Consider the following 144,179-nt stretch of genomic DNA (forward strand, 5'->3'; position numbering starts at 1 on the left):
TTGGGGTTTTTTTGTATATTTTTGGTAGCAAGATCATTATATTCCTATCAGTACACTCTAGGTATGCAAAATACGGGAGAACATAAGGGAGTCTTACGTTCTGTTTGATTTTGATTTGATTTTCTGGCCAAGTTACCCAGAACATAAAGAGTCTGCAGTGATTTTGTCAGCATTCAAATTTTAATAAAGATAAGAGGTTTAATTATGCCATTTACATCGGGGTGAAATTGAGAAAGCACTTGATTTGACTGAATCAATTAGCTCAATACAAAATGTCCAGATACAGAGTTTCATATACGGTTTATTATTTGGTTTGTAAAAATTACATATTCTTTCATCTTCAAAGCAAAGCTTTTTTAAAAACAAAAATACTTTGCCTCTCGGCTAGAGCGGCACAATAGTCATCTGGCTAGCTAGACTGGAAACCCAGCCCTTCTAATTCAACGTATTGCGGGAATTGACGCAAGTGGGTTACCCACGTCGTAGTTACCGCGATGCAAACGTACTGCACGATCGCGCTATGAGCCAGTAAGCGCGCAGCTTGATCCGAGCCAGAAACGTTTGCTTCGCATCGCACCGGGTCATCATCGCGTGCCAGATTCACACAACGCGTGCATTACATCAGTTGCCCAGTCCCCAAGTTATGCGAACCCAGCCTAAAACTTCCTATCCGTTCGTTGACAGGCCAACTGCAGCCTTAATAATGAGTGCAATTGTTTGATTTCAAAAACGAAATGCAAAAGCGTGTTGGCTGGAGTGTTCCTACATTTATTCCTAGCCTTGAAGCTAGGGGAGGACTGTCACCCCTCTCCTCCCATTTTGCGACTCTACACCTGCCGTCCCCTCTTTTTCCGGGAAACGGGGGGAGAATCTTTCCACGGGGATTCGAGTTTTTCGGGTGAAAATGGGAGTGTTTGAAACACCTTTTGGAAATCAAATCGGCGTCCGAGGAACAAACGAGCAGCGGTGAGCATGAATGACGTCAAAGGCGAGGGAGGGGATGATCCCGCAAACGCGAAAAGATCTCCGCGGGTGGGTGGGTGATTTTGCCGACGTTTTCCGGAACCAGCCGCTTTCCGGCGCGGCCATCCGAGCATCATGGATTTGAATTTGCAGTTTTGGAGAAACGAGGGTCAAGTACGGTTCACCGTAAAGCGTTATGCCGTGGTCGCAAAGGGGCGGGCATCAACTTTCTAGTGCAGCCTGGAAGTGAAAAGATGAGCCGGGCGGGAATTGGGGTGGGAGGAAGCGAGGCTTTGCTGTTGGCTGGCGTGGGGAAAAGGGCGATCGAAGGATTAAATGGCTTCGCCCTGGCTCTGCGGCTGTGGAAATTGAGAGGCAGGAAAAACTGGCGGGTGGGGTGGAAGGAGTTATTTCTTCGATCCGGCAAAATACACAAACTAGGTTTTAAAACTAGGAAGGAAAAGCAGCACAGCAAGAAGTAGGACGTTCCCATTCCAGAGCACTTAGCAAATTATTGAGTCCGGTGTGATAAAAACATAAATGAGAGCAAGCTGGATGTATTAAACTTGTTCTTTCCTAAAGTCTACTCGGAAGTAAGCCTTGTTGATTTCAGTGGGGCTTACATGCTTTTTAATGGATATAGTATCACACACCCTGCATATCTGGATTAAATGGCATTTGTATGACTACAACCACAAAGCCTTTGAACTGTCCTATTATTTTTTTTTGAGTGGGCATAATCTCATTGCCCTTTGATTGTATCAGAATATTTGGTCCTAAGAGCCGTACAGTTTATTTTAAACAGACGTAAACGTAGAAGGCAGAGTTCTTGGCCTTCTACTGCATATATTTGGAAGCAGAAGGAAAGGAAATGGTTTCTGGATCTGTTCTGTTTGCTCTTAAGTGAAACCTATATAACATTAAGGGGGAGAAAAGCAAACCAAATATCCCTTTGGGTTGTACCATAAGAATCCTGAAATGTACTCAGAGTTTCTGTATTGCCCACTATCAAGACAATAGGAGGAAGAAATGGAGGCTGTATGCCTTCAAATCTGTGAGAGAATTGTATTCGAAACTCTGGGTTACCCTCTGGATTACAGTCCAACATTTGGCATTCTCCTTGCCCAGTTGATTTTCAGTAAGTCTAGTAGAATTGTAGAACAGATGTGGCTTAATAGAAATGACTTTTATATGAGCTTGTTTTTGCAAGTAACACTATAATAAATATTGATAAGCTTAATGTTTTCCCATTAAAAACAACCCATTTCCCCATGCTTGCAGAACAGGTGAGGCTGAAAGAATATTTTAGCTCCATATACCCGTCCCACAGTTGATTTTTCTTGTCAAAAGGATGTTATCCTTCATTTGAGTTATTTGAGTTTCCATGAATCACATACCAGAAAAATCAAGCATGAAGTTTCAAAGGTTTGTGGGATATGCTTTTGATGGATGACTTGACTATGCCGGGTATCTTGTTTAATCAAAAAAGCACAGGTTTGGGGTAATGGAGAGCGACTTTGGCTTTGATGTGTGGGTAAAACTACTGGGTTTATGTTATTGGGCAATTTTGACTAATTTCAGTATCACTGCAAAAATATATTCAAGCTCAGGTATCTTTTAAATCTCTTTCTTTAGACTTTTTACGAAAGATTGAAGCACTGGATAGAAATTTTGGACCCCTTGGTCATATTTACACGTGAGGTAAGGAATCTAAGCTTTGGATATTGAAACTTGAAAGTGAGCTATAAAGCATTTCTGTGGGCATGTTCATATGACATTAAAATTTTACAGGTAGTCTCTTGATTGCCTTATTTAGCAATTTGAAATCATGCTAAAAAAAAGAATTGATTGGATTGAGATGGTTGGCTATAGAAATTGAATAAATGACAGCTTTGTGATCAATCTTCGCATTTATGACCATCAAAGCATCTCACAGTCATATTTGTGTGTTTCACAACTGACTTACGATAAGCAAGTGAATAGTGAATGAGGAAGAAAAATGTAAATTGCAGTCACAGAGCTTAATGATGGAGTGCAAGTCCCAATTGTGATCTCAGATTGAGGATTACCTCTAAATCGGGATGTCAAACCCGTGGTCTGCGGGCTCAATGCGTCACATGCAGGCCACGCCTACCCTGGCTCTGCAAAGGCAAGAAATGTTGCAATACATCATGTGACACAATCAAATTTGACACCCATGCTCTAGATGCTGCATCAGCTGCAGCCTCCTGGTCTTTTCTTCTTGGCTATTTTAAAGTAGCTAACTGAGCAACATTACTTTGTCTGTTTGCTTATTTTCCTCTGAACTCAAATCAAGACATAATAATATTTTGTTCGGCATCAGCGCTACTATATAAAGCATGTGGGAAAATTAATGTTTTTCTAAGCCTTTAAAAAAAACAAAAAACTTCCTTGCCAGCGTGGGTAAATGGAAGAGTAAATTTTGAAAGTGGAGTAGTGAAATGTGGCTGCTGAAACAATTTGTAGCCATTCCTGTAACCTGTTTCATTTCCCTGGAGCAACAAGAGCCATAAATTAACCATTAGTTTGAGACTGGATATCATGCTAAACCAAAGCTAGGTCAAATAAGTCAAGTGCAAGCCACAGTTTCAGATTGCATCATTAAGACAACCTTAATAGTGAGTAACATTTTCTTGATACAAAATACAACCACAAGGGTCATGTAGATGGGAGAATAAAATCAGGCAGGTTGCATAAAAATGATAGTTAATGTAACATGCTTGTTATTTTCCCACAAGTTTTTAGTTACAGTAATATTTTAAAGAAAAAAAATTAAGTTCAAAATGTTATGGCATGTGTAACAGCAAATATTTGAAAGAAAGAATTTACCCATCTGTGTTGGCCTGCGATACACAGAGCGAACCACTGCATTGCACCAAATTCAGGCCGTCACCAAAAAGAGCAATTCTGGTTGCTTTTAGCTTTGAGGCTTCTTGCACTTATCAGTCAAAAGATACGGGTACTTCAGCATTTTCTATTTTATGCATATATATTTATAAATATTTATAAATATATATATATAGCCAACCACCAGTGGGAAAGAAATAGTGCTGTTTGATTCATAGTCAGTATATTTAAGGAAGATTGAAACAGGTTCTCTGCATGAACTACATAAATGGTTTGGGACTCGAATGAATATGCTATGGTAGATTACTAGTCTGGACTCCTGACATCCTTCCTCCCTTTGAAAAGTCTTGCAGATCGGATTGGAGCAGCAGCTCTGGGAGAGAGAGAGAGAGACAAGCCCTCCCCTGATGCTTTCTTCTGGATCTATTTGTGTCCTAGAAGCTGTTTTGAGTTTGTCCTTTCACCATCCACTTAACCTGTGAGAGTGGAGTAGAGAAAAACCATGCCCAATACTGGTTGATTGTATTTTGCATCACAAAAACACTCAGTGGAAAAAAACAATAACATCACAAGAAAAGAAATGCTTATTTATAGAAAAAAACCCAGTTTATTTCCACTTTTCTTCTAAATACAGGCGGACATTAATGCATCAAGAGATCTTTTACTGAATAGTGGAGAAAATGTAATGTCTTCACAAGATAAAAAGGTACAGTGATGTTTTGAACATATTTGTATATTACGGTACATTCTAGTGTGCAAAAATGATTAGGTTTCTCATTGCTGTGCCCTGATATGTAGGCTGAAACTTGAGGCACTGAGAGAGGAACTGACTTTGTAACTGTCTTCATTTTGATCCCAACTCTCTCCAAGTGAGGCTAAACACTGTAATGTTGTCTGTAAAGTAGTCATGCATTGATACTACTGAACACATTTCTAGTGTGACATCAATAATTACCCCTGACTGATTTTGTGGAAGACAGTTTTTCCACAGACCGGGGCGGGGGGCGGGGGCGGGGAGTTGCATCCTATCTAGATCGGGGTAAAATGCTCTGAAGTTTGCTACTGGCTCGCTTTGCTACCGGTTTGTTTTGCGCGTGCATGCGTGGTGTGCACCAAATGTGTACCGGGCATGCATGCGCATCGCAAGTGCTACTGTGCAGTGCTGAAAAAGGAGGATAAAGAAGCCTTTTCTAAGGTAAGTAGAAAAGCGGGGGGGGGGGGAACAACTGTGCCGTTCGATTTAGATTCACTAGAAAGCAGAATTTCCTACTTTCTAGTGAATATAAATCCCGCGACACAGCTGATCATTGGAAATACCGGTTCATCCAAACTGGTAGCATTTTCTACTACTGGTTTGCCCGAACCGGTAGTTTTTATTATTGCCGATTCGTGCGAACCAGTCCAAACCAGTAGCATTTCAACTCAATCTAGATCCTGTGCATGCACAGATGAAACTTCGCTTGCTTGCATGGCCCTGTTCCTAACAGCCATGGATCGGTACCAGTACATGGCCCAGCTGTTGGGACCCCTGTTCTATAGAGTCTGTTCCGTTTCCACTCATAGAAGTTCATAGGTATGAATAAGTTCAAAATAGATGCTGAAAAGGAAATAGAAAAGTTAAAAGTTCAAATAGATGCTGAAAAGGAAATAGAAATATATAAAGTTTGGGGGAGCCAAAAATACTGACAGAACCACAAAGTCACCTTGTAGGAGAGACGGGTGGCATAAAAATTTAATAAATAAAAAAAACCACATTAGTTTATTAGTTTTAAAAGGATGCCATAAAGAGTGACTATAATCACACATCACAGCAAGTCGATAATGCTGGCTAATGTAGGCTTATTTATTCCTAATAATACAAGGGGATCAGCAAATCTTCAAATATTTTTCTTTAGATTGTGTTGCATCTGGAATCCTGGTTGGGTCAGCCAATATATTCTAGCTTGCTCTTAGTATAGGGACCAATAAATAAGAATCTTAGGTTTAAAACACAAGAAATTTATCTAAAGACACTAACAAGTGAAGTGAACAAACTTTGAGTACCAACCCAAAATTCATTCATGACAAGCCAATTTTAATTAGTTCTGAACTTATAGAACATTATTACTTCTATGTATCATAAATGTGTATCTATTTTATGAACCTATGATTTAAATGTCATGATTTCTTTAAATGAGTTGAAATACAACTTGAATGAAGCTGCCAGATTAAAAAAAAAGTGATCTAGGATACATATGGGTTATGATATGACAAATTATGTGGAAAAGCATTATCGAAGGACAAAAAAACCCAAAACATTTAAATAACCCCATCAATTGTTCTTGAAAAGCTAAGTCATTCCACAATGCATATTCAGCTATAAAATAGTCTCTGACCTATTTCTAAAATACTCCTTTCCAATGTTTTAGGTCAGAGAGGCCTGGAAAATAAGTCTGGTGAGTTTTCCTATTACATTTAAGAATATATTTTAACTTGTTCTTTTCATCTTTTAGTAGAAATGTCCCATAATCCTTTGGGATTATGTATGTATTTTTCTTTCCTCAGAGCTGTGTGAATTCCAGCACTGGTGATACAATTCCATTCTACTTTAGAGGAGGAGGTCAGTTTCAAATATCATTTTATTGCAATTTGAAATCAGGTTTTTACAGTAATTGTTTACTTGTTTGATCACCCACCTTCCATTCAGAAACTCAAGGAACTGTATATAAGCCCCTTCTTCCTATTTTATCTCTTAACTACCACCCTGTGCAGTGAGTGGGGACAATGGAAATGAAGAGTCCAGCAGTAGCTTTGGAGCTCTGTGTTTAATGATGGATTTCAATCTAAGCTTTCCCATTTATAGGCCACCACCTTAATCACTTCCTCACACTGTTATTAGTACTGATAAACTGATGAATAATAACAGGAAGGAAAATCAATTGTGGTATAAAAATTATTATTACTATTATTAATGGATATCATCCATAGCCTGCATTAATTTTCTTGTATTCCTGGAAAGCATGTTAGAATATGATCTCAATATTAATTTATACGTTTGTTTTTATTGTTGATTGTGAGTTGATAAGTATGGGAAGTGAATATATTCCAACAGATGCAGACTAGCATTATAAATCATGCTAAATTTTAATGTAGTTTGCTTAATCTGAGCTTAATGTGTTACATGCAGTCAGCCATTGTAGTTGGTAAACAAAGATTGTGGCTTAATTTATTGTATCGACTGGTGATTGCAGTTTATTTAGTAGATCGTAGTTGAACAACGCACGGTTTAACAAGATATCTAAAGTACCCTATATACTCGAGTATAAGCCGAGTTTTTCAGCATGTTTTTTGTGCTGAAAAGCGGCCCCCTCAGCTTATACTCGAGTCTACGTCTCGATGTACTTTTAAAAGATACTGTATTTTTGATAGATGTCCAGCAGGGGGCGCTGCATAATAAAAATGAGTGCCGAACATTTTGCACTTTTGCACTTTTATTGTTTTTCGCTCAAATAAATATTCATGTTATTTTACTTGGCTCTATCTTTATTTTTTACATTGACCAGTAGCTGCCTCATTTCCCACCCTAGGCTTATACTCGAGTCAATAGTTTTTCCCAGTTTTTTGTGGTAAAATTAGGTACCTCGGTTTATATTCGGGTCGGCTTATACTCGAGTATATACGGGTACATAACCATATATGTCTTCTTAAGTGCCATAATTTTTATTATACATTAACAATATCATAATTACAATTTTTTGTAAAGGCTTCATTATCAATTTTTAAATCTTTTGAGTTTAGCAATATTTGTCTTGCTGGACTTGCTTCCAGCATGTAGGAATGAGGAAAAATTAATTGAAAATCTGTTGCATTATTGAAGCAATTAATTCCTAGAGTAAAATTTTGCCTTGTTTTAAGTAACTGACAACCTCTAAAACTTCCATTGCTTATTTAGCATCAGTAATTTTCTAAAGTAATGAAGTATAAAACTAAAAAAAACCCCATAAGGCTCTATAATTCATGTTTTTTTTCTACATACAAGTAATCCTCGACTTACAACAGTTCATTTAGTGACCGTTTGAAGTTACAATGACAAAAAAAGTTACAAAAATGTGACTTAAGACCCTTTTTCACACTAATGATCGTTGCAGCAGCATCCCCATGGTCACGTGATTTATATTCAGATGCTTGGTAATTGGTTCATATTTATGACGGTTGCAGGTGTCCTGGAGTCATGTGATCCCCTTTTGCGACCTTCTGGTAAGCAAAGTCAATGGGGAAACCAGATTCACTTAACAACCGTTTTACTAATTTAACAACTGCAGTGATTCACTTAACAACTCTGGCAAGAAAAGTCATAAAATGGGACAAAATTCACTTAACAAATATCTTACTTAGCAACATAAATTCTGGGCTCAATTATGGTTGTAAGTTCAGGACTACCTGTAGTGCCTAATTTATCATTACTGTATATGTTGTAATTTTTACATTTCTATCACTCCCTTTGATGGACTTGTTCAAAAAATTTGCTAACTGGACAGTTTCTTTTCACCCTTTCAAAGGTTTTGTGTGTATTTCTGCTTCATTGGTGAGTAACAATGAAAGTTTTCAGAATATATGTATTGGAGTTTTAAAATGAATAAAATATAAATCTTGATACTATTGTACTAATTGTTCCATTTTTTAATTGGACTCAAGTTAGTCAGCATAATTTGCATGCAATGTTCCAGTGCAGAGATAACACACGTATTGCTGACAATTTTTGGATAGCAAACTGATCTTTGCACTAGTATAGTCCAAATTGGCCACACAAAAGAGGGAGATACTGGCAATTTCTGAGTCACCTTCGATTCACAGGACACAACATTTCGTAATACAAGATCCCATTTCCTCCTAAGCAGCCCAGTGATAATCACATAGCACAAAATGTTGATAGTTGGAAAGGAGAAGAAAACAGATGACTGGGAGAGGCTCATGAAATCAACAAACATAAATGAGGAATAAAATTTAGTGGGAGGGAAAATAAAATAAACTGCTTATATGAAAGAAGAGGTGAGATAAAAAAGGACCTGAGGGCTAACAAAACTATTCCATTCGATAACATTAGTACATATTGGGAAAGTACTTTAAAGCATTTTCATATATAACATATTTCGTATAAATGTTGAAATGCTTTTTTTCACCTCTAAATATTGAATTTTTTTTTTTAAGATAGGATTGGACTCAAGCACATTTAGCCTCCAAGGACTCTAAAGTAGACACAAAACATTACAGGCCCATTGTAAATACATATGTTGATTTGCATGAGTATATAGATGAAGGGATAAAGATATAGATGAGTGTATAGATAAGTGTATAGATGAAGGGACACAGTAGCTCAGTGGCTAAGATGCTGAGCTTGTCGATCGAAAGGTTGGCAGTTCAGCGGTTCAAATCCCTAGTGCTGTATAATGGGGTGAGCTCCTGTTACTTATCCCAGCTTATGCCAAACTAGCAGTTTGAAAGCACATAAAAAATGCAAGTAGAAAAATAGGGACCACCTTTGGTGGGAAGGTAACAGTGTTCTGTGTGCCTTTGGCGTTTAGTCATGCCGGCCACATGACCATGGAGACGTCTTCAGACGGTGCTGGCTCTTTGAAACAGAGATGAGCATCGCCCCCTAGAGTCGGGAACAACTAGCACATATGTGCGAAGGGAACCTTTACCTTTATAGATGAAGCAGCTTTTTAAATGTTGGAGTTGCTTTGTTTTTTATTATGCATGAACACAGTTTTATTAAGATTATTGTGATGAGTGAGTTGCCATAACCCTGGCTTAATTTATGTTATCCCAAAAAATATGGAGACCAAAATTCCGTTTGAATACTTTTAAGGGCAGTGGTAAAATAATATATCTGGCAGAGTAAAGTGGTGCTACCAATAGAAGACATGGTATGTTCAAGCTTCTTTAGATTCTATTAACTGGAAGTGAAGTGACTTGGGAGCAGCTACCTCACATGGGATCTGTGGTGCCAGTAGCAAATTTAGATTTGGGCTGGATGTTTGCTTCTGGAACTCTATGATGGTACTGTAGCAAATTATAAAATGATCTGCTAGTGCAGGTATGTATCTTTGCAATATTGTCCAGATGTGTTTCCCATATAAACTTCTATTCACAGGCTGCAATTGCTTCCTTACCATACAGAACCTTTTTTTCATCGTTTTTCCGGCAGGTACTGGCCAAACCATTCACTTTTATTAATTTGTTTAGATAAATTTATTAACTCATATTGATATTATGCATTTGTAATCTCAAATTTTACAGTTTGTTTTCTATTCGTATATTGGTGGATTCAGTTTGGCAAACAGGAATTCTGTAAAAAGACCATTGGAGAATGGTGAGAAAAATGTAAGTATACGTGGCAGATTGCAACAGATTTTTTTGCAGTGTAGAGAATAGGTGTATTTTCATGGTGTCACATTTTTTGTTTACAGAAATTTCCATGGAAACAGGCATTTCTCTCTGTTGCGGGCACCCCAGGTTTGGCCTTAATAGGAGTATGTATTGCCAATTTCTGTATGATTTTTGTTTTCTAATTATGCTTTTCTTTCACGGGAAAGTTGCATGGATTCATGTTTGGAGCTATTTGTTAATTTATAGAAGGTGCTGGTAATGTGATCTAAATGTTTTCAAACATTTTTTTCTAAATGAGAAGGAAATTTATGTTCAGCATTTTTGTTTAAAATTGCCTCCAACCATATGTTCAAATTCAATGGGTAATGCCTAAATTTATCATGCTTATTCACCGGGATGTGAGCTAAACTTAGTGCTGTTTATTTGTATGTGTTCATGATTTTCCATAGATTTTGTAGTGTCTCTGTTCTTCAAAGCTTGATATTCCCAATCTCTTGTTGACAGACTCAAGTCTTTTTTGCCTAAGTATTTATTTTTACCATGTCTGCATTGATAAGCAGAAAAATGCCATGGAGAGCATATAATAATGAGAAAGACAACCTGTAGAGTTTATTATTTTTGTTCAGTGTCAGGATCTATAATTAAAATAGTATTTTAAACATGCATAGTCCAAGACTAAAACTCGTACCTGATCAGAATACCTCTAAATTGCTGTTTGATTTTCTTAAACTATCAACAGTTAACCTATTTATGACCTGAGGCTGACTTACCCCTTCCTTTCCCCAGCCTTTATGGTAAGAGTCAGCAATCTACAGCCCAGAAGCCGGATCTGGACCACCAACCAAAATCATCCAGCCCATTGTCCTCCAAAAATATATTCACCTGCCAGTTCTAAAAAAAGTTTGGAATTCTATCTCAGACTTGATGTAGAATTGCACTGCTGTATATTAACAAAAATTAATGTTTTGGATGGGTATTATGAGCCCATGCATATGCGTTTATGGGTTACTCAGTTCTCTCCATAAGCATTTCTTTCCCAAGTCATAAGATGTTCCTTGAGACTCTGTTGAGCACACTCTTATATTTTCCTTTGGCCATGTCTCATTTTCTTCTAAGAAGCCTGTCTTTAAGGTTCACCCTGAAGAGTCTTTCTAGTACCAGAATATTCATGCAAGAAAGAGGGAGAGGTCATTTGCTTACAGACTTGATCTCTGGTCTTTGAGTGGAAGAAGGTTGCCAATCCCTGCTCTTGTGGCTAAAAGAGACTTGATGGTGGTGTGATGTCACTAAAAGGGACAGTGCTACTTTGACTGTTGTGTTTTCTAGTATGGAAGACTAGAGTTTAAAGGGCAGAAGAGGCACACTAAACTTAATAAAAGACTAATATCCTATTTTAGATCTTATTTTTAAGTGGAGGGGGACAGAAAAAATAATAATATGGGCTTACTGAGGATAGACTTATTAACGTCATCATGTCTAAATTCATAAACAGCAGAAAGCATGTACTAATGAAGGAGAAAGGAAAAAAAACACCCTTTTACCATGAAATAAAGCAAAATAACAATGTCATTGACCCCTCTCTTGCCCTGTCTCCCTCTCCCTGTCTCTCCCCCCCACCCCCAATGACATCCTGTTGTTTTTAGACTCTCCCACACTATGTTATAGAGCGTAAAAAGTCACTAAATACTCCAGGGCATTTCTTCAGCAAGTTCATGGCAAGTGCTTTTTTTGGTGAGTAAAAGAGCGACAGTTCTTTAAAACATTAGTTACAGTTGTTGCCTTATGTAATTTTTGTTGTATTTTAATCAGGTATAAACATTCTTTCAAATATAATATTTAGGTTGTAAATGTATTAACTTGAAAATGTGACCATGTTGTTTAAAAATTGTCCTTGTTTGAAAAAAAAAACTAATTCAAATGTTGACAAACACTGCATATTAATAATTTATTGCTGGAAATCAGCTACAGAGGTCCCATTTTGTTGTTTTATTATCATTTGTTTAATAAGCCTATGCTAGGGAAAAAGCTATTTTTTAATTGTGAATAGATTCTAAATACTGGGCCTATTTCCTAGAGATGTTCTTTTAATACAAAGCAATCATTCCAGTTACATTAACAATTTTGTTCATATTATCCCTAAATGTGACAATACCAGGGCAAGACCAAATAATATGAAGTAATATCATTTGTCCTGGATTTACCTCTAAATCTTAATCCTTGCTTCATAAAAGTATAAAATTGGTCTTTGTCAAGAAGGTGGTTTTCAAGTGTTTTTGCAGTTTTTCAGGTATAAAAATCCTGTTGATTGGTAAAATCTAAGATAGCGATTCCAGTCCAACCCATTTTTATTATTAATAAAGAGCCAAACATGTTTAGGCAGAGTCTTAACACGTTTTATAAGAATGCCATCATTTGGCCATCCTACCCAAAGATTGCTCTTCTTTTATCCAAACTTCTTTGATTTCCTCCTGAAGTTCAATGACAATGACAATGACAAGTTCAATGACAAGAAACTTTAACTATTATGTTGAATTGATAATGTAATTTCAAAGGCATTGCCTCCGATTTCTCATTCCTGTAGTTACCAAATATATGGAATAAATTTAGCCCATTCTCCTTTAAATAACTTGTAGTTAAAGGTTGTTCACACATCCATTAGTTTCAGACTCCCAATTGTTTTAATTTCCAGTTTTTTCTGATAAAAGGGAGTGGGACTTTCATTTAATTCAGGAGGTTACCTGGCAACCTTATCATAATTTCCAATAATTAGTATCTGTTTTTTTATACATCATTGTACATCACATACATCATATTACTGCTTCCTCCAGGTCTCTGTGGGTGCATCCATTTTTTTTTTTTCAGAAACCGATGCAGAATATTATGAAGAAAATTAGAATACTAGAAAATTATGCCAATTTGGCTGAAGTTTCAGTATGAGCCAAATAAACACTGGAAACTAAACCTTCAGCAGTTTCTGCATAAGCCAACTGATTATCAAAATTATAATTTCTGGAAAAGACTCCAACAATTGCAGCAGAATTTAAGCAACAATGCATTTTTTGTGTGTGTTTAATTCTACAATGTCTGCCACAAGTTAAGTCACTGTTCATTTATATTAGCAAATTATATTTGCTAATATAAATGTTACCGTATGAATTGAGAGTAAGGGCTAATAATCCTTGTTTACATTTCTCACCAAGCCTGATCTCCTCTCCTGTCCTCTCTGCAGGTGTTCTCTGTGCATGCAATGTGTTCACAGTCAGGAACTGGGAATGTGAGAATGGGATTAAGGTCATGCATAGCACGGGTGAAGTTATTGGAATGTCTCAAGTGGCAGGGAAAAAAGTAAGTGAAGGAACATATGTTTTCCCTGGCTTGGTTTTCCCCGTTCTGTTCCATTTGAACTAAAACTTCTATGCTCAATTAAATTAAATCATCACAGGGATATTAGTCATTTAGAAGGAAAGCCTGTCAAAAGCTACAATGATAGCTATGCATTACTTCTATTAAACGAGGCAATAGATGGTTTGAGCTACTGGAAATAGAAGTGGAAAAATGTGATTATGCTTGCATCCTGCTTGTGGATTTTGATTTGGCTCTTGGATTAGACAGGCATTTGTTCTAATCCAGCATGATTAATTTTTTTGTCCTAAATTTCTGTATTTTACATTTACATTTAGTAGCATTCTCCCCATTACTTATTTACCAGAATTTTCTTATGAACGTGCATTTGGTGTGTTTCTCTCCCAAAAGGGGAAATTTTTAGTTTGGCCCTTTGTTTTATGGGGCTTCCCAGGCTCTATAATCATGATAAGTAAGACTAATTGCTTTGATCATAATTGTCCATTTGTTAAGTCCATAGTGTCTTTGAAGACTGGATTGTCTTATATTGTGATTTTTTTTCATTTAGTTCCAAAGTCATTGTTTCCTTATACTATACATTTGTGACATATAGCTTATCTAACGGAAATACATATTCTAGTAGCCCTCATTTATGACAAAGATGGCCTCAGCAGCATTTTAGTGGATTTGTAGTTAGGATAAATGGTTCTTTAACATTGAGATGTACAACTCCTAGTTCACATGTTGCTAAACTGACTGAGATATTAAGTTTTGTGATATATGTATGTTTTTCAATTCTACCAGCCATCCAGCAGCTTCAAGAAGTTGCCCATAATACTCAGCATTGGCCACCCTCTGATGCCACATTAATTGGACAGGCTTGTTATGGCTTTGGAAGGCCAAAAACTTTAAAAATGTGGCATCCAGATTAATGAAAATGCAAGCTCTTAAGAGACTTGAATATATTATGATTCTGACTTTCCTTTTGTATGCATATCTGTTTTTTTCCCCTTCTGCACAGGCTGTAAGAGAAACAGCATTATCCAGGGGTATACTCTTTGGCGTGCCAATGATTATTTCTGAAACTACTGTGTATCTCATAAATCGGTAAGATAAATAGGTTTCCTCAACCAAGTAAGCAGGAAAAAAGCAAATACCCCTTATCAATAATGAAATAATATCATAACGGGAAGTATAACCTTCTGTTAGCCCATTTTGAACATTGGCCAATTAGTTCGTAGTGAGATTTGAGCCTGGCTGCTGATTCTTCTTGTCTAGAAGAATTTAGGACCAAATAAGGTCTTTTATATGGGTTACAGAATCTGAAGTATCCCTGAATGCTCTGGCAAATTTTTCAGAAACTGTGGCTATTAATTCTGTTAAGATTCTGATCTCACTTTGGATTGATGCAACGCGAAGAGCTGTCACCATTAGCAATCCAGATAACTCTGATCGCCTATTAACTACTAAGTACAATTTCCATGATGGTATTCTCCTAAACCATTTAAGAAGCATTTAAAACAGGTGGACAGTGATGTCCCCTTTATGACTTGTGGACTTCAACTTCCAGAATTCTTGACCCAGCATGTTTGGCTCAGGAATTTTGGGAGTTGAAGTCCAGAATCCATAAAAGAGCCATTATCCCCCCGTTGATTTAAAAGATCACTTCTATCAGTATTTGATTCAGAGCATTAAAATCAAGAAAAATCAACTCATCTTACAATGGTCAGGTGTAAGCTTCTAATAGGCTGCATTGACCTTCTTTTATGAAATTCTCACCCAAAGAAAGTACAGCTAGATTCATTCTGTCTTCATTAGCTAACGGAAGATATATGTGATCATTTAGTCTTCTGGAGGATATATCACAATATATCTCAGGTTCAAATAACCTTAAGTTTCTTACTGTAGTTTCCTTTTTAAAATGAACTTAAATTCCTGTACTAATTTTCAAGGATTGGTGAGTTTATGAAGGGTCTCTGTGATTCAGACTGGTAAGACAGTCTGTTATTAACAGCTGCCTGCAATTACTGCAGGTTCTAGTCCCACCAGGCCCAAGGTTGACTCAGCCTTCCATCCTTTATAAAGTAGGTAAAATGAGGACCCAGATTGTTGGGGGCAATAAGTTGACTTTGTATATAAATATACAAATAGGATGAAGACTATTGCTAACATAGTGTAAGCCACCCTGAGTCTTTGGAGAAGGGCGGGATATAAATGCAAATAAAAAAAAAATGAAGGTGATAATGTTTTATTATTAGTTTCTTGTAATCTTAAGAGACCCTTAAGAAAAGAGTGCTTAAAAAATAAATAAAGGGGGCTTTCTCATTCTGTACAAATTTTTGTGGAGTTATGATTGGAACAATTAGCCTAAAATGAGAGATTCTGAATGGTGAAATCAGGGAGACAAGAAAAATGTTTGTTGTTCTAAAATGCTTTCTATACTTCTATATGTCCATGCTTTCAGGATGTCATACTGGGCTCTGAATCTGGAAGAATATTTTTGCAGTCCACCCATCAAACTGTCAATATTTGGCAGCAAACCATCAAAGGAAATGTTAGGCTACAGTGTTTTTAATTTTTATTATTATTATCTCTTTTATTCATTAAAAATGAAACTCAGTCAACTGAACATTTAAATATGTGTCACTAATACTATTGACTGGTGCTAATGGTTGATATGGGTTGCTGCCAGCGTCCTAGGTATCAAACAAGTATCTTCTTAAAATATATGATGTTCCGAGTAATGCAGTTTTATGCAGTTTCGCTGGTGTTATTGTAGGAAGCTTCAATTTCTTGATGTGTTTTATAAAATTCTTGGACATGGTATTATTATTGTTTTTATTATAAAATACCGCTCCCAAGGAGTTGAAAGTTCCATGCCTTTCCTTTCAATTAGAATTTAGTATCTCCATCCACCCTATAGTGTTTGGCAGTCAAAATAACAAGAAAAATTAATGGTAAATAGCTGCGGAAAATTTCCTTGTATCCATCTAAGAGTCCAGATTATCAATGGTTTTCTGGTTTTGGAGCAGCAACAAGAAAAAAAAATTCTGCGCTGTTAAGTTAGTAATTCCAGACATCTTGAAGGTTTATCAGTGCCATGCTGTGTAATAACACGCCCTTACAATTTTTTGCAGCAGAAGAGTTTTCCCACAACAGTCAATGTTTTTGAGAGTGTTCCTGGTATATTTTTTCTGTTGGTTAATACTGCCCGTTTCACTTAGTTGGACTCCACAATTAAGAGAGGTAATCAGCATGTTTCATTTTTTTTGCCACTTTCAATAATCAGGTAGATCAAAAAGGTAAATGGCATTGCAAATGACGAGTAAAAATCAGAATTATATTTGCTGGGTCTCCAAGTAAAAACCATTTGTTTAATGGTGAAACAAGCAGGGAAGCTCCCAGAAACTGTAAAAATTGGAGTTGGACTACAGGTAGTCCTTGACTTATGACCACAATTGAGCCCAAAATTTCTGTTGCTAAGCGAGATTTTTGTTAAATGAACTTTGCCCCATTTTACAACCTTTCTTAAGGTTCAGTTCTTAAGTGAATCACTGCAGTTGTTAAGTTAGTAACATGGTGGGTGAGTGAATTTTGGGCCACTTTTATCACCTTTCTTGCCACGGTTGGTAAGCGAATCACTACAGTTGTTAAATTAGTAAAGTGGTTGCTAAGTGAATCTGGCTTCCCCATTGACTTTGCTTGTCAAAAAGTTACAAAAGGTGATCACATGACCCTGAGACTGCAGCTGTCACGAATATGACTCAGTTGCTAAGCGTCTGAATTTTGATCATGTGATCATGGGGCTGCTACAACAGTCATGTGACAATCAGTCCTAAGTCCCTTTTTTCAGTGCCGTTATAACTTTAAAGGGCCACTAAACTGTTGTAAATCAGGGACTACCTGCACAATTTCCAAAATTTAACATTTGTAGAGATGGAAATTTAACAGATAGGGGACCAATGTAACTTCCTTCAAAAAAGGAGGATGGAAAGTATTTAGATGATTTTAGAGTTTGAATTTAAGTGTGGTATGTAGCATATTATCATTTTCCTAAACATTTCTATTGATTTCAGAGGATTTGGGAGGTATTTCAGTGTAAGAGACAAGATTTTTATTATTGATTGCTTACTCAATCGTCTTGTCTTTTGCATTACTAATTCAGAGACAGCAATGTGAGATTTTGATGTAAATTATAATACTTCAACATTTTATGATTTCTGTAACTCATGTCTTTATACAGAAGTGGATCCAAGTGGTTAAAATAATCCAGTAAGAAATGTAAAATGTTCTCTTATTTTTCAGATAAAGCGAAATGAGCTTGAGCCTGATCTTGTCTCTTCCACTAAAGAAACAACATTTTTTTTTTATAGGGGAGTTTAAAAATGGGACACCTTGATGGTTTTCTAGGAATGCCATTCTTAATAATGATGAAGCTGGCTTTTATGCATAAAAGAGGAACTCTGGTTGTAAGGTGAAAGTTGGTCTGAAGTAGTTTGAATCAACTGTAACAAAAAACTAAACCTAATTGGGGGTGGGGTGGAGAATAATCATGTTCTTATTGATACTTCTCTGTACAGAAAGGATTTGGTTTTATAATCTACTTATGTCCCAATAATAAAAAGGCCATTATTCAAAAAAACAGACCTCTTATCTAGAAATGCAAAATTGCATTGCGATCGGATTTCTGTAGCTTTTTTCTTTTTAAATGGAAGGAGAACATATGCAATAAAATGAGATGTTGGATGACAGCCAGGGACACTCATATTCATGGCCATTCTCAGCCATGGAAAATCACTCTGTGATTTTCTATTCCTACTCTTTCTTTCAGCCCAACATGTTCCTTTTGGAGAAAGAAGTATTGTGTATGTTGCTTAGGGCTTCTGGAGAAGACAGGAAATAAATAAAATTAATTATATAGAATAAAGTCTGCCCTGGTCTATATTCTTGCTCTTCTAATGTGCTAACCTTTAATTTAACTGATGACTTAGTCCTTATTACAGTCTGTATCCCATTTCCCAGGATTGCGGTAAGTCTGGGGTACAGCCCTGTCTTTCTTGGGGGTTCCCAATGCCAGAACATATTTAAGGTGAGCAGATGTGAGCTAGGTGCTGCTATTTGTTATGACATAGAACAGGTCTGTCAAACTCGTGGCCCAGAGGCCAGATGCGTCATGCGCTGGCCATGCCCACACACAGTTTAGTGAAGGGGGGGAAAAGTTGCAATATGTCATATGATGATGCGAGCTTGACACCCCTGACATAGAACCACAGTTTCTTACAAAGAATTCCTTTCTTGTATACCAAAACTCAAGCTAACTATTAAATCCATAAATCAATCTTTTTTTAAAAAAATTGCTTGCTTTTCTCCTGTTTGAGTGGGTACAGTAGGGATTATGGGCTCGATTACAACATCCTTCTCCATCTTTCCAAGAGCTACCAAGTTGTGTGTGTTTCTTATAGTTAACTGTAAAAAAATAAATACAAGGCTGTATTGATTTTAAATGTTGATAAGGGAAATATTCTGTATTTCATTCATATATTGACAATGAAGATAATACTATCAAGGAAAAAGTAGTCATATAAAATTAAGTTGGTTTTTAAATTTTTAAATCATCATATATTTTTGTACAAAAGCGAGTGGTACATTCTTGAATATAGGAGGTGCTCTGGTCATATTCATATCCTAATTTAGATTTGTTTAGCATAATTGCACATTCTCCTGTATTACATATATGCAAATCATAAATCAAAAACAAGATTCTCAATATTGCTAGTATACATCATTGATCATAGATAAACAGTATTTCATAAAATATTAGTAGAAATAAGTTTTTAATTTAAAAAAGCCTACAATCACATGCAAGGGTATATATTTGTGAAAGCAAGAATCATAATTCTAAAAGCAAAGTGCTACTGCATAGGCTCCACTGTTAACGGATTTTTTAGTTTTATTAATTTTTTTACAGACCTCTTAGTTTTATAATAGTTTTGAATTAACAAACTAAACCTCCTCACAAAAATGTATACAGCCAAATGTCAATGGCTATTGAAGGGAAAGGCAAAGTTGAGTAATAAAAAAATCCAGTCCTATATTCATTCTGGAAAATATCAGATACATGCTGATATCTTACAACCCACGAGGTGAGTAGCTTAAGAAAAACAGGAGGAAAGAATTACGGTAAACCTCCTGGTCCCTTGAATGAGGAGGAAAAAGAATTTTATAGCTGTCTTCCTAAAAAGAGCAGCTACTGGATATATTAATATATATATTTGCCCTATTCAATAGGACTGTTTTATAAGTAAACGGCTCCCAAACTCAATCAGGATTCATCATCACAAAAACTTGTACATATTCTTATTCTAAAAACCCAAAATCCACCTAAGTGAGATCTGGCTAGCAGGCACATTGAATATTTGGCAGTGTAGCCAATAGATATAATCTGTCAAACATCCACAGATTGCTTCTGGGAAGTTACATTGCATATACAACTCTTAGGTTCAGACCCAAAGGTGCTTTTTCAAGAGGCAACTTTGGACTTTATGGTTTTTCTTTGAAGATATTTTGCTTCTCATCCAAGAAGCTTCTTCAGCTCTTCAGAAATACCTTCAAAGAAAAACCAGAAAGTTCAGTTGCCTCTTGAAAAAGCACTTTCGGGACAACCATGATCTGGATGACTGAGAATCTCCATAGACTCTTAGGTTCAGAGTATTAGTTGATGTAACTGAAGCTCTAACTTTCAGCCTCTTTGCAAATTATGTGTTGTGGTCCACCAGCAGCCTGTCGAGCTAGCAGCGAAGTTGGACAGTGAGAAGGCTTGGGAGGATAATGGGCCAGTCCTATAGTCAGGGGAAGGCCCAGACGAGGGTTCTGCGTCAGAGGCAGAGATGGGGCCAGGGCCATCTGGGAGCAATGCATGGACTCCGGAGTCTCCAGAGGCAGAGGAACAGGAGTCTGTTCCTAGTGCACACATGCGAAGAGTTGCCAGAAAGCAAGAGCAGCTAAAGTAAAAAGGACGACTCGGGAGTAAGGCCAGGAAACAATTGGCCCCTCCCATAAGGCTTAAAAGAGCAGCAACGGCTCTTGGGCTTTTTGTACGAAAGCAACGTTGCTACATTTGTTTTGAGTTGGTGTTCCGGGGTTTTGCCAAGAAAAGCCTTTAGCAGGGTGCCAAAATAGATAAAGGTTTGTGATAAGCCGAAGGACTTTTTCTGAAGGACTTGTTTTGGAATTAATTTGGACTAAGCTGGGAATGAAGTAATTCCCAGCTGTTCTAATAAAACAGGTTTGTTTAAGACTAAGTGTGTCTTTTATGCCAAAGTGAGTGTAGGTCACAACATTATGGATGTGCTAAGACTAATTGGAATAGGGGCAGTCTGTTAGGAATCCTGAGGGTTGTGTTTCCAAGATACAGTACTTGGATGTGCCAAATTGAAGGCTTATTTAATTCGTGTATGTCTAAGAATGTTGATGTCATTAACGATTTGATTACTGATTTCCATTAGGCTGCTGATTCGGCTTGGCAAATACTATTTTATCTTAAGCTCAAACTATCATGGCTTCAAGCCTTTTGTAGGAAGAACTGACAATGGTATACTATATATAGTCAATGTTTTATGCAAACTGATGTAATTTCAAGTCTGTATCATTGTTTATCCTCTCCAGAAATGTATATTAAAAAAAATCTTCCACAGAATTCTTTACAAAAGCATTATAGTAAAGAAGATTTTGTTTTTAAGTATTCCACTGAAGTTTATTTACAACATCAGATTTTAAGCATTTGTTCAGCAGCTGCCAAATGATAAAGGAAATTTTCCGTTGCTGGTGGGAATCGCTTTTGTTTCAGTGCTTCTAAGTTAAGTGATGGCTTCTCACCATCATGAATGACTTCTGTGAATGAAGCCAGATTTGTCAAGATTTCCTTTGTCTTCAATGAAACATCCTGCAGACACATTTTAGAATAAAGAGAGCAAACATGAAATAGTTGGTAAAAACAAAAGTTCCTCTGAGATGTATCAGCCTATGTTAGGTCAGTATAAAAGTTTGGCAAAAATAATACAGGGGGGATACAAATAAATAATAGTAAACCAAGTCCTATACTCTTTTCTGAGATGGAATGCTACTGGAATATTTAAGATAGGTTTATGTAATTTCTTATTACTGCTACTGTTCTGAATGTTGTCAATATATGAATCTAGTGGATTCACACATACAATCACACAATGTCTAGGCTTATGCATAGCATTTGAAATGTGTTAGATGGTATTATCACCCAAACTCAACCTGTAAATCAACCTCAGCTGTAATTTTTTAATTAGCATTTTAGAACACTGCATATATCCTGCCAATTGTAGCTTATCAAAAGAAACATGTAAACAAATAATGGTAAGTATGATGCATGAATTCAAATTATTCTCTATAATAAGCATCTATAGACATGCTTAATGGATAGATACAGCTTTCTGATAAGGTTGTTTTCCAGTGCTATTTGAAGATGTCATGGACTACAAATATATGTGGTATACAATATACAGTATTTGTTCATCATTAAAAAGTGGGGTAAGGTGCCACGATTAATGCATAAAGGTAGTCCATTCATTTGGCGACTGTTCAAAGTTACAATAGTAAGTACACAAATGGTATTTAGATTGGCTTTTGGAGTTCTGACTGTTGTAGCATCTCGGCAGTCATGCGATTATGATTTCTGATGTTCCCTGCTGGTTTCCCACAATTTAAGTCAATGGGGAGGCTGGCCGGAAGTTGGAAGTCATAGTCAAGTGAGGTCTTCACACTTAATGACGTGCATGGTCCTCACTTAACAATGGAATTGGGACGGTCAGAATTTCTGTTACAAAGTGAGACAGTCTGGTGATATCACACTTTACAATGATGTCCCAATTGCCATTGTCCCAGTAACCAGGGGCTATCTGCATAGATAAAAGAAAATGAAATAAATTATCAAATGCAGAGACTTGTGTGTGTAACTATGTGTTTGGCTGTAATCATCTGAGAAGCTGAGAGGTCAAGATGATAAGCAGGAAAATAATGCAAAAAGAATGAGGCTGTATATTGCACATGGCACGACTAGGACTTTTTAATCTTAGGTTTTGAAGGATTTTAACAATTTTTTGTCTTTTTGTAAAACAAATTATCTTATTTGAGGTTTATGTTATAGTTTTTTGCTCCTTATCTCAAAAACATGTATTTTAAAATAAATTAAGGGATCAAAAGTGGCAAATATGGTGAAAGGATATTTCACTGATTGGAAAAACATATTTTGAGGCCACAGATGACGCATTCCTACTTCAGATTATCAAGGGGTAACCAGCTCTGCTCAACTTTTGACTCACATATTTATTTAAATAAATTAAGGTAGTGAATATTTCCAATTTAATTTATGAAGAACTTACAGTTCTACATTATGTATAGATTCAAGGAACAATGGTTTGCTTTAAATCAAATTAATTTCAGTTCCAGGTATGTTATCCAGCTTTGTTTAAAACAACAGGTTTTAATCTTAAAATAAAAGCTGGTCTCTTCTCTGCCTTCCATAGAAAGACATGTAGCCTGAAATTTTGCCAGAGCTCAGTCAGTCATTTAAACCATCTTAACCCTGGCTTAAATAATAATAACTAATTCTAAACCAGGAGAATAATAGTTTAGATAACAAAATAATATTAAAGACTGAAATAATACAGAAGCTTAACCTTTATAACTTGACTGTTTGATTTCTCTGGATCTTCTGCAGACTGAACAATTAGCTGACCAAGTTCTTTATGCAATTTTCCCATTATCATTGCCTCTGAGGAGAAAAAGAAGTACACCATCACTCATTTGTTTATATAAATAAATGAAAATAAACATATAACTCCAAAACAGAACTGCAATCACATCATCAGAATTTGGGTCAAAAGATCATATTGCCATACAAAAGACCATTCTGCCCCACAAAAGGTACACATTTCTAGATCAAGATTTCTTCATACTGCATTCAGTAACAATACTAAAATTTTGCTTCTTTGTAATTTAACAATAGAGCTGAACTGATAGAATTACCCCATTCTGCTACCTTTCAGGATCCGTATTTTGGTTTCTGTACAGTAGCATCATTTCTCCCAATCAGAAAAGAACACTACGTGGTGGCATTACTTTTATCCAATGAGACAAATAAAAATCCTACTGTTAGCAAAATAACTTTTATTTTAATTCTTCCAAACCATTCCTTTAAAATAAGTATTTTTCCCTATCTTTTTCCATGTGCCTGGATCAGGAAATTAGCATCGACACTAAAAACTTACATCTTAGTTGATTCCATCTTATGTTAAACAGTTTTCCGAGTATTGGAACAGAGGAATGCACTACACCCTAGAGCAGGGGTGGGCAATTAATTTTTATCAGGGGCCGCATGAGAAGCCTGAATTGTGTCAGAGGGCCACCAACTTTCTTTCATTGTAAAATACTTAAATTAAATATTTTGAATAGCTGGTACTGATAATCAGAAGAATAAAGCACTCTGTAAATATGTATATTAGGTTATGTAAAACTGTGGTCTATTGGTTAAATAAGAAAAACAATTATTGAACCAGTGCAATTTATTTTTTATGGTGTTTATGATTGGCCTCACGCGGGCCGGACAGGGACGTACAAAGGGCCGGATGTGGCCCGCGGGCCTTAATTTGCCCAGGTCTGCCCTAGAGGATATTGAAATTCCCACACCACATTTGGGAGGATATTGGAGACTTGACAGGAGAATTAGAACAGTAAGGCGGAGGGAGACATTATAGAATGCCATTACACAGGATTTTTCTTCTTGCCTTTTGGCCTTATCCTAGGGTCCTGGATGCCAAATTGGCTTCAATCTGCTAATACCAGTAATAAGATCATGCTCCTCCATTACTTAGGTACAAGGTAGAACTGGTGCAAATAAACTCTGGTTGGGTGAAAAAATAAACTGTAAGCCGCCCTGAGTCTTCGGAGAAGGGCGGGATATAAATGTAAATAAATTTTTAAAAAAAATAGAAGTTCCTCATCAAAAAACATTTGTTCTTCCAGGCCTTATGTGCCTAGCAGCTATAACACCAAGGAAGGTGGCTTGTAATATTTCTCTTGGAGATCTTTACAGTCATCAGATACAGTGATGCATGACTGGATATTAGACCCTGTATTTTTGGCTGGCGATGAGGGAATGGGGACTGATGTTGAAATTCATGGCCATCATGACAATTATGAGCTTTCCTTAGGAGACCAGAGCCCAATTCATACTGGAAGCTATGCATTACATCTTGTCTTTACCTTAGAGCAGTTGGAACAAGTTTGACAGAGGGGGACAATTCCATCAATCTTTTGTCATGATCAGATCACTTCCTAGTCAGTGTGATAGTACAGGTAGTCCTTATTTAGCGACAGTTCATAGGGGGGTGAAAAAGTAACTCTACGACCAATCCTCACATTTACAACCTTTGCAGGTCTATAAAGCAAAGGAAAGCTAAAGTAAGACATAAGTTCAGCTGTAGCTTCACTTAGCAATTGCTTCACTTAGTAAGTTGCCTGTCCCAATTGTGGTCGCTAAATGAGAACTACCTGTAGTCAGTTCTGGGGATTTCCAGAGGGGAGAAGAATACCAATTAGGACTTTTGGCCTTAGGCATCTCAAAATTCAATTACTTTTAAGAATTTTCCCAGTGCTTTGGGGGTCAATTTTGTCATAATCATAGTTTATCTCTGGAATTGCTCCAGAGTTGATTCAGAAATGATTCCTCTTAGTAATCAGTCTAAGATGTCTTCTTTATTTTCTAAGGAACTCTGGGAAATGAATTGTCAGAAAAGAAAAGGAGGATTGAATTTAATTGAACATGTCACAAGCCCAGTTTGAGCTTGGATATATTAGGAGTGAAGGACCATTTTTAATGATTATGAACATATTATAATGGATATTTTAAACATATTATTATAATGTAGTGAGCCACCCAGAATCATATCCCATATGCAAACAAAGACATCTTTATATCTGTATATGAGGAAAGTAAATGGCATTGCCTACAAACCTTTTGCTTGGTGTGAAATGGTGATTTCACTTTCAGCCAGGTTGACATATACATCATAAAGATCTATCCTGTTGTTCACTTCTGAATCTATACATCCAGCAATGTATCCTGATAAAAAAAAAATTAGTATGTTTCAGTAAAAGCATTCTCACTAGAAGTACTTTAAAATGGGGTCCTTGGTGGTCTCTCAGCTTGGCTGTTTTCTCGCAGACGTTTTAATTACCAAACTAGATACCATCATCAGTGCTACTAGAGAGTGAGTTTTGCTCTCATTTTATATACTAGTGGCTTGCCCTGTCAGTGTTGGTGGGAGTGGCCTTGGTGATTCCTTCATTGGGATATTGTTTGCTTCTGGATTGTTGTTGTAATGTTAATCTTGGTGTTAATCTCTGCTCATCTGGGTGTTGAGTTCTTGTGAGAAGGTCTTTTGGTCTTTTTGTTTCCTTTTTGGCTTTTTGATTATCTCTTTTGAATGGAATGTCGATATTGTTCTCTATGTGCCTCTTGATGGCCGATTTGTGTGACTCAAACCAAAAGACCACCTCATCAGCAATCAGACCCTAGATAAACAGAGATTAACACTATATCAACAATCAATAAGCAAGCAATATCCCAATCAAGGAACTACCAAGAACACTTGTTAGTATTTCTTTAACTTGAGTCCCACCAACTCTAAAAGGGCAAGCCACTAGTATATAAAATGAGAGTAAACCACACTCTCTACTAGCACTGATATTGTATAGATTGGTAATAAAACATCTGCAAGAAAATAAACTCAAAGAGTACCAAAGATCCCAGAGTTCAACCTGAGCTCCAAATATTCTCTTCCATCACTTTTATATGAATTTAAGATGTTTAAAATGACTTTTATTCATTTTATAGTCTTAAACACGCACGCTAACATTAGACAACTACCAGTATCATAGGAATTTATCTAATAAATAATAGGTACCAAATTCTATATTGATATTCCACTATTCTACAAGAAACTTCAAGTAACTACTTTTTGCAATAGATAAATAGGAGGAATTCTACAGTAATGCAATTTCCAAATATCCGAGCCTTAGTCAATTGTTTGTCCCCAGTGATTATGGTAGTGACCCTTTGCTAATATTGTTTATAATATTTGAATATGTTATTATCTGCCCATAGTGACATGGATGGTTATATAGATTTAATAAATAATGAACTATTTTTTCCATTACCACAAAAGTTAATTTAGTCATTCTGCTATGTAATGCTGATTGATATCCATTATCAGTAATACCTGGACACATTTTTAATGCTTCTAATTCATCTTCATTCAGATGTATGTATGAATGAAGAATTGACCAATCTTGTCGATGCCACACTAAGGCTGGTAATGCTCTAAAAGAAAAAAGTTATATTATTTTAATACAATGGCTCATATCTTCTCAAAAGATGCGCTAACTGGTCTTGTCCTCTTTGTCTAGCTTACAATGTGTTCAAGACTCTAAATCATATGACATAATTTCAGCCATAGATAGTAAGTCATCCAAAAGCTGGAAGGACATTTCTTTACAATATACTATAAGGATGGATGCATGGCCAGCAAGCATTCTCTGGATGCCTGCTGGTCATGGAACCTGGTCTTTAATGCTGGCTTTAATTTAATGTTGGCCATTAAAACTGGAATTTTACAAAAACAAATACATTAAGTGTTAAGAAATGTTTTGAAGATGTCAAAATTGTTGAGCACTGCTTTACAGAATCTATAAATCACTATTTATTTTACAAAATGATTAACCACAATAGTGGATAAGTACACAGATTACTTTGACACTATTCAATAAGACCAATTATCTTAACAGATAATTGAGTTTGTTTCAAAACAAACTCATTTCATGCAATGGCTCATTGAACAGTTTTGTCAAATTAAGATTGGTTATAAATCATAATCACATTTAATAACTGCACTGGGGGATCCAATACCTCCACCAAAACTGATAGCCCAAACTACTGTATGTACAGAGAGCAAACCCCACTCCCTTCTAGCACTGAAGATGTTACCTCAACAGATATTGATATATCTTCAGGATAGAGAGCACCAAGGACTCCACAAGTGATGCTACTTTATTCATATATATATGTTCATTTCTATTAAAAATAAATAAGGAAATTTGGCCAGGAGACTTGAAAATGAAATTAAGTGAAGGAGTACCTTTTACTTCATCAATGTGTTTTACCTTGTAAATTCGAGGATAGTTTCTATTCTTGGGTGATATACTACAATTCTTTTCTTTAACATGAGTGCAGTATACAGGATGACTGTTTCCATTCCAAACTGAAACACTATATCTAGGACAATCAGAAGTTAAACAGAATCTTAATATAACATAATAGAATTCTGTATAATTAACAACATAATTATACAAACAATTATAATTTACTTAAATTCACTTTTTATGAAGAGGCAAAATTACAGAATACTTCTGAGGTATATCAAGCTACAGTTTGCTATTACATCTATATCATGGCTTGTTTAACGCACAACAGATAACATGCCAAGCCATTGTTTGTAAGTTCCAATGTCTAAACCAATAATGTGAACCTGGCATTTATCTTACTTTTTTTAAGAATACAAACATTCTGTATCTTTTACATCTTTTTGCTTTTGAAGAAGTCAGGCCAGCTGGCTTTTATTAAAAACCATCCTACCAATTCAATTGATGCCAGGGTGTTATTTTTCTCAACATCTGGAGGGAGAGAACACAAAAGGGAAACCCAAATCAGGTGCTGAAAAACACTTGGGACTCCCATGAATCCTCTTATGCTGATGTCAGCCTTGAGGAAAAAGCTAGTGATGCAACTAAGCATAACCAGTATTTCGAAAGCAGTGGTTGTTGTGCTTTCAGGGTCTGCTTACTTGGAAATAAATTTCATTGTAAGAAAGGGAGTTTATTTTCAAGAATGCATAGTCTTAACCCGAACTGTATTACTGATTTTTTAAAAAAAAATCTCACCTTTGACTGAGCCTGCAAGATAAGCTTTTCTGATATCAAAATCTTTGCTTAGGAAAGAACCATTTTCTTCACTCTGACAAATCCCCTTTGTAAGGACAGAAATGTAACTCTCCATCATTTTTACAGGAGTCCCATATTTCAGGTATATTCTGTAAAATAAGTAGAGCTTCAGTAATCTGGACCAAAAAGAATAAATATAAGGTTTTTTTTACCCATGCAAACATTTACTCACTACTCTTTTTGCAAGACTCACTAAACCCCACTATGACCTGTGCTCCTTCCTCTTATTATCTTGCTTATTTCCCAATCAACAAAACTTTCTGTTCAGAGGATTTCTTACAATTAATTTCAATATCTTCATATATTACTTTATAATTTTTAAAACACTACACAAGATATATTCTTTCAAGTCCATCTAGCCCCTATAACTTTCTAAAATCCACATTCTAGTTTCCTTTTTGCTGTTTTCCAAAAAAATAAAGATTTTTCTTTTTAAACCATAAATTTACATCAATGTTTCCATCATCCTTTTTATTATCTTTTTCTTACAGTGTTTAAGAAGAAAAATTTATTGGGTTTTTTTTTCTTTTTATTCCCCCCCCCCTTTTTTTCTTCTTCTTGATATTACTTAGTTTAAAAATGGCTTTTAAGCAAAGAGATTTAACCACTTCTAGAATATTGGAAATATCTTCACTTCAGGTACGGAAATTGAGAGAGGATATTAAAGAAAGTCTAAGGAATTTTTTACAGGAGCTTATGGAGGCTCATCTTTCAGAAATAGATCAAAAATTTAATGAAATGGAGAAAGAAATACTGGATTTTAAAGATTTGGTGGAAGAGCAGAGTAAGGAGATGAAAAAATTAAAGGAATCGATTACTCCATTATTGTTATCTAGTACACAGACAGAAGAAAGATTGAATGAATTTAACCAAATTAATTTAGATTTGCAAAGGAAAATAGATGAAGTTCAAATTAATTTGAATTTAGAAAATAAAATAGATGATATTCAGGTTAAGGTTGATAAGGCAGAGGAAGAAAGGGTTATATTACAATATAAATTAATGGAATATGCTATAAGGGTAAGGGGCTTAAGAGAATCTAAAGAGGAAAATTTGAAAGAGATTTTTATTCAGGCCTTTGCTCAGATAGAGGGAATGGAACCAGAAGATTTTGAAGTTAATATTGAAAAAATTTATCGTGTTAATTCCTGGTGGGCAAGGCAGAAGTGCTTACCGAGAGATGTGGTTATTTATTTTACAAATAAGAGGATTAGGTATGGAATTTTGCGAGCATTTTATAAAAATAAATTTCAAATATTAGGACAAGATATAATAATGATGAAGGAAATTCCTCCTAAAATGTTAAGAAAGAGAAAAGAATTTGCCTTTCTGGTGGATGAGCTTAAGAAACATCAGATATATTTTAGATGGGAGGTTCCAGCTGGTTTAACACTGAATTATAAAGGAAGAAAGTATTTTCTCAACACAATTTGTAAAGCACGAGATTTTTATACTAATGTATTAAAGATTGGGAATTCTTTGTTAACAGATGTTAAGTTGAATGGTGAATAGATGGTGAAAATGTGTAAGATAGAAGAAGGAGGAGAATGTTTAACTTTATTATATATGATTATGGTTAATTTTGTAAATGATTTATTGTGGATATAAATGTGTAATTTTAGGGGTACTATATGATATATTAAAGGTATAAAGGAATAGGAAGATGGAATATTGTTTAATTTTGGAGGATAGATAGTAAAATTTAGGAATTTGGATTAAATATTATATTTAAGAGATGGATGTAATGTTAATTAGAATGTAATTGTTATAATAGATATATTTTGGATAAGTTATAGGTGTAATTTTAATAATGTTATTTGATATAAGTAAGGTAAAGTGAAGATTTTAATTACTACAATTGATACTTTGGATATTTGTAATATTATTTGTTGTATATATAAATGTTAAAGATGTGAAAAGATGGACTATTGCTTACCCTGAAGGTTGGACAGAAAAATTAAAGAAACTAAGTTGGAAATATGAACTATTTTGAGAGACTGCTAAGGAAGAAAGACATTTTAGAAGAACCCTTGGTGAATATTGGAAGATGGAACGTTGTTTTGATATTGATTGATGAAGGTTGGATATTAAAACTATGTACTTTATTCAAGAATAAACACTAACTCAATCGGAAACTTCTGAGAACTCTAGGAGTGGAATGGTCTGATATATAATGGATTGGAAGAAAAGTATCTTCTTTGTCTTTGGAAGGAGTGGAGGTTTTAAGGAATGACTATGGATTATGATTTGTGCTAGATTTTAATTTTGTTGTTAGTTTTATACCCTGTACTCGGTTCTCGGAAGTCCTGGGGGTGGGGGAGGAAGGGAAGGAGGGAGGGGTAGAAAATGGATTGATAGTTAATGTACAAAGATGATTGAAGATGTATAATTAATGTAAGATCGGACCTGCCTGGCTACTACTTTAGAATGAAGGGAAAGAAGGAGTAGAAGAGAGAAGGAGGAAAGAGAAGAGGAGGAGGAGGAAAGGAAGGAAGAGGGGAAAAGGGAGAAGAAAGGAGTAGGGAGGAAAGAGGAGAGGATGTAGATAAGAGAGGGGGAGGATGGTTATGGAAAGTAGAAGAAGGTAGAGAAGGAGAGTAAAAGGAAAAGGAAGGGGGTGGTGACCGGGCAGACCCGATTAATTGTATATGATGGTACATTAAATATGTTATTGGATATGTTATTGGATAAGAATATTAAAATAAAACTTTTTTGAAACAAATGTTTCCATCATCCAAGGTGGAAGGTGATTTTCCTAGTGATATAGTAGAGCTTGTACTTTGGAAGCCTCTTAATTTCAGAGAAGTTAATAGTTGGCAGCTTTCTAAAGTAATTAAGAGAGAAAGTAGGCAAACTGAATGTCTCCCAGAGCTCTCAAACTTGCTGTAGATTGCTGTTTTATGATCTTTTTGCAGAGAGATTCTGTATGGAGCAATCTTGTGGGCAATTCCTTTTCTTCTTCTTGATCAGAAGAATTCTGAGGAGCCAATCCTTTCACTGGCTCGTATTTTTGTCATTAGCTTGACAAAAAGCAAAGCCATTTTCAGTCCACCATTGCTGATTTTCGAAGTATTACCACTATTAGCAATAATCTAACCTGGATATAATATGAATATGGTTAAACTGCTTTTTCACCAGGTAGATTTTTTTTTATTTCGATAGCCAGCTAGAAGTGCTGTACATGAAATTCTACATGGAGCTGGAACATGATCTAATTCATGCAGGAAAAGAAATGTTGCTAGATTTATTGTGAGTAATGTGTTTACAATAGAACTACATTTGAGAAGAAATGCACTTCAACTTATTTACTTCATGAATGGTTTCCTGTGTGAGAAATGCTAGTAGGATACTATTATGTGTCATTTTTGCAGTTTTAGTAAACCATTTACTCACTTGAAATAATCAGTAATTATATGTATAATTATTATGATGGTAAGTAATCCCTTCAGAAATATTTTCACCTCTTAATTGGGAATATATCGCTATGCAAAAGGTTTAGCTAATAAACCATACAGTTGTAGAAAACGTATCAAGCAATACACACCTACAGAGAATCCTAGAAAAGGCTGCATACTTTTCCGGATTGAAGTCTTTAGTTGTCAGAACTATGGAAAAGTGGGTCACCTATGCAACATACAAAAAAAAAGTTAACGTCCAAATACTTTCTTGTAAAATAATATAAACAACCGGAAAGAAGAGACAATTTGGCAGATAAAGTTGCTTAGATCTACTTAAGAGCGGGACTTCAACAGGGAAGGTCCAATCGTCGTGTCTGGGCAGTGACTTGTGGGGAAGACTGTTGAGAATAGTTAGACTGCAGAGGATCTTGAAGGAAGTAAATTATCTGGACCTGTTTCAGTCAGAGTTCAGGCCCTTTTACGGATCCATTGAGTGCATTGTTTTTGCCCATCCCTAGAATGGAAGGCCCTTCAAGTAGTCACTCATGCCCTAGCCCCTCTCATGAATAAACATCTGTAACATGGTGTATGTGAGGCTGCCTTTGAAGGCCACAAGAAAACCATAGTTGGTCCAGAATGCCACAGTGCAGGCAGGGATGAACGACTATACCAGGATATGAGCTGCACAGGTTGCCAATTGACTGCTGGATGCAATTCTATAAAACTTTGTGTCTCATAAGACCTGCTTAATTGAAGAACTGCTTAGCTTCAATAGTTCTGCCTGCCTAATAAGATCAGGCAGCTTGTTTAATTGAAGGGCTCTGGAGCATGAAGCAATGTCATCTAATGGGATCTAGGATGTGTGCCTTCTTAGTTGTCATCTGCCGTCTGGAGTAGCATTGCCTTCAGTGTCTATAAAGCTCCAACCTGATGGAGTTCCAGAGGTCACCAAAAACATGGCTTTGTCCTATGCCTAGGGGTAGGATGAGTGCTGAGCCCATCAGTTTTGTTTTGGGGTATTTGGGGGCATTGTCGTGTTCCTTCTGGATGCTCAGAATTATTCATTTTGTTTTTGTTTTTGAACCACTGAGCATCATCAGGAGCTAGGCAGCCTCCATGTTTAAATCAATCAATAAACTACTACGTTAGTTTACTACATAAATCTACTACATTACTGAAAATCTAGGGATGCTCACTACAAACCAATACATCTTGAAAATAATGCAAACATCCAGTTTAGCTTCAGTTGATGCAACATAAAAATACAGTTATTTTTTTTCTATCACAATTTTCCAAATTGCTTTTGTTATATGTATAGATATAGCGTATTGATAGGGTATCCCTTATTTTATGAAATCAGCAGACGTAAAAATCCAATTAATCATAGAATAAAGAATGTGCAAATAAGATCTCTCTGTCAAGTCCCCTTTCTCCAAATTTCATTCTTACCCTTTTCAAGGTAGAAGCCTCTGGAATTTCCATGGTTGTAATGTAAAACCATGTTAGTTTGTACTGACCAAATAGGAAAGTGTGAAGCTGTTTGTTCTCATCTGTAAGGCAGCATTTTCTCAATAAGAGGTCTCTGAATGCAGTCGTTGTGAAAGGGTAACACCAAACCCACAGAGCATCTCCATTGGTATCTTTTTCTATGGTGGAAAGATGTTCACTGTGAGAATGCCAACAGCAGCAAGGGAGTAAATTGATCAATTAATCAGATCCAATTCAACTTAATGCCCACTTTTACACATTTTAAAATTATCCATTTATTATGTAAGCCTTAATAGTTCAGAAAATTAACTCAGATTTATGGTAACATACATGCATGTATTTTAATCTGAAATGTGATATTAATCTGGAACAATTTTATTAAAAATATGAATAATCTCTCTGGCCTATAGCCAGAACAGCAAATTCTATATTTTAGCTAAAAGCACATTTAATTTAAAACGATCACAAACTGTATTTCCTTATCTAGACTTCCTCTTTCCTTTGCCATTTCCCTTGTATTAAACTTTACACTGTACTCTTCTTGTAGCAAGAATCTCCTCTACTAGAATTTGTAAAAAAGCACATGCATTAAGTGTGCTAAATAACAATAATAATTTATTTATTAAGTTTTCCCATTATGATTTCCCTGCTAAGTGAAGATAAATGATGGCAAAAAAGTCTTCCCAAATGAAGCCTTGATTCAAGAATGATTTCACATCAAGGGAGATCTAGTAATTGGTGACAAACTAAGACATTTATCCTGAGCATTTTAATAGCTTACCTACAACCAGCAGTATATGGGGAAAGCAACATTTATTTAAATCTTTCCTGTGCCATTAACTGCTTTCTATTACTTTTCCACTTTCCATTCAGAAAAGGATTGGTATTTTAGATAACCAGAAAAGGGTCTTTTGCAAATTAGAGGCTATATAAGGTCTTTTTGTGACAGGAGAGGGGTACAGGTGTCTACATTCACTCAACATTCAGAGCCACTATTACTTTAAACATACCCTGATTAATTGCAATAGCTAAATTTAGAGACCATCCTAAATTATAAAGTGGCTGGATTTATTCTAACTTTGTACATTGTGCGGAATGCTGCCCGTAAAGTCTCCTTTAAATCAAGTTCAACTTCTGATGGCTACATGGGCAATAATACAGTAGTTTTGTCACTGCCTTCTTCCTGAGCCTTTCCTTCCCCCCCCATTTGCTTTGATCTTATATGTCAGTATTAAACAAGATTGAACCGGTTTTGTGTTTTTAATTTCCCTACGGTGGCCTAGGCGCTGTGCGCTAGCTGTACTTATGAAAGATAAGGAGGTATTCGGATAACTGGGGTGATAGTCAAAAGAACCCCCCTAGAAGAATGAATACTCCGCTCCCTTATTCCTGTATAGGGTGAGGGAGCATGTAAAGTCGTTTCCCCCCCCCCCCTTTTCCAGCCTTTTTCTCTACTCTTTCTGCATGAGCATACACGGACCTGAAAGAGTGCAACCATCCTGTTGGATCATGCATATCACCAAAGGCAAAACCCTTAAGACTCTACTCAAGGCAATTGGAAGAGGCGAAAAGGAAGACGTTGCCACTTATCTGCTTCCCCCCCCGTCCGCCCGCCCACTGCTTCACGAACGCACAATTTTCCCGTTTCAGAAGAGAAATAGGGAGGGGAAACGAGGGGTGTTAACCAGCTCTCCCCCACAGCCAACATTCCCACAGCATGCAGCCAGGGACGGAGACGCGCTTACCAATCAAGCCTACACCCAGAAGCAACTGAGCCTCCGTCTCTGCCATCTTTCTCCTCCCAGCGCCAGGATCCCTCCTCTGTTTCCTGAGAGACCCATCATGGGCCTCGTAGCGGGAGAATAATGGAGTAACACGCCTCCTGGCTTCCGGCTTGATGTCGGTCTTCGCTTACAGAAGCCAAGGCGTTCGTAAGCAAGAGTAAAGCGCCTCCGCGAGTCTTTTTTCCTCGTTTATTTTAAAGCCTCCGGCAGGGAAGCAAAATTTGTTTTTCCTAGCGGCACAGTGGTGCGAGGTGTGGAAAGAAAAATCAGCGTGCCACGGAAAGTCGCATAGTCCACCTTTCTGCTGAATGGGGAATTGGTATTAGAGGATCCATTTCTTTGGGTCATTGCTAAAATGTTCTTACTGCTTATTTTCCCTTCCGGCTTGACTAGACTTTGCTCCCATGAAATGTCCATCTTTGAGTTCAGCTCTCCAGAGCAACAGAGAATAAGTATTTATTTAGCTGCAGATGTTCCATGTGACCATACCACATGGGAAGACTTCCAGTGGTGAAATCCAAACTTTTTTTTTTACCACCGGTTCTGTGGCCGTGGCTTGGTGGGCGTGGCAGGGGAAGTATACTGCAAAATCCACATTCCCTCCCCACTGTGGGGCCAGCCAGAGGTGGTATTTGCCGGTTCTCCGAACTGCTCAAAATTTCTGCTACCTTTTCTTCAGAACCTGTCAGACCTGCTGGATTTCACCCCTGGACTTTTCTCCTCATCAATTCTTTGACGAGTAATTTTCACAGTTGTAATTATAAGCACTATTTTGCCTTTACATCAGTCATGCTGCCAAGAAACTTAAAACACTTAGCAATCCATGGCCATTAGGATTTGAATTGCAAGTTAGACTGAAAACTTGTTTTCCACAAATATTACATTGTATATATGGGTTTAGTGCTCCTGATATCAACACACCTTCAAGATCATGGTTACTCCTGGCATTTCCATAATGGAGTTCATAGGGCTGCCACAAATCTGTCATTTGCTCCTGGTATTGGCTGCCTAAAAGTAGATAGGTTGTTGCATTTTGAACCAAATGCAGTATCCAAATATTTTTCATAGGCAATCCCGAACAGAGTGCCTTACAATAGTCTACACAGGTATTAATAAGGGCATGTTACTATTGTCACAACCTCCTGCTCAGGAAATGCTGCAACAGGCAAAAACTGGAGTTGGGCAAAAGCCCCTCTGGCCATGGTTTTCACCTGGTGAAATCATGGGTCCAGGAATTTTACAGGATTGGGAATAAATATAGCTCACGTGGGTGGGGTGTATTTTTCCACCCCAAATTTCCAAATAACTCCTAGCATCTTCATTTCAATGTTGAGAAGCAGACAAGACCAGGCGCTAATGCACCCCACAAATCAGGGACCAACCAAGCCAGCTTTTCTTCTAAACATAAATTGGAGCCACCCACTAAGGAATAGAATAGAATAGAATAGAAATAGAATAGAAATAGAAATAGAATTCTTTATTAGCCAAGTGGGATTGGACACACAAGAAATTTGTCTTGGTGCATACGCTCTCAATGTACATAAAAGAAAAGATACATTAGTCAAGAATCGTAAGGTACAACACTTAATGATAATCATAAGGAAAAGCAGATTGATTGCAAAACAATACTTTGAACCCCCAACCCTCCAGTCTAAAGATACTATGGTTGATTGTATCAAAAGCCATCAATAAATTTAGCAAGACTAATAATAATAATAATAATAATAACAATAATAATAATAATAATAATAATAATAATTTAATTTCTATACCCCCCTTCTCCCAAAGGACTCAGGGCGGTTTACAGCCAGATAAAAACACAATATACATATAACCCAAAAATTTAAAAACCTGTTAAAAAACTGATTTAATTTGGCCGAAATAAGACTTTAAAACATTTTAAAGTCTTTAAAGACTTTAAAACTTTAGTAGAAGTGCATTTACCCTATTCATGTCTCTATTCAGGATTTCCAGGAGTGACTAATGCTATCCTCTTCCCCTAAAGCAGGTCCAAACTGACTGAAATGATTTTTAGTTTCACGGTGTGAAATTGATCCAATACACCTTTTCAAAAACTACCTGTAAAAGGAAGGTTGAAGATAGATCTGCCCAGGGATGGTTCTTCAGGAAGCATCAAACTCTGTTTTCCTCCTGTATTCCCAGCAGCTTTCCCTCCTGCAATTACAATTTCCCAGATCTAAGTGGTCATTACCATCCCTGCTTCCTCTACAAGCTAAAAGGGAGAGGGATCCAGCTGAGTAAAAGACAACCAACGAACTGAGATTATGTTCTATATTTTCCTTCAAAAGTAACAGATCTGAAGGAGTCTAGATAACATGGTAAGACAATGCCTCAGTCACCATGAAAGATTCTGTCAATTATGTATGTATTTATATGGCTTGAACTGGCATGCACATATACGCTCAGCTTACTTATTAGTCTAGTTCGATGAAGTTGATTTAAAACCTATGACTTAGGATCTAGAGATCTTGGGAAGATCATCTGCAAATAAAGTCCTATTGGAATTTCATCATAAGCAGCCAAATTGGTTTCTAAAAGTAGACTTTTTAAGTCATATTTCTAATGTTTGATAAAGCCATATTTTGTTAGCATACTAGATAAATCTCAACTTTAATTTTTGGTTATCTTTATAAAGGTATGTATTTATGTTGCAAAAATCATTGTATTATTTTATTTATACAGATTATAGATGTTTAAGTCTTTGATATAGAAGTTTTTGAAATAATCAGAATTGCTTTTTTATGTGCATTAAAGGCATGAGAAAAAAGTAATACAAATATGCCATTTTTTGCATACTATGATATGCATATCATCTGACTCCATCATCCTATGCCCATGTATCCCAGCATTTGATTTTGAATGGCAAGCAAATTGAAGATTTTACGTGTTTGTTGAATATGAGACTTTCTGTACACTTGACAGCCCTGATTTATGATCCTAATTACAGATTCATTTACATTTGAAGCACATAATCAGACAAATGAGGTTTTTAACTTTCTCATTATTGTGGCTGGGTTCATCCAGTACACTATGTCATGAACTTAATGTTTTAAGTATTATCCACAGATAGTTGAGATTTGTTCACTAGATGTAGTTAAGTTGTAGCTTAACAAGATACATTATACCACCTTGAAAATTAAATTATGGTAATGATTCTTTTTTGCAACAGAGTGCAATCCTGGAAAGGAAAGTTTAGCTATTGGTAACCATGGTGCATCACAGTAGATTAAAAATGAAGCCCTTCTTTAATTAAAGAAATTTAAAAAAACATGGCTTAACCAATTTCTTGTCGTAGTGGCTTGGTTTTCCAAATATACTAGACAATCACTCATATTTTGTAAACAATAATTATGTTTGCCTAACAGCACCTCTATTGAGCACCTAAACAAGAATTAATGTAATGTCCAGCCTTTGTGACTTTCATAGACAAATAGAGCTTTCAATCTGGCTTTTCCTAGTTCCGAGTCAGCATTTCATAGTCTGGTTAGTAAGACTAGTCTATTGAATAGGAACCACAGTCCGCTTCCCTGACCATGCTGGTAAATGGTAAGATAAAGACTAGCTTAAGCCAAGGCAGGTTAAGTCGTCTGTCCCTAACACTAAACCAGGGGTCTCCAACCTTGGTCCCTTTAAGACTTGTGGACTTCGACTCCCAGAGTTCCTCAGCCAGCTGGGAGTCGAAGTCCACAAGTCTTAAAGGGACCAAGGTTGGAGACCCCTGCACTAAACAACTTTTAAGAAGACGCCGGTCCCAAGGCATGCAGAAATGCAATTCTGAATAATAATAATTCCCACGACAGTTATTCTGAAGCCAAATTCACTACGTAGAAAGTAACAAGCAAACGCCCTCTGAAAATGAAGATAAAATTCAGAGCTGAACCATTCCCTCCATCTTCCTTCTTCGCCTGTTAAGTCACCCAGCGACAGCCTGAACTTTCCGTACATGCGCACACTTAACTCGGGGGGGGGGTCACAGAGGCGCCGTCTAATCGGTTCTCTTCCGGGCACTTTCCTGCGTGAGCGTCACGTGACGCCTTCCCTTTCCGGCCTCGCTTGCTGTCTGACTGGGCGCTCCTTAGGGCTCGTTGCCGCGTGAGGAGAAGCCGTCGCCATCATGCCGGTCTACTTCCAGCGGCCCGAGAACGCCCTGAAGCGGGCGAACGGTGAGTGCGAAGCTCTGAAGGGTCGCTTCTATGAAGGCAGAGGCCGCCTCCGTTTCTTTTTCGTCTTCGCCTCGCCTCCGGCCGGGCTTAATAACGGGGATTGAGGCCTAAACTGCCACCAGACCCATGGCCACTCCCCCGCTTCCTTCCTTGGGGAGCGCGAAATGCCAGCCGTCGGTAGAAGCGAACGAGGCCATCTATCCCACGAATCATTTTAACATAAATCAAGCCTTTTTGCTCTTCAGGCGTCGTTGCCACTTGCTCTTTTAGCCGAAATTTGCATTGGGAGCGTGGCCATGAGGACAAGAGAACATTTTTCTTCTTCTACCTAAGTCGCAATAAAAGCCAAGCATGACCTACGGCTGTCTCTGAGAACCGCCGCGTTGTGCTGGTCACACTTTACTCAGGTCGATCCCCCCCACTTTCTTCTTCATGGACTGCAAGTGTCAACGGACGACCTATTAAAATGTGCTTTCCCCGGATATATTCACAGCTCACGTTTCTGGTAGCCCCTAAAACTTGTTCCTATTATCTAAAAACCGATTTATATTAGAAAACCTATTGGGCACATTTTTCCAGGTTTAGTCTTTGCGTGATTAAAGATAAAAAGTTATAAACACAGAAGGTGCAAATCATCTTGTCTTTTCCTTATCTCTCAAATCTCAAGCCCAAAAAGTAATAGCTGCTTAATATATGTAATTAAAATAAAACTTGTTAGAGTTGCTATAAGGAAGTGCTGACACATTGGGACTTAAGAACAATTCTTGATTTCTAGTAGAAAAGCCAGTAGGGTGACCACCAGGAAATCTCAAGACTAGTTCAAAGGGGCAATTACTTAGTGCATTCATATTTATTTATTAATTTATTTATTGCACTGTTGCAAAACGTTCATATATTTAACTGCCTTTAAAATAGAATTTATGTCCATCATATTTCCCCAACCCTCTTCTGAGTCTTTTGTATGGCAACCTGAAAATTCCAGTAAAACAACATATGGTGTTAATATATAGGGATATAAACACTCCATTTAATGTATATTTTTAATTGGGATATAAGCACTTATAAATTAAAGAACTGCTTGTAAAAATTGTTTTATCAAAATAAGTATCCATTGAATTTTAAGGAATTATAGCAATTTGCCAAAATCCATTGTACATCTGTTACAAACCAAAATTCAGTTAGATTTTGAATTTCAGTTGAAAGAATTGGTAAAAAATAATATCATAAATATGTTTGAGTGGTTCTATTTCATATTGCTCAGTCCTTTTACCTACAGTTTTCATTTTATTCATTTGTAAAAGATACATAATTTAGAAATAACATGTTGCAGCAGTTTAGTATTAAAAAGTTCTTGACCATATTAACTGTTTATCTTCAACACACCATACCACACAAAGTTGATGACAAACCATAGTTGAAAAATGGTGAATAAGATTCTACACACATATATATGCATACAGTGTATAGGTATGGATACATTTTGGCATTTGGATCTAAATCAGGGAGAGCTTGTTTTTATTTTTATTCTGCCATTATTCATTTTATCAATAACTCAAGGCAGCAAATCTGTCTAATTCTCCTTCCTCCTATATTCTCACAACAACAACCCTGTGAGGTGAGTTGGACTGAGTTTGGTGACAGGCCAGAAATCATATGGAAACTAGAACAACAATAAATTGTTTGCCAAATATTTAATCATAGTCTGGTATTTCTGAACAGCTGTTGAGAAATGTATAGACTTGGGAATATTGAACTATGTATTGTTCATTTCTATTAATATACTAATGGTATAACAGCACATAAACAGTCTAACAACATGTAAATTACACCATTTTGCACAAGAGAGTTATAGAACAATATTTGTTTAAATATTACTTTAGGTCATTTTTATAAAGAATTCAGTGTGCCTTATTCATGAGGAAATCCATCCTGTTTAATACAATTTAATCATAGTACAAGTGCAAAAGGGTAAATCAGTTCTACAATTCTTGATTCATTAGACATTGTTCTTACTGAACATAACACTTCAACTTTACACAGGTTACACTCAGTACTAGAGGGTGAAGCCTGATTAGTACAACATTCTAAATTATAACAATTTGTTTGGATTCTACTCTGAATTAATTCCTGTAATAGGAACGTAAAAACAGAGGGAAGATTTGGACTGGGCATTGTGAATTATCTGTATCCAGCCATTCTGTTTGTAAACCATAGTTTTTTACATATTTAGTACACTGTGGAATTTACCCAATTTAGTGTGGTCTGATGGTTTAGTAGACATGATTTAGCATGCTATGAAAACTCTTCCAATATGTCAGGCTTATAAATTGCAAATAATAAAATCTTAGAAATGCGAAGAAGGGTACTTTGTACCCTTTGTACTTAACTAATGTAATTAGTACTGGAATTCTAAAGATTAGGAAATATATCTGGACATTAAGTTTAACTATAACAGTAGTCTATATGGCCTATACATAATCTTTATTTTCTGTGGATTTATAGGATTGTTCCATTATTCTTGTTAAATTTTATGAAACAAGGAAGAAAAACTGTGCCTGTGTATGCATCTAAGCTAGTTTTCCAATTAATATGCTGTGTGTACTGAACTTCAGGTCCCATTATCTACAGCCAACATGGCAAACATGCTTGAATGGAGCTGAATTGGAAATTATTTTTATACATTAAATCAATTTCTGATGCAACACTTAAAATATCAATTGAAAATTCTAATATACAAATCAACATTCTAGGTATTCTGCTTAAGGAAAATACAAATTCATAGCAAATTTTGCTTCCCCGTTTTTCATTCTATGTATGTAAAAATAGGAAACATGTTTGCCTACACTTACTGCTACTAATCCAGTCTATAAAAAAAAGCTAATGGGTAACTTCTAATTTTAATTTTCAATCCCTGTATGAAATAAAATAACAACTTAAGTGCATTTTCTTCAACCATAGAAGCTCATAAAAATAAGATACGATTTTATCTACTTTAAAACAATATATCAGTAATGACAGCAAAGTATATATTCTGACAGCTGACTAAAAGGTTTTTTTTTAAATTTATAAGCACAATACCTACTTCTATATTTGGTAGTCTGCCAGCAGCAGTCAATTTCAAATTCAAAAATGCTAAGCTGATATTTTTGCTTTTAATTAACAAAGTACAAAAAAAAAACAAAAAGAGTACCCGAAATTATAAAATTGGAGTAAGCTAAAGGAACATGCAAGACATTTATGAAGAATAACATACACTGGAAGAGTCTGGGACTCACTTCCTCATGCATGCCAACTCTTCCATTTGGTCAGGGGGGAAAAAAAGGAAGTACTATAATATGCCCCCCACCCCCAAACCTCACAGAGCATATCAGAAGGATATAATGGTCAATTGCAGTGTTCTTTAAACATATTGCTTTCAGGATCCCTCCCACTTATAAAATTTATGGAGGACCCAAAAGAGCTTTTATTTGTATCATATATTTATTAACATTTACCGTATTACAATTAAAATTGATGGATTCATAGTATATTGAATTATGTAAAACAATATTAAGCTCATTTGATAATTTCAAAATATTTTCTAAAGATCTTTATTTTTTATTAAAAAAATAATGAGTAACTTAAATTTTTGAAAGTGTCTTTAATATCTGGCAAATAATTCTGATTTTGCAGACTATTAAGAGAGTTTTGGAGATCCCCTTGTGTCCTCAGACCATTAGGAAATGCTGGACTTTAGTAAGAAACATCACTGAGACCTCTAATAGGAACTATAGAGGTAGATTTCCCCTCATCTCAATCCCCAAAAAGAATCATCCAGAGTGATTAGAAGGGATTACAGAAATGAAAGGAAATAAGGAATAACGTTTAGCAACATATACTTTTGTTTCTTCCTCAAATTATATAGATTGATTTTCAAACCAAAAAAACAAGAAGCGCTGTTTAAAATTGATCATAGTGGGAATGAAAATGTAGGTGTCATTGTATAGCAGAGATTCAGCTTGCTTGGATTCAGATTCTATCCTTCAAAATAGGACCTGCACGAAAGGTTAATGTAACCAAAGCATTCTCCGAATCAGCTTCTTTAAATCTCTGAAACTTGGAATTTGTCTCCAACCTGTTTATCCAGTCATGAACATTATTTCACCTGTCAACCTACAGATATCTATAAATAGTTTGGAGCATCTAAATTTTTCTGAAAATGTTAGGATAATTTATATCTTGAACTTTGAAAGTTGTTTATTCTGTCTTCCTTCCTTTCTCCCTTTCTTCCAAATTAAAATTATATACAATTAATTAACAATATTTAATTAACACAATTAATAAAACAGTATTTAAACTTAAAGAAAAAATAGAAATCAGAAGTAAAGAAAAAATATGGAAAAAATCCCAAACAAAGAGAAAAAAAGGAAAATATATTTTACATATATTATCTTAAATAAACAAGATAATTATATAATTATGCTGGTTACTTACAACTGATTCTTATTTTTTATAAACAGCCTGCTGCTGTTTATAAGGCTTAATTTAATCATATATAACAGTTCATTCCTTTATAGCTTAATTTTTTTTAAAATAGACAAGTAATCTTCATTGGAATTGGGCATTAACCATTGTTTATTTTTCTAGAATTTCTTGAGGTTGGGAAGAAACAACCTGCTCTTGATGTCCTGTATGATGTTATGAAAAGTAAAAAACACAGAACATGGCAAAAGATCCACGAACCGATTATGCTAAAGTACTTAGAATTATGTGTGGACCTCCGGAAGAGCCACCTGGCAAAGGAAGGATTATATCAATACAAGAATATATGCCAGCAGGTAAAACTTCTACTAAAGTTTAATTATACTAATAATTGGAAAGTAAATATCAGCATTTTAATAAATACATGTAGAGATTCTGGAACGTACATATTTGTATCTTATTAAATGATCTGATCATTTGAAGAATAACTTGTTAGGATTCATCTAGGTAGTATACTTCATGTTATAATTGGTTTCTGTTATTAATTCAGAAGAACAACAGAACAAGGCTTTCATTTTCTTACTTATTACTATATATGAAGTTAATATATTTTATTGAAATTTAAATTTCCTACATAGATTTTATCCTTGATTAAGAAAAGCTACTTTAGCTCTTCTGATTTTGATACAGGTAAATATTAAGTCCTTGGAGGATGTAGTACGAGCTTATTTAAAACTAGCAGAAGAAAAAACTGAAGCTGCTAAAGAAGAATCTCAACAGATGGTTCTAGATATAGAAGATCTTGATAATATTCAGACTCCAGAAAGGTAAAAGTGATGCTTACTTTTGATTACATTAATTTGGTTCATGTTAAATATATTTATTTTTAAATAATCCTACTTATTTGTTATCTGGCTCCCCTCACATGAATGCCTTTACCAAATTTTCTGGATTAATCTGTGTGTCATATTGTATTTTAGCATTTTAGTTTGGAGTCATGGCAATTTTACATCTATCCTCCCCAAAATTTGCTTTATAAGTCCTTCATAGATGTGTTTCTGCACTGTAATTTTTCTTGATTATCACTTGATCTGTTGTAACAAGCAAGAATAATGTGATAAAATATCCAATTATACAATATAAAATACTCTTTGTTTCTTAGTGTTCTCTTAAGTGCTGTAAGTGGGGAAGATACCCAAGATCGTACTGATCGGTTACTTTTGACTCCGTGGGTTAAGTTTCTGTGGGAATCATACAGGCAGTGTTTGGATCTTCTCAGAAACAATTCCAGAGTGGAGAGACTGTATCATGATATTGCTCAACAAGGTAACATTTAAACTCTGCAGTATCTTTGTGTAATATATATGTGATTATTTGTCAACTTCTGATAGAATGACACTTTCTTTTGAACAATGGATTATAATCTTTCCCTGAAAAATATTTTAACAGTACAGTTTAAAAGAAAAATCCAACTTTTCATTAAGAGAACAAGTGGAAGAAATAACTCTCTCCAGTTTATTGATGTCAGTAATATTTTTAGCATGTTCCCAAGTGTTAAAATATAAATTTAGAATAATTTAATCTTGCAGCTTTCAAGTTCTGTTTGCAATATACTCGTAAGGCTGAATTTCGTAAACTCTGTGACAACTTAAGAATGCATTTGGGTCAAATTCAGCGTCATCACAATCAAAGTACAGCAATCAACCTCAATAATCCAGAAAGTCAGTCAATGCATTTGGAAACTAGGCTTGTACAATTGGACAGTGCTATCAGCATGGAGTTGTGGCAGGTACATACTTAATACAATATCAAAGCATTGTCATATTTCTTCGCTTTCTGTCTTCATTTAATTTTAAATTCCATTTTATGCTTTGAGCCATTTTAGTCAATATTGAAATTGCTTTATTATCCATGCCTGTTCTATTTAATGATTAGAATTGATCTGAGACAAATTCAGCTGCCCGATTAATATATATATTCAGATTTAGCATGTGCACCTTCTCCAAAAGTAGATCCTGGAAATGATTTGAGCTATTTTCAAGGGTTGTTCAAATTGCCCAGGATATAAATCAAGAAGACATGGCTTCTAAGGCAAAGGAAAAAGGCTGTGAAAGGAATGGAAGAAAGGACACTGGAGAAATTATGGCAAAAAGGGAAGGAGGATTCAGAAGATGACGGGGGAAGAGATCACAGTGATGGGAACTAAAATACTAAGAAAACAGTAGGCAGGCTCCCAAGTTACTGAAGCAGAATCATTGTAGAAGTTAGGAGCTGCCCAGAAAACTTCCAACATAGAGATAGAGTAACTTCTGTAAGGGGGAAAAAAGAACCCTATACAATGGGCAAGAGAAGATTGTTGTAAATTCTTTGGAGGGTTGAGAGTTTAGAACAGAGTTTAGAAGCATTAGGATTTTTAAAACCAGTTTTTATCCTTTTAAAACCAAGAGCAATTGATGATGCCTCAGTACGTAGCTTTTACAAATAACTTAAGGTGGCAGACATTCAACACATCTCACTCCTTTTATTTTTCCCAAAACAACAACCCTGTGAGGTGAATTGGGCTGAGAGAGAATGATTGGCCCAAGGTCTGACCTTTCATGACTGAGATGGAAGTGGAACTCAAGGTCTCCCTGTTTTCAGCCTGGTACTTAACTACTAGACCAAATTGGCTCTATTCAGTTGAATACTGTGAAAGTGTGTCCAATATCTTTCCCAATTTGAGGTTGATAATTCAGTGGTTAAGACAATGATAGGGGATGAATTAGGTGCAAATTTGAGTGCTAAAAATAAATAGATGTACACTTTATTTATAATGGAGATTTTCCAAATAAATGTGTTTAGATTCAAGTAGTAGTAATAAACACATGTATATTAAATAGGTCTATTAGATTTCAGTGTGTGATATTCCTTAAATTTTTTCCTTGTGGTAATTTGACATATAGTTCTTTTTTTTTTTTTAGGAAGCTTTTAAAGCTGTGGAAGATATACATGGGCTATTTTCCTTATCCAAAAAGCCACCAAAGCCCCAGTTGATGGCAAATTATTACCACAAAGTTTCTACCGTATTTTGGAAATCAGGAAATGCACTCTTTCATGCATCTACACTTCATCGTCTTTACCATCTTTCAAGAGAAATGCGAAAAAATCTCACACAAGAGGAGATGCAGAGGTGGGAAAAATCCATGGCTTGGAGCAATTTTGTTTTTGGAATCATTAATAGTAGTTTTGAACTTCCATTTAGCTATATCCAATATTATTTCAGTGGACTTTATAAAACAACAACGGAATTTTTCCTGCTGTGTCCCTTGCATATACCTAACGTTGCTCAGGAAGGTCCAAAAAGATAAAAGGGTGTATGGCTGGAGGAGAGAAATAAATAGATTGTTGGCATAATGAGTGCACTGTTTTAGGTAAAGAAATATAGAGGTAGGAGAGTGGAAGACACTTTTTTAACTGTTTAAATGTAAACAATAGGGATCCTATCCCAAATTATCTTATTTCTCTCTTTTTGTCTGCAGGATGTCAACGAGAGTGCTTTTGGCTACTCTGTCAATTCCAATAACTCCTGAACGAACTGACATAGCTCGGCTTTTGGACATGGATGGCATAATTGTTGAAAAGCAACGTCGATTGGCAACATTGTTAGGACTTCAGGCTCCACCTACTCGAATTTCTCTTATTAATGATATGGTAAGTACAGTACGTTCCTTAAACATATTTATGTTGCTAGTTTATGTTATGCAGGCTTTATTTGCAGCAAGTGACATTTTAGCTCTTTACTTATAAATTAGAATATGCTTAATATTGATACTGGTGTATTGTAATCTTTAGTATTAAAATCTGCCTGTATGTGTATGAAACCCCCTCTGAGAGCAGTCATTGGTGTTAACAGTTTTTTTTAATTCATGTTTCATAGGTGAGATTTAATGTAGTTCAGTACGTTGTCCCAGAGGTAAAAGAGCTTTATAACTGGCTTGAGGTAGATTTTCATCCACTGAAGTTATGTGGCCGTGTATGCAAGGTAAGATTTTGAGACAGATGCCAATGCAAATTATGGTTTATAATAAATGATTTTTTTTATTAAGTTAAACTGTGGGGGAAAAAGTGCTAGATCTTGATTATTATGTTATTTTTTTTTCTTATTTTTTATGTTATACAGCTTCCCATCTCACAACAGTGAACCTGACTTAAGCCCCATATTGATCTGCTTGATGGGAGATTTTCTTTTCAAAAGCCTGTAAATGAAACAGTCTTTATTGTTGCCAATTCTTCATTATGTTTTCATTCTAAGAAATGACCTTTTTTAAAATTATACATAGCATTCAGAAGTGTTTATTAATTAACAAAATTTTAGATGCATTTGCATTTACACAATTGGTACTGAATCAAACACAGCAAACCTTTAATTCTTCACTATTGATAGAGGTGATATTGGAAAAACTATTGCAAGATTTTATGTTTCATTACTATTCATGGAAATAGCAGTTATTTTTTGTTCAGCAGTATACTACTGATATCTAGAATTCCTTCACAATTGCAGTATATATTTTTTTCTTAAAATTTATTAAGTAATAGATGGTGATATATATCAGTGATGGCGAATCTTTTCAGGACCAAATGGCTAAACCGGAATGTGCATGCATACCAGAGCCCTGGAAACTCAAAAGACCAGGTCACTGAGGCGCATGTGCATGCTGGCCACCTGGTCTTCTGGTTTCCGGTGTGCTCTTGTGTACCGACCAATTGGTCTTCGTGTTTGCTGGAGCACCAAAAACCCAAAGACCAATGGCCAGTGTACACATGCGCACTGGCCAGCTGGTCTTCGAGTTTCCTGGGCTCCGGCACACGTGAAGATCAGCTGGCTGGCGTGCGTGTACTTGCTGGAAACTAGAAGCTCAGCTGGCGGTGGCGCACATGCTCACAGAGTGCTCTGCGAGCCACCTCTGGCACACGTGCCATAGGTTCACCATTATGGATATATATATAGTCATTGCCAATAATAGTTAAACACATTTAAACTTGATACATACTTGTTAAAATAGTGAAATTACTATTAGCACTGAACTAATTAATATTTGTGACTTTTAAGTGCTTTTTTCCTAGCAAATGTTATGCATATTTTTCAGTGATTGTCTCAGTTTGCATTAATTTTCATTTCTAGGCGTGTTCCTATGTATTACTGAGAAAGCAGTTGTAGCATATCAGGTGAGAAGCAAGTACATCATATGTGTATCATTTGCCCTCTCCCTCCCTCCCTCTCCCTCTCGCTCCCTCTGTATGTGTGTGTAAGAAGAAAGAGAGAGAGAGAGAGAGAGAGAGAGATGGAATGATACATATATTTTTACGAACGATAACCTGGCCAAGATTTACCGATTTTTCGTTTTTGTTGTAATATGAGTGCATTATTGGAAAGAAATAGTTTGAGCTAATGAGAAAAACCTAACTTGTGTAAATCAACCCTACTATCATTTACTGATGCACTGGTTCTGTGCAGGTTTTAAACTGGGTAAGAGATCAATCTGAGAAAGAGCCAGAATTGCAATTATATATTCCTCATCTGCAAAACAACACCATCCTTAGACTACTTCAGCAGGTATGGTTGTAAAACAATACTTTTAAAATATTGAATTGTAATTGTAAGTGTTTTTCACTATGTATCTTTACTATATCCATATTATTTATTTATGTATCTGAATGCATTAAAGGTCTTTTGATTCTAAAGCACATATCATTGACCTGCTTCCTTTGCACTGGTAAGCAGTGTTATTTCTGGTGTGCTAAATGGAGATTGTGAAGGCTAATTAGCAGCTTTGCTTCATTTAGAATTGCTGCCAGTCTCCTTCGTACATGGTTGCTGCTCAAAATAGTGAAGTTTTTTTTAAATAAATGGCAATTGATAATATCCAGTATTATTTATATTTGAATAATTTTTGTTGATCTTGAAGTTCTTAAAGTTGATTGAGTTCTTTAAACATTTTGAGTGTTGGGAAACTGGGTATGATTTATTGGAAAGAGATGAATATTTCTCTATTTTTGCAGGTGGCTCAAATTTATCAAAGCATTGAATTTTCTCGCTTGACTACTTTGGTTCCTTTCGTGGATGCTTTCCAACTAGAACGTGCCATTGTTGATGCAGCCAGACACTGTGATTTACAAGTGAGTGATATGGACAAGAGTCAGACATTTGTGCATATTTGTTCTTTAAATCTGAATTTTTCATTATTAAAGACAGAAAGTAGCAGGTATTACATCTTACTGTCAGCCCTCCCAGATAAACCAGACAGGAAACATAAGTGGATGAGCTAATTCTATTTTATTGTAAGGCTACATTAACAGAATCTTGCAAGTCTGAAAATAGAAGTTTCCTCCCACCACTTTCAGATACCTGATCAATTAGATTGGGTCTTTCCTAATTTTTTTCCTCTGATCTTAAGCAACTGAGGGCTACCACTTCTACCTGATAATTTCCTAGACAGCATCTCTCCTCCTCCTCATTCATCGAGGTCATTCTCATGTACCTTTATACTTATGAAACCCAAACAAGCAGCTTCAGTATATTTTGCTTAAATGAAGAAGGTATAAAGCAAAAAGCCCATTACTCTGAATTACGTTCTGCATACTAAAATAATGAATAATCCAAATGAGTATGTTCCCCAACTACTGATATTTAGAAGTATAAATGAACATAATCGCAATATCTTAGTGAATAAGGTATATTTTTAACTCCTTATTTCTGGCAGCATATTTAGAAAGTGGAGCTGCAATGTTTAAGTTGTAATTCTGTATGTGTTTATGGTGTACTCATTCAATGGAACTCAGTAAATTATTGAATGCACTTGCATAGCATCCTGTTGGTTTTTGCCAAAAATGTGTTTGTTGGAAAAGGTAGATTGTTTCATTTTAGATGTCTGTTGACATGCAGGTATGTATCATTTGAAAGCAGAATACAATTTTATTTTAAAATTAGGTTTTCCACGTGCAGGCTTGGATGACAAAAAAATAGAACAGAACTTAATGTTTAAATAATATGTATTAACTGTTTTTGAAATGAATTCTTAGCTTTCTAAGTATTTTAGAGCAGTAATATAGCAATTGCAATAGCACTTAGACTTATATACAGCTTCACGGTGCTTTTACAGCCCTCTCTAAGCAGTTTCCAGTTTTCGATTTACTCATTTTTACTGACTTTACTTTTTAAAGGTTCGCATTGATCATACCACCCGAACATTAAGTTTTGGGTCCGATTTAAACTATTGCACCCGAGAAGATGCTCCTCTTGGACCTCAGCTGCAGAGCATGCCTTCTGAGCAGATTAGGAACCAGCTGACGGCCATGTCATCTGCACTTGCAAAGGCTCTAGAATTTATTAAGCCACCTCATCTATTGGTAAATCATAGCTTTTGGTCTCCATTTTTAAAAGTATTGTACCTTGTACCTTGGGGAAGCTTTGGTGTGCTCAGTTATGATCAGAGTGCTTCTTCTTTTCTTTCTAATTCACATTTCTTGTTTCTCTAGTAAAATGGGATCCTTCTCATGATTCTAGTCCCAATGGGTAAAACTCATACATGGGACATAAAAAGGAGATGAAATGAATTCTTCTATGATTTTTAGATGCTAAACTCAGCTTAATTATGATAAGATAACCTATATTGTCATTTTTTTTTACTGTGAACACACTGGCACACATTAAAAGTGAAATTCTGTTGCCCTCTCTCAAAAAAAGTCGTTCTGTGTTTACACACACACATATTAATCACTGTCCATTTTGAATACATAGCGGAAAGAGGAAACTTGAGAGTTCGCAAGGTTGATACTATATTGAACAAAACTGACGGAATCACAGTTCTGCTTCGGATACCACGAAACCTTCTCCCAGAAGCTAACAAGGGAAACAGGTCATGGAGAGGATGTGTAGCATCCCTGACAATACTGTGGACCCTGATCAAGCAGCACTTATATGCTATGTGCTGGATAGAACGGAATGACTGCCAATAATCTTTTGGTCAATAAAACTACCAACTGACTCAAAATTATATTTCAGTAGGGGGTGGTGGGGTGCCTTAGTGAACCTGAGGATAGACCTCATTGTACTTTCTGTCATAATAGGCCAAAAAAAAGATCAAAGGGTCAGTGAAAGTTCTTAATCTTACGCTTTAGGTTACAATTACCGTAGGGACCCGGATTGCCATTGCTAAACAATGCGGTTATAATATAATATAATGTCACGTGACTACATTGTGTAGCAACAGCAGTCCTAAGCAGACCTGGTTGCCATTGTAACCCCAAAATGTGTGTGTGAAAATTGAATTACACCACTTGTAAGTCAGTGATAAAGAGTGACAAAGAGTGAATCAAACTCAAAGAGTGAGTTTGATTCTGTGGCTCCCGAGGACGTGGACAGGTTGCTGGGGAGGTTGCATGCGACCACGTGTTTACTGGACCCGTGTCCTTCCTGGTTAGTACTGGCTGCTCAGGAAGTGACATGAGGCTGGTTCCAGGGGATTATAAATGCTTCTTTAGCTGAAGGGGTTTTCCCCGCCGCCTTGAAGGAGGCGGTGGTGAGACCTCTCCTGAAGAAGCCTTCCCTGGACCCAGCTATTTTGGGAAATTATCGTCCAGTCTCCAACCTTCGCTTCTTAGCGAAGGTTGTAGAGAGTGTGGTTGCATGGCAGCTTCCCCGGCACCTGGAGGAAGCTGTCTATCTAGACCCGTTCCAGTCCGGCTTCCGGCCCGGTTATAGCACGGAGACGGCTTTGGTCGCGTTGGTGGATGACCTCTGGAGGGCCAGGGACAGGGGCTGTTCCTCTGCCTTGGTCCTATTAGATCTTTCAGCGGCTTTTGATACCATCGACCATGGTATCCTGCTGCGCCGGTTGGAGGGATTGGGAGTGGGAGGCACCGTTTATCGGTGGTTCTCCTCCTATCTCTCTGACCGGTCGCAGTCGGTGTTGACAGGGGGGCAGAGGTCGTCCTCGAGGGGCCTCACTTGTGGGGTACCCCAGGGGTCGATTCTCTCGCCTACCCTGTTCAACATCTACATGAAGCCGCTGGGCGAGGTCATCAGTGGGTTCGGGGTGAGTTATCATCTGTACGCTGATGACACTCAGCTGTACTTTTCCACCCCGGACCACCCCAACGAAGCGGTCGAAGTGCTGTCCCGGTGCCTGGAGGCCGTACGGGTCTGGATGGGGAGAAACAGACTCAAGCTCAATCCCTCCAAGACGGAGTGGCTGTGGATTCCGGCACCCCGGTACAGTCAGCTGCATCCGCAGCTGACTGTTGGGGGCGAGTTAGTGGCCCCAAAGGAGGTGGTTCGCAACTTGGGCGTCCTCCTGGATGGCCGGCTGTCCTTTGAGGAACATCTGGCGGCCGTCACCAGGAGGGCTTTTTACCAAGTTCGCTTGGTTTGCCAGTTGCGTCCCTTCCTTGACCGGGATGCCTTATGCACGGTCACTCACGCTCTGGTTACGTCTCGGCTGGATTATTGCAATGCTCTCTACATGGGGCTGCCCTTGAGGTGCACCCGGAGGCTGCAGTTAGTCCAGAATGCAGCTGCGCGAGTGGTAATGGGAGCCGCTCGAGGCTCCCACGTAACACCACTGCTCCGTGGTTGCACTGGCTTCCTGTGGTCTTTCGGGTGCGCTTCAAGATCCTGGTTACCACCTTTAAAGCGCTCCATGGCTTAGAACCCGGTACTTACGAGACCGCCTGCTGTTACCGTATGCCTCCCATCGACCCGTGCGCTCTCACAGAGGGCCTTCTCAGGGTGCCGTCCGCCAAACAATGTCGGCTGGCGGCTCCCAGGGTAGGGCCTTCTCTGTGGGAGCACCGACGCCTGGAACGAACTCCCCTGGCTTCGTCAAGTTCCTGATCTTGGACCTTCCGTCGTGAGCTAAAAACATACTTATTTACTCAAGCAGGACTGGCATAAATAGTTGATTTTAAATTGGGGTTTTAGAGATTTTAAATATTTGTAAATTTTTTAAATTTTTTAAATTATCGGCCATTTATTAATAGTTTCTTTTAATTTCTTTTAATTGTATATACTCTGTATTTTATTTCGGCTGTACACCGCCCTGAGTCCTTCGGGAGAAGGGCGGTATAAAAATCTAATAAAATAAAATAAATAAATAAATAAAATAATAAATACTATCTCGGGCATAATATAGGCAAGCTATTCTATTTGCTATTCTGCTTCAGGCAACAAAATACTTAGGGCCTTCTTGAATGGGGGGAGGGTGAGGGAGGAATGTAGAAGGGTATTCTATGATCTAGAGCAAGGGTGTCAAGCTGGTGGTCCATGGGATGGATGCATCACATGCAGGCCATGCCTACCCCAGCTCCATGAATGGGGAAAAGGCTGTGAAACATCACGTGACACGATGAGTTTGACACCCGTGATCTAGAGCAACTACAGATAGTCCTACAGGTAGTCCTTGACTTGCAATCATTTGTTTAGTGATCGTTCAAAGTTACCACAGCACTGAAAAGGACTGAGGACCCAGATTGTTGGGGGGGCAATAAGTTGACTTTGTAAAAAATATACAAATATACAAATAGAATGAGACTATTGCCTTATACACTGTAAGCCGCCCTGAGTCTTCGGAGAAGGGCGGGATATAAATGTAAAAAAAAAAAAAGTGTCAACCATTTTTCAAACTTAAAACCATTGCAGCATCCAGAGTTTCTTCAAAATGTAATTGATGGACTTAACTCTAAAAGAATCCAGAAATACACAGTTAATTATTGGTATGCTATTCAATGTGTACAGTAAAATATAGCATGAGTGACTAATATTTATTTGCATATTTTAATCAATTTCCTAAAAGCTTTCAGTTAGGTTTTTGCTTTGATGGGCATATTTGGAATTGTGAGAAACTTAGGACGTTTTGCAAATGGTTGCAATGGATGGTCCACAGCTGTTTTAGAGTTCCAGTTTACTGGAATTCTGTCATCCATCCTCTTTCTACAGGATACTCTTTACCACTCCTGCTTAACTTTGTTGTTTTTCTAACAGGCATATTTCCAAACAAAGCTGTTTCCTATGACTAAAGCCTTTAATTAGAGAAAATATGGGGGATGGCATTCTAATTGAAATTTCTAAGTTTCTAAGCAAGATTTTATTAGAGAAAGTGATTTTAAAAATATTTTTTATAACATGATATGGATATATTATGGTTTTTCCATTTCCAAATGATTGACAATTTATTGTGATTTCAGTTATTTTATTAGAAATCAGATCCTTGAATGATACAGCTCTAGATATCTGTACATTAAAATTAATCAGCAGCTGTAATGACATGAAGATGGCATTAGTAATTTTTATTTATTATACCTCTGCCTTTTTACTTGCAAAAACCATGACTTACAAGAATGAATAGAAAAATATAAAATACTGTTTTTAAATTAATCCAATTAAAATTAATGAATAGCTAATGCTGAATAAAAGTGATGCATGTTTGCCATTTTACTGAAGGTGAGAGCTACACATAACTTCCTAGAGAGAGCATTCCATAGCTTAGCAGCGAAATAGGAAACAGCCTTTTCCCATGTGTTAGAAAGCTCAGATAATAGCAACAAAATGTTCAAAATCGCATTTTCTGCTGATCTAAATAGTATTCTGAATTTTGGTAATGTATATTTAATCTCAAAAAATAATCTTGTTACATTGTTAACCTTTATTCAGCTAGAAAAGGAAGAACAACATCAACAGGCAGTTACAGCTTACTTAAAAAATTCAAAGAAAGAACATCAGCGTATCCTTGCTCGCAGGCAAACTATTGAAGAAAGAAAGGAACGTCTTGAGAGTTTGAACATCCAGCGTGAAAAAGAAGAGCTGGAGCAGCGTGAAGCTGAACTCCAAAAAGTTCGCAAAGCTGAAGAAGAGAGACTGCGCCAGGAGGCAAAAGAGCGTGAAAAAGAGCGTATTCTGCAGGAACATGAGCAAATTAAAAAGAAAACTGTTCGTGAACGTTTGGAGCAGATTAAGAAGACAGAGCTGGGAGCCAAGGCATTCAAAGATATTGATATTGAGGTAAGGAGGGTTATTTCTGTGTGGTAATGAGTTAAGTTTAATTTATGGTCTGGCCTCCTGTTAAAGGGAATTTTTCCGAACAACACATTGTCTATGCTATGCTGCCTGAAAACTTTTCAGTTAAGAATAAAAGGATTGTAACTCAAAGCAAGTTTTCTGTTCCCGCTATACTAAAATGAAGAAGATGATCTAGCGACTTCAGAGTTTGGGAATTTCAGACTTGTGCTATTCCAGCATTTATTCCTGATTCTTCCTAAAGTGTGTTTTCCCAGCTAAACACTCATCAGCTTGTCTTCCATCTTGTCTGGATTAGGTTTCCTAACTTTAATGTGTTTTTCCGAATTTGACTTAAAGTACTACATTCTGTGATATTAAAATTATATATAAGTGTACTAAATGTTTAAGGAAAAACAAAGTGTAGTATGGGAAATACCGCATATTTAAACAGCAAAAATGTTTTCATACCCTTTTGAAATCTTTTATATTTTAATATTTATTATTTGTAGGATCTTGAAGAATTGGATCCAGACTTCATTATGGCAAAACAGGTTGAACAGCTTGAAAAAGAAAAGAAGGAATTGCAAGAACGTCTGAAGAATCAGGAGAAAAAGGTAAAAAAAAAAAAGCCAATGTGGATGTAGGCAGAAAATAACAGTGCTTACAACTGAACAGAAAATGTTTTTGTTTTCTCAAATTTTAAGAGAATAAATCAACTTTTGTTTAAAATCTAGATTGACTATTTTGAGAGAGCAAAACGTTTAGAAGAAATTCCACTGATTAAGACTGCCTATGAAGAACAAAGAATCAGAGATATGGATCTTTGGGAACAGCAAGAAGAAGAAAGGGTAAGATTTTGGAGAGCTTGCTTATTTGAGAAGCAATTCTTGGTAATAAGATTATTTTTCTAGTAAACTTTCAATTCAAGTTTGCTTGCCCACTAGCGACATTTCATGAACAAAATCATTATTGTTACTGTAAACATTGAAAAATTCCAGTCTCTTTTGAATTTTGTCACCACAGAATGCATATCTTCCAACAGAATAAATTGTGCAAGCTATAAGTAAATTTACTTAATTGCTGTAAAGTTTCTCTTATTGTATAATGGCTAAAATTATTATTGTACTTAATTCAAAACCATGAGTACATATACAGGTAGTCCTTGACTTAGGATCACAGTTGGTACTGGAAGGTCTGTCGCTAAGCGATATAGTTACATTTTCTGATTTTATGACCTTTTTAGTGCATTCATTAAGTCCAGTTCCCCCTTTCACTTTGCTTATTAGAAGCCCCATGGGAAAATCACAAATTGCAATCACGCGACCCAGGATTCTCCAATCATTGTAAATACATGCTGGTTGCTAAGCACCTGTATTTTGATCATGTGATCCTGGAGTGACTGCAATGGTCATAAAGTGGACAGGTTCTAAATCAGATTTTTTCAGTGTCATCATAACTTTGAATGATTGTTAAAGAAATAGTCATAAGTCAAGGACTACATGTAACAGGCCCCTTAATGTTTTCTTCAGTGTGAAACTTAGTCTGCTAAATTTTAGGCATTGGAATGTAAACATCATATACAACAGTATATTAATTTGATTTGACTTTGAATGTGTTGCAGATCACCACCATGCAACAGGAACGTGAAAAGGCTCTTGAGCATAAAAATAGAATGTCACGGATGATAGAAGACAGTGAATTGTTTATAACTAGGCTCAAGACTGCAAGGAGATCAGTTTATGAGGTACATTTAATTTTTTGCTAACTATAAACCTACATATGGTATCTTTTAGTACAGTCATAAATTAGAATGGTCAGGCAGTGTCTTAAAAAATCAGCACCATTTTTGACATTTAGGGCATTAGCCAAAATTGGCTATGGTTGCCTCCAACGTTCCCTGTTTGAATTTTTTATTTGAGTGTTTATCTGTATGTCTGATAAAATTCAGGAGAACGTGCAACTGTTAGAAAAAAACTGCCACAGTTACCTTGAAGTAAGATACATGAGCAATAAATAAATAAACAAATAAATGAAACTGAGTTCCAGGATCAGAACAATTCTGCCTTGACTGGATTAAGTATAAATTAAAATGATGGATTTTGACAGACTTTCAAAATTCTCTTATAGTACTACATTCTATGTAGTACTATAATTTCTTTTTCTTGACCTTGTTTGCCTTTAAAGGTTAAAAGAAAGGTTCACTTTCCCATCCTGCAGATGTAACTGTGCTCCTTGGGATTGGGCGATGGCTTCGAAAGCTACATTCAGTTCTTGAGTTATATCACTTATATTTGAAATCTTTTTTATATACTATCAGGCAACAAAAAAAAGACATTAATATTATTTATGAAATCAACATGAGTTTACTTTCTATGGACAGTTCATAGTATGTTTACCTATATTTTGTTGTCTGTTACTCCACATCTTCATATTATTACAAGAAGGTAAACAGCTCTTGTTTTCTTGTATGGCTTTGTATAACTAGCTCTCCAAGTGGATAGAATCCCAGTGTGTTTTTATCAACATCTGCAAAGTTAGAAAGTAATTTGGCATATATCCATATTTGAACTTCTGTGTGCTACTTGTACTATTTCTGTAGTTCCAGATTAAGTATTGTTGTTTCAGGAAAAACTTAAACAATTCGAAGAAAGATTAGCAGAGGAAAGATGTAATCGTTTAGAGGAACGTAAGAGAGAGCGCAAAGAACAAAGACGCATTGCTTACTATCGTGAGAAAGAGGAGGAGGAACAAAGGTTGCAAGAGGAGAAGATGCTTAAAGGTAAATGCTGAAACACTCTATTTATCCTCATTTTTCTATTTATACAGATCTTAGATATTTCTTAATAATACCATATTTTAAAAGTAGAAGACACACTTTTTTCCGTCCTAAAAGAGGCTGAAAATTTGGGTGTGTCTTATACTCCAAATGTAACCCCGCCCACCCGCTGGCCCCCACCTGCCTGCCTCCGCGTATCCTCTTCTTGGCTGCAGAGATTACCATCGACAATGGCTTGTGTTTGGGCTCCGCATGTTGCATTTTCAGCCTCCAAATGCTCCGTTTGAGAGTCCTTTAAGGCTACGGGGATAGGCAAAGCACATCACTGCCAATCGCCACTCGAAAACGTGACGCGTTTGGAGGCTGAAAATGTGATGCGAGATGCCCAAAATGGCTACCTGGAACAGCTGCTGCCTTCTCTTACCCCTTCCACACTTCCCCTGCTTTTCTAATTGCTGCTCCATCCGACAGTCAGCTATGCTTTAGAAGCTGTTTTTTAGCCCCAATTTCAAAACTAATGAGCGAACTAATGTGCTGAAGCTGACGTCCCAACCAGCCCCAACCTCAAAATCAGCGAATACACTAATGTGCTGAAGCTGACCAGGCTAAGGACTAGTCAGCTGAATACCTGGTAGTCAGATTTTTCTCCCTCCCCATTTTCCTCCCAAAAACTATAGTCTTATACTCCGAAAAATACAGTAATTTTGCATAATTTTTTGGATAAATGTGTGTCATGGCAGCTACTAGAAGAAAACATTTGTTCAAGGTATCTGGCAAATCAAAATGGAAATGGTCTTTGCTTCACTATCATTTGTTTAGCGCCTGTTCAAAGTTATAATGGTGCTAAAAAAGCAACCTACAACCAGTCCTCATATTTTATGACCCTTGCAGAGTTCCCGTAGCCACATAATTGCCATATGGGTGTTTGGCAGCCATTGCAACAATGGTCACCATGTCTGTGATCATCTGATTATCATCTGTAAGTCAGATACACATAACTCTGTGCCTGCTATGTGAATTCCAACTTACATACAAATTTGAGTTAAAGACAGCTAAAAATGGAACTTGTTCTTTACATGGGGACTATCTATTTTGCTCAAAAGTTCTTACTGAACTGCTTATATAGGAAATACGTATGTAAAATTGCTACAGTAGGAGAGGTTCCATTATAATATTTATTAGGGTTAGTTGCAGATAGCAGCAAATATTTTCTTGCATTTTTTGTTTTTTTGAAGCTACAAAATAAAAAATGAATTAACAGGCTAGATTTAGATTGAGCCACACATCCTTAACTATTATTTACAAAATTGAATTTATTAAAGCTAACTTTCAAGCTGTGTAAGTGTGAAGTGATGTTCAAATCAGTATATTTGAAGATGAAATAGCCATTTTTAATCCAAAATAGGAAGTTGCTTTATTATTTTTTATGATTGTGTGGACAGAACAAGAAGAGAAAGAACGTGTTGAACGAGAAAAACGTGAACAAGAAATGCGTGAATATCAGGAACGTGTTAAAAAACTAGAAGAGGTGGAAAGAAAGAAACGTCAAAGGGAATTAGAAATTGAAGAGCGGGAGCGTCGTCGTGAAGAGGAGAGGCGGAATCTTGACGATCCACTTTCACGGAAGGTAAATAATTCTAATGAACTGGATTTTTCTGGAAAGTATATATTTATATACTATATATTTCCAGTTCAAATATTTTGATTAGAAATCATTTTAAGATACAGCTTCTGTGCCATTTAAACCTTAGCTTAGTTGATGTATTGATAAAATCTAAATTTATGCAAGGATTATTCAAAATAATATTCGATATTGTTCTGTTGTTGATTAAAAAAAGATGTTATTCGGTACATTGATACCTTGACTTTGGGTCAAGGTTCCAACTGACAATCCCAGGCAAATCAGAACTCCGAGACCACTTGTTTTTCAAAGAACTTCTTTCAACTGCAAACCATACTATTCAGCTCATGATTTTCCTCATTTCTTCTAATTGCTGTTTATGTCCCCCCACAAACCTGTGTAAACAAAGCATTATGATTATATTGATATATTATGATTTATATTGATATATTGATCATCAATTGTGTTGTAAATGTTGTACCTTGATGAACGTATCTTTTCTTTTATGTACACTGAGAGCATATGCACCAAGACAAATTCCTTGTGTGTCCAATCACACTTGGCCAATAAAAAAAATTCTATTCTTATGAACTCTAGCTGACCAAATTATGGAGGCTGAAGCCAAATACCCTGATTCACTGGCCATTATTTTGGGAGATCTAAACAAGGCAAACTTAAGGAAAGAGCTACCAAAATACTTTCAGCATGTCAATTGTCCCACTAGAGGCAAGAATACTTTAGACCATTACTACACAACACTAAAAGATGCTCATCGGTCTTTGCCACAAGCAGCTGTAGGAGACTGATCATTGCATTGCATGATTCACCTTGTACCTGCTTACAGGCAAATACTTAAAACCACAAAACCAACAATTAAACGTGAAGACTTGGACTGAGGAGGCAAAGTTAAAGCTACAGGCTTGCTTTGACTGCACTGATTGGAATATTTTTGAAGATACCTCTGCAGACCTGGATGAACTCACATACTATAACATCATATGTCAGCTTCTGTGAAGACCTATGTGTACCGACCAGGAACTTGTGAATATACAGTAACAACAAACCTTGGTTCACAGCTAAACTTAAGCAGCTATGTCATTCTAAAGGGAAACATACAGAAAAGGTGATAAAATGCTGTGCAATCAGGCCAGAAATGTATTAACAAGGGAGATCAGAGCAGCAAAAAGAAGCTACTCTGAAAAGCTAAAGAATCAGTTCTCAACAAATGAACCAGCAAACATGGAAAACTCTTAAAAATATCACTGGCTACAGCAAACTTTCTCAGGCTGAAGGAAATCAACAACTGGCAGATGACCTGAACGTGTTTTACTGCAGGTTTGAAAGGAAACTACAGCCACCCATCTCCAAAACCCTAATCTCAGACACACCAATAACAGCCAAGCCTCCTACAACTGATCCCATCCCATTGGGTTCACAACCCCTAGTGATCACAGAAAAGGAAGTACAAGACCTATTCCACAGACAAAAGCCAGGAAAGGCTCCAGGCCCAGACAAGATAATTCCTTCTTGCTTAAAAGTCTGTACAGACCAATTGTCCCCCATCTTCATCTGAATATTTTTTTTAAATTTGCATTTATATCCCACCCTTCTCCGAAGACTCAGGGCGGCTTACACTATGTTAGCAATAGTCTTCATCCTATTTGTATATTTATATACAAAGTCAGCTTATTGCCCCCAACAATCTGGGTCCTCATTTTACCTACCTTATAAAGGATGGAAAGCTGAGTCAACCTTCAATAAATTGCTAGAGATGTGCTATGTTCCTTCTTGCTTCAAACACTCTACCATCATCCCAGTGCTGAAGAAGCCCACGATCCAGGAACTGAATGATTACAGACCAGTTGGTCTAACATCTGTAGTCATGAAAACCTTTGAAAGGCTAGTGCTGTCCCACTTGAAAACCATCATGGATCCGCTGTTAGACCCTTTGCAATTTGCATACCGAGCAAATAGATCAACAGATGATGCTGTTAATATGGCTTTGCACTACATCCTATAACACCTTGAATCTCCAAAGACTTACACAAGGGTCCTTTTTGTAGACTTAGTTCAGCATTCAATACCATCATTACAGACACTCTTCTAACTAAGCTAAACCAGCTAAAGGTACCTGAACACACTTGTAAGTGGATCATAAGCATCCTAACAAACAGGAAGCAGCAGGTGAAGCTAAGCAAAATCACATCAGATACCTGTAGAATTAGCACAGGCTATGTCCTTTCCCCACTTCTCTCTGTATACCAATGACACTAGCTCTAACGATCCATCTGTTAAGCTACTGAAGTTCACAGATGACACAACAGTGATCGGTTTCATTCGAGACAATGATAAATCCGCATACAGACAGGAGGTTGAACAATTAGTGTTGTGGCTCCACCCACCCGGCCTGGCCTCCTGGAGCCGGATGACTCTGAGAGTGAGGAGGAGGAGTTGACAAGGCCTCCTTCCCCTCCTGGACCCTCCTCCCTGGCACTGTCCCAGGTTGCAGCTGCAGGCCAGGAGGAGGAGGAGCTGACAAGACCTCTTTCCCCTGACCCCTCCTCCTCCCTGGCAACACCCCAAAAGCCAGCTGCTGAGGACCAATCTTGGCTCGATCCGAGACAGCGACATCGAGATAGGCGTGAGCAGCAGAGGAAGAGGTGGGGCAGGCCCAGGGTGTGCTGAGTCACGGAGCCACACCCCACAGGGGATAAAAGCGGATGGGGTTGCTCTGTAGGCCCTTGTGTCGGACAAAACTACAAGCTTACTAGGGTGAACTGCTTCGTGCTCTTGGATTGAAGGCTGGCATTTCTTTGTGAGTAACTTGGATTATTCTGCGGGCTCCTGGTTCTTTGGCAACAGATTGGCAGCACTCTGCTACTTGATAAGAGACTTGGCAACCACGTGAAGAAACGGTGCCAGAACTGTTCTCTGCCAAAGGACACTCGGCCGATTGTAAATAAATTGCTGGCAGACGGCCTCGGCTGTGTTCATTGGAGAGATGGGGGGGGGGGGACAGAACAACTAGCCCTGTGGTGCGACTGGAACAATCTGGAACTGAACACACTCAAAACCGTAGAAATGGTGGTAGACTTTAGGAGAAACCTTTCCATACTTCCACCTCACAATACTAGACAACACAGTATCAACAATAGAGACCTTCAAACTTCTAGGTTCTACCATATCGTAAGATCCAAAATGGACAGCTAACATCAAAAACATCATCAAAAAAGCACAACAAAGAATGTTCTTTCTGTCCCAACTCAGAAAGCTCAAACTGCCCAAGGAGTTGTTGATCCAGTTCTACAGAGGAATTATTGAGTCTGTCATCTGCACCTCTATAACTGTCTGGTTCGGTTCTGCAACCCAACAAGAAAGACACAGACTTCAGAGGATAATTAGAACTGCAGAAAAAATAATTGCTACCAACCTTCCTCCCATTGAGGAACTGTATATTACACAAGTCAAAAAGAGGGCTGTGAAAATATTTACAGACCCCTCACAATCTGGACATAAACTGTTTCAACTCCTACCCTCAAAAGGATGCTATAGAGCACTGCATACCAGAACAACTAGACACAACAGTTTTTCCCCCGAACGCTGCACTACTATTAATATTCTCATCATTCCCACCACCCATCTTCTTCCGCTTATGACTGTAACTTTGTTGCTTCTTTCCTTACGATTTATATTGATATTGTTTCCTGATTGCTTATTTGTACCCTATCATTAAGTGTTGTACCTTATGATTCTTGATGAACATATCTTTTCTTTTATGTACACTGAGAGTATATGCACCAGACAAATTCCTTGTGTGTCCAATCACACTTGGCCAATAAAAAATCTATTCTATTTATTGGGTACATCATATTGGCACGGTTAGTGAAAAGCCAACTCTGAAACTTTCCCGTAGTTTTAGCATAATTAAACCAGCAATAACCCCCAAGTGTCACTGGTCACGGTGGCCAATTAGGTTAATTTGTGGACTCCTTAGGCATTCTTCTTCTTCTCTGCCTCCCATCACCTGGGAGAAGACTTTGGTTCTTACAAGAAAGATTTATATTGTGTCTAGCGAGGCATTCCAACCTCCTTCCTTCCGTAGTATGTGGCAACAACGAACTAGGAAAATGGCTTCTGCCAGGTTTAGTTTGGCGGTGACACTTTGCTTATCAGAAGTTGGAAAGATCACAAATGGCAATCATGTGACTGTGAGATGCTGTGACTATCAAAAATGTGTGATGGTAGCCAAGCGTCGGAGTTGTGATTACATGATCACAAAGGCATTGTGATTGTCATTAGGATCAGTTACAAGTTAATTTTTTCAGTGTGTTGGCAATGTAATAAAATGTTGGCAATGTAATAAAATATTCCAGGTGTAAGAATTGGTAGACTTATAACATATAAACATTATTTATTTTACTGTAACAGTCGGAAGTCAATGCTTCTTTTTCTCCCTCCCCATCTTTCCTCACTTCACTTCTCCCTTTCCCCTCCCCCCTCACTGTTCTTCTATCATGTTTCCCCGAAAATAAGACCCTGTCTTATATTTTTTTGAATCCTAAAATAAGTGCTTGGCCTTATTGCCATGCACTCAAAACCCCGATTGTGCTTATTATCAGGGAATGTCATATTTTGGGGGGAAACAGCGTATTTACTTTTGTATTTTATAATACTGTATAACTTAATTAAAAAAGAAATAAAAAAACAAATTTTAAACCTTGGAAAAAAATAGTTTGGAGAGTCAGATGGGTCTAAGCTAAATAAAAATACAAAGGTTGCATTGAAAAGTTGGAAAAGATACATCGATTTTTACAAAGCAAGTTCTGAGTAAATTTGGATTTTCAAGAAAATGTCTTCAGTAGCAACACATGGAGCCCATTTACAAAATAGCTTCTGCTCCTGAAACCAAGCAAAAACTTTTTAACAAAAAAAAATAATCATTTTTTTAATAATACATCTTTTCTTTCTTGTTCTTTTTCATTTTCTAATCTGAATCTTTGTTTCATTTGAAATGTCTTATTAAAGAAATGATGGTTTCTATCTACAGTTTGTACCATTTCAGAAATGAATTTCAAATATCATACATATTACTGAGAGATGAATGTACTCTGCCATGGAGAACTATTGTTCTCTTTTCCCCACTTCATTTTTCTTTTGTTAAGTAGTAAGTAATAATTGAGATTCCACATTAAATGAACCACCGTTATCCATGTTGAACATGCATGTTTATCAAATGGTCTTTCAAGAAAATGGGAACAATTGTGGAACAACTGAATAACCAGTTCAGCTCTCTGGAATGAGTTACAGGTTGCTCTTTTGAATCTTCTGCTTAGGAAAGAAAAAAAATGTTTTCTAAAAAGGAATGATAGAGAATGCCTCCCTCCACTTTTGTCTTGAAACACACCCACTCTTTGCTTCTTTAAGTGGGCTTAATCCTTCAGGGATGAAGTCCTTGATAGAAAATTGATTGTCTACTTCATCCATAGCACGTTCTTTAAACTTGCAAACTAGTTCGAAGCAAATTGTGTTTCTGAAAACATAGATAGGCTCTGTGCTTTTTAAAAAATTGTGATAATTGAAATTAAAATATGAAGTATTCCTAATCATGTTGATACTATCCTAAGGTTGCTTTTTATTGTGCTTAAATGTAGGAATCACGCTGGGGAGATAGAGAAACTGATAGTACTTGGAGAAGAACTACTGATCAGGAATCAGAATGGAGACGTCCCCCAGAAAGGTAGCTTAAGAATAATACTTAAGCAAACTATAGTAGATTAACGTTTCTTTTCTTATTCTGATAACCTGTGCAAGAGTGTACATTGTCATCCAAAGAACATTAACTGGATATGGAACAATTTTAGTGGCTGTTAGTATCATGTTACCAGGATTCATTAAATGTTGCAGAACATTCTTGCAAACCTTAATAATCTTAGTGAAGATTCTCTTTCTATACAGTTAATAAGACCATGGAGCTATTAATATATTCAATAACCAACTGAGTTTTGTGTATAACTATTTCAAGCAAATTGGCATATCTGACAAAGGTTTGTCCTATCCTTCTAAGTTGGAATCATTTTTGCTAAATAAATGGCTATATTGGCATCCCTTCCTCCATAGTTTCTGTCTGTCCTTTTATATTTATACAGACTTTGCATTATACACATTTCAGAGATGAATGCTCAAAATTGCAACTTGTTCCAACAAATATCCTTATTTTCTGTTCAGATCTACACTTTTGACACTGTTCTATGTCTTTGCTTTAATATCTGTAGGCCACGGGTGTCAAACTCAATCATGTCACATCACATATTTTTTGCTTTTGGGGAGTCAGGGTGGGCATGGCCACCAGTTTGACCGATCCGCTGTAGCTACTCTTCCAATATTAATGATTTCAATTTTTGTAGTTCATTTTTCCATTCATTCATTCAAACTATTTATATAGCCACCCATTAGTGGTTGCTATAATTCTGTGCTAGCCAAAAGTTTAGGTACTAGAATGTTTGCTTCAAAGTGTTAAAGAGTTTCAAACTAGAATAAAACCAATGCAAAATGATGTCATTACTTGGAATCTGAGACAAATAAAATTACTAGTACTGTAGTTCAATGCAAACCCAGTAAACATTAGCAAATCAATGTACATAGTAGAATATCTGTTTCCATATATGAATATTCTGGAACATTTGATTTAGAGTGCTCTGGATGATTCCTTTTTCTTTTGTTAACTAGTTTATACACATCTTAAAACTGAGTGGCTCACGTATGATATTTTGGTAAGTTCACACTACTTACGTAGTGTGTAAGATCGTGTTGTATAGATAGTCTTGACAGCTAGAACAATTAATCTGACTTGCCTCCAGAAGTTGTGGGTGCTCCAGCATGGAAGATTTTTGAAAAGAGATTGGACAGCCATTTGTCTGAAATGGTGGGGTTTCCTGCTTGAAAAGGGGGTTAGAGTAGAAGACCTCCAAGGTCCCTTCCAACTCTGTTATTCTATTATTCCTTTATTTATGACCAAAATTGGGCTCAGAATTTTGCTTGTAAGTTAGGGCTGTTGTTAAGCAGGTCATCTCATTTTATAGCCATTTTTACAATGATTATAAAGTGAGTTACCATAGTTGTTAAGTGAACGATGAGGTTGTTAAGTGAATCTAGCATACCCAATGTGCGGTTTTTGCAGTTTTCTGCCAGAAAATGGCAGAAAAGTAGTAAATCATAGGTTATTGACCATGGGATGCTGCAGCCAGTTGTAAATATGAGCCTGTTGCCAAGCATCCTAAATTGGTCACATGACTGCAGGTGGTGATGACATATTTTACAATGGTCAGAAGTTCTTTATAGGCTGTAAAGGACACTTTCTGAGATTTTCGTAAGTTGTTACGGTATTGGTCATTAAATGGAGATCACCTGTATATTTTTCTTATGCAGGAAGCACTTTTATTTAAGAAATTGTGTTTAACCTGAATATGACTCATAGTACCTAATTGAGAAGTTCCTGTGAACTGCAGATAGTAGTTTTGTTAATATTCCATTTCATGATATTGAGATTGAACTAATAACTTTTCTGTTGGAAAACCAGAAAAACATGTGAACCATAACTTTTATTGTCTCAGAAGTTTAGTATTATGATTTCTGGAATACATTTTGCTATTTAAACTCATCCATGTAAATTTGTGACTTCCTAATATGAATGTATGTATTCACATAAAGTTATTCACAAAATTTTTGATATGAGAAATCATGTGTAATTTATAGTTATGTAGCTGTAATTTGCAAGAGTAACCCAATTATTGGGTTTTGGACATCTGAAAATAAAACTCTGGCTTTGTTTTGTTAGAGAATGGCGGCGTGGGGAAGTACGTGATGATGAAAAACCTTTACAAAAAGACGATGTGGCTAAGTCTACTACTCCACAAGAAGAGGGAGAGCCTACCCAGGAAGCACCAGAAGATAAAATACTGAAACAAGATAAAGAGGAAGACAAGGATCCTAGGAAAATCCTGGATGATGACCGAACGAGTTGGCGTTCAACTGGCGATGACAGGGCCCCCAGGCATGGTTTGGATGATGACAGGGGCCCCAGGCGTGGTTTAGACGATGACAGGGGTCCCAGGCGTGGCTTAGATGATGAAAGGGTCCCTAGGCGTGGCTTGGATGATGACAGGGGCCCCAGGCGTGGCTTGGATGATGACAGGGGCCCCAGGCGTGGCTTGGATGACGAGAGGGGCCCCAGGCGTGGCTTGGATGACGACAGGACCCCCAGGCGTAGCTTGGATGACGACAGGGGCCCCAGGCGTGGCTTGGATGACGACAGAGGACCTAGGCGTGGCTTGGATGACGACAGACCAAATTGGCGTAACATGGATGACGACAGAGGACCCAGGCGTGGACTGGATGACGACAGAGGACCCAGGCGTGGACTGGATGATGACCGAGGACCCAGGCGTGGGCTGGATGATGACAGAGGACCCAGGCGTGGGCTGGATGATGACCGAGGGCCCAGGCGTGGGCTGGATGATGACCGACCTAGTTGGCGCAACACAGATGAAGACCGAGGACCCAGGCGTGGGCTGGATGATGACCGGGGACCCAGGCGCGGGCTGGATGATGATAGAATTTCAAGGAGTGATGAGGATAGACGGCCCTGGCGTAACACAGATGATGATCGAGGACCCAGACGACTGGATGATGACAGAGGTCCCAGACGCGGAGATGATTCCAGGCCTGGACCTTGGAGACCATTTGGTAAACCAGGTAAATAAATTACATGCAAATTGTAACTTTTTATTATAAACTAGACAACCCATGACCTGTTGGGTCTTTGTTTTAGAGATATTTCCTTACCAAAAGAGAGAAACAGAATGACCAAGGGCAAAAAAGCTGTGGGAATGGGAGAAACTTGATTTTTTGCTGGTTGGACAGTTAGGGCAGGACTGATCTACCCATCTCTAGCAGCCAAAGTCTACTCAGTCTCTGGAGGACTAGGGCAAGGCTAGTCTTGTGAACCTCTGGCCAATGGCACAACAACCCCACAGCAATCACATATTTACCAAATTTTAATCCTGGATTTTGGATGCATTCTGTAAATTGGCCCATTTGAAATATCTTGATTCAGAAATTGTTGCCCTATGATGTACTAAAGTTAAAGGTTATTAGTAGTTAAAGGTCGTTAGTAGTATACAGTTGCCTGAAGAATATAAACATTTTGTTCTAAATGTTTTGTGTCTGATATGGATTAATTAATTATGGTGGCTTATTTCAAGAAATGTATTAGCAATATAAAACTGAAAGATACAGATACTAATACTAAACATTGAAAAGTGAAGTACTTAAATATAAGGTGTGTCCATCTTAAAAAAAACTCCTCGCATTTTGGCACCTCTCTGTAATTTGATTCTTTTTCTAATCAGTAGGTTTACCATAATTTTCAGCTGGTGGTATTCCTCTCATAGGAAAAACTAAGAAATAGTTTAGGTATGGCACACAGTAATATGTGAAATCTTTCGTTTACCTTTGTGCCATTTTGTTTTTTGATTAGTGAGCATGAATGATTAAATGAATGTATGATTAAATGGAGACACTCCAAGTTCTAATATGTAATCTGATTATTTAGCACAAATATGACATGGATAATTAATCAGCGCTGACTTAAAAAAATCTTGCTATAGACATCTGCCCCATCAGGTGGCAGCACCTAGTTTATCTTGGTTGATTTTTAAAAAGCTTAGTAGGATTGGACCAGATATGAGGACAAAAACCCAGTAAGAAATTTAAGATCTGTATGTTACAGTAAGAAATTGACAGGATCCCAGTGGCAAATCTCTTCTGTATTGTTGTGAAGAAAAATTTAAAAATTAACTTTCCAATATAATTAGCAAGATTTCAGTTAGATTTAGAAGTCTCTATTATAGGTATCTAAAATCACAAAAAAACTTCAGTGACCTCATCCTGGATTTCAAGAGACTTGAATAGGATACTAACATGTCTAAACATTTAAGTACCATATTTTTTGGAGTATAAGATGCTCCGGAATATAAGATGCACATTAGTTTTTGGGGAGGAAAACAAGAAAAAAAAATTCTGCCTTTGCCTACCAGCATCCATCAGTATTCATCTGGCTAGTATCCTTGTAGCAAACGGCAAACAGCCTGGTCAGCTTCAGCACATTATCGCAGCCTGAGTCTGCACGAGCAGCTGATTGGGGTTGGATCAGCCTCAGAGATCACATAATGTTCTGGGCAATTTGTGAATGAGATTTTCTTTAATAGTTATGATTTAGACCAGATGACAGTGTCTGGCAGCTACTTATTATAGACAGATTTAAATTAAAATGCAAAACATTTTTTTTTTAAATTTACATTTATATCCCGCCCTTCTCTGAAGACTCAGGGCGGCTTACAGTGTATAAGGCAATAGTCTCATTCTATTTGTATATTTACAAAGTCAACTTATGGCCCCCCCAACAATCTGGGTCCTCATTTTACCTACCTTATAAAGGATGGAAGGCTGAGTCAACCTTGGGCCGGGCTTGAACCTGCAGTAATTGCAGGCTGCTGTGTTCTAATAACAGGCTTCTAACAGCTGAGTTATTTGAAATGTTTCCTACTTGTTAAACCTGAAAGCCACATTGCTTTCATATATTAATTGCTTTACCACTGATTGGAAAAAAGCAGCATATAATACACTTCTGGAAAGAAAGTTTTCCATTTTTTCCATATGACAGATCTGTCAGCTCTGAAATATTAGTCCTACCAATCAAATTCTGCACAGTTATGGGGTGTGACAAAAGACATTGCAGGAATGATGGAAAAATAGGGAATTCGGCTAAAGAATGCAGGAATAGATGTTCCACATGCTATTGAAATTAGCCTTTAAAAGTTGATGTTTTGCGCTGTCTAGGTGGATGGAGAGAACGTGAAAAGGCTCGAGAAGACAGCTGGGGACCTCCGCGGGATTCCAGACCTTCAGAAGATCGTGAATGGGACAGAGATAAAGACCGTGATGAAAAGGAAAAGGAACGAGAATTTGACAAAGACCGTGACTTAGATCGGGAAGATCGTTTTAGGCGTCCTAGGTTAGACTTTATTACATTTTAATAGCTTGTGGTGATTTCTTTTTTTCTTTATGAACCAGAAGATAGTTTTGATAGACAAGTGGGATGGCTGGTATCTATGACAAGAAATACTTGCATGTAGAGAATATATGTTAAAATATGTGAGGCATATGCACTTGTTGATCAACCATAAAGATATGTCAGTTTTTAAAAATGTATTTTATTATGGCTTAAGTTTTACACAAAATAGGGAAAACATGTAGAGAATGATTTCTTAAATTCTTTCCACTCCTTTTATAAACAGTAGGATATAAATACTGTATCTGTATAGCCTGTGTAACAGGATAATATTTTGCTTTGCTATGTCTGCGTATGTGTGCTTTTACTTTCCAGTTGCTAATTAGGATGCATGCATATATTTAGCCCCCGTGTTCTGTGATAATGTAATCAGGGCGATGTGTATATGTTACCACTGTATGTTTGTTAGTAGGTGTACTTCTGCTTTCCTTTTTGCCTATTTTTGTACATTTGTTATGTGCATGTGACTGGGAAGCATGTAATAGGTTTCATATCCTTCACTTTGAATTGTGTGACCAAGAGGGAGAGGGACTTAGAATGGAATGTCATCCTAAGTGACATCCCGTCCTGCCTCTTTGGATTCATTGGGGGAATTTTCTCCTAAAGTCTGCAGGCCTCATCTGACCAATTTCAAATTCAATCTTTCTTTTGTTCCTTTTCCCACCAAACCACTTTGCTTCCATTCTGTTCTGTCTTTAGCGACTTGCTTTGCTGATTGACAGACAGATGGACAACAAAAATGTAAAGACAATCCAGATTCCCTTTAACAGGGCGGGATATAAATTCAAATTAAAAAAACCCATACTTTTCCCAATTTTCCACTGGCTTGGAAAATACTACAGAATTTAAAAAATACTACAGAAACAATTTGCATGCTCACAAAAATTTAGGGACTCTTCAATTTTATAGATAGCCCTTGCTTAACAATGATAATTTCTGTCACTAAGTGATGTGGTCATAAACCACAATGTCACATGACCACATCATTTAGCAGCAGCAATCCTTGCAGTCTCCATTGCTGTTGTTAAGTGAGGATCACAAGACATTAAGCAAGGACCTCCTTACAGCTTTGAGCCAGCTTTGAACAAGACAAAGTCAATGGGGAAGCTGACAGGAAGTCACAAGTTGGGGGGTGGGTGGGCTTGCAATCAGGCAGGCAGTTGGTAAGTGCCTACTGTGATTTGAAGGCAAACAGGCAAGGAGTAGCTGCTGTCAGGCATGGAACAGCTACCATATCATTGAGTGGACATGTGCTACAGAGTGTAGCCTCATTGGGATAAAGAGCGGTAGGACTAGGAGCAGCTTAAGAATAGATACTTGTAATCTTCCCTGCCAGTTTCCCCATTTACTTTATTTTGAAGGTGAGTGGTAATCACATGACAACAGGATGTTGCAACCATTATAATTGTGAACTTGTTGCCCAGATTATGATCAGTCACTGCTGGGATGGCTGAAACTTTGAAGACTGCTCATAAATACACTTCTTCAGTGCTGTTGTAACTTTAGAAGCTTGCTACATGAGTGGTCATTAATCAAGAATTACCTGTATTTAATTTTTTCCAAGAGCATTTTAAATATCCCATATGTTTTTAAAAACCTTTTTTCCCAATGATAATTGCAATTTATATGAAAATAGTGATAAGTCATTCTCTTGCAGATAATCTATAGTTGAAGATCCTTTCTTTAGCACTGATATAACTTTTATAATTAAAGGGATGACACTGGCTGGAGAAGAGGACCAGCTGAGGAAGCCTCTAGCTGGAGAGATTCAGGTCGTCGTGATGAATGGGACAGAAGTGGTCGTGACTCTAGAGATGACCGTGGTGGTCGTGATCTTCGAGGTCGTGTTGAAGAGAGAGAAAGGAGAGGACCCCCACCTAGAACAGATCGGGAAGAAGGTAACTTCTACCCAGTTTGTTATTGTTATATAAATCCTATCAGAGAAACAGGGAATTCATTTCTATTACAAAAAATGCAGGTGGTGTATATTTATCTATATATATATAAAAGGGAAAACGACTCACGCCATAATCACAAAATCTCCAGAACCATAAAGCCTACAAACTTGAAATTTGGCACGTATGTTCCTCTTGGCTTCTAGAGAGAAAGGATTCTTTGCTAAGAAAGGATTTTTCAAAATGATCAGATCATTAGTATTTCTTATATTATTAACACACACTGATGCTAATTAGTTAGATGTTCTAGTCTCCCTCCCAACTTGAAAATAACTGGAGAGAACTGTATAGCATAGGACAGGCTTCTGAGGGAGAGAAGGGGCTAGGATAGGAGACGTTTCTGTGGGGCAAGCCTGAGAGAGAAAAGGGGGATAGGAGAGGCCGATCGTAACTGCTCATTAATTTTCACACTTTAAGTGTCAATTTATCAAGCCCCATCACATAGTTTTGTAGCGAAGCATGGGTATCCAGCTAGTTTTTATATATTTAATAAATGTATATGGACAACCATATATTTCTCTTATGCATCCATCTTTAGAGGTTAATGGTTAAAAACAAATGTAATAAAAATAAGTTTAAAAACAACAGAACTAACATAAAACAGTATAGCAGCTGATTTAACACTACCAAAACCAAGAAATGGGCTCACCTATAGTAACAGCCCAGGCTTAATGACAAGGCCAAATTTTCCATGCCTTGCAAAAGCCCAGCAGGGTCAGGATAAATCTAATCTCTGAGGTAATGATCCAGAGAGCAGGTGTCATTACAGAAAAAACTTTCCTCCGAGGCCCTGCCAGATGGCAGTCTCTTATAAATGGGACCCAGAGCATGCTTCTCCTGCTGGATCTCATAGTACTGATAGACTTCACTGGGGAGAGATGGTCCCAGAGGTAGTACAACCCCAAGCCATGAAGTGCTTTAAAGGTAACTACCAGCAGCTTGAATTACATCTGGAAGCAAATTGGTAGCCAATGTAGCTTGCGGAGCAGACATACCACATGCGTTGAGTGTCTGGTACGTGCAACTATTCAGATCACCACATTTTGCATCAGCTGAAGTTTCCAAACACCTTTTGAGAGCAGCCACATTTTGACATACTGCAGTAATCCAAGCAGGAGGTAACCATGGCATGAGAGACTCTGAAACAGAACATACCTCACCTTGAACTAACAAATAACCTCACCAGTGACTTCATGTAGATGTTAAAACAGGAGAGGGGACATCAGTGAACCCTGTGGCACTCTACAGGACCAGTTCCAGTTCCAGTTGGTGTTTGATAGGAAAGGAGATGTTCAGCCCAACCGGAACTGGAACTGGAACTGGAAGAACGAAGAAAATCAGAATCCCCAAAGCCATTCCAGAATGATACTATGATCAGTGATATCAAAAACATCTGAGAAGTCAAGAAGAACAAGGATTGATGCATGATCCCCATCCCAGCCTCACCAGAGATCATCCTAAAGTGCAATCAGTGTTGTCTTGGTTCCATACCTTGGCCTGAATCCTGACTGAAGAGTCCAGATGATCCTATTCTTTCAGACTTCTTTGAAGCTGCTGCACAATCACCACCTTCACAACCTTCTCTAGAAAGGAGATTGGAAACGGAATGAAAATTGTTGGATATAGTGATGACTTCTCAAGAAGGCGGTGAATCATTACCCCCACAGAGATTGTGGAATTACCCCCTCTCAAAGAAGAATTAACCACTAGCAAGGCCCAACCACATTTCACCTCTGGGGAGGCATTAACCAATAAGGAGGGACATAGATCTACCATGTTTCCCCGAAAATAAGACCCTGTCTTATATATTTTTTGAACCCTGAAATAAGTGCTTGGCCTTATTGCCATGCGCTCAAAAGCCCGATTGAGCTTATTTTTTTTATTTTTTTTATTTGCATTTATATCCCGCCCTTCTCTGAAGACTCAGGGTGGCTTACACTATGTTAGCAATAGTCTTCATCCTATTTGTATATTTACATACAAAGTCAACTTATTGCCCCCAGCAATCTGGGTCCTCATTTTACCTACCTTATAAAGGATGGAAGGCTGAGTCAACCTTGGGCCTGGTGGGACTAGAACCTGCAGTAATTGCAGGCAGTTGTGTTAATAACAGACTGTCTTAGCAGTCTGAGCCACAGAGGCCCTTATTAAGGGATGTCTTATTTTGGGGGAAACATGGTAATGCAGATGTGGCTGAGCTAACAGATGACAGAACACTGACATTTTTCTTAAACCAACAGGATCAAACTCCCAAATAACCAAATCTTGCCTTAGTCATCTTTACAAGACCTGCTATAAACAGACTCCAATATAGCATGAATCTGAACAATTTTCTCTGTTTATATTTATTTTAACACCATTGTTGGAAATATTGACACTGTTAAAGACAACACTTAATGCTTTTTAAAAGTAATGCAGAAATATTAAGAAATCACTTTATCAGCAATAGAAGTTAGACTTATATACCACTTCACAGTGCTTTACAGCCCTCTTTGGGCAGTTTACAGAATCAGCATCTAACCCCCAACAATCTGGGTCCTCATCTTACTGACCTCTGAAGGATGGAAGGCTGAGTCAACCGTGAGCCGGTGAGGATCGAACCACTGGCAGTCAGCAGAATTAGCCTGCAGTACTGCATTCTAACCACTGTGCCACTATGGCTCTTTCATTATCCCTTTTATTATGGAGTACAAAATCTAATACTGGCTGTTTTGCAAAAATTGAGTATTCCATATTGTATGAGTGGCCAGGAAAATAAAACAGGAGTCCATGTGGGGGTAACATGATGCTCCAAACTGACTTTCTTACTGTTCAGTGTATGTATTATTTTGTATGGAGAACTGGAAAAAAACTCAACTACTCATAATGACACAAAAATGGGAATAATGAAAATTTTAGAAAACAAAAAAATTCAAAAGGATCTTGATTGTTACTGAAATAGTCTGAAATGACAAATATAGACATCTATCATAAATACTTAAATGTGAATTCATGCACAGAATCTTCATGGTGAATTGAACTATAAGATCTCAATTGTCTTTCCCTACTCTACAATGCCATGATTATTTTCTTCAAGTTTGTACTTTTTTAATGCCAGCTTTTGTAATACATATAACCCTAATTTTGAATTTGCAGTGTATTCTAAAACATTACTGGTAGTAGTGTTTATAGTCTTACATTGTAGAATATATTAATTCAACATGATTACTTCTTATTCCTTAATTTTGTTCTGTGGTTATGCTTCACTACTTTTCCTTCCTGTAAGAGAAACATTACATTGTAAATTCCTCCAAGATATGTTGTAATTCTAATTAGATTAAACTATTTCTTCTGGATTTTGTTTCATTACATAGCCCAGTGAATGAATTAAAGCTGAAATACTGCTTTTTATTTTTCAGTGAGCTCATGGAGGCGCGGTGATGATAGAAAGGAAGAACGTGAAGAACGTGAAACAGTTCGAAAACCACCACCTCCTGCTGCTCCTACTTCTGGTCCTTCTGTTTCCAAAGAACGAGAAAAAGAGGGTGAGAAAGAGAAAGCTTGGAGAACAGATAAAGAACGAGAAGCCCTTCGTCGCATTAAAAATGAAACTGATGAAGAGGGTTGGACCACTGTACGACGTTAAGTTCAAAACCTAAACATGGTTTTAATTGGTGTTTTGCATTGATTTGATAACAGATTATAATATTGGTGCTTTAAGAGTCTGAATTTGAATTCTTTAACAAAGTTTTCTAGAAACGAAAGCATGAAACCTTTACTTGTATGCAAACTGATCATGCACAGAACTTACAACTAATAGTTGGAAATTAAATACTGGTTATCTAAGATTTCAATTGTATGTCACAGATCACTTGGTGGTAAGAATAAAAAAATAAATTCTATAGGTATCTTTGAGTGGCATGTACATCTCAGTCAAAAACAAAACTGATTTTTATGTTAACTAACCTTATACCTTAAAATGAATATGGCCTGCAAAGCATATGTTTAAAGCAATGTTTCTGGTTCCATAAATAAATGACTTTGTAAGGCTGTACAGTCTAAAATTGGTATTTGATGGCAGAGGCTATTGCTGGTAGTATTATTGAATTCAGTATGTTTTAATTTGATTTATATAGAATAAATGTCATGGGTCTTTTAGCTATGCTGGGAATTTTTCTTTTGTTTCTTTTCAGTAGATTCTACTTGAATGCACAGTCTTATCAAGCCATTTGCAGTCTTTACTTTCACAATGAGTGCCACAGTAGTATTGAAACAACAGGCTTTTAAAATTGAAAGTATTTGAGTAATCTTTTTGCTGAGCATTTTTGTTCCTTGCTGTGTATAGACACTTCTCTTTCTGGTATTGGTAATCTCTGCCTTTTGAAACATTTATATAGTGTCATTTCATAGACATGATCTGTGGAGGAATCAATCACTCCTCCTTTCCTTCTGAATTTCTTGTCTTCAGGGTAAGTGCTTTACCTTTAAACCAAGTGCTTTGTAGTAAGAGTGGGTTAACTTCAATTTGGGGCTGAAATAGCAATGTTAGTGATTGTTTTTAATTGAAGCCAACACAGAACTTGCTGCTATGTGTTAACTTCAATGATAAATAAACTTAAAAATCTAACCTAGTATTTTGTTGTGACTTTTTAATTGATGTTTCAGATTTTCATACATCTTTCTTCTAACGTATTTGAGGAAATAGCCTTATTGAACTTAACATATCTATTCTTTTTCCAGCAGTCTTTTACCCAGTGAATAAGTATCTTTTTAAATAGTTGTCTGTTGGAAAGAAAGTGCTAATAAATTCAAATACAAATAAAAAATCAGTAAAAATAATGAAAATTATATTTTTCATATTCTCAATTTCATTTTAATTAAAATAAATGTGGACTTCTTAGTTGTACTCTTAATTTATATATCAAAGTATTATGGTTTGAGACAGGAATGCCACTTTGCATTGACGTTATTTAGTTATGATAGGCATCAAGAAAGGGTTTTTTCCCCTATTTCTAGTGTTTCTCCTGCATGTAAAAAACAAAAACTTGGGTGAAAGACTCCATAATGAAAACTGTTCACTGAAAAATAAACATCAATCATTCAAATTATATAATTAACAGCATTTGTCAGAAAAAAAATCAGAATCTTAGATCTTGAATATACATTGCAAACCTACAATGTAAAATAGATTGCACAGCATCTCTTTGATTCTTAGCATTTAGAATGTGCATACATTATTAAAAAAATCATGTTATGCTATTAAAAACAGCTAAGATAGAAGAACTGAAAAATTTTTCTTAATTGGTTTTTTGAGATCAGGTTTTACATTTCATTGGAGAAAATGTTATGTTTTGCATTTCCTGATTTTATTTAGTTTTCATGAAAACTGGAAGATTGTAAGAAGCTCAAAGGAGAAAGATGTATGCTTATCACATTTTACAGTTTAGATTTTATCTCTTTCTGATGCAGTTCCTGTCATGATGAATAATTTCCTAAGTAAAGCAGTTAACTTTCCCTTTATGGGGAAGCTACCATCACTTGTGCAGAACAAATTAACCTCAAAATAAGTATGAAAAAAGGACTGCATACAGTTGAGACCTTCCAATTTTATGTGCAAGTGGTTTGATAACTGAACTTTAAGACACCGAAAAAAGGATGGTGTTTTTTTTTATAATTTTCATTCAAGACTATGATTAATATCTGTCCAGTTTGCTAATAGCAATATCTGTTATCCCAGGAGTTTGAGAAATTCACTTGGAATCATACTCCAAGAATCAGGAAAAAAATTAATCAATTTAATAAAGATCATTTTTTAAAAATATCCATTGTTTCTGCTAGTGTAGCTCCAGTGTAGACTAGTTTAGGATGGCTGTCTAGAAAACCTAGACAGTCAGCATAGATCCTCAAGTGAAGATCAAGAGATCAGTTAAATGCTTAATTAGATATAACTTGGGAAAACGCTAACTTGTTAACTATTTGCTACCTTTATTTTTGAGCATATTTCACTTTTCTTGGAAATGCAGAAGCAATCTGTATAAGCAATGGATTTTTAAGATAAACAGGTTTTTTTGGACAAAAAGTGGTTTTGCACAAATATGGAAAAAATGCAGTAGTGGTATAACATAGCAGAGTACAGTGAAAGGTAATTTTGGCTGAACATGATCTGAATTGAGGTAAAAACAATTGAAACAATCAGTACACTCAGTTATTATATGCAGTCTTATAATTTTTAATCTTTTTTTTTTAAAATATACTTTATTGAACTTTTTTACATTAAAAGCATAAAAAAAGGAAAAAGAAAAGTTTATATCATTTAACAGCTATTTGTGGTGTTTTTCATCTATAATTTTTAATCTTACAAGAGCAATACAAATGAAGTGTTGTGTTTTTTACTTTAAAGTTGACAGCAAGTACTGGTGGCAAATTTCATCCGTCAGTCAAGTTAGTCATAGAACGATCCAGTTATCCTGATATGGTCATTTGCTAATGAGCTATATCTTCTGTATCCAGCAGAATTTCTGTGCTGTCCAATAATAAAATTCTGGATGCCTTATATCAGAGTTCCCCAAACTTTCTACTTTTGCAGACCAGGGAAGCTGGGGGAGGGAATGGTTACTGGCAAGCTTGCATGTGCAGCCCAATTGCAAACGTCTTGCAGCTCACTAGTGGGATGCAGTGTGTGTGTGTACAGAGGGGGGGAGGGGAGGGGGGGAGAATCACAAAAAACATTTAAAAAGTGATTTGGTAATAGGCTCAATCATTATTTCAAAAAATGTAATAATAACTGAGATCAATCCTTTTTGAGTAATCTTTATCGTACTGTATAAATGGATAGTATACGTTCAAATACCTTTGAAAAATGTTCCTGCTCTTAAACAATACTTTGTGAAAGTAAAGTTAAAATAGATTGCAGAAAGCAGCCTCAATACATAAATAATTAGCTTGTGACTAACAAATATGTACAGGTAGTCCTTGACTTAACAACCATTTGTTTTGTGATTGTATTAAGTTACAGTGGCATTGAAAAAAGTGTCTTATGACCATTTTTCATATTTTCAATGTTGCTTCATGTGAGCAAAATTTGGATGCTTGGCAACTGGCATGACGGTTGCAGTATCCTGGGATCATGTGATCATCTTTTGTGACCTTTTGACAAGCAAAGTCAATGGGGAAGCCAGATTCCCTTAATTGTATTACTAACTTAACTGCAATGACTCATTTAACAATTGTCTTGCTTAGCAACAGAAATTTGTGGTCGTAAGTTGTGGAATAACTGTAATGGAGTGAGAACCTTTATAAATCCAAAAAATGATTAGAGTGAAATATGAAACAACTGTAGTGCTCTGTAATGACAAAAATGCATTTATTCTCCTCTAGTACTCGTTTCTTCCTTTTGAGATTTCCTATCATGATTAGAAAAATAGTTGCTGTAAAGCTTCCGTCTCACTCCAGTCCTTACTGTTTCTTATTTGTAACAAGATGATAAACTTAGTTGGTGGTTATCAATTTTTCCAAGTGTGTAGAAATTAGATTATTCATAAGTATACCTCTTTTATGGTTTGGATTATGTAAACAATTCTAGCCTGAGGTGACTTTATTGTTCTGGTTGTTTTAACTACAAATATTAGATGAAAGCAAAATTATTTTTCAGAAATAATTTTTGTAAACAAATTCTGAAAACAAAATTTCATCTGTCCTGGCAGTTTTATGACCATTTTTAATAGTTTCTATTACATCCAAATTTATAATAGGACACTAAGAATGTGCTTTTAAATTATTCAGAAACGTTGATATACATGTTAAAACATAGTATACATATAACATTTTTCTGAGACTTATTTAGGAAATGATAAGGAAGTATATTTATTCCCACATAATTTTACCTTCATATGTGTTTGATTGTGCTTCTGGCAAATTCAACATTTTGAACTGGGTTTTGGATTGTTTAATTAAACTCTTTATTCAACCATAGATTCCTTGTGTTACAAAAATAAGCTTCCATTCCACCTGTTCAGTAGATAAACAAAATAACATTGATGTTTCTCTCTAAACTAGCTTATCTTAATTTTCAGTATTCCCATTACTTTCATTAAAAATTACTTTCAAGGAATTTTGGTTAGAATATACAGTAAGATGCTAAATCTTCATTCTGGGATAATGTTTCAGTTACTAAATTTACCAGTATGTACAGATGTCAGTAGTTTGTTAAAGAACAGAAGCATTGTCACTTGCAACTTGATTAAAATTGCTTACTTTACAGATAGAAATATGCATTTTGTTATATTACATAAATTGGATACATCTAAATCAATTTTTCTAACTTTAATATATTGGATAAACCTAATAACATGTGCTCTAATAGCTGATTACCTAGAAGTATATCTTAAAGTTAACTATTATAGAAGGCTTAAATTTTTGATTTAACCAAAACCAAATTTTTGAAGTAAATATAAGCAATCTTTCCCTAAACAGCCTCTGAGATATATTAACTATGTCCCCAAATTTGGCTGCAGTCTATTAGTGCTTCCAACAAAGCCAAGTATGAAGATTAATTGAAATTTTTGTCAAATTCTTTCTGCCTGTACTTTGCCCTAAGACAATTTGATTAATTTACTTCATTTGTATAACTCAGGACTACCTATTCCCAATAATTTCTTTTACTAATGCTATAACAACTTTAAGGGAATAATGCCTATTAAATATACATTAAATAGAATTTAAGAAGACTGTGTAGGACCTGACAATATGTTCCTAAACAAGTTTTCATTTCCAGTGTTCTAAATATTTACAAACTTTTTTCTTAAAAGTACTCCACGTCTTTCTGTATTTTATTATTGAAGGCCAAATATTCACACCAAGCCTGCAATAGGAATCTTAGGGAGGAGCCTACGGGTGCCTTCATTGACATAGACTGAAAATTCACTCTAAAAACACATAAAAACTTAAATTATATGTGGGAAGCAAGAAAGGCTGCAAAAATTTGAAACACATTTAAAACAAAGGATACACCATCCATCTTCATTTTCCAAGGAAATACACAAAACCACCTCTATCCTTGAAGTTTGATTGTATGCCATCTATCATCCATCTCTGTAAATAATGCACCTGAACTCTAAAGATGCTCATTCACTTAAAAGATTCCCAGTTTTATAAATATGCAACTGTATTCACACAACTTGCCAAGCCATTATTAAATGAGCCAGATTGGCTGGATTTACACATGCTAACTCACAAATTATATTTAATCTTAGATTTTTGTGAGAGCCCATTTCCCCTGCTTTATTTTAAAGAAGCATTATTTTAATAAACTTCTTTCATATATGGTCTATAATTCCCAGGATTCTCAACAGCTATTCACACATCTAGAGGGCACTGAAGTGTAATCTTTTAGTTGTTCATTTCCTGCTTTAAAGTAATTGAAGGTAATGAAAATTGTAGGATATGTAGTTGGGAAAAACTTGCCAAATACGTCTAGCAGTTTCTACATAGGATAACCAAGAGCATTTATCTTTAGGACTGCATTATCCTGTAAGAATTAGCTTTCTACTCTGAAATGGTTGGCAAGACTTCCAGATGAAGAAAGTGGACTGAAAATGGCTCAGTGAAAAGCAGAGCCAACAAGTGTTAAGAATAAAGGAGAGGTCTAGAGATCATGCAGAAGTGCTCTAGAGTCTAGAACCTCCTTTATGTGGTCTCTGGTGGGATTTGAGAACTGGGAGACAAGGGAATAGCTACAAATTATTGCTCAAATTGCAGTCAATGCCTTTAAAAGGATATTAAGTTTGCATACTTTCCTAATCACATTTGGAATTTGCTTATTAGCTACTTTTCAGCAATCAACCTTTGAAAGTGAAAACTCTGAAAAAAGAGTGATTTTAGCCACAAGCTTATAAACTTATTTTTTTTAAAAAAATATTCAAAATGTCCTGTTAACTTAAGATTTTAGAATTATAAAGAATCCTTCCTATGGGAAAATGCTTTTGTTTTGAATAAGGTTTTAAAAATTGGACTCTAGAGGGAACTAAAGATTAAAGGAGAAAAACACAAACTTGAAAATAGGATGCCAGATATTCGTAACACTGGAAATATTGAATATTTCCAAAAAGTTGAATTAGAACTTGATATTAATAATATCTGCCTCTATGGATATAGACTGTGTCTAAAAGATGTTACAGAAGAGGAACAAATTTTAACCTGACAAGACAAACTGAGTTGAAAGTATTTACAAAAGACAGGCTGTAATAATGATATGGAAAAACAGGCTTCAATTGCCATAAAAAAAATAATAATGAAAAGGGACATACAAACAATAAACCAAGAGAGTGACCTGGATATTTTTTCTATTTTGGATTTATAAAACAGGTTTTTTTAAAGTTTTGAAGAATTTCATTAAAAAAAAAAAATCAAGTTCTGTGATATTTGAATGGATGAAAGATTAAGATTGTAAAAGTAAAATGATGGAATATAAACTTGGTTAATTTGAATATTACTGTCATTTAAGAAGACATAAGAAGTTACTAAAATTGCTTATACTTGTGATGAATTTTAAGAATCATTTCATATATCTTTACTATATTATTTCTCTTTGTGTTTTTCCTATTTTTTTCCCTTTGCACCTCTTACTCCTTCCTATTTTTCTATCTTTTTGCATTTTTACTATTATCTTTAACAAATATTACTTAAAAAAATGCAATGGTTAGCACAGAAAACAGATCGGCCTTTATTTGGTACTCTTTAGTGATATTTTCTGTAGTTTGGAACTCCTATAGAGATTTCAGGTAGCACTTTCTACAAACTTGCTAAAATATTTTTAGAGTGTAGCAATCACCTACTGTGTTCTCTGTGTGTGATTATATATGTGTAAAGTAAGCAATTTATAATTTGTTTAAATAACAAGTGCTGTTAGTTTTACAGTGCTAGTTTCAATCTTATTAACAACATGTATCTTGTTAAAAATGGCATGCTACTCATATTATATGTGGAAAATATAATTGGCAGACATTAACTCTATACCTGCTGTGGAAAAAAACCTCTTGGATCATGTTGAAACTAACTGGCTTTCATGCTGGAAACCAGTATCAAACAGTTCTTATACAGAGGAACAAAATAAAAGTATAAAAGTTTGGAGCAATAAATCATAACCAGCTTTTATTGCTACATGTTCCATTTGTGGATTTGTATCTATTAAGTTGAAAATACATACAGTATTTTCTTTTTGCTATTACTTTAGTTTTAAAGACATTGCATTGGAAGAGAGAGAACTCATTTTCCTTTGTTTTCAAATTATATAAGGACGGTTTTTTTTTAATCCCTTGTTTCTTATAGTACACTTTGAGAGCAGATTTTTGTATTGACTTAAATTAGGCAGCCATTCTGATACTACCCTGTCTGCATTTTAGGATGAAAAGAGTCTATATGCCATGCAGTTTATTTACCTTTCAATAAAAATTGTTAGAAAAGGCACTACCGTCATCTGGCATTAAAAAGGCATACCGGTAACTTATCACATGTGTGTGTGTGTGTGTGTGTGTGTGTGTATGTATATACATACACACACACATAAAGCATACATAAAGTGCAGCCTTTTTAAAAAAATAATCAAAATATTGCTTGAAGACAATGAAGACAGCAAAGGAAGCAAATGCCAATTCAACACATTTAATAAATGACCTTTCCAACCTTGCTTTATAACCATTGTAGGACCAGCCAAACAGCTCTTTAAAAATTATTTGATTCATACATATTACTTAAAGTTATATTACGCTGCCTCGTTTAAAGACAGTATTTTGTTTATTCAAAAGTGCTCCCTTTCCAGCCAAGAATATTAAACAAAGCTACAGCAAATGGAGCATATATGCCTAAGAGATATCCTTAGTCCCATTTAAAAATCAGGCAAGTTTCACAATAAACAAATACAATACCTGTCTAAACGGTATGTTATAATTCTTAAGAGTTAATTTCAGAGGCCAGGCTCCCTGGCTACTACATATACAAACTAGAAACTATACTCAGTTATTTGATACATAAATCAAGAACATCTCTGTACATTCTACGTCTTCATATTTAAATATATTAAGAAACATCATTTGATTACAATTGGTGTTAAAAACAAACAAACCAAAAAAGGAAATGCCTTTTTCTTTATATCCCTGTAGAGGGCATACGCGGGCAAGAGAGCAGGAAAATAATAAAATAAAATGAAAAAATGAAATCGTAGTGGATTTTTTTTTTTTTGTTTTCTTTCCTTGATCCAATGTTTTTGATCCGCAGTCCTGGTCTCCACACAAACACTGACGCGGCCAAGGCTCGACAAACGCCCCCTAGCGGAGCTTCTTGCCCAGGATATGCCGGGCGTTTTTAAGCGGTTGTTTGGGGGCGCTGCCGTGCATTTTAGACAAGGGGCAATACTTGATGGTGTGCGCGTTGTCCCCACTGGCTCCACAGAGAGGGCAAGTGTATCGCCTCAGCACCGGGCACAAGACTCTGCCGTCGGGTCCCTTAAGGATGTGCGTGGTGTAGAGGGCCACGGCTTCTTTATTATTCCGGCAGAAAACGCACACTTGCAATTCCGGCTTCAGCAGCCTCGAGGCGCTTTTCGGAGGTGCGGGCAGCCGGCCGTCAACCATCAGGCGGCCGCCCCAAGCGTGAGGCGAGCGATCTCTTTCCAGATGGTCAGGGGAGCAATTGAACACCACCGAAGCCGGGCTGGCTCTGCCGGAGAAGGGGCTAAAATCGGCGAAACGCTCCTCCAGCAGGTTTTCGCTCGGGCTAAGGTGATGGTGATGGCGATGATGGTGCCCGCACAAGTCAAAATCGTGCAAATCCAGGGAGCTCTCGAAATAAGGGGCTCCCACTTCGTCGTCCTCGTCGTCGTCTTCCTCCTCCTCGTCCTCCTCTTCTTCTTCTTCCTCCTCCTCCTCGCCTTCCTCGGTCGCCGGGACCTGCTGCACGGTGGCCGCCACAACCACGGAGGAGGATCCGGTCCGAAAGCCCTTTTCTTGGCTCACCGCTTTGGTGATCAGCGTGGCTAAGCCCAGGTAATCGTTCCAAGAGTTGAACGCGTTCCCGTAAGCGCTGTGGCTCTTCGTCGCGTACCTGCCGCCTCCTTGCAAAAACTCCACCGGCTGATGGTGGTGGTGATGATGGTGGTGGTGGTGCTTCTCCAGCTTGCTTGGGTGGAAAGCCTCCATCAGAAAAAAGACAAGACCCCGGACCGCTTGCGCGTCCCCTCCAAACAAACGAACAACAACAAAAAACCAGCACCAAAAACCCCTCTCGCTTTTCGCAGGCGAACGCCGGCACCAGCTCCGCGAAGAAGAGTCGATGAGCAAGCGAGCCGCTCACCAAAACAGCAGCTGAAAACTCCTCCTTCTCTTCTGCGAAGCTTTTAAGCGCTTGGCAGCTGCTGAAATAGGGAGGGGAGGGGGAGAGCTGGCGGGACAGAGGAGGCGCAATCCCGAGGCTGCGCTCTCATTGGCCAGCAGCCAAAGCTGCCCCACCTTCCCTTGCCTGTCATTGGCTGAGGTGCTCGGGTACCCTTTTTCATCCCTTCCCAACGGGGCGTGTAAAGCGGTTAGGGTTGCCCGCTTGCTCGCTGCTTTTATTCGGAGCAGGTAGGTGAGCCGCGGAGGTTTTCAGAGACCGACCAATGGAGGGTCTGTCTTTCTTTTTCCCGTAGTATTATTGGAACGAATCCTGGAATCCTTTTTCACGGTGAAAGCTCATTCAGTAATTTTCAGAACTAAGTTTATTTTATTTTTGCTGCGCTGGTAGACTCCAGGTGTGGTTGAATTAGAACAAACCAACATGGTAAAATCGAAGTTGGCTTCAGTTGCGGGAGTTGAACCGAAGTCTGCTCTAACCTTTTCCAAAGGAGAGGAGAAAATATTGCAATGATGGGCGTGTGTACAAAAGATGCACCCAATCAAGACTATTCTTCTTCAGTGTCCGCTATAGGCAACACACAACTCCTTGTTTCCTTGTCTGTGTGTGTTTGGCAAGCAGGTGGAGGTGGAATCACTGGTTTGTACAGAAGATGTGTGGTTTTGCAGGGATTGTGCCCATGCATTTGAAAATACTGTTTAAAGAACTTCATTTCTTATCACACTGCCATCTTACCCCATATGCCAAGCCACAAAAACAGGGTAATGCCTTTATTGACTTTGTTTTGCCTTCTAATCAGTCTCCATCCTCCAATATCATACACTGAAGTTGTGAAGACCAGAAAGATGCTGGCCATCTGCTCTGGAGAACTGGGTAAACTCAGAATTGATTGACTGCCTCCATGTATCTTTTCTTCGCTGGCAGCACCTCACTGTCTCTGAAGGTACAACCAGATGGCCACATCAAAGTGTTTTCTTCCAGTTTGTGGACTAGCAGGATAACATGGCAGTATAATTACTGATGCCCATGTTACACTTATTGGTCAACAAATAGGCAACATACTGTTGGCAGAATTGGATTTCCTTCCTGATTTAAATGAGTTCTATGCATGACTCATTGTTTAGTGATTTCTCAAAAGCATGTTCAATGTTTTGGGAAACCAGCTGCAAATTCTTCCAAAATAGTCCTAAATCCCAGGTATATAAGATGCTTTGCACAAGACTTGAGAAACACTATAAAATATTCCAGTCAGGCATCGTACAGGGAAAAAATGTTCCTGTGGAAGCCACTGAGGTTTGGTCTATCACATAGAGTAGTTACATAGATAGTAAACTACAGTAGCCTAAAATGACTAATATAACCAGGCAGATCCCACCAATAAAATGTGCTATCACAACCATGGCAAACCTTGTATCAGGAGCAGAGAGAAACCACTATTGTAGACAGCTGAAGATAATGAGCTGATTCAGCTGTGGTCTGCTCTGAGAAGGAGGCATCATGAGAACACATGACAACAATTATGGATGTTCATGCTGTGATTAGGGGGTGTGGTTGACCCCCAGCAGGGTTCATTTATTATACTAAGCCAGGACTTCAAACTGCAGATCAGGCCCCACCGAAACAGTCATAAATCAGCATGGTAGTAAGGCTTGTCATTTTGAGTATTTTAAATCCCAGGGACTATTTATTGCATTCATGCATAAATTCATTGGAGTATGAAAATTACTGTCCCAAGACTGCTCTTTGTTTGATTTTCCCTTTGTATGATTTGCAAACTCAGTGATTGTGGTTTATAAACCATGATTTATAGCTGGGGTAAGTGACTATTTTTGGCCTCCAAGGACCTGGCTTGTAATGTGCTTGTGTCACTAGGGGACATTGCCTTTTGATACTAGGATAAAGGGGAGATGCATTGTCAAGAATCTGCTTTACCTCATTTTTTTAAATTTAAACGCTGGTGAATTTTCTGCCAGAATTTGGGATGAATTGGGGTTTCTTTAGGAAGCAGTATGAAAATCTTCACAATATTAAATTGTATTAAAGTATATTTAAAATTACATTTCAAATCTTGGGTTCTGCAAACCCAAAAGGGTAGCTACTTTGGTAACATCCTACTAATCTAAGATTCTGGCTCAAGAGATGTATTTTTAGATTTAGCACGTGATGTAAACCCAGAGAGACAGTTTGATCTAATGGTGAAGACACCAGAAACCAGAAGACTGTGAGTTCTAGTCCCGTTTTAGGCATGAAAATTGACTGGGGGACTTTGAACTAAAACCACTTTCTCTCATCCGATGACATCAGACTCAGGCAACAAGCCAATCAATCAATTCTTTTTGTAACCAATGGATCAAAACCTAGAGTGAGCTGAAAAAAGCAGACCCTGGAATTGGGGGAAAACTAGTTATATAAACATAACCTCTGTAGGTTTGAGACCTACCAAACAGCATACCGGTAATTGAAAATGGGAGATAAAACTGAAATAAATCTCAGATGGAATTTTGCAGCTGTAGGTTTTGAGAGTCTGATATCACAAATTGAACTAAACAGTTCTGTGGCTTGTGTGGTAACAGTAAAAGGGGAAAATTCCAACCCTACAGAGAGATACCTCTTCCTTTTCTTTCCTGCCCTTCAGTGAGTGCCTCTGCCCTGCCTTTCTTTTTGTCCAGCAAGGCGTTTTTCTGGAATGCAGTCAAAAGATTCATATACCGGTAGTCCTTGACTCATGACCACATTTGAGCCCCAGACTTCTGTTGCTAAACAAGACAGTTGTTAAATGAGTTTTGCCCCATTTTACGACTTTTCTTGGGACAGTTATTAAAATCACTGCAGTAGTTAGTAACATGGTTGTTTGGTCAATCTGGCTTCCCTATTGACTTTGCTTGTCACAGGGCTACAAAAGGTGATCACATAACCCCGGGACTCTGCAACTGTCATAAATACATGCCAGTTGCCAAGCTTCTGAATTTTGATCATGTGACCACTGGGATGCTGCAGTAGTTGTGAAAAATGGTCATAAGTCACTTTCTTCAGTGCTGTTGTAACTTCAAACAGTCACTGAGTAAATGGTTGTAAGTTGAGAACTACCTGTACACTTGGCGTGTATTTAGGACAGTTCTCTGTGCCCCAGATTCATATGATCACCATTTGTAACCTTCCCAGTTGACTTCTGACGAGCAAAATTAATGGGAGAAGCCAGATTCATTTAACAACTGCAATGATTCGCTTTACAACTGCGGCAAGCAGGTTGTAAATTGGGGTGCATTCACTTAACAACTATCTTGCTTTGGGGTTCAATTCTGGTTGTGAGTCGAGGACTAGCTGTATTGCACCATTATGTAAATTCTTTAATCACAATAATTAGACTAACTATAATTCTAATTATAGTCAAGGATCACCTGTACTTGAACCTCGGTATATAATTCTATCAAACTATAATTAGAATAATCCTTGTGAGGATTATGATTTATAGCATCATAAATCAAGGATTGTGATCTTTGACTTATGATCACAATTGAGCCCAAAATTTCTGTTGCAAAGTGAAACATTTGTTAAGTGAGTTTTGTCCCATTTTGCAACCGTTCTTGCCACATTTGTTAAGTAACTGAAGTATCATTGAAGTTGTTAAATTAATAACATGGTTGTTAATAGAATCTGGATTCCCCATTGAGTTTGCTTGTCAGAAGGTCGCAGAAAGTGATCATGTGACCGTGAGACATTGCAACCGTCATAAATATGAATCAGATGCCAAGTGTCTGAATTTTGATCGCATAATCATGGAGAGGCTGCAATGATTGTAAGTGTGAAAAACTGTCATAAGTCACTTTTTTCAGTGCCATTGTAACTTTGAACAATAAATGAACTAAGACAGAATAAGCTACATTATGATTCTGCTTACAGAACACACTGAGAAAGAAAATTGCCAACCTTATTTCAGTCTATAATGTTGGATGAACTTATATTAGTTCAATGTGCTCTGCAAACCCAGAAAGCTGAAGTAAATTCAATTTAAAGCTACCAAGGGGTATGTTGCAGACAGCCATTTGAGCCCTAGATGGCATCAAAAAGAAATGGAAAATCGCTCTTGGTTGACACTTAGTGGTTGTTTTTTACAGCTCATTTTACCGATTTTTACAGGCCATTATTTTTTTCTTACTTTGTATAAAAGAAAAATAAAAAATAAACAAAAAAAGAAATCCATGCCTAAAAAGAAAAATAGGAAGGGAAGGTAGAAAGATATATAAAACTTATAACAAAACTCACCATTTTCAAGTGTACTATTGAACAATAAAGATAATACAGTCTATGGTTCCATATTGCCAAAAGACAGCTAGTTCAAAAGTTGAAATTGAACACATCGGTCCAAATATATAGATCTCATTTGGTAAAGTCACAATAGAATAATATTTTGCTTTGCTCAGTGCTTGATAAAGACATGCTTCTTTATGTATCCCAATTTATCAATACCCAATTTTTGTTACTGCATAACTGCATTTTAAACTTGATTATATCGTTCCAAGCTATATAAATAAATATAGTTCATTATAAGAGCCATGGTGGCACAGTGGTTAGAATGCTGTACTGCAGGCTACTTCTGCTGACTGTCACTCCCAGCAGTTCAATTCCCACTGGCTCAAGGTTTACTCAGTCTTCCATCCTTCAGAGGTCAGCAAAATGAGTCAGATTGTTGGGGGCAATATGCTGACTCAGCAAACCATGTGGAAAGGGCTCTAAAGCACTGTAAAGCGATATATAAGTCTAAGTGCTATTGCTATTAGATTTGCATCCCAATTTAATATATAGATACTAACTCAAAATGAGATCATAGTAGGGAAAGCTCACATTTTATATACTTCTGTCTACTTTTCTAGAATACAGAAGTTGATAATCAATTTTTCTTGGGCATTCTCTGAAATATCTAATCAACATGAAAAACTTTTGCTGAATTAGCCTCTACATAGATTGATAAGAAAGATACTAAATATATGGTAACCCTATCAATTTTTTAAAATTTGCATTTATATCCTGCCCTTCTCCGAAGACTCAGGGCGGCTTACACTATGTTAAGCAATAGTCTTCATCCATTTGTATATTATATACAAAGTCAACTTATTGCCCCCAACAATCTGGGTCCTCATTTTACCTACCTTATAAAGGATGGAAGGCTGAGTCAACCTTGAGCCTAGTGGGACTTGAATCTGCAGTAATTGCAGGCAGCTGTGTTAATAACAGACTGTCTTAGCAGTCTGAGCCACCAGAGGCCCTTGTGTGTAGTGTAATAAATGAATCCAAATCAATGTGTCCTTTCTAGTATAAAGTATGTGCTTTAAAGGAATTGCTTGCAAGACGTCTGGACTCAGATGGGAAAAAATTACTTAACAGCCCTTGAAGTTTGAAATATTGAAAGTGTGTTTACTATGGCGACACTGTGAAATACCTGCAAAAATTAATGATAATCACTAAAGTTGGCTTTATAACCTTATTGGCATGTTATTTTAAAACCTCTAATAGCTGATTAGTGTTAAAAATCCAATTATAAAATTACAACTTTAAATATAAATAAAATCTCACCACTGTTAAAGAAGCAATGTCTTTAAATATCGAACTACTTTATATTCTAAGCAGGGCAAAAAGTTTCATTTAATGTGGGATTTAGCTGAATTTATTCAGGCTGTTCTTATAAACAAAGGTATGTAGCAATAGCATTTAGACTTACATACCACCCCATAGTGCTTTAAAGCACTCTGTGAGTGGTTTACAATGTCAGCACATTGACCCCAACAATCTGGATCCTTGTTTTACCAACCTTGGAAGGATGGTAATTGATTGATTACCCTCAGGATTGAACTCCAGGCTGTTTGCAGATTTTGCCTGCAATATTGCATTTTAACCACTACACCCCAGGGCTCCTACATGGTTGTTACAGGAGTGAGAAGAGAAGTACAAGTCCAGATCCACAATAATTCATCCTTTCATACTGGATAGTTCTCACTTGCGTCACAGCTTAGCAAAATCCTTCCCACCCTTAATCAAGGAACAGCTATTTTGAAACCATTGGTGAGAGCAGAAATAACAATGCCCCAGAAAGGACAGGGGGACACAGATATTCGGAAGATCCTATTAGAAGGACTTGCCCATTCAGTAGCTCAGCACTATTAATAAGAGCTTTGCTAGGCTGTAGCTCTCAGGAGATACTATAAAGGTGAGGAAGAATGCCATATGCTGTTCATTTAAGCTTTGCTATAAATCAAGATTTTTTCTTCCTTTAATCCCATCCCTTTGCCTATCCATCCATGAAAGTCATACTTCCTTTTTTTCCCCAAAGGAAGGCAGTGAGGAAAGTATTTGCATCTTTATTTGCAGATCAGGCTAAAATTAATTCTAGTCCTGGGACAGCCAGTCTTGTAATATTCTTTTCAGAGTCATTCTCAACATGGCATTAAAATTTTAGCTGTAAACCCAGAAAAAGTTGTCTGATAAACAAGTTGTTTCAATCAGCTGTATAGTAAATTTGGTTTAAAGTGTATATTCCTAAAATCTTAGAAGCATCTTCTACAAATTCTTGTAATGTCCTCTCCACTAAGGTATTCAGATTTGTATGCATTGTGGTCGTATTTTTCAAGATATGCTTTCTGTATTTTTATGAATTCCTTGAGAATTCCTCATTTGTCATGGCCATATACAACTTTGATAAAGTAACAATAGGACTGAAAAAAAAATCATTAACAAAGCATCATGGTAGGGTAGGAGGTGTGTTATCTGGAGACTTGACATCAGAAACCCTGAACATCATTATTGCATTTTATTAACTGTTCTCACTATATAAAACTGTCTTCTAAATCAACTGGCCCGCTAGTCTTGTAGAGGCAAATGGACTCCATTTCCATTTTTCAGTTGTGCGTGTGTTTTACTGTTGCCAGGACAACCTTGATTTCTAGCTGTGATACAAGTGGCCTTTATAATTAAATACAGATTACCCTGCATTATTGGCCTTAATCAGCTGGAATATCAAACCATGTAAAAAAAAAAGAGAGAGAGAAGCCTTTCTAAGACAGAGGAAATAAAGGCAAAAGACTTTTGCAGTGAAATTAGGAAACAGAACAGAAATTCATCTTTTCTTCAGCTAGGGTTGTTTTGGCTGGAAATTCTGGAAGTTCTAATCGAACACATCTGGAGGGAAAGGCTGTACTAACTCTTACTACCTGAGAAGTGTCAGTTCAGTGGATATCAAATGCAGTCTTAATTGATGGGTTGGTTCAATTAGCAAGCTACTTTTATAGTTCTGGCCTCTTATCAGTTAAAGGTAATCCTCAACTTACAACCACAAATTAAGCCCAAAATGTATGTTGCTAAGCAAGACAGCTATTTAGTTTTGCCCCATTTTATGATCTTTCTTGGCACAGTTGTTATGTGAATCACAGCACTTGTTAAGTTAGTAACATGGCCGTTAAGTGAATCTGGCTTCCCCATTGACTTTGCTTGTCAGAAGGTCATGATCATAGTGATCCCGGGACACTGCAATCATCATAAATAGGAACCAGTTGGCAAGTGTTTGCATTTTGATCATGTGACCATGGGGATTCTGCAATGGTTCTATAAATGTGAAAAACAGTCATGTCACTTTTTTCAGGGCTGTTGTAACTTTGAACAGTCACTAAAAAAATGATTGTAAGTTGAGGACTACCTATATTGCACTATACCAGGGGTGTACTTACGTCAAGGGGTCATCACGTGACATATCAGGAATTTCCCCCCCTTCGCTAAACCAGGCAGGGCGTGTGTGATGTGTGTGATGCATCTGGCCCACGGGCCGGGAGTTTGACAGCCCTACACTATACTGTAGATCGGTGTTTCCTCAATGATGGCTGGAGAATTCTGGGAGTTGAAGTCCACACATCTTAAAGTTGCTGATTTTGAAAAACACTGCTGTGGATGATTTAGTTCTGGTTTAGTTGTCCCTGACCCAGATGTTATGGATGAGGGCCACGGTGTGGCTCAGGCTGTAAGAAGCCTGTTATTAAACACAGCTGCCTGCAATTACTGCAGGCTTGAGTCCCACCAGGCCCAAGGTTGACTCAGCCTTCCATCCTTTATAAGGTAGGTAAAATGAGGACCCAGATTGTTGTGGGGGGCAATAAGTTGACTTTGTATATAAATATACAAATAGAATGAGACTATTGCCTTACACAATGTAAGCCTCCCTGAGTCTTCGAGAAGGGCGGGATATAAATATAAATTTAAAAAAAATGTAAATCTTACTTTCTGACTTAGCATGTATCACAGATACCCAGCCAATTTTTGCTTTCTAGTTGAGTGTGATTGGTGAATGCAGTTGATGAGCTGGCAAATTTTGTGATGGAAGAACCACCCAATAACAATTGTAAACTCGAATAAGATAATGGTGCATAGCTTTCTTATTGCCTGCTCTATTCATCTACATATTTATTTTCCTGCCACTATGGAGAATTTTTCATTTGTGATGTTACCTTTCTGCAAAACATAACAGTACCTACTTCCTCGTTTGATGGAGCTGAGCCAAAGGTCTCTTTCTGAGCCTGGGAATCTATTTTCCCCATTGTATATAACAAATTATCTTGGGGTGTGTGTGTCTAAATTTATGCTTCCAAATTTAGAGAGGTAGAGATGTTTCTTTTTTCAATATTCCAAAGGTTAAGGGTGATAATCCCTTGCAAATTGCACTTTTGTCAATGTAAACAGAAGCTGCTCCAAGTGATTTCTGTTCTTTTGTGAACAGGGATGGATCACAACTGCATTTTTTCTCTCCCTGTTCTCCATTTACACGGGTATTGATTTACAGTCCTTTTGGTGAAGTGAATGAACTTAGACAACAGAAGTTGGAAAAGAAAGACCTGTTAGTGGCTACTTGTCAATAAACGGAGAGCAGTGCAAAGAATACAAAAGCAGCATCCAACCGTCACCAAAATGGCTGACATGTTTTTAAAATATAGATAAGGGCATGCCGATGTATGAAGGCAAGGTGGATAGAAGTATTTAAAAATATTATTTTGCTGCAATCTCTTGGGTGTTCTTGCCCTGTAAGAAACTCCCAGGTAGTGAATGAGACGGGATCAGAGGGTAGCAGTTTTGGCAGCTGGATTTAAGGAGCTGTCTGGAGATGGTGATGTTCCAACAAAATAAAATGAAGGAAAGGAGGGAAAGTGAACATAAGTCTCGATCCTCAATAACTTTTGGCGCTGTTGAAAATGTTCAGTTGGTCCACTTAAAGGAGAAGGTGGAAAATTTAAATCTCTTTCTTGTCCTGTTACTTGTTAATAACATATTAATATGATTGTGGCAATGTGTTTCTTTTCCTGCAGGCCCGTATGGAATGGGATGATTTGAGCATGTATGGGGTCCAAAGGCCTCTTCCAACAATATTGCTGCATCTTCTCAACAGTCACTGGGGCTTTGCTCTTACCTGACTTTCAGCTTCAGGAAAGATAAAACATTTGCTAAAAACAAAGGTAAAATTGTCCTTCCCATTGTAAGAGTCAGGTTGAAGAAGAAATAGCAATAGCATTTAAACTTATATATCACTTCACAGTGCTTTCCAGACCTCTCTAAGCGGTTTACAGAGTCAGCATATTGCCATCAACAATCTGGGTCCTCATTTTACTGACCTCAGAAGGATGGAAGACTGAGTCAGCCTTGAGCCGGTAAGACTCGAACTGCCAAACTGAAGGCAGCCAGCAGCCAGCAGAAGTAACTGCAGTACTGCATTCTAACCACCACGCCACCACAGCTCTTAAAGACACATTATGATTGATGCCTAAGCATTTGTTTTTCCATGGCTTCATTTTTCTCTGCCCTAGAGGAACTGCAGGGTCAGGATTTAAAAAAAGACATAATGGTAACCATGATGATATGATTAAATTCCACTTGTTTTATTTTTTTAAATAAAATTTATATGCTGCCCATCTTGGCTATATATACGCATCACAGTCATTGCTTTAATTGCACTGTTGTTTTTTTACCACACTGTGTGGACATCTCCGCTCTGCTCATTACCTGGAAACTAGGCAGGGAAGCAGTTTTATTTAGTAGTGTCTGGAGTTCTTGAACTAGAATTTCCCCACATTCAGTGTACCGTGTATTATGTTCCTTGATCCTTGTTCTGGCTCTTTAAATCTTGTCCTTTTGTCTGTTGGCTAATAAGGCCTCTTTGGGGTATTTTATGGATCCTGTGCTGTGATTTTAGAAATTCTTATCTCACTTCCCCAGACCTCTTCCAGGATATCTTAGCTTTGATCTTGCACACTGGTTTTGGATATGTAAAGATCAACAGTGTTCTTGATCTAGTTGACAAATTTAATCTAATTAAATTTTGTATTAATCTGGAAATGTCTTTTAAATCATGGAGAGAGAGTACAGATCATAGAGAGATATAACAAGCCGAAGATAAGAACATAAGAGCTAATTTTTAGTAACACCAAACACCTTTCTAGTTTAAAATCTTACTTTCAGTAGTGGCAAATTGAATGCCTGTGAAAGACCCACAAGCAAATCGAGAGGGGACTTTTGTTGTTCCCCAGAAACCTGTAAGAATTCCTCTTATCCTAGAATCAGGATCCATCTTCTACTAATAGCCTTTGATACTTTTATCCTATATGAAATCTATGTAGACACTTTATAGTATCTAGAGTGCTATTACTTGTGACTGCAATCAAATTTCATTTTTTATATGTCCAGAATCTAAAAACAATTATTGAGGACAGATACATTCATTTGAATAAGTACAAAAACATATGTGTCAATTTTTAAAACAACAGATATAAAAATGAAAGTAATTGCTTGATAATTTAATCTAAATATTTTGATTGTTTATGCTGCGCAAACGTGAATGCAAACACATTCAATATGTACAGATATTTACCTTAAGGAAGAAAATGCTTAAGTTATTTAAAACAGCTGTGCAAACTTTTTAGGGCTTATGCTTTTTGATATCTCAGTGAGATCATCCCAATAATAAATTTTGGGTGCAATTAAAGCATGATAAATAGGCTACAACCACTCCAGTCTTGCTGTTTCTTGCTTTGACTGTCTTGTTCTTGGGCAAAACAAAGTTGGGTTCTAAGTTGTCATGGTCAGATCATTTTCTCCTTCACCTAGACTTTCGAACTGCTGCTCACCACCGCAGGGAGACGGAGCCGATGCGTTGGTTCCGTCCCAGGCGCCTGATGGACCTGGAGAGGTTCCTAACGGAGCTTGGGCCATTTCCTGAGGATCTTACCCACGGCACGACCGAAGAACTAGTTGCGGCTTGGGAACGGGCCGCAGCTGGGGCTTTGGACCGTGTCGTGCCTTTGCGGCCTCTGACCCGGCGCAGATCTCAATTGGCTCCCTGGTTCTCCGGGGAGCTGAGAGAGATGAAACGCCGGAGAAGATGCCTAGAGAGTGTTTGGAGGTCCAGCCGTTCCGAGGCTGATCGGACACTAGTGAGGTCCTTTACTAGGACCTACCTAGTGGCAATGAGGGAGGCGAAACGTTCCTACGTTTCCACCCTCATTGCATCGGCAGATAACCACCCGGCCGCCCTGTTTCGAGTGACCCGTTCCCTCCTTCAACAGGAGGGACGGGATGACCCCCTGCAGGGACGAGCTGAGGAGTTTAACGGTTATCTATACGATAAAATCGTTCAGCTTCGTGATGGCTTGGATCATGATTGCGATGATTCAGCCGAGGCGGTAGAGACTCGTCTTGTTGAGGTTATTTGGGATGAGTTTGAGTCTGTGGCTCTCGAGGGGCGTGGACAGGTTGCTGGGAGGTTGAATGCAACTACGTGTTTACTGGACCCGTGCCCTTCCTGGTTAGTACTGGCTGCTCAGGAAGTGACACGAGGCTGGCTCAGGGGATTATAAATGCTTCTTTGGTTGAAGGGTTTTCCCACCGCCTTGAAGGAGGCGGTGGTGAGACCTCTCCTGAAGAAGCCTTCCTGGACCCAGCTATTTTGGGTAATTATCGTCCAGTCTCCAACCTTCGCTTTTAGCGAAGGTTGTAGAGAGTGTGGTTGTAGCAGTTTCCCGGCACCTGGAGGAAGCTGTCTATCTAGACCTGCTCCAGTCCGGCTTCCGACCCGGTTACAGCACGGAGACGGCTTTGGTCGCGTTGGTGGATGACCTCTGAGGCCAGGGACAGGGGTTGTTCCTCTGCCTTGGTCCTATTAGACCTCTCAGCGGCTTTTGATACCATCGACCATGGTATCTTGCTGCGCCGGTTGGAGGGGTTGGGAGTGGGAGGCACCATTTATCGGTGGTTCTCCTCCTATCTCTCCGATCGGTCGCAGACGGTGTTGACAGGGGGGCAGAGGTCGTCCTCGAGGTGCCTCACTTGTGGGGTACCGCAGGGGTCGATTCTCTCGCCTACCCTGTTCAACATCTATATGAAGCCGCTGGGTGAGGTCATCAGTGGTTTCGGGGTGAGTTATCATCTGTACGCTGATGATACTCAGCTGTACTTTTCCACCCCGGACCACCCCAACGAAGCGGTCGAAGTGCTGTCCCGGTGCCTGGAAGCCGTACGGGTCTGGATGGGGAGAAACAGACTCAAGCTCAATCCCTCCAAGATGCAGTGGCTGTGGATGCCGGCACCCCGGTACAGTCAGCTGCATCCGCAGCTGACTGTTGGGGGTGAGTTAGTGGCCCCAAAGGAGGTGGTTCGCAACTTGGGCGTCCTCCTGGATGGTCGGCTGTCCTTTGATGAACATCTGGCGGCCGTCACCAGGAGGGCCTTTTACCAAGTTCGCTTGGTTCGCCAGTTGCGTCCCTTCCTTGACCGGGATGCCTTATGCACGGTCACCACGCCTGGTTACGCCTCGCTGGATTATTGCAATGCTCTCTACATGGGGCTGCCTTGAGGTGCACCCGGAGGCTGCAGTTGGTCCAGAATGCAGCTGCGCTGAGTGGTAACGGGAGCCGTTCGTGGCTCCCATGTAACACCACTGCTCCGTAGTCTGCACTGGCTTCCTGTAGTCTTCGGTGCGCTTCAAGATTCTGGTTACCACCTTTAAAGCGCTCCATGGCTTAGGACCCGGGTACTTACGAGACCGCCTGCTGCTACCTTATGCCTCCCACCGACCCGTACGCTCTCACAGAGAGGGCCTTCTCAGGGTGCCGTCCACCAAACAATGTCGGCTGGCAGCCCCCAGGAGTAGGGCCTTCTCTGTGGGAGCACCAACACTCTGGAACGAACTCCCCCCTGGCTTACGTCAAGTGCCTGATCTTCGGACCTTTCGTCGTGAGCTTAAAACATATTTATTCATTCAAGCAGGACTGGCATAAATAGTTGCTTTTAAATTGGGGTTTTAATAATATTTTAAATTTTTAAATGTTTTAATTATCGGCCGCATAGTAATAGTTCATTTTAAATTCTTTTAATTGTACATATTCTGTGTTTTATTTTGGCTGTACACCGCCCTGAGTCCTTCGGGAGAAGGGCGGTATAGAAATTTAATAAAATAAAATAAATAAATAAGAATGTTGAAGAAGCATAGCCATCCTCATCTCTAACAACTCATATGTCATAATGGATTAATGCCAGTGAGATACCCCATGGACCTTTTCTACAGCAAGTAATTGGAACCAATAAATTTCTCTGGTGTAGTGTTCAAAATGAATCAAGATGATGGTTGCTGTAGTGTGATCAAAGCCTTTTGTATGTGTGTCAACATTGAATGTATATATAGAGGCATGGCTTTGAATGCACTGCCATAACCACCATGTTGACTGTTGATTTTGAACTCCATCTTGATACATCACAGTTCTACAGGTACAGATAAACTGAAGACATAAAGGAGGTGAGTTGCGAATTATTTGCTGAATCTCTTTTAGCTCAGTGGGGGTATTTAGCTTTAGTGACAACTGAATTTCTGGAAACACTCTTAAAACTCTGTATATTCATATAACAAAGTCAAATTCTGGTTAAGTCTAGTAGGAAAATCCCGTTAAAGACCTTGGAGTTTTCATATCAAATGATCTAAGTGCCAAAGCCCACTGCAACTACATAGCAAAAAAAAGCTCTAAGAGTTGTAAACCTAATCTTGCGTAGCTTCTTTTCCAAAAACACCACACTACTAACCAGAGCATATAAAACATTTGCTAGACCAATTCTAGAATACAGCTCGCCTGTTTGGAACCCTCACCACATCTCTGACATCAATACAATCAAACGTGTCCAGAAATATTTTACAAGAAGAGTTCTCCATTTCTCTGAAAACAATAAAATACCTTATCCCACCAGACTTGAAATCCTAGGCTTAGAAAGCTTGGAACTCCGTCGCCTTCGACAAGACCTAAGTTTAACTCACAGAATCATCTATTGTAATGTCCTTCCTGTTAAAGACTACTTCAACTTTAATTGCAATAATACTAGAGCAACTAATAGATTTAAACTTTTTTTTTTTTAGTAAAAAAGTTTTATTTCCATTTTCCAACAACCTATTCAATATACAATCTCTTATTCAACATTAGTCATTAACTTTCATTTGTTACTTATTCGGACCTGCCCAGCTACCACTTCCTTCCTTAACAAACCTTTCCTCCTCCCTTCTCTACTTTCTTCTACTTTCTTCATCCTTCCTCTCCTTCGCTTTTCTACATCCTCTCCTCCTTCCCTACTCTTCTCTTCCACCCTTTCTAACCTCTCTCTTCCCTTTCTTCTTCCTCTCCTTTCCCCTTTTCTACCTCTCTCTTTCCTACCTACTTTCTTCCTTCACTCTCCTCTCCTTTCCATTCCTTCTGAAATGGCAGCTGAGCAGCCCGATTTCATTTCAAATTATTTCTATTTCTTAATTACATATCTTCAATCATTCCTTTACATTGATCCTTCATCTCCCCTCTCCCCTTCCCTCCCACCCCTCCCACCCCAAGACTTCCCAGAACAAAGTACAGAGTATAAAATTAACAATCATAAATTAAAATACAACATAAGTCATAATCCATAGTCACTCCTCTAAGACCTTAACTCCCTTTCCAGAAACAAAAAAGTACAGTCTTCTTCCAGTCCATTATATATCAGTCCATTCCACTCCTAAAATCTTCAAAATCTTCCAATTAAATTAGTATTTCCAGTTCATCAATAAAATACATAGTTTTTAATATCCAATCTTCATCAATTAACACCAAATATATATCAATCCATTCCACTCCTGAAGTCTTCAGAATCTTATAGTTTTTAATATCCAATCTTCATCGATCAAGACCAAGACGATATTCCATCTTCCAGTATTCATCAGAAATTCTTTTATAATATACCTTTCTTCCTTAAACAGTCTCCCAAATATAATTCATATTTCCAGCTTAAATTCTTAAATTTTTATCCAATCTCCAAAAATAAACAATATTCTATCTTCTCATATCTTTAATATCACTTACATAAATCAAATAACATTGCTAATATTAATATTTCTTCAATTTACCTTACATCTGTCAAATAACATTATTAAAATTATAACTTATATCCAAAATATATCAATTATAACAATTAAATTCTATTTAACCAAATACCAACATTACATCCATAAATTTTTCTATCTGTCCTCCAAAAGTTAAACAATATTCCATCTTCCCATTCCTTTATACCTCACATATATCAAATAGTAACACCTTATACCCAAAATAAGTCAGTTGTAAAAATTAAACCCTATATATATATATATTTTTAAAAAAACCCATCAAAATCACATCTTAAGCATTCTCCTTCCCCTTGTCTTCTATCTTACACATTTTCCACCATCTGCTCACCAATCAACTTAACATCTAACAATAAAGAATTTCCAATCTTTAATATATTGATGTAAAATCTCTTGTTTAAAAACTTATTAAGAAAAGATAAGCCTCCAAAAGTTCCTATAAAAAAAAATTCATATTTGAAGTGAAGAAGTTTCCAAGATTTTAATAGTTAGTTCTGTTTGCTTAAGAGCCATTCTTAAACTGTAAAATCTACCAAAAAGAAAAAAATTCAATAAACTTTTCTTCTTAAACATTGTGATAAAGAAAAAGGTAAAAGAAAAAAATTATTAACAGTTCTTATTCATTCCATTTAAAAAGTAGCTTGTTATGTTCTTCTCTTCCTTTGTCCTTTTATAGTTTCACTTTCCTTTGTATATTGCAAACGCCATTTTAAATCCACTCAAGTTGAAAGTTAGTTCAAAGGAAAGCTATTTAAGAGCTGAAGTTAAGATTTATTACTTGCAAATTCTTGCTAGTCCTCCTACTTTGTTCTGTCTGTGTTGAGTTCTCTTTAAAAATAAATCTTGGCACAGAGATGGTCGCGGCTTCTCGTTCTGTATAAACAGAAGCACCCTGGGCATGGAGCTTCGTCAGGCTAAAGGGGAGCTCTCACCCTTCAATCCCCTGGTTAAATTCCAGGGGCTCCCGGGGAGCTCTACCCAAACCTGACCACTCTTCCCTCCCCCTTCTCCCGGGGGAGAGAATTCTAAACCGTTTGACAGCCCATTTATGCTGTCAGGGACGGTTTGATGAAACTCAGGGCAGACGATCCCAAAGGAACGTCCACGAAGCCTGCGTTGCCAGCGGAAGTCCACTAATAGATTTAAACTTAATGTCAACCGCTTTAATCTAGATTGCAGAAAATATGACTTCTGTAACAGAATCACCAGTGCTTGGAATACTTTACCTGACTCTGTTGTCTCTTCTCATAATCCTGAAAGCTTTAACCAAAAACTTTGTACTATTGACCTCACCCCATTCCTAAGAGGACCATAAGGGGCGTGCATAAGCGCACAAACGTGCCTACCGTTCCTGTCCTATTGTTTTTCTTTTCTTCTTCCTAAATATATATATGCTTATACCTCCTAATATTTACTCATATATGTGTTTATATACTATATAATCTTTTTGTTTGATACCTACATATTTTGTTGTGACAAAATAAAATAAATAAAATAAAAATAAATAAATAAATAAATAAATAAAAATAAATAAGATGTTCTAAACTTGACCGTGAGTTAAACTGTACCAATCTGCCATATGGTTTATTTGCTTATTTAAACTATAGTACTATATGATATCTCAACCTGAACTGAGCTGGCAATCACAATTTTTAATTTTTTCTAATACAGAGGATAAAAGACAAGAAAGTCCAAAGAGGACGCAATATTGACCTCTTCCTGCAAAGATGGATGGAATATTGGCTAAAACTGTTTTTAATTTAGCTGATAATGATTATCTACTGATAATTACTTTATCAAGTCCTAAACTAATAGGTTAATGGCTTCTACAAGGCTCAGGCTAAATTTATTTGGCATGTCATGAACACACTCTAAAAATAATGTAATAATTATTGTGTCTTTCTTTGCTTGGGTAGAAGAGACTTATAGCCATCCCTAAAAATATCAATCGAGAACAACAGAGAGAATATATATTGCTGCAGTTTTGAACCTGTGCTGAGCAAGTTGCTTTAAGTAATCCCACATTGGTTATAGATGTTATGGTGGCACCCCGTCATTGCCACCATAACATCTATAAGTGAAACATTTCCTTCATTTTAAATAGTGGACTAAAAGAAGAACTGACTTCCTGCATCTCTTCCTGCATCTCTTTTGTCTAGCATCCCATGTCCTCTTCCCATGTATTTCCAGAATAGATTTGGACAGCATGTGAGGTTTTTAGGAGGAGTGGAATTTCATTCTTCACCAATTATGATTGTTCTGTGCTAGCAAGAGTGAAATTCAACTGGTTTGATACAGATTCTGCAAATCAATTGTTAAAAAAAGGGAAAGGGAAGGGAATTAGAAAAGATAGACTGAAGATACACCCACTTGTCCAGTTCTCACTTGGTTGTGGCTCCTTCAAAAGCATTTGATATTAGGTAAAAAGATAAAGGTTTCCCCTTGTCCAGTCATGTCAGATGCTAGGGGGCGGTGCTCATCTCCATTTCCTGGCTGAGGGTGCCAGGGTTTGTCTGAAAACACTTCCATTGTCATGTGGCTACCATGACTATATGCCCAGACACATGGAACGCTGTTAGCTTCCCACCTATTTATCTACTTGCATTTGCTTGCTTTTGAATTGCTAGGTGGTAAGAGGTGGGCAAGTAACAGGAGCTCACCCCATTTCACAGTGCTCAAACCTGGGCTATCAGTTTTCCAGCTGACAAGCTCAGCATCTTTAACCGCTGAGCCATTGAGCCCCTCTCAAGGCCCTTTGAGTAATCATAAATCCTTGAAGATAGGACTTAAGGTGGCATTCACATGTGAATCAAATGGAGGTTATCTGCTGCTCCCTTGTTCTGCTGCTGTGGTCCATAGATTAGATTCATACTGGAATAGGTCGTCTGATGAGATGACCAGAAGAGAGATGGGAGAGAATCAGAAGGGTGTATCTTTAGTGAAGTAGAACAGGCAGGTCTGGCTAGCAGATATTATATAAAAGAGAGGAAAGGTGTGGGAGACACCTGCTGTCCAGACATTGTGGATGTGAGAAAAATAGTGTAGTTATACTTACCTGAGCCAAGGGAAGTAATGATATGTTTCTTGAAAATTTCATTTTGTTTCAGATTTGAGTTCAGTGAAAGTTGATCTCTTACTAAGCAAAGTTTACCTTTTGGGCTATTGCTTCCTCATCAATGAATCACACAGTGGGAAGAAACTGGGCACCCTCTGCCCTTGAGACTGGACTGGACTGGACTGGAATAGAGCAGAGCTGGAAGGGACCTTGGAGGTCTTCTAGTCCAGCCTGCTCCTACTCAAGCAGGAGAACCTATATCATCTCAGACAAGTGACTCCAGTCTCTTCTTAAAAACCTTCGGTGATGAAGAGGCATCTACTTTTACCCTGCAGTTCTTATTAGGTTTTCCTGTTAGTATATCCCATGACATCTTATAGGTCCCTTCTAAGGAGATATATATCGGATTATCACTTGATCCACTTGTTGCCTAATTCAGATAACATCCTTTAGGGAAGTCTAGCCCCACTGAATACAGCTCATTGAACATAAACCCCCGCCCCCTTCAGAAGGCAGTGGATCATTCGCTTCAAAGAGTTTAGCAAGACAGCCGTTGCTTTGTTCAAGGATTAGCCTATTAATTCTGCTGAATAGGCATCTGGACCCCTGCCCTCAAAAGTCCTGCCCTGACATTCTTAAATATACCACTGTAGCAAATAATTTCATAAGGAACTTCTCTACTGATATGCACCTTTAGCAGTCATGTGCTCTTTTGACATTATAGTGCTTTACGACCACCCTCAAAACTTTTATTTCAAATAGGACCGTTGTTTATCATCAAAACAGCTTAATTTTTTTCCATTTGGAATATAATGTTATACACCTTTTAAAGTTGGATTGAAAATGAAAAATCTTTAGTTTCATATTAATTGTCATATAAAATTTACATAATATTAAAGAGGTTGCTTGCAAGTAAAAATAATATTATATTAGGAATTCAGAAATGCAATCATTTGAAAGTATTATTGCTAGCATTTATTCTATAGTTCATAGGTGTTTTTTTTAAAAAAAATGAAAGACACCACATACGTTTTAAAAAGGTAATAGAATTTCATCTTATCAGTTGGAGCTGCCATGCTATAAAATGATTGCAACCCAACAGTCAATGCTTGTCATGAAAATACTTTCTTTTAAAAGAAAAAACCAGAAGATATTATAACTCAGATAGCTTTGAGGTTGAATGAAAGAGGCATAGATATTCATACATACTGTGTAGATGAAAACCAAGCAGCCTTTTAAAAATTGAAATTCCAAAGGTGCCTTTTATTTAAGAGAAGCTACTGTGAATTTATTTTGCAAATATAGCAGAAGAGTAGCAACGTGACTTTTTTTTATAAGGATGCCAGCCTTAAAATTCCTTTTTACAAGAGTTAATAGAAGTCCATTTGGCCTGCATAGACTTTGCTTGAAGAGTTGTGCTTTATTTTTCTTACTATATTTTTTTATTCCTATGAAGGCTTTCAGGCTGTCTAAATCAGGGGTCTCCAGCTTTGGTCCCTTTAAGACTTGTGGACTTCAACTCCCAGAGTTTCTCAGCCAACTTTGCTGGCTGAGGGGCTCTGGGAGTTGAAGTCCACAAGTCTTAAAGGGACCAAGGTTGGAGACCTCTGGTCTAAATCATGAAACTTCTAATCTCCCATTTCCTCCTCATTTTCACTTTAGGTCAAAAAATATTGACTGGTCAACCAATAGATGATGACCAGATTTAAGCAGAATATTCCAACACCAAAGTTAAAATTCTCCAATGTTGTCTCTAACTTTACCACACCCATGTAACCCCAGTGCTTTGCAGACCTTAGAGCAGGAGGGTAAAAATGAAAATAAGAAAGAAACCACATTTGCTGTTCTTCCTATTTCTTAATTAAACAATTCCTTCCTGTCAAGAATTTGAAAGATTAAATATCCATGATATCAGGGATGAGTGGAATTTTTTTTTAATTTGCATTTATATCCCGCCCTTCTCGAAGACTCAGGGCGGCTTACACTATGTTAGCAATAGTCTTCATCCTATTTGTATATTTATACAAAGTCAACTTATTGCCCCCAACAATGTGGGTCCTCATTTTACCTACCTTATAAAGGATGGAAGGCTGAGTCAACCTTGGGCCTGGTGGGACTAGAACCTGCAGTAATTGCAGGCAGCTGTGTTAATAACAGACTGCATTAGCCTGTTGAGCCACCAGAGTCCCACCAGAGTGGAATGAACGAGAGTAGCCAAGTTGCTACTAACTTGGAACTTGTAGTCAACATATACTATTTTGTTTACAAGCAGAGATAGACATGGAAATAGTTGTGGGGGAAAAATGCACCAGAAGACAGCTAAACAAGTGATAAAGAAAGTTTAAGAATGCATGATATTTGATGAAAAGATTGCTAGGAGTCGGGAGCCAGTATATATCACGTGATAATTTTTTATTGGTTAGTTTTTATTGCTATACTATATATATTATATTTTCCTTTCTTCTTTTTGTTCCTCATTGTTTCTAGAACAATGTCATTCCTCTAAGAGAATACATCTCTGCAGTATTCACTTTGGTCTGCTTCATTAAGTCTCCAGGTCAAATGGACTCCAATAACAGATCTGGCCTATGTGCGAGAAGTCTGGAAATCTGATCAGTCTGGATTTGACCCTTAACAACAGCATTTGAGGCCATGTTCACCAACAGCATTTGAAGATACCTAGCATCCTTGGAATTAACTGGGTCAGTTAATCCCTTCTTAGTGTTCTCATACCTTACTAGGCCTCACCACGTTGATTTAGTTAAGTATATTGTGGGACCATCGCTTTAGTGCAGAAAAGCTGATTAAATAGAAAGAAGCAAATCTATTAGATTCAAGACAAGTTTTTGTCTTAGAAATGTCTTGTCATACTGTTTTTCTTTCTTTCTACCTCACATACTTGATCTCTACACTCTTCTTTATTGCTACTAAATATCAGAATGTTACTAAGTGAAGTAAAGTAAATAAGCTTAAGTATATAATAAATAGGAATGCTAGCAAATGATATGATTAATTTCTAAAAAAAATTATATGCAACTTTTGTGGCCCAAAATATCTTACTGTTGATTACAATTCATAAAGATATTTTCTTTGAAAGGGATACCTGGTGACTTAGTTGGATACGCTTCCTGTAATCCAGCCCACAGGAAAGGCCTGTGGTTATACAGTGGTAAACAGTGACATTTTGTATAGATTTTGAGATTGTTTTTCAGGACTATATCAGGGATTGCAATTCTAGTTCTCAAAGATTAACAGAAATGAGCATCCTAGCAATTTTTTCCAATCAAAATTTGTATCCTTCAATTTTGTTGGCCTAGACAGCTCTGTGAACATTTAGGCTTATTTCCCAGGTCTGTTGAGACAGTTGTACAGATTCTTTAAGCTTCTTATAACTGTTAAAGCCACATAGGTACTTGTGAGAAACTAGAAAGGCAAAAGATATCAATAATCCTGAAGACTTAGAATTATGTTTGAAAGAATAACATTGTCCTGAACCTTGTTTATACGTCTTAGTTGATGGGATACAGAAAACAGTATATACGTTTTCAAGGCTGCCTTTTGATTAAAGATCCTAGCTTGCATAGAATATTGTGGAATACTTGAGGTAAAATTGGCCTTCAGTTGTACTAATGACATATTGGCCAAACTATGTCAAAATTGATTGGTATTGTGCCTTTACTATGAACAAGGTGTGCTGAAATATAGCATGACCAAGGTTTTTAACCTAATCTACTCTTTCTTTATCATATTAAAAATGATATGTGAACATTTGGGTTGATTAAAGTTATAATGTGTAGTAAGAGTCAAAGTATCTTGCCTTGCCTGGTCATGATCAAGGCAAGTGAAAGGTTAAAACTTGGAATGTAATAGGGATATACCCTTTGAGCTGGTGTTATGAGTTGGGATTGGGGTCATCGTTTTATATTGATTCTCTTTGATTCTCTGGGGCTGGTTCCAGTCAATGTTGACAGTGGGGAGAGATCATCCCCTAGACCCTTCTTTGTATACTTCTGTTCTCTTTCCCCTGCTTTTCAACATCTACATGAAACTGCTGCGTGAGGTCATCCACTGGTTTGGGATTTGGTATCAGTATGCTGATGATACAAAAATATATCTTTTAAATCCAGTCTGGCCAAGTGAGGTTTTGTCAGGATTCTATGCCTGGAGACTGTGTGAGGTTGAATGGGGAAGAAGTGTCTCTAACTCATTCCTATTAAGACCAAGTGTGTGTGTTTGGACTGCACAAATCTGAGGTTGCCTACCGTTCCTGTCCTATTGTTTCCTTTCATTATATCCAATTAATATAGTTGTTGCATACTTATGCTTATATATATGCTTATATATTATATAATTACTTTAATGCTTATGCTTGCATATACTGTTGTGACAAAATAAATAAATAAATAAAAATAAATAAATACTTCCCTATTCAAGAATGGCATGCAATTTGGGAATCTTCCTGGATCACAATTCCTTCTGGGAAATTTTGTCCAGCTTCATCTGATATGCCAGTTGCACCTTTTACTAGACCGAGGGGCCTTTCAGACAGTCACTCATGCCCCGTTCAATTCGTGGCTTGATTCAACATGGGACTGCCCTTGAAGACCAACTAAATCTTCATTAGGGCCAGAATACAGCAGCGATGGGCATGCCTCAATATGCCCTGTATTGGCTCTGCTTTGCAAGCTGCATTAGTAGCCAGTTTTCCTCTAGGTACTAATCACTACTTATAAAGCCATATGGCATAGGGTCTGATTACTTGCGTATCTGCCTTGTTGGTACAATCTGGGAGGGTTGGTGTGCTTCAGGTTACATTGATTATATAATGCTTTCCGCCAGGACCCCAGAAGTATAACTTCTCTATTGCAATACCTGCACGATTGATTTATGTTCCCTCTGAATTTTTTGATTGTTCTTTGTTTTTAACTGTATTTAACAATTGTAAAATGCTAAGTCACTGGAAGTCAAGCAGCATATACATTTAATGAAATAAATAAGAATAATAATTCAATGACAAAGTTGAAACTGTTTCACACTTAATATGTGAGTGCAGCAAAATCGTGCAAACTGATTACAAAGCTAAACATGATCGAGTTGCTAAATTAGTTCACTGGTCATTATGTAAAAAATATGATATATCTGTATCTTAAAAGTCATGGAAGCACAAAGTGGAAACAGTGAAGATCTTGCGGGACTTTTAAATACAGACGGATCGTCATCTGGAGCATAACATGCCAGATATCACGGTTGTTGAGGGCCGAAGCATACAGTTTATTGACATCGCTGTACCAGGAGATGCCAGAGTCGAAGAAAAAGAACTAGAAAAATCATGAAATATCGCAACCTGGCCATCAAAATCACATGGCTATGGATGAAACATGTAACAGTGATACCCATTGTCATCGGGGCACTTGGTACCATGTCCAAGAATTTTACAAAACACATCAAGAAATTGCTGCTTTGGAACTGAAAAAAATTGCGCTACTCGGAACATCATATATTTTAAGAAGATACTTGGTTGAAACCTAGGACGCTGATACCTAGGACATATCAACCATTAGCACCAGTCAATCGTATTTGTAACATTTTTAAATGTTCAGTTGACTTTCATGTTTAATGAATAAAAGAGATAATAATAAATAGTTTTTATGTGTGCCAAACAAGGAGAAAAGGAAATGATAAAATGGATCTGAATATAAAGAACTAAAATGTATGTCAGGAAGAATGAATTTGAGAAATACAGGGTGTTACAAGAGGTGTAGGAATGCAGGAAGTTATAGATTGGAGATATTATTTGTTATGCTGCAGTGAATCATAATAATACAAAAACCAGGGATAAAGTTTGAGAATAATTATGCTAAATCCTGAATGAATTGAGGATGCAAGTAAGTATCTGCTTAGAAAATGGTCAGTGTATTTCAGATATGTTGTCTAAACATGAATAACTCATGTATAAAGTAGACACTTTGAATTACAGCGACTTTTATATGAATAGGGAATTGAAAATTGGTTTCTGAATGTGATAGGAATAATATATGATGAAGGTTAAGATGTGAGAAAATAAATGGAATTAAGCTGGGATTAAGATAAGGAAAGTACAGCATTGCCTTGGATGTTCAGCATAAATAATGTTTGTATGACATTAGAGGTCTATTGATGTGAACATGAATGTTTTGTATGGAAGAATAACCTGAAATTTTAAAGTATTGTACTCCAATCACGATGATAATTTCATCGTTTCTCAGATCTATTAAATTGTATTGGCCATAGTCTATTAAAGTTCTAGCTCATCTTGTTTATTTTCCATATTCTGACCATTAAGATTAAAATTTGAAAGACTTAAATGCATATAGATACTTATACAATTTCAATTTATGTTGCTCAAATACATCCAGTTTTGTCAGGTGCAGATGCACACAACTCAGCCCATGTTCTCAGAAATCAAATATTATTGTCAACAGAAATGATGTGTCATTCATTTGCAGTATTTCTCTTTTTCTTCTTTCATAGACATAAGTAAGGATAGAATGCTGCCGGTATTCCTAGGTTCTTCAGGTTCCTTCCATGAACTTCAAAGCCCAAGGTAAAACAGTTGCAACAACTCTTGGTGATATTACTTGTCCCCAAGTGAATGACCAGAAAGAGAAAGCTATCAGTAGTCATGGAGAGTCTTGGTAATTTCTCTGCCATATTCCTGGACTGTAGCTAATTCTGGGAGTTTTTATTTTTATGAACCGATGCATTTGGCGAACAAGTTTTTATTTCTTCTTCTTCCCTTGTTAGATTAGCCAGATATACCAGGCCACTTTGAATTTATTCCCTGAAAATACAGTCTGCCTTATATTCTTTCTACAACCTGTGCTATAGCCTCCTCTAACATGGCAGGCAGCAATTGCTCAATCACATAATAATGGGGAACCAGCAACTTCAGTGCCCCCTTTACAGTCAATAGCTAACCTTTGTACGTCACAGATCTGAGCAGTCAGTCACTCAGAATATATAGCCTTTTTCTGTTTAGTCTCCTCTCTGTTGTTGAACTCCACTGAAAAACTCCTGTTACTTTCCCTGTTCACTATTAATTCTCTTTGAAATAAATCATATGGATGAAACTCTTGACCTTACCGACTAGCATCTCTAGCTATGAGGATGTGCTGTAAGGATTGTAGCTATAAATATTTGAGAATACAAAGGATTATATAAAAACAAACTCCATGGTACGATATTTTTCTAAAACCATTTGTATATGTCAGTGATATTTCATATTTTTTTAATTGAAGAATCTGAAAATTACAAATTACATTTACATTTCCACTAGTATTTTTATTTCCTTTAATCATAAAGTATAACTAGAATCAGTTAAAACAAAATTGCCTTCGCCATGTTATCTGGATCCAATAGGAGCTGAAGCCCTGCTCATCCAGGAATATTATGGTCTTTGACTGTGCTGAAGACCCTCATAAAAATGTAGGGGTGCATATTCTATTACAAATGTACTTTCTTACATATTTCAGCAGATAAGATCCCTAATATGCAAATATGAACGTCCAGATTCAAATTCTCAAAGCGTGTTATCCATACGCTTATTATCCATAATATAGAACTATAATATATAGTGGCATATTTATTTTATTATTTTAGATATTTTAGATATAATGAAGAGCAGATGAAGAAAAAGCAAGATGGTGGATGAGATGTCACAGTACAAGCCCTGTTCCTGTTCTATCTGTATGTGGTGTTGCCACATGAAGAAAAGCAATAGATCTTGCATTGAAATGCTGCATCTTGCCTTTTTTGACTATCCCCCACTTCACAGACATCACTGATAATCGAGTTTCTACAGCAGAATAGAATAGAATAGAATAGAATAGAATAGAATAGAATAGAATAGAATAGAATAGAATAGAATAACAGAATTCGAAGGGACCTTGGAGGTCTTCTGGTCCAACTCCCTGCTTAGGCAGGAAACCCTACAGCACTTCAGACAAATGGTTATCTAATCTCTTCTTAAAAACTTCCAGTGTTGGAGCATTTGCAACTTTTGGAGGCAAGTTGTTCCACTGATTAATTGTTCTAACTATCAGGGAATTTCTCCTTAGTTCTAAGTTGCTTTTCTCCTTGATTAGTTTTCACCCATTGCTTCTTGTTCAACCCTCAGGTGCTTTAGAGAATAGTTTGACTCTCTCTTCTTTGTGACAGCCCCCAAGATATTGAAACACTGCCATCATATCTCCCCTAGTCCTTCTTTTCATAATGAATGCCACCACGTGTTTACTGGACCCGTGCCCCTCCTGGCTGGTGCTGGCCACTCAGGAGGTGACACGAGGCTGGCTCCAGGGGATTACGAGTGCTTCCTTGTTGGAGGGAGTCTTTCCGGCCGCCTTGAAAGAGGCGGTGGTGAGGCCCCTCCTCAAGAAGCCTTCCTGACCCGCTGTTTTAGGTAATTATCGTCCGGTCTCCAACCTTCGCTTCGCGGCGAAGGTTGTAGAGAGTATGGTGGCATATCAGTTTCCCCTGCACCTGGAGGAAACTGTCTATCTGGACCCGTTCCAGTCCGGCTTCCGACCCGGTTACAGCACTGAGACGGCTTTGGTCGCGTTGGTGGATGATCTCTGGAGGGCCAGGGATAGGGGTTATTCCTCTGCCCTGGTCCTATTAGACCTCTCAGCGGCTTTTGATACCATCGACCATGGTATCCTGCTGCGCCGGTTGGGGGGGTTGGGAGTGGGAGGCACCGCTTATCGGTGGTTCTCCTCCTATCTCTCCGACCGTCGCAGACGGTGTTGACGGGGGCAGAGGTCGACCCGCGGCGCCTCACTTGTGGGTGCCGCAGGGCCGATTCTCTCGCCTTCTGTTCAACATCTATATGAAGCCGCTGGGTGAGATCATCAGTGGCTTCGTGTGAGGTACCAGCTGTACGCTGATGACACCCAGCTGTACTTTTCACACCGGGCCACCCCAACGAAGCTATCAAGTGCTGTCCCGGTGTTTGGAAGCCGACGGGTCTGGATGGGGAGAAACAGGCTCAAGCTCAATCCTCCAAGACGGAGTGGCTGTGGATGCCGGCATCCCGGTACAGTCAGCTGAGTCCGCGGCTGACTGTCGGGAGCGAGTCATTGGCCCGATGGAGAGGGTGCGTAATTTGGGCGTTCTCCTGGATGCACGGCTGTCTTTTGAAGATCATTTGACGGCCGCCTCCAGGAGAGCTTTCCACCAGGTTCGCCTGGTGCGCCAGTTGCGCCTTTCTAGACCGGGATGCCTTGTGCACAGTCACTCACGCCTTGTGACGCCTCGCCTGACTACTGCAATGCTCTACATGGGGCTCCCCTGAAGGGCATCCGGAGGCTGCAGTTGGTCCAGAATGCAGCTGCGCTGGTGATAGAGGGAGCCCTCGTGGCTCCCGAGTGACACCTATCCTGCGCAGGCTGCACTGGCTACCTGTGGCCTTCCGGTGCGCTTCAAGGTGTTGGTGAACGCCTTTAAAGCGCCCATGGCATAGGGCCGGGTTACTTACGGGACCGCCTGCTGCTACCAAATACCTCTCACCGACCTGCGCTCTCACAGAGAGGGACTCTCAGGGTGCCGTCGGCGCGACAATGTCGCCTGGCGACACCCAGGGACGGGCCTTCTGTGGGGGCCCCGCCTCTGGAACGAGCTCCCCCCAGGACTTCGTCAACTTCCGGACCTCCGAACCTTTCGCCGCGAGCTCAAAACTTACTTATTTATCTGCGCTGGACTGGGTTAGTTTTTTAAGTTATGGGTTTTTAAATGGGTTTTACTTCCAAATTTTAATTATGGCCAATTTAAATAAGTTTTTTATTAGTATTTTAATTGTATGTATTGTGCATTTTACTTCGCTGTGAACCGCCCTGAGTCCTTCGGGAGAAGGGCGGTATACAAATTTAAATAATAAATAAATAAATAAATAAATAAGACTAGACATATCCAGTTCCAGCAACCATTCTTTATATGTTTTATCCTCAAGTCCCCTAATCATCTTTGTTGCTCTTCTCTGTACTCTTTCTAGAGTCTCAATATCTTTTTTACAAAATGGCGACCAAAATTGGATGCAGTATTCCAAGTGTGGCCTTACCAAGGCATTATAAAGAGGTATTAACACTTCATGTTATCTTGATTTTATCCCTCTGTTTATGCAGTTTAGAAGTGTGTTGACTTTTTTGGCAGCTGCAGCTGCCAAAGGACTCCAAGATCCCTCTCACAGTTACTACTATTGAGCAAGATACCACATATACCTGTCCATTTTGTTTTTCTTGCCTAAATGTAGAATCTTACTTTTTTCACCATTAATTTCATTTTATTAGATAGCACCCAATGCTTGAGTCTGTCAAGATCCTTCTGTATCTTAAGCCTATGTTCCAGAGTGTTGGCTATTCCTGCTAGCTTGATGTCGCCTGCAAATTTGATGAGTTCCCCATCTATCCCCTCATCCAAATCATTGATGAATATGTTTAAGAGTACTGGGCCTAAAACAGAGCCCTGGGGTACCTCACTGTATACCTCCCTCCATGGGGTAAACACATACTTTGTCAAATGTCTTACTGAAGTTCAAGTAAATTATATCAACAACATTCCTCTGGTCCATTAGTTTTGTTACTTCGTCAAAATATGCAATAAGATTAGTCTGACATGATCTATTTTTGACAAACCCATGTTGGCATTTGGTTATTACTTTGTTTGCTTCCAGGTGTTTGCTGATTCATTACTTGATTATCTTTTCCAGAATCTTCCTTGGTATTGAGGTCAGGCTGATAGATCTGTAGTTTCCTGGATCTATTTTTTGTCTTTTTTTGAAGATGGGAACTACATTAGCTGTTTTCCAGGCCTCTGGCAGTTCCCCAGTGCTCCAGGATCTTTGAAAGATACAGTTCAGTGTTTCTGAGATCTCGTCTGCCAGTTCCTTCAGAACCTTGGGGTGTAATCCATCTGATCCTGGTGATTTGAACTTGTCTAGGGTAAACAGGTGCTCACTTACCATTTTCTTCCCTATTTTAACTTGTGTTCCTAATCTGTTTTTTGTAGTGTTTTTGATAGGCTGGACTGTTTTTTCCCTTTGTGTAAAGATAGATGCAAAAAACGAGTTAAGTAGTCCTGCTTTCTCCCTGTTGCTTGTCACCTTTTTGCCACTTTCTCCCAGCAATAGACCAGAGGTGGGTTTCAGCAGGTTCTGACCAGTTCTGGAGATCCGGTAGTGGAAATTTTGAGTAGTTTGGAGAACCGGTAGTAAAAATTCTGACTGGTCCCACCCCCATCTATTCTCTGCCTCCCCAGTTCCAGCTGATGAGGAGGAAATGGGGATTTTGCAGTAACCTTCCCATGGATTGGGGAGGGAATGGAGATTTTGCAGTATCCTTCCCCTGAAGTGGGGTGGGAATGGAGATTTTACAGTATTCTTTCCCTGCCATGCCCACCAAGCCACACGCACCAAGCCATGCTACACCCACCAAGCCACACCCACAGAACCGGTAGTAAAAAAATTTGAAACCCACCACGGCAATAGACCAATTGTTTCCTTGACTTTTTTCTTGTTTTTAACGTAGTGGAAGAAACTTTTTTTTGTTATTTTTTACTTTTGTCACAAGCCTTGTTCGTTATAAGCCTTAGCTTTCCTCACTTCTTCTTTGCAGGCTTGGGCTATTTGCTGATATTTTGCCTTAGTTATTTGCCGTTCTTTCCACTTTCTATACTTGTCCTTTTTGTCTTTCAATTTGTCAGAGAGTTCTTTATGCAGCCATCTTGGTTTCTTTTGAGAGCTGTTATTCTTCTTCTTCATTGGTATTGTGCTAGACTGGGCTTTTATAATCTCACTTTTCAAAATTTCCCAAGCTTCTTGAATTGTTTTCCCCTTGAGGATTATCATCCATGGAATCCTTCCCAAGCTCTCTCTAAATTTATTGAAATTATCTCTCTTAAAGTCCAAGACTTTAGTTTGACTTTGTTCTATTGCTTGTGCTTACATAATGTTGAATTCATGATCACTCCCCGCAAGGTTCCTGTAACTTCAACACCTTTTATCATTTCATCTCTGTTAGTGAAAATTAAGTCCAATATGGCTCATCCACTTGTTCCCTTCTCTACTTTTTGGGAAACAAAGTTGTCTGCTAGGTTTATTAAGAGCCAGGACTATAGGTAGTGAAGCTAGTTTATTTGAGATACAGTAAATCAATGGAAATTACTAATAAGGTACAATGTTTTATACATTAGTTTTAATGAATGCCTAGGCCATATGATTATAGTGTTTCATTATAGACTTAATTTGTATTTTTAATTCCCATTTTCTTTTAATATTTGACTATTTTAGATTTTTTATTTTTAAGTATTTTTTATTTTTATTTTTGTGTTTTGTAATGTATGTATGTATGTATGGATGTATTGCATTTTTCTTACTCTGATCATTGACCATAGTAAATTGATGGATTGACTGTTGGATGCAGTGATCATAAAGTCAGCCTAGGCCTGGAGAACATTGGGTTCAAATATCCATAATTCAAGAAACTTTGCAGAATCATCTTGAATCAGCTATTATCATTCATTCTTACCTCACATTAGCTGTGAAATTAAAGGGAAATATAGGAAAAAATTTTTGTATAGCAGCTCAAGTTCCTTAGAACATTAGGGATTTCTGTTGAATATGTAGAATTTATTCGTTATACTGTATATTGTGGAAGTCCTGTCCTGTCCTTGAAATGCATAAAACTATTACAATACAATAATTACATTTAGTGTAATTACAATGTAATTAAACTAAAACCATTTAATTATATATAAGTATTTAAGGGGCATGCATAAGCGCACCAGTATGCCTACCGTCCCTATCCTAATATTTTCTTTTATTCATACCCTTTACATGTATTTATAATTACCCTTGTATCTGTCATAAAATACATGTTTGATGAAAAAAAATAAAAAAAATAAAAAAATATTTAATTTTATATAGATATGTATGTGCAGAAACACACATACACACACACACAAATCAGAGAAATAAAGATTTTAACATATTAACAAATCAGCGCCTCAAGAACTTTATAAAAAGCAGTTTATAAATTTGAAACAACTTTTTTTAAATAGGGGAATTATACTGACATACCTGTAGCTTGCTTTCATCCCTGGTTTTGTACGGTTTACAGAATCGGCATATTGCTCCCAACAGTCTAGACCCTCACTTTACTGCTCTTGGAAGGATGGAAGACTCAGCCAACCTTGACCTCCAGGCTGTTGGCAGAATTAGCCTGCAATACTGTATTCCCACCACTGCGCCACCATATAAAAGGGTTTTGGTAAAATGACTCAAAGCTTTGAGTAAATGTCTTTAATATATAATTATGTCACTCAGATACAAGGTAATTTATTTTGTTTTCTATTCTGATCTTCTAGATATTTGGGATATTTCCCATAATCCCTACAACCAAAGGTATGTGCCATGTTGATTATTATGTAGACTGGAGTACAACATATATATATATATATATATATATATATTATTTACATTTATATCCCGCCCTTCTCCGAAGACTCAGGGCGGCTTACATTGTGTAAGGCAATATGTGGAAAATCCCAAGTTGGGACATTACTTTGAAGAATGAAAGATGATCACAATAGCATATTTTAAAAATGTATAAAAGACCAAGAATAATTTGAAAGAAAGCTTCTTATTGGTTCCGAAGGCGATGGCTGAAAATATAAAAGCAAACCTCACCAATACATCCCATCATTTCTTAAGCTTTTATCCATATAAGATTCAAACTCAATGAAGCGCATTTCAGATTCTACAGGGACATTTGTCAAATAGGTTAAGTTTAAAAAAAAGAAAGAAAGAAATTGAACTGACCCACATTTAGAGTGAAAGAAAAATTGTCCTGAGGTTAAGTTGAATGAAATAGAAGCGAGTAGCTTGGCTGCCGAAACAGGTGCATGGCAGATTTCTCAAAGAAAATGTAATTTAGGTCACCATTTACCATAATAAAATGAAAATCTATAACATACTGAGGATAGATACTTTTCTTGGAGCTTTCACCCAGATGCAAAATAGACAGAATCCCTCCAGCTTGCTTCTCCTACAAAGTCATATAGCTTGCTAGGTCAGCTTTTTCCAATCATTCCTGAATAGCTAAAAAAATAATAGGTCAGTTCCAATACACAGAGCTAGCTGAAGCTGTAAAAATGCTGCCTTGCCACTTACGGTGCATTGAGCACTTACCTTATAAGGTCTAGTTATTATGTTTGCTGGAAATGTTTTTTTTTACTCTGTTCTTTAAATAAAATGGCTTCTAACTAGTTACTGGATTAGCAGGAATAGACTGAAGCCTCAGTCGTATACAGGAAAGAAATTTATTTATTTATTTATTTGCTCAAACTTCTAGGCTGCTTAGCTTCAAAACGATTAGACACCTTTGGAAGATTTAAAACGCAGTAAAAATATCTATAAAAAGAACACACATTATATAAAGGTGCATCAATTGTCCAAGGGAACAAATAACACACTTCCACATCACCCAAATGAAATACAAGGAAAATGTATGTGTGTGTGCAAGGGGGGGGGCAATAACAGACTCATTGTAAACTTATAGAGTAAAAGAATAGTAATTTTTCAAGGACTATTATTCACCTAATCATTATACACTGCTTCTCTGGTCTAGAAAAAGCATCTAAAGCAAGCTTTAAAACTGTTCTTTTTGTCTATTTCATATTACCCTGCTGTATTTTAGCAGTAGTTCAGCGGAAGTTTCCTTTCTTATTGTAACTTTACAGTACACATTTGCTACTGTCCATTTTAGAACATAGTAAGTCTAAAGATTTACTTGTTCATTGACAGGATTTCCATACTGCTCCAAACACACAATTCTGAACAAGTGTATAAATTCCCTACGACGCGTCTGTCTTCCCGCCATTTTAATAAACAAAGTACTTAGTATATATGTGTGTGACATATGCTCATGTATATGTATTTTTGTATTTAGTATCCATCTTTTTCCTCCATAATTTAAAGAAGACTCCTAAAAGGATAAGAAGAATAACAAATATCTGCTAGGCTACAGCAAATACTCTGTACTGTCCAGCCATAACATTGGGTTGCTTTGCTTCAGAAACAGTTGCATAGAAAGCTTCTCTTCGACTCATAGCTCTAATCCTCAGACTGTGACAGATTTCAAGCTGCTTATGAAAACAGGGGGAAAAAAGGCAGGGAAAGAAAATCCACACTGATTCTTTGTTCTCTGGAAAAGCAGAGTGAGGGAAGGGGAAAAAAAAACTTCTGAATGAGAAACTAGGTAAGTAGGATGCCCAAATATTATACCCCTTGTCAGAGCAGCTGCCAAATGCTGCGTGTATGCATTTAAAAGGAAGGCTCACAAATTGCTTGGGTTAATTTCAGTTGATGCAAAAATGGGATAAGAGTTTGCATCTTTCTGGGTCATTCACTAAAGTAATTATTATGGGTAAGCCTGTTTCCCTCCCCCCCTATTTATTTTCCCCAGAGAACCCTCCAGATGTAGATTCTTTTTCCTTCTTTTCTCAAATCCAATATAACCCTTTAAGCAATTCTGCTCTTCTCCAACCTGCAGTGCAAAGGTCCTACAAGGTACTCTGCCCCCTTCTCTTAACTCTAATAAAACCACAAGGTACACTTCACGTTATGAACAAATAACTTTGCTATTTGCAGCCAGAACTATAATTCAGAATAAATTTCTGTTGCTTGCATTAGACCATTATAGATTTACTAGATAGAATTACAGAGATTTTTTAACACATGAGCATAATGTTGCCCCAAATTAGCTATTGAACCCAGTGGAAATGAATCTTCAGTACTGAGAAGCTTGTCCAGAAAATGCAGCTTCTTTCTCTCCCAACAGTCAGAAAAGATCTTTAATTAGAAGAGAGGTAGCTCAGACATATTTGCTATACGCCTCTCTTTCCCCACAAACTTAGATGCCTTACAAAAATCTAGTGAAAGTTTTACTTTCTTCTGTCCTTGGCTCAGCTGGATTCCTTTTGCACCTTCTCCTTATTGAAAATCCAGGTAAGCAACTTTTTGTCTCTGTGGGTCTACCATTTCCACGCCACTCCCAGAGGAGATCCCTTTTTCTCCTGGCCTCGATTCCCTTCTCCAGTTATCTCATTATTGGCTGCTCATTATTCTGTTGGCTTCAATTATCCCTACGAAGGGAGATTTTCCTTTATAAGGAGATATTTCCTCGAATCTAAGCAGAATGCACATAATGGGGCAGGGAGAAAATCTTTTTGCGTTCTTTCTTAACCTCCTGCTTACCAAAGGAAAGCTAAAATAAGATATTTAGCACAGTTCTGGTTTTGCTTAGCAGCTGCTTTACCTACTACTGATCCCAAATGTCACTAAACGAGGACTACCGGTATTACCATGCCATTCATGGCTAGCATCACCATATATTTGAACAGACAAAAGAGTACATAATATGGAAAGGAAGTAATATGAGGAGTGGAGAAAGAAGGATTCAACTGTAATTTTAACAAAAATTACAGTGAAAAACTGGAAAAAAATGTACTTTAGGCCTACATTTGTATGAAATTACTTTCCCCATCATCTGGAAGACTGGTCTTTCAAGTCAACCTTCAGTCCACAAAATCTTCAGAGTGTAACTGATTCAGGTCTTGTAAATTTCAAGGGGAGCTGGAGAGGTCTGATCAACTAATTAAGAACACAAAGTTGAACTTGTTAATTTGCTGTTAGCACTTTTTAGGAAAGCACTGACTGCAGAGAAAAGCTACTCAAGAAGAGACACTCCTAAAGCTGGACAACATTTGATTTTAAGGATATGCCTAATGAACAGAAGACATGAGGAGGACAAAAAGAGGACATGTTTTCATCTTGCTATATGTTTGGTAATCCGATTCGTGGCAAATCTCCACCAGTTTGCAGCAGCTTCACCGATTTCCCCAAGTTACTGCAACCACTGGCTTATATTAATATAGAAGATGCCAATATGGTACCTATCTGTCTAGCCAGATGGCTTTCTCAAAAATAATGAGAGCTATAGTTCCTATATTTTGTAGAAGTCTGTTGTAATGTTTCTCTTGTTTAGGCCTTCCTTATTTTATGCAGTGCTAATATGTGAAAACAAATACCTAAGCTTCTGACTGTATGCAATACTTTTAAATAGAAAATTATTTTTTGGGCCTGAATAAGAAGAGAAAGATGTGACAGCAGGTGGTTTTTTTTTAACCATCTGTAATAATTTATCTTCATCTGATCCTTTTGTCCCACCTCTGACTGTTGGCCAGAATGTTTTGTGGAAACAGAAAGAGAAATGAAAGAAAAGAAGAGCACCAAAATTTGCAAACTGGAACATTATGGTAGGTTAATACTACCTTAATTACTCATTTGCTTTTTGAGACAGATAAACCATTTTCATCATTCAGCCTGCATGTCAATCTCCTATGTATGTTACAAAACATTAGTATAAAAGGCAATGGAAGCTGCATTGTACTATCTCTTACTATTTCTTCCTTGTAACTGTTTTTAATTCTTGATCATTCTCTCCTACTTAACATTCTTTCTGAGGGAGACAGTGGCTTTTTTATAAGTTAAAATGTAATGGAACAGTTGTAATGCTTGATAAGTGAGAAGGAAGATGGAGTAGAAAAAGTGATGGAATGGGGAAAAATACTTTGGATAGGCCTAATTTTTGTTTGGACATATTCCCTTCCTTTTTTTGGTCCAGCTCACATGTGATCCCACAGATTTTACAAGTCACACATGGCCCTCAGTTCAAAGAACCACATGTATCCATGTTCTACCTCATAGGGGGTAGCATGGAGTCATCTAGCACTTGAATGGAAGACCTACCAAATAATCTTAACGATTTGTAGGTTACAATGGCTTAAAATAAAATTCTGAAAGATGATAATGACACTATTTCATAATATGTGAAATGTGAAAGGAGGGAAGAATTAAAGATACAGGATGCATCATATTATCTGTATTACTTAATTGGTTTTAACTAATTAAATTTAAATTATATCAAATTTAAGTTTGATATAACTTAGGGCCTCTGGTGGCTCAACAGACTAATGCAGTCTGTTATTAACAGCAGCTACTTGCAATTACTGCAGGTTCAAGTCCCACCAGGCCCAAGGTTGACTCAGCCTTCCATCCTTTATAAGGTAGGTAAAATGAGGACCCAGATTGTTGGGGGCAATAAGTTGACTTTGTATATAATATACAAATGGATGAAGACTATTGCTTGACATAGTGTAAGTCTTCGGAGAAGGGCGGGATATAAATGCAAATTTAAAAAAAAGTGTTCTAGCCTGAACACTTTTTTCTTCTTGATTCTCCTTGCCTTTGAAGGTGACCCCTAGCATAGCCAAAAAGGTCAAAATCTGGCTCTTGATTCTTGAAAATTTACATACCACAGGTCTATGGTAGAAAACAGATATTTTCCAGCATTTTCAACTATCCCAGATAGTTTTAATTGGAGATTCTTAATTGAGCTTTTAGAAATAAAGTCTTTTTGCCTACAAAGTTTGGACTTTAAAATTGAACGACAGTCCCTTCATGCCCACAGAGTTTAGAAATTCACAAAAATAAGTTGCTAGAACTAAAACATCTAGCAACTTTAATGAAACTGATCTGAATGCAAACTATTTAGAACTAAATGTGCTTTTGTGTTAGGGATGAATATTGAACAAAGTAGCTCTTTTCATTCTATAGTTAAGTGGAACTTTTCTTCCTACTCCAAGTCACACGATTGAAATATCACAAGTTTTGGATTATAAGCTTTTTTAAACACAAAGAAAAAAGTATTAATATTCTTAAGGAAAAAATGTAATTCTATGCATTCACATGCACACCAATAACCTATAGCAACAATATCAGTGATTCTTATTAAAAGTGACAAAAGAATGGATTTATTATTAAGTATCTGAAATCTTTTCTAGTACTAAGATTTGGAAGAGATGAAGAATTTTTGCTCTCTGTAGTAAAGAATAAAAATTTTCTCAACTATTTCTGTATAAAGAAGACCTTTATAAAGGTATAAAGGATCTGAAATGTAGAAGGATACCTTTTTCATAATAAAAAAGGACAACTAGAGAAACACATTAAACAATCAACTTCTTTGGAAGAATAAAATTCACAAGGAAAGAACACAACATCATATTACCCTTTCTGGATATCCTCATCAACAGAGGAAATGCTGGTAAATTAGAATCCTATTGGAAACCAACTGTCAATAATCAAGAGTTCCATTACCAAAGTAGCAACCCAACCTCCCACAATAGAAGCTGTGTAAGAATATTATTCAGATGAGACAAACACACTGCAGCAACCTGGAATGCCAGAACGAGGAAAGAGGCCACCAATAAAACATTTTCCAACAAAATGTGTACCTATGCAACTTTGTCAAAAAAGTCACACAGCCCACTGCAGCACAACAAGTACAATTAATGAAAAGGGTAAAACTCCCTTTAAAAAATATTTCAGGCATAACAGATTGCTACAATTTGCCAGTATCATTGTGGAACACAAGCCAACCCCCCCCCTTAAAAAAAACATCTTAAGCAAAACCAAAGGCTCAGTAACCCAAGAACTAAAAAAAAGCAATCATGTACAATATTTAATGCAAAGACTGTAACAGCCACCCTCTAGGACAGAATAAGAAGAGAAGAACACCTTTCACAAAAAAAAACTAAAATTGGGAGGCATTACAAAAAATATCACCACATATGACAGAATCAACCAGTTTCAGCTGGGAAACTATCAGCATCTTAGACCAAGCCAAATGCAAAAATGCTATAGAATTCCTGGAAGGTTAGCATTCAAACAAATGAACCACTAATAGAAATAGAGATAAACCATATTTACACATCATCCAAAGGAAACAAAAGAATTGCAACATACCCCCTCCAGCAGCCCACATGAGATAAGCAGGGTTCAGCACCAGACAAATGGACAGAAAACAATATCTAATCAAGGCACTTGATTTGATTGGTTGAGGATACTGTACCTCAACCAAAATTGGCAGGTTAAGCTACTGCATATAAATTGGCAGTAATCTGATGATTTTACCTATCTGGGTAATAAAATATCTGCAAGCAAGTAACCAAGCTCAGAGAGAACCAAAAACTCCACATAAAAAGTGAGCCAGTTCAGTAGTTCAACATAGCCAGCAGGATGCAATGGCTTTCAGCAGATTTTAGAGCAACAAGCTACCTTATGATGATTATGATGGGCCTAGCTATGGCTCTAATTATTATTTACGGTCCCAAAACATCAACTGCATTAGGCCACTACCTCATACTACTGAAGAGTAGGGCTAGACCTACTTAGGATTGTTTAGTTCGTGAAACTGAAATTTATTAAGCTGGAAACCTTTTCTCCTAAAAAGATCCTATATTTGACACAAGGGGGGGAGTGGGGGCGGGAGGGGGGCAGGACAAGACTATTTTACCCTGTAAAAATAATATTGTGGAGTCCTTGTTCTCTGAGATTGAATGCTTGCTTGCAGCATTTCATTACACAGTACATAACATTTTTTTTTAATTTGTCAATCATATATAAGATAACAGGTAAAAGTATAAACATAATTTGGATGCATGAAAAGAGTAAGTAAAAAGGAATATTAGGACAGGCACGTTGGTGTACTTATGCATGTCCCTTACAGACCTCTTAGAAAAGGGGTGAGTTCAACAGTAGACAGCTTAAGCTTAAAGTTTTGGGGGTTTGGGGAAGAAACTACAGAGTCAGGTAGTGCATTCCAGGCATTGACCACTCTGTTACTGAAGTCATATTTTCTGTAATTGAGTTTGGAGAGGTTTATCTTGAGTTTGTATCTATTATTTGCTTATGTATTGTGGTTGAAGCTGAAGTAATCATTGACAGGTAGGACATTGTGGTAGATAATTTTAGGTACTATGCTTAGGTCAGTGGTGAAATATAAAATTTGTTACTACTGGTTCTGTGGGGTAATGTGACTGGGTGGGCGTGGCCAACTTTTAAAAATATTTTTTCTACAACCCCTTGGGCTGAAGAGGTTGTAGAAAAAATGCTTTTAAAAGACTCCTCTGACGATCCCAGCTGAGTTGCCTGATCATCAGAGGCTTTTCTTTTCTTTAAAAGTTTTTTTTTTACTTTAAAAGAAAAAAAACCCTCTGACGATCAGGCAGCTGGGATCATCAGAGGAGCCTTTTAAAAGCATTTTTTCTACAACCTCTTCGGCAAAGACGTTGTAGAAAAAATGCTTTTAAAAGGCTTTGACAATCCCAGCTGAGCTGCGCGATCATTAGAGGGTTTTCTTTTAACTTTTAAAAGCCCCTCTGAAGATTGCATGGTTCAGCTGGGCGAGGGGGGGCCAGGGATTTTTGCTATCGGTTCTCCAAACCATCCGCTGCCATCGCTACTGGATCAGGCGATCCGGTCCGAACCGGGAACATTTCACTCCTGGCTTAGGTCAGACTGAAGTCGGCGTAGTTCTAAGTTGTCTAAGACCAAAATTTGGAGTCTGGTGGCATAAGGTATTTTATTGCGAGCAGAGGAGTGGAGGACTCTTCTTGTGAAATATCTCTGGACTCTGTCGATTGTATTTATGTCCGATATGTAGTATGGGTTCCAGACAGATGAGCTGTATTCAAGAATTGGTCTAGCAAATGTTTATCAATATTCTATTGAAAAATAGTATTTGCTCAAGTATTAAGGACATAAAGCTTTTCCCAAGAAAATAAAGCTGATAATTCGAATCTAGATCAAAGGAAAGGGTAGTAGTAAATTTTTAACACCAACATATTTGACTTTTAAACTATATGAAAGCCTGGCAAAGAAGAAAATGACTATAAAGTCATTGAGGTGTGGAATCACAGTTAACCAACTGGAAGGCTAGGGGAGTTAACTTCAGGAGAACCAATGGGTGACAAATTAATAATCAGAGTGTTGAAGCTGCTAATTAAATAACCATGTGGTTCTTCTCACTTCATTGGTTTCCACAGTGGAATATGTAGTATATAAAATATATCTTTTAAGCTTTGAAGGTGTGGTATATATTTGTGCAGCACTAGAGTAGAAAAATCTATGGAGATTCTCAATCATTCAGATCATGGTTGTCCTAAAAGTGCTTTTTTTCAAAAGGCAACTGGACTTTCTTGGTTTCTTTTCTTGAAAATGTTTTGCTTCTCATCCAAGAAGCTTCTTCAGAACGCGAAACATTTTCAAAGAAAAAAAACAATTGCCTGCTGAAAAGCATTTTTGGGGTAGAGTTGAAAAGGTTGTTCAAATTTGTTTTGAAGGTTCTCTATGATGATTACAGATGCAGGACTAAAACCAAACAAGACTAAGCCTGGTGAAAGACTTCCAGGAAATCTGTCCTCTAGAGTAAAAAGCTAAAAAGTATCTGAGAAGAAGGCAGGGGCACAGACTTCTAGATTAGATTTAGATTTATTAGATTTTTATACCGCCCTTCTCCCGAAGGATCAGGGCGGTTCACAGCCAGAATAAAACAGTAATTATGTACACAATTAGATTTAGATTTATTGCTCTATAGATCTATACTGCATGGCTATGTACATGTAATCGCCAAATCAAATGATTTTTTTCCTCTTGTAAAATAAACCATCTTGTTGCTCTTCTTGACCTCTATGATTTAGTTTCACTGGCTTTGATTCCTGTTTGTTCCATCACTATGCCTATTTTGGAACCTGTGAAGGTCTGTCTCTGCATGCTTTTCTTGAACCAGATGTTGTTTCATTCTCAGTAAGAAAGACATAGCTTGTGTTACTTCTGATGTTTGCTCGGTGTTGATCTGAAATAATGTATTAAGTTGTGGCAATCAAAATAACTTTTTTTGGAATTGTCAACTTTTTCTGGCTCTGGTGCCATGCCATGATGACTCCCTCAGGGCTTCTGTCAAACTCTTTCAAGTTCATAAAATGTCATATGAGATCAGTACCATCTTGCATGCATTCTTACATGTATCAACAAAATGAATTGTTCACATTCTCATAATGCTTTTTTTTTAAAGAATGCAACATTTTAAATAGGAAAGTTGCTGGCAGTGTTACAAAAAAATTCCCTGCTTTCTGCTTCCATAGTTACTTCTGTATAATTTTCATCTATTTTGATTAAGTTTCTAATTGTGCAGAAATGCAGCTTGAATATTCCTAAAGTTCTTATATGGGGGAAGAGTAGAAAAAAACCTGAAATTATCCCATCTATTTATTTGACTTATTTTCCACTTTTTTTCTGGAAGCCCATTGTGGCATACATTATATTTGTAATTAATTTTATGTGCATAACTGTTCTGTTGAACTGAAGGTTTATCTACATTAGGCTTGAACTGCTGATCCCATGATGGAAATGAAGTTGGTTTAATTAATTAATATTCAGGTACAGAGCAATCAGGCTAGCAAGACTGATGTCAATCCACTAGGTAGACCAGATCAGAAAATCAATCCTACATATAGGCTAAAAGAACTTCAACTGAGATTGGTTGTAATAACAGAATCTTGCAAGACTGTGCTCTTCCTTCTCTTTCTTATAGTTCAGTGAATTAAGTCCTTCCAAAACTTAACTCATTGTCTAGACTTTCAGCCCCTTTTGCCTAGGTAATTGTTAAGGTCAAGGTTATTTTACTAAGTCCCTACATCTGTCAGCAGCTGAGATGCCTTTTGGACAGTCTGCCTAATTAGTAGATCTGAAGCCTGTATTTGACTTTAGTGGAGATTGCAATGTGGAAGTAAACTGGGAAGTCAGAAATTAAATATTTATATAATTTTAGGAGTGGGGTTTTTTTCTTTTTGAACATTTGTAAATAATCTAGGGTAGATTTTGGCATTAAGTTTAAAAATTATCACTTCATATATCATGAAAACAACTCAATGTGGTCTCCTTGACATATTTTTTTAAAAAAACTAATGTTATATTGAGTATTAATATAAAATGACAAATGGTCAATATGGGGACATATAAGATACAGTACATGATTGGCCAACCCACAATAGCCATATGTGCTAGGGGTACTGAGTGCTTGAGACCAGGGACAGCTTTAGAGAAACTGGGGTTTGAGGTTGGGGGAATCAGATAGATATTCAGAATGGAGGATGAGACTAGAGGAGCCATATGGTCTGGAAGGGGAAAGGCTATAAGGGGAGGGGTTGAACAATTTTTTTGAGGGGGGAAGAAGGAAGCAATAACTTAAGTATGGTGATGAGCAGAGGAGGAGATAGGAATTTGAAGAGAGTGTTAGTGTTTGAGACCAATCCTATCCCATATTTCTCCTTATACTAGGTCACCAGATCCTGAGTCACCCTGGGCTGGTTTTTTTTACTAAATGCCAGGGCAATATGTAATACAGCCATCTCCTAACATGATTCTATTTTGGGGAGCAGCCAACGTGCCTTGTATAACCAAGAACTGGGTAGGCCCAAAGGGGTATGTGTTCTTTTCTGAAATATGCCCAGTTGGGTTGCAGGTCTACCACCAGTTATAATGTTTTCTAAAGACAATGCAGTTGTTATCCAGGGAATCCTACCTGGATTTTGCTGAAGAAATCAGATGTTAGACCCCTGTGGCTCTGCTTGGGTTTGTTGTTCGTGTACTTCTTGTTACTGTTGCCTCTATTGCTCACCCCCACCCCACCCTGAAGTATTCAACTCTATCATGGAGTTGGTAGCGGAGTCTCTTAGATACTCATACTCTCAGAAACTCTCCAATGTAGCTTTCCAAAAGATTTATTCATTTACTGTATGAGGTTTGTCTTTTGCTGCTTTCCTTTGATACCAGGTGGGTAAGCCTCAATGCTTTGTCTGTAAAAAAAAAAAAATCCATTGAAACGTCAATGGCGGCTGCCTAATGAAGAGTCTAGATTGTGTAAAGTGTAACATAAACTGTTTTAGAAAATAGCAGAATGGGAATGGGAATTAGGAAGCAGCAGTTTCTTGCATTGTATCACACAGCTTTCCTCCCTCCCACTGAGGAATTTGAATTTCTAACTGTTAATACCAACCAATTTGACTCAGGCTTTCATGCCTCCGTTTGTAAACCTACAGTATTAAGTAGTCACATGCTTCCATTTGAGTGCCAAGCCAATTTTTCAAGCATTGTGATTACTCACTGGGAAGTGCAATGTTGACTTAAAGTGGGGGTGGGTGGGGTAGTAATGGAATAGCTTAGTTGTCATATTCAGTTTATTCAGACTGGATATTCACATTGGGGTGACAAAAAATACAGAAGCATCTAAAACTTAGTAGGAAGAATATGTATTTAGAAGCCTTTACATTATTGGTTTTTGTGAGTTGTGACTTTATCTCACTCAGACCAAATATTCCATTTAATTAAGTCAATGTTTAGTATTTAATCATTCATAATTCGGTGAGACTCATAATGGTTTTTGTTTTTTTTACAAACCTGTACTTTGTTCACACACATACAAAAGTTTTTGGATAGATCTGAAAAATAGTTCTTATGCAAGCTTCAGATGGATAAAAGGCAGTGAGTGGCTTTCAAGAAGGTTTGTCTATATTTATATATCTTCAGAATTGTAGGAGTGCACAGAATCATTCTTTGGGCTATGGTAGAGTTCCTGCAAAAAATAAAGTGCTAATTGAACTACTAATGCCACCTCAATGATTTTGTAAAATATTTCCATCACCAATACGATGTACCACAGTGCAGTTTTATTAAGATGGCTTGTAACTAGCATAGGTAAAGGTAAAAGTTCCCCCACACATGCGTGCTAGTCGTTTCCAGCTCTAGAGGCGGTGCTCATCTCCGTTTCTAAGCCAAAGAGCCAGCGCTGTCCAAAGGCGTCTCTGTGGTCATGTGGCTGGCATGACTAAACGCCAAAGGCGCACTGAGCGCTGTTATCTTTCCACCAAAATCGTTTCTATTTTTCTACTTGCATTTTTTATGTGCTTTCAAACTGCTAGGTTAGCAGAAGCTGGGACAAGTAACCGGAGCTCATGGGAGCTCACTCCGTTACGCGGCACTAGGGATTCGAACCACTGAACTGCCAACCTTCTGATTGACAAGCTCAGCGTCTTAGCCACTGAGCCAAGAAGTCTCTTTTAAATCTAATTATGTAAATAACATACCATGGACTCCCTTAACTGGCAGAAGAATCCATGCTGCCAGTTCACATTTTTGAGGAATAAAACCATTCTGAAAGGTGATGTGGGAGAGTGATCCCACTTTTTGTGACCATGTATGTGAACTTGACTATCACATTTCCACACTGTGTATTTTGTTTTACAAATTGAACATCCCAAGATTCTTCAGCCAATCCTCATTAGGCATGTTCTCAAGCCTCTGTATCATCGTTCTGACCATCCTTTTAACTCTAATTTATTAATATTCTGCTGGAAACATGATGGCGTAATAATATACACTATTACAGGCATAGTTTCACCAGTACTAAATAAAGAGAATGATTTAAAATATCTTTGATACAGTGCTTCTTCTGATGTAGCCCAGAACAGATTAACTAAACTTTTTTACATTATCTGTATCATTCTGCTGAGTCATGTCCAGTTTGTTGTCAATAACAAGGCCCAAGTATTTCACCATGCCACGAATCTGCTTTTGGTGTAGGGTCCTACATTGTTCTCTTTTTCATTTCTCCCTGTTGAAGGTTATCCCTTCAATCTTCCAACCTGTCCAGTTTACACTCCAATCTCATTGTTTAATCTTGTCAGTTGGCCAAACCTCCCAGTTTGTGTTATTTGCAGATCTGATAAACAATCCATCAAATCCCATAATCCAAATAATTAATAAAAATGTTATATAATACTAGGCCCAAGACTATGAAGTACAAACTGTTAAGCACCTCAAAAGGACAGAAATAGAAATCTGAAGAAGAAAAGGCAATACACAATTTAGTGAATGGACCTAATGGAAGTAAGGCTGGTTTACAAGGCTCAAAATGGTTGTGATGTCAGTGAATGATGTCTCTATAGGAGATACCTAGTTATATTTCTTTTTTGTCCTTATTTCCTTAATTTTAACTCATTATTTCTCACTCCTTTCTGAACTTTGACAAAATTGCTTAGTGGTGTGAGAGGTATGCATGTATGAATGTAAAAGTTTATCTTTGGAAAAGCATGTATCAAAATACCTAACAATTCCACCACATTTTTTAAAAAAAACTATTTAACTTTAAGGACTTTTCACATTAGAAAATGAGAATCACAAATTGACATGCATCCTTTACTGCGGTTAAGAATTAGGCATTTGTGAGGGTGGGCAGGTACTGCCACATACACTTGATATGGAAATACTTTTTTTATACAGTGCATAATTCATTCATTGCGATGGTGCTGTCAGGCTGCCTCTGATTATATCTAGGAAAGAATACACCTTGACTTCATTTGAAAATAAAGAAAAGTACTTTTACTAGGTACATCTTGATTGCAGCAGTATAAAGTTGAATCTGAGACAAAATATGGCTAACAATCTATATCCCCCCTGTTTCTCCCTTCTCTTCCCCAAGAGGTCATCAGGTCTGGTCCAATGCCAGCTCCTTCCCGGGGTCCCGTGGTAATCTTCTTCTGCAGGTCTCTGGCTGTCAATCATATCAGGAATGCAATGTCCGTTAGAGTTCGCGCTCAAACATTCCTGTTGAATTCAAAACATTAATCTCCCCTCCCCCCTTAATTATGTCAGACCGACACTCTTAAAGGGCCCTCTCTACTTAGCTTGAATCCAAGAGCTATTTACATTAGAAATAAAATCCCATGCTATCTAACAACTGAATATAAGGAGTACAAAAAGATGTGAAGATTGGAGTGGAGGCTGATGCTTCTTTTTCCCAAATAGCCCACCGTCTTTCAGTTTCAGTCAATTTTCGAGAAGTGAAGTGTAGTGGTTGAATGCAGTATTCAGGCCAACTCCACCAGGAGTTCGATCCTGGTGGATTCAAAGTTGACTCAGCCTTTCATCCTTCCAAGGTCAGTAAAATGAGGACCTAGATCCATGATGGCGAACCTTTTCGGCACTGAGTGGCCAAATCAGAACGCATATGCATGTGCATGCATGTGCGTGTGCTGGAGCACCAGAAACCCAAAGACTAGTTGGCTGGCCCAAAAAACACCCCAAAAATATCCTGAAAGCGGCCCAAAAAACGGCCTGAAAACAGCCTGGAAACGGCCTGGAAAACAGCCTGGAAACAGCCTGGAAAATGGCCTGAAAAAGGCCCAAAACAGCCCAGAAAAAGCCTGAAAAACAGCCCCCAAAACAGCCTGGAAAATGGCCTGAAAAAGGCCTGGAAATGGCCTGTTTTTTGGCTGTTTTTTGGGCCATTTTCAGACTGTTTTCTGGTGCTCCGGTGCCCACGTGTGCTCACAGAGAGGGCTCTGAGTGCCACCTCTGGCACGCGTGCCTTAGGTTCACCATTATAGACCTAGATTGTTGGGAACCATATGCTGACTCTGTAAACTGCCTAGAGAGTGCTGTAAAGTACCATGAAGCTGTATATATATATCTATGTGCTATTGCTATTTGTGGACTGTACTTCCACAAAATGCGTTTATAACGTCTACCTCGATACCTTCAAAAGGAAATTAAATCTATTTATTTATTCATATTTAGGGTTTATGTGGCTGCCTATTGTATATAATGATTCTTATATGAATTAATGGTTATGTTTGGGTGATTTATTTGTTTATCAATGGATGATTTCATTTATTTATATTTATAATATAGTTTTATAAACCTCCACAATTCAAAACCATCTCTGAGCAATGCACAGATTAAAAACAGATACAATACATAAGAAAAGAAAACAGAACTAAATGCAGTAAAATATATATGAAGGGAAGCAAACATACTTTAACTGAACAAATTTTTCATTTCAGTTGTTGTTGTTAATTGTGAAGTTGTGTCCGACCGATCAGGACCCCATGGACAATGTTCCTCCAGGCCTTCCTGTCCTCTACCATCCTCTGGAGTCCATTTCATTTCATTTTCATTTCCAGTTCATTTCAGAGCATGGGGCAAAAATAGGTTTTTAGAAATCTCTTAAACAGTTGCATCTTCCATGAGGAAGTGCCGTGATAGAGAAGGGATATATCTTAGGTTCCATTATTTGACATTGCTTAAGGGAAGGGACAAATATATAGTATTTGTACAGTATATCTGCTTTGCTGGAACTTGTTATGTATTCATGTTTGTACCTTTAAATATTTGAGCGGGAAATCAGCACGTTGCTGATTGGACGAAGCCTCCAGTAGAACTGTATAAAAGGAGAGGTTTTTCCCCCAGCCTGCTGCTGGGTTCACCCTACATTAAAGAGCTGTTGTCACTACCCTGGTCTCCACCCTCGTTACTTCCAGAACCTAACATTGGCGACGAGGGTGGGATCTCGAGGCTGAGAAGAACCAGAACCGAGCTGAAGCACGATAGACCCGAACCCAGCAAACTCAGGGCAGAAAAGCGGAGATGGCCAGTTACACTCCGCCCGCACCGTTTGACCCGGCTAAAGAGAAATGGGGAACGTATATGACCCGTTTCGAAAGCTTTCTAGAAGCCAACGAACTGCACGGAGTTCCAGATAACCGAAAAAGGGCTTATTTCCTAAGCCACTGCGGTCCGGAGGTCATTGATATCGCGGAAGCCCTGGCAGAGCCAACGCCGTTGCAGTCGGTGTCGTGGCCAACTTTACAGACTTTACTAAGAAATCACTTCGCACCAACGCCGTCCAAGTACGTGCGGCGGTTTGAATTCGGAGAGCGAAGGCAGATGGAGGGCGAGTCCATCGGTGACTACATGGCCGCCCTAAGAAGAGCGTCCAAGGACTGCGGATACCGTGACCTAGACGAGGTGCTCCTCGAGCAACTCATCCGAGGGGTCAAAGACATCCGTTTGCGGCGACGGCTGCTAGCAAAGAGCAACCTAACGCTGGCCAACGCTCTGGACGAAGCCAGAGCACATGAAATGTCCTCCCAAGCGGCAGAGACGCTACAGAAGCCGGTCCCACAAAAGGCGAGCGCGAAGGCAACTCCGGTGCACCAGGAGGAGGTTCAGACCGAATCCGACGGTGAAGACGAGGAAGGGGTCTGCCGCACCGAAAAACGCGACAAAGGGGACCGAGACGAATGCGGAAGCTGCGGTCAACACCAGCGCCAACGCTGCAAATTTAAAGACGCGACATGTCGGTGTGGGAAGAAAGGGCACCTAGCTCAAGTTTGTCGGCGGCCCAACCTTCCGCCGAAAATTCAAATCGGCCAATCAGAGCGCGGAATCGGCAAGGCGACCCGCGATTGGCTCAAACAAAAAAGGCGCGGATTCCAACCAAACAACTGTGGTCATAGGCCGCGCCTCGACCAAAGTGGAGAAGAAGATCTTCACCAAGCCAAAAATAGAGGAGTGCGGTGCGGCTTGAAGTAGACACGGGATCAGCGATCACCATCATGTCCTGGGACACTTTGGCGAAGTCGCTGCCGTCCGTCAAGCGCCACCTGCAAGCACAACGACTACGAGTCCACGACTACCAGGGAATCGCATCCCTGTTCGAGGACCACCTCCGTCCGAGTCGAGTACGGCCCTCACAAGAAGACCCTGCCCATCACGATCGTCGAAGGAACTCTGCCCAGCCTGTTGGGGCTAGACTGGTTTCGTGCCCTGGGCATGGGAGTGACTGGCATCTACAGAAGTGACTGCAACTTGAAAGACATTCTCTTTAACGAGTTCGAAGATGTCTTCAAGGACTGCCTGGGCAAGTACAAGGGGACCCCTATTTCCTTCAACTTAGACCCCCAGGTAGCCCCCATTAGGCTTAAGGCGAGGAGAGTCCCTTTTGCCCTAAAACCAAAAATCGATAAGGAGCTGGACAAGCTCATCAATCAGGGGATTTTGGTGCCAGTCGATCACGCAAAGTGGGAGACGCCAATCGTCACCCCACTAAAGTCGGACGGGTCAATTAGAATTTGCGCTGACTACAAGGCGACGCTTAACAAAGCCTTACAGAAAAGCGCTTACCCGGTTCCCGTGGTGCAACATTTATTGCACTCTTTGGGGCAAGGGCAAGTCTTTGCGAAGTTAGACTTGGCCCAAGCCTACCAGCAACTGCCGTGAGCGCCCGCACAGCCGAAGCCCAAACGATTGTAACGCACAGGGGGGCATTCAAGTGCACCCGATTGCAATTTGGGGTCAGTGTGGCACCAGGGTTGTTCCAAAACCTAATGGAACGACTACTGCAGGGGCTCCCAGGGGTAGTCCCCTACTTTGATGACGTCCTAATTTCAGGGGAAAACATGGAGGAATTGGGGGAGCGCCTAAGGAAGGTTTTGGGGATTTTCCGGACAGCCGGATTAAAAGTCAAGGCAAGCAAATGCCAGATAGGGGTCGAATCCGTCGATTTCTTGGGCTACCGGATAGACAAGAAAGGAATTCACCCTACTGAGAGCAAGGTCAAGGCAATTAGAAAGGCTCCAGCGCCTAAAAATAAAGCAGAGCTGCAGGCATTCCTGGGGTTGGTAAACTTCTATGCTGTTGTGACCCAGGTTCCTGGACCCGGACTCCTGGACTCGGATGATTCAGAAAGTGAGGGAGAAGACCTGGCCAGCCCTGCTTCTCTTGAGCCCTTTCCCTCCCTGGCACCCACTCAAAGGGATGGGGAGGGGCCGGCACAGCCTGATTCCATGGAGCCTCCTTCTGATTTGGCAACGCCCCAAGAACAGTTTTGGAGCGATGCAAGGTCACGTAGACGTAATCGCCGTGCGCAGCAGCGGAAGAGTTGGGACAAAGCCAAGTCATAATTGTCATGCAGTGACATCTGCAGAGACTATAAATAGGAGGCGGGACTTCCTGGTTTTTTGTCTTGGACAAAGTAATGAGTTGGCGCGAGCTAATGAATTGGCGCGAGCTAACTATTTCAATGGAGGGAAGAATATATTCGTGAGTAATTCTGGCCTTATCTATAATTTCCTCGTTATCTCCAGAAACTTGGCAGGCCCGTGGGTAGACGTGGCCAGGACATGTATCTATGTAAATAAAAGGAAAAAAGGAAGGCCTCTGACGGACTCTTTGCTGGGAGTATTGGGGAAGGAAACAGAACATTTTGTCCAAGACCTGACTAAAACATCTTCCACCAAAGATGGATCAGCAGCAGGTACAGCAGCAGTTAGAGCAGCTACAAGCAGCTAATCAACAGCTCCAGCAGCAAGTGGCTCACTTGGCAGGCCAACTTGCTGCCAGGAATGTGCCTGCAGCCCCCCCCCCATCCTCCCACTCCTCCTCCTCGTCGCAAGTGCCCGATAACCGTGCGGATAAGTTTTCTGGGCACCCTGAGATGTTCCCGACCTTCTTGGGACAGTGCCAGCTCTACATGGCTATGAGGCCAGAGGATTTCCCAGACGACCGGGCTAAGGTGGCCTTCGTGATTAACCTTCTTTCCGGCTCGGCTGCTCGATGGGCCACGCCCCTCTTGCTCCAGGACAGCCCCTGCTGGCGGACCAACAGCGTTTTGGCAGCACCTGCGCACCATGTATGAGGACCCGTTCAATGCTGACGGCAACCAGGCGCCTTAAGGAACTCAGTCAAGGGAAACGCCCCTGCAGGAGTACATCGCGAATTTCGTCTTTTGTGCCAGGACTCTGACTGGAATGATGCAGCGCTGGTGGGCGCGTTCAGGAGGGACTCTCAGAGGAATTGCAAGACGAGCTGGCCCGCGTGGGCGCCGGACCCTTGACAACTTGGTGCCCTTTGTCTCCGCCTCGATGCCCGTCTGCAACGGCGACCGTCCCGTCGCACCCCGGGACCCGCCGTCGACATCTGTGCCCCACTTCCTGCACCACCAGCACCCAGGGTCGCCCACGTTTTGTAACCGCTGCAGAAGAGCCCATGGAGTTGGGAGCGGCCAGATCTCGCCTGACAGCCCAGGAGGCGGAACCGGGCGCCAAGGGGATTGTGCCTGTACTGTGGGGAGCCTGGCCACTTCACTGCTTCTTGCCCCAGAAAGCGAAGTGGGGCATGCACGCCGGTCCCCGAATCACAGCATGATCAATTTGGAAACGGAGCAGGCCCGACCTCGGGGAAACCCTAGGTCGGGCACGTACTAAGCCCCCACTGGACGTTGCGGAAGTAGACTCTGGGCCCCCTCGGCATCTGATTCTGGACACACGGATATGGTTGGGGAACCAGTCGGACGGGCTCCAGGCGCATGCGCTGGTGGACTCAGGGGCCACAACAAACTTTATGGGTCAGGCCTTTGTGACCCAGTTTGCGGTCCCCGTGGTTCCGGTGGACCCTCCGATGCGGGTAGAGACAATTGATGGGCGAGAACTGGTGTCCGGCCCCATTAAATTTGCCACCCAGCTTTGCGCCTGGCTATTGGGGACCATGAGGAGGCGATCCAGTTTTATGTCACGGCGGACCTTCATTTTCCTGTGGTCCTTGGGATGGCCTGGCTTCGGACCCACGATCCTCAGGTGGCCTGGTCGCGGAACACCATCTCTTTCCCGAGTCTGCAGTGCGTCGATCACATCCGCCACACCTGTGCCGGCCAGAACGTCCCCACCGCTGCCATCACCTTGCCTCCTGAGCTGACGGACTTCGCCGCCGGGTTCAGCGGGAAGGGGGGGGAGCGGCTACCCCCCATCGGCCCCTCGATTGCCCGTGGACCTTATGCCCAACGCACCACTGCCTGTGGGGCGCCTGTATTCCATGTCGGGCCGAGTTGGCCGCCCTCAGGGACTTCCTGGACAAAAACCTGGCCCGAGGGTTCATCCGGCCTTCAAAGTCCCCTCTCTCGGCCCCGGTCCTCTTCGTGAAGAAGAAGACAGGGGACTTGCGCCTATGCTGCGATTACCGCCGGCTAAACGCCATTACGGTGCGGAATCGCTACCCCCTGCCGCTCATCCCGGAGCTACTGGAGAGGTTGCGGGAGGCCACGATCTTCACCAAGCTTGATCTTCGGGGGGCCTACAACCTGGTGCGGATGCGAGAAGGAGACGAATGGAAGACGGCATTCGGCACCCGATACGGACACTACGAATACACTGTCATGCCATTTGGGTTGACCAACGCTCCCGCCGTTTTCCAGCACTTCATGAACGACGTGTTCCGAGACATGTTGGATCGGTTCGTGGTTATCTACCTCGACGACATCCTGATTTACTCCCGGTCCAGGGAAAGCCACCTTCGACACGTCGGTCTGGTTCTGCAACGCTTGCGGGAGCAACAACTCAATGCGAAGCTGGAGAAATGTGTCTTCTTCCGGACTTCCATAGAATTCCTCGGGCATATCATCTCGCCCAAGGGCATAGCCATGGACCCATGTAAAGTAGAAGCTTTGTGTAGCTGGGAAGCCCCTCGTCGGGTGAAGGATGTTCAGCGCTTGCTGGGCTTTGCCAACTACTACCGGACCTTCATCCCGGGCTTTGCCACACTGACGGCTCCACTTACCCAGCTCCTCAGGAAGAAGGTTGCGTTCCGGTGGGGTCCCCCGCAGCAAGAAGCATTCACAGCCCTCAAGAAAGCCTTCGTCACGGAACCCGTCCTGAGGCATCCCGACCCGCTCCGGCCTTTTGTGGTGGAAACAGACGCGTCCAATGTGGCTCTGGGAGCGGTGCTGCTACAGGCTCCGACGAATGGTGGCACACTTTTTCCTGCGCTTACTACTCCCGGAAACTCAATCCTTCCGAGCGCAACTACACTATCTGGGAAAAGAGTTGCTGGCTATCAAGGCTGCATTCGAGGCTTGGCGACATCATCTGGAGGGCCCGACATCAGGTGGAGGTCGAGCGGACCATCGGAATCTCGAGCACCTCACCACAGCTCGGAAGTTGAACCAGCGGCAGATCCGGTGGTCGTTGTTTTTTGCCCGGTTCAACTTCCGCGTGACGTACATTCCCAGCGGTCACAACCGGAGGGCGGATGCCCTGTCCCACAAGCCAGAGTACCTCTGCGCCAAGGACCCCCTTCCTCCACGGACAGTGCTGCCGGCAGAAGCCTTGGCCGCAGCACGGGAGCCAGTGGACTTGCGGGCCCAGGTGCGAGAGGTGCAGCGCCAGGACGCCTGGTCGCAGCAAAGGAGAGCGGAGGTGGGCCCCGCATCTCCTTGGACCTTGGAGGAGGACTTACTCAAGTTTCGGGGGCGATTATATGTGCCCACAGGACCACTCCGAGCCCTCGTCATGACCCAGTGCCACGACAACCCTGCAGCAGGACATTTTGGGTTCTTCAAGACCCTCCACCTGGTGACACGGACCTTTTGGTGGCCCCGAGTGCGGCATGATATACATGCCTATGTGACATCCTGCGTACCGTGCCGGCAAGCCAAGGTCGCCACGGGGGCCCCGCCCGGGCTCCTCCAGCCCTTGCCGACACCCGACAGACCCTGGGGGGCGATCTCTATGGACTTCCTGACAGACCTGCCGCCGTCCTCTGGGTTCACCACGGTGCTGGTGGTGGTGGACATGCTCACCAAGATGGCACACTTCATCCCATGCCGCGGACTGCCCACAGCCGCAAAAACGGCCCGTCTCTTTCTGCAGCACATCTTCCGCCTCCATGGTCTACCGGACAGGGTGGTTTCAGACCGCGGAGTTCAGTTCACAGCCCACTTCTGGAAGAGCCTGATGGCCGCGTTGGAGGTGCAGGTGTGTCTGTCGTCATCGCACCATCCGGAGACCGACGGGGGTACAGAGAAGGTCATCGGTATACTGGAACAGTATCTCCGTTGCTTCATCAACCAGCAACAGGACAACTGGGCCGACTACCTGTCCCTGGCGGAGTTTGCTTTTAACAACTCTCAGCACACCTCTACTCAGATGACCCCGTTCTTTGCCAATGTGGGGTACCATCCGCGCTCTTCCTCTGGCACCACCGGACTCTCCTGTTCCCAAACGCAGACCTTCCTGACGGAATTGCATGCGGTCCACCAGTTGGTACGTCAGCAGCTGAATCGGGCAAAGGAGGATTACAAACGGTCCGCCGACCGCTCCCGACGGGCAACGCCCCGCTGGCAGTTGGAGACCGGGTGTGGCTCTCCACCAAACACCTCCCGTCCGACCGCCCGGTAAAGAAGTTGGACCACCGATTCATCGGCCCGTTCCCTGTCGAGGCAGTCATCAACCCGGTAGCCTACCGACTGACCCTGCCACGATCCATGCGGATCCACCCCGTTTTTCACCGGTCCCTTCTGGTTCCTGAGGCCACACCGAGTCCCCTTCGGTGCCCAACAGCACCCGTCACTGTCGCCGAGGACGGATCGGAGGAATCTGAAGTCCACAGCGTCGAGACTCCGCTGGCTGAATGGTCGTTTCCAATATTTGATCGCGTGGAAGGGATACGGGACTGATTTCTCCTGGGTAGATGCCTCCGACGTTCATGCCCCTGACCTGGTGCAGGCCTTCCATGAGCAGAACCCAGCTCGACCGCATCCCGATCGTCAGCCCCGGGGGAAGGGCCCTGCGGTGAGGGATAGTGTTGTGACCCAGGTTCCTGGACCCGGACTCCTGGACTCGGATGATTCAGAAAGTGAGGGAGAAGACCTGGCCAGCCCTGCTTCTCTTGAGCCCTTTCCCTCCCTGGCACCCACTCAAAGGGATGGGGAGGGGCCGGCACAGCCTGATTCCATGGAGCCTCCTTCTGATTTGGCAACGCCCCAAGAACAGTTTTGGAGCGATGCAAGGTCACGTAGACGTAATCGCCGTGCGCAGCAGCGGAAGAGTTGGGACAAAGCCAAGTCATAATTGTCATGCAGTGACATCTGCAGAGACTATAAATAGGAGGCGGGACTTCCTGGTTTTTTGTCTTGGACAAAGTAATGAGTTGGCGCGAGCTAATGAATTGGCGCGAGCTAACTATTTCAATGGAGGGAAGAATATATTCGTGAGTAATTCTGGCCTTATCTATAATTTCCTCGTTATCTCCAGAAACTTGGCAGGCCCGTGGGTAGACGTGGCCAGGACATGTATCTATGTAAATAAAAGGGAAAAAAAAGGAAGGCCTCTGACGGACTCTTTGCTGGGAGTATTGGGGGAAGGGAAACAGAACATATGCGGTCTTTTTAAGGAACAAAGCAACCGTTGCGGAACCGCTGCATAGGCTCTTAGGAAAAAATACTGTTTGGTCTTGGGGAAAGACAGAAAATAGGGCTTTCGAAGCAGTAAAGAACCTGCTCTCAAGCGATAGCCTGCTCATTCAATATCACAACTCATTACCCCTAGTGTTGGTTTGCGATGCCTCCCCTTATGGGGTGGGGGCTGTGCTCAGCCATCGACTTCCAAACGGCACAGAAGCCCCTATAGCGTTCTACTCTAGAACGATGTCCTCCCCAGAGAGGAACTACAGCCAATTAGACAAAGAAGCACTAGCCATTGTATCAGGGGTCAAAAAATTCCACGAGTATGTCTTTGGGCGAAATTTTGAAATCGTGACTGACCACAGACCGCTACTAGGGATACTGGCTGGCGACCGCCCAACGCCTGTGGCACTTTCGCCACGCTTGACCCGATGGACTATATTCTTAGCCGCTTATTCGTACAAGCTGCAGCATCGACCAGGAAAAGAAGTGGGGCATGCAGACGCGTTGAGCCGATGCCCACTCCCAGGGGCGACCGAAGACCCCACTCCGGGGGCGCCCATCCTACTTATTGACTCGTTGGACTCTGGCCCAGTCACTTCTAAGGAAGTGGCTCGGGCATCATACCGGGACATTGTGTTAAGGACTGTACTCGGTTGGGTACAGAGAGGGTGGCCCGCTGCGCCGGGCGAACGGTTCAAAGAGTTTGTTAAAAAAAGAGATGAGCTCTCGGCTCAAGGGGGGTGCCTGTTATGGGGTGATCGTGTAATAATTCCTGATAAATTAAGGGGAAAGGTATTGGACCTCCTCCACGAGGGTCACCCAGGGATCGTAAGGATGAAGGGGTTAGCTAGAAGCTATGTGTGGTGGCCACTCATGGACGCAGAGATTGCTGAGAGGGTAGGGAAATGCCAGGCTTGCCAAGAGTCCAGACCTCTACCCCCAACGGCCCCAGTCAGGGAATGGGAAAAGCCCCAGGGCCCCTGGTCAAGAATCCACATTGATTTTGCTGGGCCGTTCCACGGCCAAACGTTCCTAGTGGTTGTTGATGCATTCTCCAAATGGTTGGAGATCATACTCATGAAATCCACTACGGCCGAAGCAGTAATCGCAACTCTGCGCCACCTATTCGCAACTCATGGGTTGCCGGACACTCTGGTGTCCGACAATGGGCCTCAATTCACGGCGGCCCAGTTTGAAGAATACCTGGCAGAGGAAGGCATCCGACATGCCCTCTCTGCGCCCTTCCACCCTGCGTCAAATGGCCTTGCAGAGCGTTCCGTCCGGAGCGCTAAGGAGGCGTGTCAGGCTCAAGCCAGGTGACTGGCAAACAAAAATAGACTTTTCCTAGCCGTCCAGCACAGAACCCCAAGCACGGCCACGGGAAGAGCCCAGCCGAATTACTAATGGGACGGAAACTCCGGTGCCCACTGGACGTTTGAACCCCATTACACACCGAGGGTTACAAGGGGAACTAGAAAAGACAAGGAAATGAGCATAGGCGACGGGTGTGGGCCGAAACTATGGGGACGGCCCTAGTTGGTTCAGGACAAATAATAAAATAACCGCCCAAAATCGTACGTGGTAGAGCTACCAGACAACCGAGTGTGGAGGCGCCACATAGATCAGTTAAGGAAACGAATAACTGACCAAACCGAACCAAATGAAACAGTTCATGACCAATACCAATTTGAATCCACAGCTGACAATGACCCGGGGGAGGCGCAAGACTTAGCTGAGGTCCCAGAGTTCCAGCGACGCCATCAGGTTCCCGAGGGAAACAGCAGGGAAAGTTTCAAAAAGTAATCAAGGCGGATGGCCAAGAAAAAGAGTCGGCCAATAATCCGGAGCCCGTTGGCTCAGAGAAAGAGCTGGGAGGAGA

At 38.7% G+C, this 144,179-nt stretch overlaps 4 protein-coding genes and 1 non-coding gene across 13 annotated transcripts; 3 read left to right on the forward strand and 2 right to left on the reverse strand.

Annotated features, from left to right (window-relative positions):
• The first annotated feature begins 485 nt into the window (after positions 1-485).
• Positions 486-19,344, forward strand: SFXN4 (sideroflexin 4). Of its 6 annotated transcripts, none has more exons than XM_058188014.1 (14): positions 486-966; positions 2,599-2,664; positions 4,466-4,537; positions 6,240-6,266; positions 6,376-6,430; positions 8,370-8,395; positions 9,965-10,018; positions 10,111-10,194; positions 10,281-10,343; positions 11,844-11,931; positions 13,430-13,545; positions 14,564-14,649; positions 16,680-16,788; positions 17,848-19,344. In XM_058188014.1, the coding sequence occupies exons 3-14, from the start codon at positions 4,517-4,519 to the stop codon at positions 17,923-17,925; spliced, it is 807 nt and encodes a 268-aa protein (XP_058043997.1). In that variant the 5' UTR covers positions 486-966; positions 2,599-2,664; positions 4,466-4,516; the 3' UTR covers positions 17,926-19,344. The 6 variants fall into 6 exon arrangements, with proteins under 6 accessions (XP_058043997.1, XP_058043995.1, XP_058043996.1 ...); XM_058188012.1 differs by lacking the exon at positions 486-966 and adding an exon at positions 1,007-1,137 and having other exon boundaries at positions 16,683-16,788; XM_058188011.1 differs by lacking the exon at positions 486-966 and adding an exon at positions 1,009-1,137.
• DENND10 (DENN domain containing 10) lies at positions 19,135-35,748 on the reverse strand. 4 transcript variants are annotated; one of them, XM_058188006.1, is made up of 9 exons: positions 35,261-35,741; positions 33,477-33,673; positions 32,174-32,253; positions 28,570-28,718; positions 27,793-27,904; positions 26,853-26,953; positions 25,586-25,693; positions 23,250-23,344; positions 19,135-21,484 (listed from the first exon to the last, which is right to left on the reverse strand). In XM_058188006.1, exons 1-9 carry the CDS (start codon positions 35,304-35,306, stop codon positions 21,308-21,310), a joined length of 1,065 nt encoding a protein of 354 aa, XP_058043989.1. In that variant the 5' UTR covers positions 35,307-35,741; the 3' UTR covers positions 19,135-21,307. The 4 variants fall into 4 exon arrangements, with proteins under 4 accessions (XP_058043989.1, XP_058043993.1, XP_058043991.1 ...); XM_058188010.1 differs by having other exon boundaries at positions 33,477-33,693; positions 35,261-35,739; XM_058188008.1 differs by lacking the exon at positions 35,261-35,741 and adding an exon at positions 34,996-35,105.
• Positions 35,749-39,347: 3,599 nt separating this feature from the next.
• Positions 39,348-79,676, forward strand: EIF3A (eukaryotic translation initiation factor 3 subunit A). The gene is made up of 22 exons (XM_058187313.1): positions 39,348-39,483; positions 44,110-44,300; positions 44,635-44,771; positions 45,107-45,270; positions 45,534-45,733; positions 46,905-47,113; positions 47,463-47,634; positions 47,861-47,965; positions 49,439-49,537; positions 49,984-50,100; positions 51,145-51,330; positions 55,631-55,978; positions 56,485-56,589; positions 56,710-56,823; positions 57,597-57,719; positions 58,601-58,754; positions 60,194-60,378; positions 66,024-66,109; positions 68,207-69,123; positions 71,269-71,443; positions 73,214-73,398; positions 76,854-79,676. Exons 1-22 carry the CDS (start codon positions 39,435-39,437, stop codon positions 77,078-77,080), a joined length of 4,248 nt encoding a protein of 1,415 aa, XP_058043296.1. The 5' UTR covers positions 39,348-39,434; the 3' UTR covers positions 77,081-79,676.
• LOC131201518 (small nucleolar RNA SNORA19) lies at positions 49,664-49,795 on the forward strand. Its single transcript, XR_009155885.1, has one exon. It is a non-coding gene; the product is annotated as a small nucleolar RNA SNORA19 (small nucleolar RNA).
• Positions 79,677-84,942: 5,266 nt separating the features above from the next.
• On the reverse strand, positions 84,943-87,709 carry NANOS1 (nanos C2HC-type zinc finger 1). The gene has a single exon (XM_058187314.1). The coding sequence runs from the start codon at positions 86,622-86,624 to the stop codon at positions 85,755-85,757; it is 870 nt and encodes a 289-aa protein (XP_058043297.1). The 5' UTR covers positions 86,625-87,709; the 3' UTR covers positions 84,943-85,754.
• Between the last annotated feature and the right edge of the window lie 56,470 nt (positions 87,710-144,179).

The sequence above is a fragment of the Ahaetulla prasina genome, chromosome 6 (genome assembly GCF_028640845.1).
Source record: "Ahaetulla prasina isolate Xishuangbanna chromosome 6, ASM2864084v1, whole genome shotgun sequence".
Classification (NCBI taxonomy): Eukaryota; Metazoa; Chordata; class Lepidosauria; order Squamata; family Colubridae; genus Ahaetulla; species Ahaetulla prasina.

What these genes read in the sequence shown, in the direction of transcription:
- SFXN4 (XM_058188011.1), top strand. Translation starts at nt 1,099, where the DNA reads ATGGATTTGAATTTGCAGTTTTGGAGAAACGAGGGTCAA. An exon ending in TTTGGAGAAACGAGGGTCAA is followed by an intron (nt 1,138 to 2,598) that starts GTACGGTTCACC and finishes CTCTTTCTTTAG; the next exon opens with ACTTTTTACGAAAGATTGAA. An exon ending in TGTGTATTTCTGCTTCATTG is followed by an intron (nt 8,396 to 9,964) that starts GTGAGTAACAAT and finishes TTCTATTCACAG; the next exon opens with GCTGCAATTGCTTCCTTACC.
- NANOS1 (XM_058187314.1), bottom strand. Translation starts at nt 86,624, where the DNA reads ATGGAGGCTTTCCACCCAAGCAAGCTGGAGAAGCACCACCACCACCAT.
- DENND10 (XM_058188006.1), bottom strand. Translation starts at nt 35,306, where the DNA reads ATGGCAGAGACGGAGGCTCAGTTGCTTCTGGGTGTAGGCTTGATTG. An exon ending in TTTTCTAGGATTCTCTGTAG is followed by an intron (nt 28,719 to 32,173) that starts GTGTGTATTGCT and finishes CTTATTTTACAG; the next exon opens with AATATACCTGAAATATGGGA. An exon ending in CAAACAGTCAAGTTATAAAG is followed by an intron (nt 21,485 to 23,249) that starts GTTAAGCTTCTG and finishes ATGTGTCTGCAG; the next exon opens with GATGTTTCATTGAAGACAAA.
- EIF3A (XM_058187313.1), top strand. Translation starts at nt 39,435, where the DNA reads ATGCCGGTCTACTTCCAGCGGCCCGAGAACGCCCTGAAGCGGGCGAAC. An exon ending in TCAGCATGGAGTTGTGGCAG is followed by an intron (nt 45,734 to 46,904) that starts GTACATACTTAA and finishes TTTTTTTTTTAG; the next exon opens with GAAGCTTTTAAAGCTGTGGA. An exon ending in TAGAACAGATCGGGAAGAAG is followed by an intron (nt 73,399 to 76,853) that starts GTAACTTCTACC and finishes TTTATTTTTCAG; the next exon opens with TGAGCTCATGGAGGCGCGGT.